Source organism: Caretta caretta, chromosome 8 (assembly GCF_965140235.1).
Source record: "Caretta caretta isolate rCarCar2 chromosome 8, rCarCar1.hap1, whole genome shotgun sequence".
NCBI lineage: Eukaryota > Metazoa > Chordata > Testudines > Cheloniidae > Caretta > Caretta caretta.
The window spans coordinates 30,808,650-30,952,828 of record NC_134213.1 but is presented as its reverse complement, the minus strand read 5'-3'; the positions used below and the strand labels follow the sequence as shown (position 1 = coordinate 30,952,828).

The 144,179-nt window shown below is 42.7% G+C and overlaps 2 protein-coding genes across 6 annotated transcripts in view; both read right to left on the bottom strand.

Annotated features, from left to right (window-relative positions):
• DOCK2 (dedicator of cytokinesis 2) overlaps window positions 1-61,334 on the bottom strand; it is a 488,728-nt gene extending 427,394 nt beyond the window's left edge. For both annotated transcript variants that reach the window (XM_048861500.2, XM_075131370.1), the window contains exons 1-8: window positions 61,077-61,334; window positions 30,986-31,069; window positions 18,462-18,502; window positions 12,763-12,818; window positions 12,286-12,382; window positions 11,233-11,381; window positions 7,605-7,740; window positions 5,177-5,331 (exon numbers count right to left, since the gene is read on the bottom strand). In XM_048861500.2, coding sequence (XP_048717457.1) covers window positions 5,177-5,331; window positions 7,605-7,740; window positions 11,233-11,381; window positions 12,286-12,382; window positions 12,763-12,818; window positions 18,462-18,502; window positions 30,986-31,069; window positions 61,077-61,119 — 761 coding nt within the window. In that variant the 5' untranslated portion in view covers window positions 61,120-61,334. The remainder of the gene's footprint in view (window positions 1-5,176; window positions 5,332-7,604; window positions 7,741-11,232; window positions 11,382-12,285; window positions 12,383-12,762; window positions 12,819-18,461; window positions 18,503-30,985; window positions 31,070-61,076) is intronic.
• Window positions 61,335-73,389: 12,055 nt separating this feature from the next.
• On the bottom strand, window positions 73,390-124,367 carry SPDL1 (spindle apparatus coiled-coil protein 1). Of its 4 annotated transcripts, XM_048861129.2 has the most exons (12): window positions 117,511-117,863; window positions 111,100-111,290; window positions 109,165-109,341; window positions 104,409-104,603; window positions 103,919-104,068; window positions 100,225-100,323; window positions 99,160-99,270; window positions 95,813-95,953; window positions 93,915-94,027; window positions 91,027-91,214; window positions 87,895-88,237; window positions 73,390-74,267 (listed from the first exon to the last, which is right to left on the bottom strand). In XM_048861129.2, the coding sequence occupies exons 2-12, from the start codon at window positions 111,256-111,258 to the stop codon at window positions 74,117-74,119; spliced, it is 1,827 nt and encodes a 608-aa protein (XP_048717086.1). In that variant the 5' UTR covers window positions 111,259-111,290; window positions 117,511-117,863; the 3' UTR covers window positions 73,390-74,116. The 4 variants fall into 4 exon arrangements, with proteins under 4 accessions (XP_048717086.1, XP_048717082.1, XP_048717084.1 ...); XM_048861125.2 differs by lacking the exons at window positions 73,390-74,267; window positions 117,511-117,863 and adding an exon at window positions 124,265-124,367 and having other exon boundaries at window positions 80,025-88,237; XM_048861127.2 differs by lacking the exons at window positions 73,390-74,267; window positions 117,511-117,863 and adding an exon at window positions 117,894-117,912 and having other exon boundaries at window positions 80,025-88,237.
• Between the last annotated feature and the right edge of the window lie 19,812 nt (window positions 124,368-144,179).

The following is a 144,179-nucleotide window of genomic DNA, read 5'->3' as shown; positions in this document are numbered from 1 at the left end:
AATGCATGAATGAAAAACAATTAGAAGCCCAATCCATCACAGTACATCCACCAACCTCCCAAGATTGTATAAGCGCAGATGGAAATATCCAAGGGAAAGCACCACTCATTTGAAAGCCAAAACAAAGAAATGAACTTCATCTTCCATGGAGTAAGTCCACCTCAACAAAGTATTTATGTAATTATGATTACTTTTTTTTTTTAAACCACCTCAAATTACCCCTCGGAATGAACTACCAAGAGAAGTGGTCAAGCCTGACTGTAAAAACCTCTAAAGGAGGAGATTCCACCACCTCCCTAGGTAACCCATTCCAGTGCTTCACCACCCTCCTAGTGAAAAAGTTTTTCCTAATATCCAACCTAAACCTCCCCCACTGCAACTTGAGACTATTACTCCTCATTCTGTCATCTGGTACCACTGAGAACAGACTAGATCTATCCTCTTTTGAACCCCCTTTCAGGTAGTTGAAAGCAGTTATCAACCCCCCCCCCCATTCTTTTCTTCCGCAGACTAAATAATCTCAGTTCCATCAGCTTCTCCTCATAAGTCATGTGCTCCAGCCCCCTAATCCTTTTTGTTGCCCTCTGCTGGATGCTTTCCAATTTATCCACATCCTTCTTGTAGTGTGGGGCCCAAAACTGGACACAGTACTCCAGATGAGGCCTCGCCAATGCCGAATAGAGGGGAATGATCATGTCCCTGCTGGCAATGCCCCACTTATACAGCCCAAAATGTGGGTAGCCTTCTTGGCAACAAGAGCACAAGGTTGACTCGTATCCAGCTTCTCATCCACTGTAATCCCCAGGTCCTTTTCTGCAGAACTGCTGCCTAGCCGCTCAGTCCCTAGTCTGTAGCAGTGCATGGGATTCTTCCATCCTAAGTGCAGGATCCAGCTTTTCTAAATACAGTAACTTCTCGATTAATGTTGTAGTTATATTCTTGAAAAATGCAACTTTAAGCAAAACAATGTTACTTTCCCATAACAATTAATGTAAATAAGGGGGAATAGGTTCCAGGGAAAAAAAAGGTCACCACACAAAAAATTATATACATACACACACATATATACACACACAGTAGAAGTTTTAAAAAAACAGTTGAATACTATACACAGCAATGGTGATTGTGAAGTTGAGGTGGTGAAGTCAAAGGGTGGAGGAGGGTGGGATATTTCCCAGGGAATGCCTTACTGCTAAATGATGAACTAGCACTCGGCTGAGCCTCAAGGGTTAACCCATTGTTGTTAATGTAGCCTCACACATGACAAGGCAGCACGAATGGAGGGAGGGGAGACAGCATGGCAGACAGAGACACACACCATGTGTGTGTTCGGGGGGGGGGGGAGAAGAGAGAGAGAGAGATGTGCATTGCCCCTTTAAGTATGCTGACCCAACTAAGTACATTGCCTTTAAAAAGATCAGGAAGTTGAAACAGCAGCTGTGGGCTCCATCCTGAGCCCTGCCCTGTCCCCACCCTGCTCTGTATGGAGAAGGGATAAGCTGGGGCAGGGGCAGTGGGGAGGGGGACACCCTGACATTAGCCCCCTTCCCCCACACAGCAAGCAGGAGGCTCCCAGGAGCAGCTCTAAGGCAGAGGGCAGGAGCAGCACATGGCAGTGCAGGGAGGGACAGCTGATCTGCTGGTAATTGGTAGCCTGCTGGGTGGCTGCTGCACAGGGAACTTAGGGGAGCGTGGAACTGATTAGGGGCTGCCAGTCCACGCTGGTTCCTAGCCCCCATCAACTAGCTGCAACCGGCTGCTCTTCCTGCAAGTAGTGGACAAAGCAGGCAGCCGTCAAGCAACCATTATAAGGGAGCATTGCACAACTTTAAATGAGCATATTCCCTAACTGATCAGCAACGACGAAACAACATTAACCGGGACGACTAAGTGAGTTACTTTAGTCCTAAACCACTTCTTTTCTCCACAGAGAGCTGGTCACCTCCTCCTCATACTGTGCTGCCCACTGCCATAGTCTGGGAGCTGACCTTGTATGTGATTTGGTCATTTGTCCAATCTTCCACTTCTTGTAAGCTTCTTTTTTGTGTTTAAGATCAGCAAGGATTTCACTGTTAAGCCAAGCTAGTCGCCTGCCATATTTACTATTCTTTCTACACATCAGGAAGGTTTGTTCCTGCAACCTCAATAAGGATTCTTTAAAATACAGCCAGCTCTCCTGGACTTCTTTCCCCTTCATGTTATTCTCCCAGGGGATCCTGACCATCAGTTCCATGAGGGAGTCAAAAGCTGCTTTTCTGATGTCCAGGGTCCATATTCTGCTGCTCTCCTTTCTTCCTTGTGTCAGGATCCTGAACTCAACCAGCTCATGGTCACTGCCTCCCAGGTTCTTATCCACTTTTGCTTCCCCTACTAATTCTTCCCAGTTTGTGAGCAGCAGGTTAAGAGCTCTGCCTCTAGTTGGTTCTTCCAGCACTTGCACCATGAAAATGTCCCCTACACTTTCCAAAAACTTCCTGGATTGTCTATGCACTGCTGTATTGCTCTCCCAGCAGATATTGGGAGGCTGCAAGAACCACGGCCTGTGATCTAGTAACTCCTGCGAGTTGCCGGAAGAAAGCCTCGTCCACCTCATCCCCCTGGTCTGGTGGTCTATAGCAGATTCCCACCACGACATCACCCTTGTTGCTCATGCTTCTAAACTTAATCCAGAGACTCAGGTTTTTCTGCAGTTTCATACCGGAGCTCTGAGCAGTCACACTACTCTCTTACATACAATGCAACTCCCCCACCTTTTCTGCCCTGCCTGTCCTTCCTGAACAGTTCATATCCATTCATGACAGTACTCCAGTCATGCGAGTTATCCCACCAAGTCTCTGTTATTCCAACCACATCGTAATTCCTTGACTGTGTCAGGACTTCCAGTTCTCCCTGCTGGTTTCCCAGGCTTTTTGCAGGATGATCAGCGAGTTTTCTTAGTATGAGGCAGGAGTCCTCCCCTCTTGTGCTCTCCTGCTCATGCTTCCTCCTGGTATCCCACTTCCCCACTTACCTCAGGGCTTTGGTCTCCTTTCCCCAGTGAATCTAGTTTAAAGCCCTCCTCACTAGTTTAGCCAGCCTACTTGCGAAGATGCTCTTCACTGTCTTTGTTAGGTGGAGCCCGTCTATGCCTAGCAATCCTCCTTCTTGGAAACCAGTCCATGATCAAAGAATCCAAAGCCTTCTCTTCACCACCACCTGCGTAACTATTCATTGACTTCCATGATTCGACAGTCTCTACCCAGGCCTTTTCCTTCCACAGAGAGGATAGACAAGACCACCACTTGCACCTCAAGCTCCTTTATCCTTCTTTCCAGAGCTACGTAGTCTGCAGTGATCCGCTTAGTCATTCTTGGCAGTATCATTGGTGCCCACATGGACAGGCAGGAAGGGGTAGCGATCCGAGGGCTTGAGGAGTCTTGGTAGTCTCTCCGTCACATCGTGAATCCTAGCTCCTGGCAAGCAGCACACTTCTTGGCTTTCCCAGTCAGGACAGCAGACACATGACCAAGTCCCCCTTTGGAGGGAGTCCAACCACCACCACCTTCCTCCTCCTTTTGGGAGTGGTGGTCGTGGAACCCCCATCCCTATGCATGTGAACAACTCCCAAATGAAAAAATGGCAATGCTACTACATTGTTCTCCTTCTGTACATCCTTGAATTTACCTGGTTTCAATACCTACTAATTTCTGAACAGTGACTAAAGAGTGTGTGTCCTATTAGCGCAGTTTATTATACTTAAAATAATAGTTTCAGTACTTCTTTTTTCTCCTCTTGGACCCCATTTGTTTGTTTTTCACCTCCTGTTGCCTTCATGTGCCTGGTCAGTGAGCTCCTTGGCATTAGAGGCTGTCTTCTTTATTACATGTGTGTACAGCACCTAGCACAGTAGGGCCTATAGGTGCTATCCCGTTACCAACAACCACCACTCTCCCACCTTCTTTGTAGCAGCAGAAGGCCTTGCCCAGAGTAACTGATTGAAGAAGGTAGTAGGATATGCACTGCTACAAAGCCACAAAAGGCCAAGATCTCAAGGGCAAAGAGCTGGAACTCTACTGGGTTCCCCTGCACCCAGCATTTAGGGATTTGCCCCTTTTAAATTTTACCCATTGTTTGCTGTCTTCCCATTCGGAAAAGAGAAAAAAAGTCTCCTTATGCAAGTTTACAGCACATTGCTAGTTTTGTCAAACTTTTTCCCAAAAAACAGACAATTCGTCAAAGAATGAATCCAGTACAGCAATCTTCAAATCTGAGAACTTGTCAGATTAATTTATAACCCAAATATAAGAATTGCTCAATAGAAAGGGAGCATGTGTGTACGTCTTATGTAAGTGTTCTGTCGCTCCAGTCCTGATCCTAAAATCCAGTATTATTTGATTCTCCTATATGGTCCTACATATAAACATAATCCCCTGCTTTTCCCATCAATAGAATTTCTTCCATACTTATCACCTAGGCATTGGTAGTCAAGGTGATGGAAACTCTCATAATTAAACACATTTTAGCTGTTGATGGTCAGATGTTTGTATTCTCCATTGCCTGTTGCAAAAGCTTCTGTTTTGGCAATGAGGCAAAGAAACATTTTTCACAGCAGCAAACTGTCCATCTACTGAATCTCTGTAGCTGCCTCAAGGTTGTCTGCCTACCAGCGATAACAGTGACCTTGACTTTTATTTTTGTACACATTTGAACAAACAGCTCAGCTTCTGCCCAAATGCGTTACTGTTTTGATTGAGTGGTTAAGGCTGGACTTAGACCAATCATACTGAACTCACAACATTTGATGCCTCACTTGCTACATCGACTGCAAGTAGTTATTCCAAACGAAGACTGAACAAACTCTAAAACTGACTTAACATTTCATTAATCTTTGCTCAAGAAATCCTACACAATGTGGAAATCAGTCAGCTCTGAAGCAATATCAGCAGTCACTTAAGATTTCAGAGCACACTCAAGCCAAGACCATCTGGTCCATTTGCTCTCAATATAGTTTAGTTGTTTGCTATTACACAATACTCCAGCCTAGCATCACTAGATTCCAGCAGTGCATGTGGTTTTTCCTTCTAAAACTTTCTTTTACAGTTTTCCCCTTTGTGTGTACATTGGACATTACACTCCCTCTCCAGTTTGAGCAACTCACTTTACTATTTATTCTCCCGAGGAAAATAATATAGCCTACCTTATAACTGTGTGTTTCTGGGGATCATATAATGACATGAAGAGTTCTGCATCTTCTCCTATTCGGCATACAAAATTTCTTACAAAGACGTAAAGGCTGTACGTGGGGGATGAGGAGATTCGGGAGTATGTTCCATAGTCCGGTTGATCTTTTGACTACACACAGAAAGAGGAAAATTATTAATTTGACCAAACTAATTTGAATGCCAGCAAGACCTGCACTTTCTGCTCCATACTCAAGGTTTGTCTGAAAATGGCCCAGTTCTGCTCTCAATTTAAGGAACATAGTGGGGTAGAATTTAGCCTAAAACATTTATCACACTTTACAGTCTTTCCTAGCACCTAACCACTGCTCCATACATTCCTAAAATGCTGGACGGTGCATAAGATGTTCACTCACATACACAGCCTGTATGAACAAGGTGATGAGCGGTGAATCTGTTCCTGGACTGTCCTTAAAGTAAGTATATATGAGACCCTCTGATGTTTTAATCAGTGATTGCACCTTGCACTACATGTTTAAAGAAAGAATACAATACAATTCTCTAGAAGTGACTCAGGTTAGCAGGGCTTTAATCTGTCTTGTATTGCTTAGTGATGACCTTTCCACATTTGGGAAGCACTGTTTATTCAACTGAGCTTCTGACTGACAACAAGGAATGTGGTGTTAAATATTGATTTACGATGCATTATTCATGGTAGTCATGATTTGGAGATTTCATAATTCACTCAAACATTTTGTTCTTCTTTAACATATGCCTCATTTGATTTACATTGTGATCAATAAGAAAAAAAAAGACCAAACCTTATGTCACTTGATAGTTCTTGGGATAAATTTAATATTTATAAAGACAATGAAGTGTAATCATGTGAGCCATGTTTTAAAATGTGACTGCAGATTATGTGTGTGCTCTGATCATGTAGACCCTGACATCATCAGCAAGCATGCCAAGAGTTGTTAAGTTTACCCACTTCCTCTCTCATACGCATTCAACCTTTTGGCAGAGTCAGACCAACTAACTGGCAGCAGCTTATATCCCATGGCCAGTATTTTCAAGACTTGGTATCTAAATAAAGCTCCTAAGTCCCAGGTAAGTGGCCAAAATTCAATAGGAGCAGCAACTGGAAAACACATTCCAAACTATACATATAAAATGACGGAGTCTAAATTAGCGGTTACCACTCAAGAAAGATATCTTAGAGTCATTGTGGATAGTTCTCTGAAAACATCCACTCAACGTGCATGGCAGTCAAAAAAGCGAACAGAATGTTGAGAATAATTTAAAAAGGGATAGATAATAAGACAGAAAATATCATATTGCCTCTATATAAATCCATGGTACGCCCACATCTTGAATACTGTATGCAGATGTGATCACCCCATCTCAAAAAAAGATATATTTGAATTGGAAAAGGCTCAGAAAAGGGCAACACAGTATTAGGGGTTTGGAATGACTGCCGTATGAAGACGAGTGGGACTTTTCACCTTGGAAAAGGGACGAAGGAGGAATATGATAGAGGTCTATAAAATCATGACTGGTGTGGAGAAAGTAAATAAGGAAGTGTTATTTACTCCTCCTCCTAACACAAGAACTCGGGCCCACCAAATGAAATTAATAGGCAGCAGGTTTAAAACAAACAGAAGGAAATATTTTTTCCACACAACACACAGTCAACCTGTGGAACTCCTTGCCAGAGGATGTTGTGAAGGCCAAGACTATAACCGGCTTCAAAAAAGAACGAGATAAATTCATAGAGGATAGGTCGATCAATGGCTATTAGCCAGGATGGGCAGGGATGGTGTCCCTAGCCTCTGTTTGCCAGAAGCTGGGAATGGGTGACAGGGGATGGATTACTTGATGATTACCTGTTCTGTTCATTCCCTCTGGGGCAGCTGGCACTGGCCACTGTCAGAAGGTGGGATACAGGGCTAGATGGACCTTTGGTTTGACCCAGTAGGCCATTCTTATGTTCTTCTGCTCTAATTCTACAAACTATCAGTTGTGGAAGTCAAACCACATCAGAGGCTAGCCATTCATTTAAGAATCTTATTTTAGGCATTGAGATTTGACATCTTTGCCCAGGTATTTAATCCAGTGCCAGTCATTAACACTCATGTCTATTCTTCAGTTGTTGGGTTAGATCAACAGTTGCCCTTTTTCATCTTATTCAATGCACAGAGAAACTTGCTGAAGTCACTGTTAGGCAAATTTTGACAAAGTCTGGTAAAACAAAGTAAATATTTACAGCTGAGGTGACATGTTCCATAATTTATCAACTAGGGATCAGAAACTGCTCCTTTAAATTGGTGGCAAAACTTCCATTGGTTTTACTGGGAGAAAAGTCAAGTTTAAACAAACAGGTAACACCCTGTAAACTGAATTAACATTTTCTGAAAGGAAAGGCCAATTTTGGCAAATTGTTCATACCATTTCTTCTTTAATTCGCTCTGTAATTTTATTAGTAGCTTCTTCATGTGCATGAAATAGGCTAATGACGCTGGTTTTATCTGGATCCAAGATATTTCCATCTTCATCTCTAACTATTAAATCTAGCTCAAGTATCCTGTGGAGATTGAAAAAAAATCACTCCATAAAATGGGATTATTCTCTTCTCGAACAAATTACATTCAACTGACAGTTTTTGAAATGGGATTCATAATAAGCTGCTTGGAATGTTGAAGCAGTCAGTTCAGTTTAATAAAACAAGGAGAACATACATAATTTAAGTAATACATCTGATGATGCTCAGTATCTTCAACAAAAGTAAGGAAAAAAAACCTAAACATCTTTCCTCACAGTTTTTTTCAAGCTTTGGTTTTCCCTTTACATACCCATATTAGGGTTTTATACTGCCACCTATCCTTACAGCATCCAAATGCCTATCGTGTAAAATAAAATTGAGCAATAGCCAGACCACGAGTTGACTTCATGAAGACTTTGCCTCTTCTTCCTTATTAGGGTATAAGCCTTCCCCAGTAGAGTGATGAAGTATCTCTGTCTGTCCCCTCCTATTTCATGTCACTCTGTTCTACCCTCTCAGTGTGCTCCATTTGGCTTCAACCCTTTCTGCCAAATTCGATTCCTCTGCCAAACATTTCCCACCCTCTCCATTCTCCTTGGTTCTTTCACCATTGTCTTGGAACTCTCCTCCTCTCCAGATCCCTTACCCACTGATTCTCCCCTCCACCAAGATTGAGACCCTGAGTAGAGAAAAGGGGAGGCACTCTCTCAAGACTCCACACTCTCACCATAGGGTGTGTCTTCCATATATAGAAATCTGCCCCCTTCCAGGTTCTATCTTGTTCTTAGAGCCCTGCTTTCTTTGGAACAAACACAGTCTGTGCCCCAGCACTATTTTTCTCGCACCCCAGCAACCCCCAGTGACCCATTCTGCCCCTAGCACCTCCTCACTCCTCTTTTGTGCCCACAGCAATTCATCACTCCCCCCTCTCAGACGGGCACCCTCCACCCCCAACACCTGAGCCTCCCCCAGGGCTGACAGATTTAAATTCAAAATGTTAAATTACCAATTGTCATTCGCAAAAAGAAAAGGAGTACTTGTGGCACCTTAGAGACTAACCAATTTATTTGAGCATAAGCTTTTGTGAGCTCTGTAGTTACCGAAAGCTTATGCTCAAATAAATTGGTTAGTCTCTAAGGTGCCACAAGTATTCCTTTTCTTTTTGCGAATACAGACTAACACAGCTGTTACTCTGAAACCTACAATTGTCATTGTGATTTCAATCAGCAAGCAGGGAACCTTGATTTAAATTATTGATTTTAATCAGCTTCTGCACTTGTACTTTTTAGTTATTTTCCAAAGGAAACGTTGATTCTCATTAGTTGGGAATCATTGAAACATTATTTGTGACTAACGACAGTCTTTACACTACATTTGATGCTTCTTTTTGCTAACCAGGACAACGCACTATATCGATACACATTTATTTAGGCAATTGTATAGCTTACCTTATTTTATTCAGATGCTTTTTTTTACGTTTTGATTATGTTAAACAATGGTGAATGGTGTATTTCTTATTTACTACATGATTTAATTTCTTCCCTGTGATTTATGTTAAGCTTATTTGGATGGAAATGCAAATTCAATTAAAATGTAAAAAACATTTTAAAATGTTAAGTAAAACTATCATAAGAGTGCTAGATAGATTAGTATTTTTTTTCTTAAACATGTTTTTCATTTAAAAATGATTATACAAAGGAATTATCATCTTTAGTTAATGAATTGAACTCAGTGTCTGGTCACCATGTCCTTCAATATTTTAAAAGTGTTAGATGTCATCCTCTCACACCTAGTATTTATTCATATATTGTAAGAAGAAAACAAGCTTTCCTGCTTTTTCAACTTCCAGTTGGTTTCTTAACTTTGAATGAACAAGTCATTGAATTGAACCAGCTAAACAGAATGAAAAGAAGAAAATATTCTCTCTGCACCTGCATCATGTTTCCGTTGAGTCTACAGATGGTAGAGGATTTGAAGCTGGAGTGGGGGCAGGGTTTTAAGAGCTCCAGTTAATAATTCTGTTAATGTCAACATAAAACACCACCATCTACTTTGACAAAAGCAACTGAAATATCAATTGAAAAAAACATTTCCTCTGAATTAAATCAGAGCTCGTGAGATACATTTGTGAAAATGTCTGATTCAGACATTAATTACTCATGCTTTGTACTTTTGTGTTGTTTACTCAAGCCTTGTGAATGCACAATTTGTCTTAAGGGATCATTAAGTCCATTATTCATTAATTTGAAACCTTTGTTATGCTACATTGTATCTCAGATGATCCAGCTCCATGTACTATCCCCAAACTAACATGTTCAGACCTAAGTGGAAAACGGCTGAATATGTTTATATTAAAAGCGACACCCATGTAAGCTCCTGGGTAGACTCAGGAGAAACGTGGTCCAGTGGTAACCAGCAGTGTCTGAATCAGAACGGGGTCTCACTCCGTAAATGAAAACAAGCTACCTTGAGCAAAACCACCTCTTTCCCTACAAAAAATAGCTTTCCCCCATCTGAACCAGAGGGCAATTTAATCCCTGATTCTGTGGGTACAATCACTGTAGGCTAGGTACACATTTCCCTGGCACCTAATGTCAGCTGCGTAAGTTACAGTAAATGCAGGCCACAGAGAGCCCATAATGTTCAGTCACACACAGACCCTGGAACTGCCACTACCAGAGCCATTTGCAACAGTTCAAAGGTACAAGTAATCGACAGAGGCAAAAAAAGTCTGTCACCCAATAGTGGAAACTGGTTTGCAAAGCTCACTCGCATCTCAGGCAAGGCAACACCACTCAGCTCTGCCCTGTATTGCTCTGGGCTTGCCAGTTGAGCTATGCTGTGGTGGCTCTGAATCAATGAGAAGCAATCAAAGTATTAGTGAAGCTACCATCAAACCCACAAATGTTTCATTTGTGTTACCAGGTTCCCAAACGGACTCAATCTCAACGTGCTTGGCCTGGAAACTTCAAAATTCATTTTTTCCCCTCTCATCACCTTCGTCAGGATTTTGTTCACTTCAGGTTCTTATACTTTACCCATGACCATCATATTTCAGCAACCTTGTTCAGGGGGCAGCATGGTATTACAACCACCAGGTATCTTGTATGGGACTGGAGCTTGCCTTTGTTTGTGAGGCATGTGTGAAGATGTTCAGATTGAATATATTAAGTGGATATGAATATGAGTGACAACTGCCCAACCTAGAACTGATCCTTCCAATATGCCTATGTGTCTGCGTAAGCAACAGAGATCATGCATCCTGAAAAGTTTGATTCCAAACAGGGGAGCAGCTGAAAATTCTGGATGGCCCTGTTCAAGAAAGGATAACCATGACTGCAAGGGACCATGGAGTCTGCTGCTGCAGCAGGGATTGTTGGAGAGTGGTCTGATAAAAAGGATGGGTAGGCACCCAATATTCACCAGGTAGGGACACAGAAGCAGGGAAAATTTGCCCCCAACTCTATAGCAGTGACATGTCTGCAAATAAAGTAGTTGTTCCCAGTACTAGTTTAGCGCAAGGAAAACATTTACTTGTTGCCATAGTCAATTTTGGACGTGACTTTCTGTTTGAGTTCTTTCAGTTCATCTTTAGGCAGTGTTCCCGATAGAAGCTGTGACCTCCACTCCATTAGGTCATACATCATAGATTGCATCTGCTGGAACCGCTCTTTTTTGTTTGTCTGAAACACAAAATGTTCACCGTTGAGGGCTTGGTTTCATTTCAGCTTCCTACATTGTCCTTCATTTTGTGTACTAGGCATTCAATTCAAAATAGTTTAACCTCTACATTGCTAAGGGTTCAAAGCCCAGGGGTGGTAATTGTGTGATTTGGTGGCCGTTAGGAGTAGTTTTGTTTTGTGCATTTTACAGTGTTATTTAAAGGGTACTCATTGTGCAGGAGAAGAAAGCCCCAGCTAGAGAACTGGAATAAGAAAGGTGATATTACATCTGTATCCTGCACTGGTCAGACCAATATCTGGATGATATTCGGAAGAGAGTCTTGAATCAAGGTCCACACATCGAAAGTGAGTGTCCTAACAAATTGCCTATTCTGGTCTTTACCCATCTGATCCCCCCCATGTCTGCAAAAAGCTCTATCCTGGCTCAGAGAAACCTTCCCAACAAACAAACAAGTGTCAGTTTTGAGAATTTACCATTTTCAGACAAAAAAAGTCTATTGCAAGTTTCCTGATCAGTTCTCCTTGCTTCCTCCTCCTTGAAGCGCAGGCCAAATACTGCATAGGCCAAATATGTTATGCAAAATGAGCCAGACACAGGAGACTAATTAGCTAATAGTATGAAGTTTGACTACTTCTAAACAACAATTATAAGCCATATCTTTTATTTTAATACTACTGGAGAACACTGTATTGATCCAAATACTCAGATGAAGAAATCACTTCTTAATTAAATCTTCTCTCAAATCCCGCCTTGTACTCCAGAAATAAAACAAAGGGAATTACAATGACAGCTTGATACATATAAATAAACCTATTTAACATGCAAATGTAGCATCCCTGGATCCCAAGCATTTTTCTTGCCAATCTGCCATCTAATTTTAGTCAGGCAAAAACTTCCCCTCACCACATAGAGTTGTTTCCAAATGCTGCCCCATTCCCATAGTGTAGTGGTAACTTCTTGCACCAATGGAATTTCAGCAGGTACGATGTTCTCTGTATTTCTAAGCAGAAGGGGAAAAGTGACAAATTAACATGACTAAAACCTAACAAACCAACTGTGAAGTATTTGTCACTTAATGTCCTAGAACTTATTTCTTAGACAGTGATGATCCTTCCATTAGGAAGGCAAAGTGACTTAATACCTACATTCTCGGTCTCCTTAGCTTGTATAGTTAAAACAAACCAGACATTTTTATTCCTTTTTAATGGGATTGCAAGTGTGTTCACAATTCAGTTATTCCATTCCCACTTCCCAACTAATAAAAGCCCAGTATAAACTGAAGAGTCATGTTACAAGTAGATATCTACTTTCATTTTAGATAGATGCAGTATAAAATTCATTAACATCAGTTAACCATACGCAACAATGACAATGAAATACCTTTTCTTTTCAACAGTAACTTCTTTGATGCGGATAAAAGACTTAGGAAATATTCCCTATTGGAAACAAAACCAAAAACAACACACATTTGTCATTCTACTCCAATGTTTCTTAAAACAATAAATTCAAGTTATTCCAAAACACTAAACCATGCTATTAACATAGTGATTTCCCTTTTTTATTAACCATAGAAATCAGACCATAAATGTGTCTTGAAGTCCTCCAACGATGGTGATGTACTATAAATGGACATTTTCCCTTTACACATCAATTCTGCTTCTCCTTAAGGCAGTTGTGTGCAATTCGTACTGTGCCACAAAGACTTCCTACTGCAAGACACTAAGTAAGTATCTGTAGTCACCCCTCCTGCCCAAGAGGCTCACAAGGCTTTCGGGAAGTAAACAAGTAATTATTTATGTGAACTGTGAACTTTGATAAATATTGTTTGGTTACAACCAGATATTTTTAAGAGATTACAAGTTTGGTTGATAAGGTAATAGTGCTGAAGTGAACTCTTAGATTTACGGAAGTCAATTGACTTGGTACTGTACAAAATTTTGATTCAACTAGAATGATACATTTTGAGACCGATCAGTTAGCCAGTGTTCAATCCACTCTGTGTGTTATGTTCATTTTTCTAATTGTAAACCAAGGTGGTCAGGGACACAATACCATGCTCCGGGTGTACCTAAACTTCCAGCTACTGGAAGTTGGGACTAGATGACAAGAGATGGATCACTCAGAATTCCACTCTTCTGTTCATTCCCTCTGGAGGATCTGGTACCGGCCACTATGAGAGACTGGATACTGGGCTAGATGGACCATTGGTCTTACCCAGCATAGCCTTTCTTAAAAGGGGAATCATTATCAAGCTGGTGTGTTTTGGGGAGGGATCCTGAAGGGGTTGCGTTTGGTCCTATACTATTTAACCTTTTCATCAGTGATCTGGAAGAAAAAGCAAATTATCGATAAAGGTTGCAGGTGACAAAGATTGGCAGAGTGGTAAATAATGACCAGTCACTGACACAGAGTAATCTGAATTGCTTGGTAAGCAAGGGTCCAGCAACATGCATTTTAAGACCAACAGATGTAAAAAGTCATACCCTAGGAACAAAGAAAATAGGCCATCCTCACAAGACTCTTTATCCTGGGACACACTGGATTTTAAAAAAGTCTTGGCTGTCATGGTGGATAATCAGCTCAACACAAGCTCCCGGAGCAATGCTGTGGCCACAGAAGAGCTAATGTGATCCTTGGATGTATGAACACAGACATCTTGAGTAGGAAGGCTATATTATCTCTGTATTTGGCACTGGTGCAACTGCTACTGGAATCACATGTTCAGATCTAGAGTCCACAATTCTGGAAGGATGTTGATAAATAGGAGAGGGTTCTCTATTCCTATGAACATCAGGATTGGATTTATTCTATAAAATATGCTCTAGTTCAGTCAAGTCCTGTAGCTCACGTTATACAAGCAGTCAAACTAGACCACCACAATGATCCCTTCAGTATTTAAAATTCATCTATAAACATAATCTGGACAAGATCAATAATGTTAGTGGGCTGAGGGAAACAGCCGAAAGAACTGGTAGAGTATATAATTGGCACTTCCATTTAAGTGAAGGAGCAACAGTCTGAAGGGAAGACAATGACCTAGTGGACCCAATCACCTCTGCCCAATAAATGGCTTTTGTGACAAGTAGCCCATCCCTACCACCCTACAAAATGTCGAGCTCACAGCGTGGGGCTAAGGCTGTGAGGGGTGTGAAGAGTTTCTTGAACGAAACCGAAAGAGCTTCCCTTCCTTACACTTTGTGGATAAAGGAAGCCATTTAATCTGACCATATGTCTTCTACACCCACAACCAGATGTGCCCACAAACAACCAAGATATCAGCAATGCCTAGCAAGATGCCAGGCACATGCTGTAGCAAGGGATTTTTCCTCAAATAACAGATTTGATTTTCTTATCGCTAATTGACCTCTGCAGACAACTGCTGAGCAGGCAAGGTTAGTTCATGTGATACATATCCTCAAGGAACCTTTGACTCTCTCAGTTTGGTCTTTCGAGGAAGCAAAGCTGCTGATATGCCCAGATATGGTAACAGAGCTAGGATTTCTTTGGACTTTAAAGGGATTACAACCAGCACAACATCTGTGACTGACATCAAATGTAGCCTAATATATTCCAGAGGTTAAGCCTTTCAGACTTTCCTGGGAACACCCTTTAATTTCAAATGGCTCTCGCTCTAGATTTCATCTTGGAGATGTACTAAAAATGTTTTAAACCTCTGGAACATATTTGGCTATATTTGAGGTGTCAGTCACAGACGATGTGCTGGCTTTCTATATCACAGCTCTCTTGCCCAGTGATTGGCTCAAGCTGGAAATTGAAGTTGTTACCTGCCTGATTTTCGTACTACACACATCAAGTAATGGAACCTCATCTGGTGCCTTTTCTGCAGGATATGTCCTGATAGTGAACCTCTTTTTTGAAGGTGGTGGAGGATGAATACATTCATCAGTGTTTCTTGGTCCTTTTGTTTCATTGGGAAGCTCTCATGATACTACATAGAGGAGTCTCCAGCGCACTTAACTGTGCAGGTTTCTGAATTTACAAAGCAGGTTACATACAAAAATCTACATTAAAGAAAGTTGAGGTCTCAGTTTCAAATATAAGGAAGTGCTAGCATTAAGTTTGCTCATGCAAGCTCAGTTAGGCACCTCTACACATATCTTATGACAAACTGCCCCCACGTCAGATAGCAAGTCTGTGGCAGTGTGTAATATACTGTTCAATATCCCCCCAACTTAATGAATATTCATTTTAATATGCACATTTTGGTGAATTAGTTATACAACATTTGGAAGAAAAAGACAGCCATATACAATTCCTTTGGGGTTTAATGCTCAACACAAGAGAGTCTGTTTGGGTACAAAGAATGGAGAGAGCAAACAAACCTCGCAAACTGTTTAAGAAACATTCCTTGCTGAATTCAGAATATTTTAGGCAAATAGTCCAAGTGCAGCTGGATGAAAATTTTCACTGACCCGAATTTCAAAAAGGGTAAGGATGAGTAAGTGGCTAGTTCTGGTCTATGTTTTAAAAGCAGGATTTTCAGGTTCACTTTAATCTGTTAAATCATTATCAGAGTGAAGGACTAATGGCAACAGCAACTCCTGGGGCAGGAGAAGCTTCAAAAAGGGAGCAGCTCAAACGTCAGGGGGGTGTGGGGATGGGGAGAAAGAAGAGTAACTCTGCTTCCTCACCTTGATCCAGACAACACAGATGCAGATAGCAGCCTATTCTCTTCATGAAGATTCTGCTGAGGTGCTGCTATTGCCCCAGCAGGCATCACCTCCTGCTCTTGATACAATACCTGAGCATTGGAGGGCCTGCCATGGTACCTGCAACAGCTAGTAATGGAACCAGGGGAGTCAGGTGCCCTACACATCTATTAGCATCATTATTTTTAGTGCTTAGTACCACGAGGAATGTGAATAAATAGATCCTACATATTTATAAAGAAAACAGCATTTGCACTGATACCATAACTGACACAGGACTTCAGTGACTCAGCCAGAGGGTAGGGGGTCTATTACAGGAGTGAGTGGGTGAGGTTCTGTGGCCTGCGATGTGCAGGAGGTCAGACGAGATGATCACAATGGTCCCTGCTGACCTTAGAGTCTATGATACTCACTTGCTTAAAACATGACACCACAAGAACTTTAATAAAAGAAAATCAAACCTATAGGACTCTGGTAAGTTTTATATAATACCTTTAACTTGGATCTCACCCGCCAACTGCGTAATTCATTTCTCAGCTTAAGATTCTCTCTTTAGGTATTTGTAAAACAATTTAAAAGATGCTTAATCTAAGAACATTAAAGTTGTAATTATGTCCATGTAAACAGATCACAGAGCCGTAAGTAAATAGATGGTAAAGATGCAAATCTGTTCCAGTTCTGGTGGAGCCAAGCAGCAGACACGTTTAAGTCATTCACATATACTAATCTGCACACAGGGCAAAATGTTCTCAGCAAATTTGAAGAAACAAGGGTAGAGATATATGCTGCTCAAGTTTGATTTCATTGTAGGTGATGGATCCCCCTGCCTGAGAATAGCTAAAATTATTGCCCACAGACTACCTTGACCAGAAGTCACAAGGAAGTGTGCTAAACCAGCTGCATACTCAGGATACATGAAGTGAGATTTAGACCAAAAGTGGGTGCATTGGGAAGCAAAGACAAATACTAAAAAACTTAACTAGTAGATGAAGGAGAGTAACAGATGATAAACTAAACACTTACTTCATAGTAACACCCAATCAAGATGGCCTATTGACTGAAACTGCAGGCTCAATGCTGAATCTTATATCCATGGATCAATCTGTTCAGGGGAGGTGGGCTAAGGTGTCTTCCATACTTTTTAAAAGTATCCCCTGGTCCTCAAGCATCCTCCTGCAAGTGGCTATACAGGATTTTTATCCCCTTTCCCCAGACTAACAAGATTATGCATTTCCTTTATAATAGCTTTTGCCATTTTAGTGTGCACTTGGATCCACAGAAAGTATTAACAGCATAATTAGTTTTCAGTGTCTGAAACATGCCCCTCCTAGGGACTGTAGTTTTGAAACTTGTTAAGAACATGATGATCAGGCTATTCAGAGCAGTGAAAATAGGACAAGAATTAGACCCTGTTAAGAAGGTCCTCCATGGATTTTGGTTAGGCATTTATATTAAATGACCCAAACATCTCTTTACTGACACTAGGAATGTCCTTCTTGGATATATTCATTTTCTGTGATAGCTCTTTTCTAAAACTTTTGTACATCTGCAGGCAGTGCTGATCACATTTACAAATATTGTATCTCTCTTGCAATATTGACTACTGCTCCCTAGTAGTCTGCACGGTGTTTTATCTGAATAGAGGACTTATTAAAAAAAAAAAATCTGTGTTATCCTCCACTCAAACCCCCAAATAAACTTGTCCATCTCTTTGACAAATTCAATACAATCAAGTAAACCTCTAGGTATCTTTTACTGAACTCAGGTTCTTGAGTAGGTCAAATGACAAGTTAACACATTTCAGTTATGACTTCCTGCAAGGATATGTTTGAATTCACAACACAATGAAAGTTGAAGTTAACACAGTAACTACAAGCCAACTGTTTATAATACAGTACCTCCCAGAGGAGCTCAGATTAACTCTGAAGCATCCACATTGAGAAACATGTGCAAGCCACCAAAACAATCACAGTTTAAGGCTTGCACTGTCATACCTAACCAATAACTTGAAGCTTGATAGGAGTTTATATTGAATCTGGGTTTTGGAATGTTTGGAACAAATGATAAAGCACTTACAATATTTTATAATTTTGCAATAAATTTACTTTAATCAAGTATTTCAGGTCATATTTTCATCAGCGCTTTTGACCTGGAAGCACAGCAGTTCTTTTCTCTTAGATCTGTTTTGCACAATCCTCTCTTCTCTTCATATTTAAGAAGAAGTTTCAGGTCAAATCCTTTTCACCTTACCAACCTTGTAGAGTCCCACTGAACTAAAACAGAATGAGATGGTTGAGCTAACTGATCAGGATTTGATTCTTTGAGAGCTCTGAAATAAACTAACACCAAGAAGCAAAATTGTTTCTTTTTAGCATAAAATCTTACAAAGCATGTAAAGTACAACCTTACCTCGAACCCTTTGTGTCTTACTAGGTATCCCTTGTACCAATCTGAAAAATCGAGAAGAGAACAGAACTCAGTACAATAGAATACTTGCATAAATTGCACAAAAATAAATTCATATGATGTGTTTATTATTTTACATGCAATGATAATAAATACTGGAAAGTAACAGCAAAGCATGTTCAAAGATTAAATATAGTACAACTAAAAATGTAAGTCTCTCCATTTCTTGTGTTTAGACAAAACCAAAAGTGTGGGGCAGAAAGCACCTATTAGAGTAACTCCCCTTGTATGAATTTGAATCAATATTTGTTCACCCTGTGTTTACAGGATAAGACACATCCTGTACTCCCAACCCATTTATTCCTTTCTAGGAGTGTAAATATCCAAGTGTAGCATATCAAGGCCCATTTATGCCGTATGTAGGAATTAAACGTAAAACTTGCAAATCTGATCCCTTTGTGGATCTTAATCTTTCATTAATGATACCATTTCCACCCATGATCCCTTCATGTAAGCACTGAAAATTATGACCCAAGAAAAATATCTGCAAAAGACACACAAAAAAAGTTGTGAGTTTTAGTTTCTTTTGAGCAAGAAGAATAAAAGCTGTTCTTTTTTCAAGAGTGGCTTTACATGTAGGCATATATAATAGAAAAACCACAACTCTGAGCTCAACACAAAGCTATGAAGTGCTAAACATATCTAATGCAAGCCAGTAAAATTAAACCAAAAAGAGTCAAAACAACATGCATTTACTTCTACCTCCATTCCAAGTCTGCTTCTCTAGCTGGATTTATTTGGTCTGTAACACTAGTCAGATTTTTCCCCTCATACCATGGTTTTAATGCCTTCTCCCTACTTGACCTTAAGCTTACTTCCTACTGGCATCGTTTCTCTTGATTGGTAGTTTCTGTTCTGTTCTTCTCTGCTATCTTCCTTCTTGTAAATCCCTTCTTCACTCATTTCTGATCTATTAAACTTTTACATGTATTGATGCATATAGCAATGCTATTTATAACTATTTTAATCTGCATTTACTCAAAGCAGCTTGTATTATGTACAGAGAGACGTTCTGCTCTCATCTAACAAATTATTTTTAAAGCAACCCATTAAGTCTTCAGACTTTTGGGTCTAGTCTAGTATGTTCCCAGTGAACCAGGTAATCTAGGTCACCACAATTCCCAAGATTTGATTTACTTCACCTCTGTCATTACTCAGATGAAGATGTGACCTATGAATTTCTGGTTACTGGATACTGACAAGTATGCCCCACCCACTGCTAAACATCAAAATTGTGTAGCTATTGTAAGAAGAACTAACCGTGAAGACTTCCGATATGCAGCTGAATGAAATAAGCAAAACAGGATGGCCAAACATACTACAAGAGCAATATAGCAGAAATCAATAGAAACAGGTACTGAGGCAATACAAGGCATAGTAACATCTTCACATTCTAAACCGACTATTAATCACACAGCTCTCAAACATTCAATCACTCCCAACAAAGTACAAAAAGCAAGTCTTCTGTGCACTCATTGCTTAAAAAAAAAAGTCTTCTGAGGCCTGATATTTGACAGGAAGCATCAAATACACAGAGCTAGAGTGAGGACTTTGAGAAATGCAGGACTATCATGGAGGTTTTACTCAATTCGTCAACATGAGACTCATTCTCTTTTCATCAAAATAAATAAAAGCAGAATTTCATCTTGCACTTGTAATAAAAAAGGGCGTGCCCCATTTCTACCAAAATAAAGTTGGGATGGGACTTTGCAAGTCATTTGAAACTTAAATGTTATGCTGCAATTTGAAATGTATACAACAAAAAGAGATCTATGCCACCACCCTCAACGAAAAGCATATTACAAGTCATGGTATATCTGGCAGAGATAAACTGGGCCCTCTGAGCTTTGAAAGCGGCTTTGTCCAAATATGCCCCAATTCTGCTATCTCATTGGCACAAACAGGCCCATACCCTCATATGGAGCCCCTCTAATATGCATGGGATTCTGTCTGGTTATGATGCACATCAGACAGCAGGCCACAGCTGGTTACTAATTGTCTGTCTTAACTATTTCACAGAGCTGTGAATAGCCAGGATATGAAGCCAAAATGATTTCCCTGGCCCTCTTTTCTTAAGATGTAGTAGAAATTGGTCTCACTATGAAAAATTCCCCACAAATACTTCATTTCTTGTTTTGAATTGCATTAAGACGTATTAACCTACAACCCTGTGAACATAAAAGTAGGGGTCACAAAGGGGTGCTATTGGCTTCTAGCACAGAAGACGTCATGCGCTGGCCCTATTAGCTTCTAGTTCACATGCTCCACTACGGAAAGGTTTGCAGATCTCCATACAAAGCGCTCCTGTTGTCAACAGCAACACTCCTACTCTTGTAACTAAGCTACTAAATAAAAAAAAAAAATAGAAGCAGCAATATTCTAGTGCTCAATTTTAGTTGCCATCTTTAAAACAAAGGTTCAAGAGAGGGATTTTTGTAAGCGCTTAGTGCCGATGTAACTCTGCTCTGATAGTACACAATGACCATTTTACCACTGAGTGCAACAGAATTAGACCAACACTGAGCAGTTCTGAATATCCCACCCTAAATCTAAAACTGAGTAAAGTAATTGTACATAATCTACATGCCCGTTTACAACAGTACGCAAGAAAACACCATTTCATGCATTATTCATCACTGTTGTGCACAGTCGCCATGACTGCACACCATCCTATGCAGGTTCTACATGAGCTTTTTTGTATATGCGATTTAGGCAAAGTCTGCATTACAAATACATGTATATAAGAGTAAACAAATCTGTTTCTCCATACACATACACTATTTATTGCTTATCAACTACAATTTGCAGTAGGATATACCTTTCAAAAATCTCTGGAATAAGACTAACTTCCTCACTTACACAATACGGAAGACTCCACTTCCCTCATTGAGCAACTGTTTTGAGAAGACCACAAATTTCACAGCAACTCGAGGGCTGAGTGTTTTAAAATTTATTCAGACAGATAACCACCCTTTGTGAAATTTTGTTTTATTTTGTTGTTCAGCATAATAGCACTGCACTGCTTCCCGGGTTCTGCTAAAGGGCCTTGTATAGGAGACAGAACACAAGACCCAAATATTAACATACCCTAGACTAAAGTATTCAGGAGGCAAGTCACTGTAAAAAAAGATGTGTTTGGGGTGTGTTTTTTGTTTTTTTTTTTAAAAAGCCTTGCTGTACACTCATAAATAGAAGCCAGGAAAGAGGGAGGAGAAATCTCAAGTAAACTAATTCCTTATCATATCTCAGTCACCACAATGCTAAAAGAGGTTGGCACAGCCCAAAGAAACCTTCTACCTCTCTGCAGAGGGTTAATTGAAAGGAAATGGGGTGGGGGGGGGGGTGAGAAAACAGATGTGTCTGAAGATTTTTCAGAAACACCCCCCACACACACAATTTTTTGAAAGGGTCCATTCTAGTCTTAACTAATGAGAGGAGGCTGAGGGAAGCATCTCTTGCAGGAGGCCCGATTCTCACGGATGTTTAGGAGGCTACCTCAACTTCCCCTGAGACAAGGCCTATCAGACGTCTGATGCCCTAGTGCTTTGATGCCCTTTTGGGGAAAAAGAGAAGCATGTTTAGACCTCCAAAAAGTCTGCCTAGAGAGGCCATCCAGGATCAATGGCTAGTGGAAACAATGCAAAGCTGTTCTTCAGCAGCTAGAAGGCCTGGGAGTGGGCAGAAGCAAATCTTGGCAAGGAAGGCAAGGTAAGAAGGGCTGGCTACTTCCTCCAGCAGTAATTCTGGATGAAGCAGCAACAAAAGGAAAAATCTCCCGTCCCATCTTAACCCAGAAGTTCAGCCAGGTCAGGGCCCTAATTCTGACTGCACTTTTTGAAAATTTTGTTTTACATGGTAGAATTTAAAGCCCAAAGTGGCCATCTTGTGTAGGACATCAACTGACTGTTGTAAAGTTAAAAGGATCTTGCTTTGGGGGAAATGCTCCACTGGCTCTGGCAAACCTGTCATGTACCCAGTCACTTCTGAGGGATGCATTTCTTGCCCAATGGGCCCATGACTAACCCTTGCTCAACTCCATTTTAGAGCCATGAGATCTCTTTTTAAGATGGGAAGGAATGACGTTCCTGCCCTCAAATCAAGACATGGGGCCCATACCGAGCACTAGTAGTGCATACACCAACATCCTTCCCCAAGACCCTGTTGTCCTGTACAACCAGAGCAGAGTTCAGCTCATTCAGAGTTCAGCTGCCCATTAGAATTAGATGGGCTTGGATAGCATCAAACATCCATTCCAAGGAGGCATGTAAGGAGGCATAGACTGGAGCAGGCCTGTGGATCTACCATTAGAGCTAGTGGTTTTGGGGGTTTGTTTTTTTGGGTCAATTAGTAAATTTGCTGGAAAATATATTTTTTTGGTGCACCAAAACTGTATGTTAATTTGGGCCTAATACAGTCAATAGTTTCATCTGAAAAAAAGTGTTTTGGGGTCAGGGAAGGCGATGTCAAATTGGTTTGTTTACACATTTTTGGAACGTGTTTGGTTTTTTATTTCAAATGAGAAAAACCAAAGAAATCACTTTCAGTTCAAAATAAACCAAGTCTATTGGGGTTTTGTTTGTTTCACTATATTTTAAAAAACAACAACATTATTCACTCAGCTTTATCCATCACAAATGCCTCACCCCCCCCCCCCCCAATCCACAGTTACAGTGCCTGGTTCAAATTAAGCAGGCAGGAAAAGGACAATCAAGTAGAGCTGTGCTGAAAATGGTTTTCCCATCCTGAGAAAATGTTTCGTTGCAAGAAGCTTCCTATTCTGCACTGAGAGAAAACTGAGACCTTGAAATTTTTGTGTGCAAAATAGAGACCTCCAGCCCCAGGACTGCCAATAGACCAGAGTTTAGGGCACTCACTTAGGATGTGGGAGATGCAGGCTGTAGTTCCTACCCTGCCAGACTTGAACCTGGGTCTCACACATCCCAGGTTAGTACAATAACCATCAGGTTCACACACTCTCCAATTTCCAACCAGCTCTATACTTAAACTTTGCAGGTTCTAGGGGGGTTGTGGGTCAGTACTTCTGTGCTTTTTTAAAAGAGCCACCCTCCATTCTGCTAGTGAAAATATTTGTGCCTCAGCTGCTCATCATGCACTCCTTTTGCCTCCCCCTTGTTTTCATGCCATACTTCAAGATGACCTTAAATCTTCCTCCATGGCCCCACCAATTTCCTTCAAATTCCTCATTAAAATCCACCTGTTTATTTTAGCTTTCCAAGATTGATCTTCTCCCCAGCACTGTCTGATGTCATTTTCATTCCTCAACATATTTCATTTGTGTTTTGTCTGCATTATACTCCAGCTGTAGAGGCTGCAACCGTGTGCTTCATGGGTTTGTGAAGCAGTGTTCGCATTTATGGCTTCTGGTAATAAGGCACACTCCTTACATAACTGAACAGCAGCCAAACAATAAAGCCTTCCCCCTCAATTGTATTTTCTGTGTCCTAAGATGGCATTCTAAACAAGGAAAAGAAAAAAAATTAAAAACCACTGAAATACAATAGCAATGCTTTCTAGTTCCTATTTAAGGCCAGCTTTAGGAAAAGGGGCAGAAACCTGTCACTATGGATGCATTAGTAGCTTGGTCCTGTGGACCTTGTGTATTTACAGCTTCCACTAGTTTCAATGAGAGCAGAACTAGGCCCAATGTTACCTGCTATAATCAGGATAGATTGGGAAATCTGAGTCCTAGAACCATAAAGAGTTCACTTTTGCACAAGCCATGTTGTAATTCATGCTCTGGAGCAGTTTTGTTTATTAAATCTTTGCACTATAAAATGCCTAATACTTCTCTTCCTTAACGGTCTGTATGCAAGTGTAACCATCACAGCTGTGGTTTTGGGTGGGAGCCGGTCTCTTACCAGCTGCATGATAAAAAAATGAGGGGAGAAAAAACACCTACAGTAACTGTTGTTCTTAATGGTGTGCTGTGCACATGTATAATTTCACTGCAGTTGCGTGCCCCCAAAGCACTTAAGTCAGATTCTTGCCAGCAGTATCATTAGGTGACGTGTGCACCCTTACTCTTCTCATACACTGAGTTTAAGCCATTAAATGGGCATGTCCCCCACTTCAGTTTCATCTTTCTCCAGTGAAGTTATTATCCAAAAGTACTGGGGCAGGTGGGAGGGTTGTGGAATGTATGAGTACACAACATATCTGAGAACAGTTACTGTAAGTAAGTAACCCATTTCTCTCCTTCAAGTGATTGTGCACATATACATTCTGCGGCTGGTGACTCTGTAACAGTTCCATTACAGATCATAGGATTTTTAATTATCTGAACCGAGACTGCAATGCTGACTTGCCGAAGCTCGGCTGTTCGAGAAGCCTATGGTTATGTACAAATGACCATATTGCTGCTTTACAGATATCTGTTATCAGAACATTTCTCAACACAGAGGAAGTGGGACTGAGCTCTGGGGGGTGAGAGTTGGGTTTTTTTGGTGGTGGAGAGATTTTTGCAAGATTATAATAAAATTTGATACTGTCAGAGATCCAGTGAGATATGCTGAGCTAATACTGAGTAGCGATAGTGCCCATCTTTACAAAAGGGGAGGAGGAAGATCTGGGGAACTACAGGCCAGTCAGCCTCGCCTCAGTCCCTGGAAAAATCATGGAGCAGGTCCTCAAGGAATCAATTCTGAAGCACTTAGAGGAGAGGAAAGTGATCAGGAACAGTCAGCATGGATTCACCAACGGCTAGTCGTGCCTGACTAATCTAATTGCCTTCTATGATGAGATAAATGGTTCTGTGGATGAGGGGAAAGCAGTGGACATGTTATTCCTTGACTTTAGCAAAGCTTTTGACATGGTCTCCCGAAGTATTCTTGCCAGTAAGTTGAAGTAGTATGGGCTGGATGAATGGACTATAAGGTGGATAGAAAGCTGGCTGGATCGTCGGACTCAACGGGTAGTGATCAATGGCTCCATGTCTAGTTGGCAGCCGGTATCAAGCGGAGTGCCCCAAGGGTCGGTCCTGGGGCCGATATTTTGTTCAATATCTTCATTAGTGATCTGGAAGATGGCGTGGACTGCACCCTCAGCAAGTTTGCAGATGACACTAAACTGGGAGGAGTGGTAGATATGCTGGAGGATAGGGATAGGATACAGAGGGACCTAGACAAATTAGAGTATTGGGCCAAAAGAAACCTGAGGAGGTTCAGCAAGGACAAGTGCAGAGTCCTGCACTTAGGACAGAAGAATCCCATGCACTGCTACAGACCAGGGACTGAGCAGCTAGGCAGCAGTTCTGCAGAAAAGGACCTGGGGTTACAGTGGACGAGAAGCTGGATAAGAGTCAACAGTGTGCCCTTATTGCCAAGAAGGCGAACAGCATTTTGGGCTGTATACATAGGGGAATTGCCCGCAGATCGAGGGACGTAATCGTTCCCCTCTATTCGACATTGGTGAGACCTCATCTGGAGTACTGTGTCTAGTTTTGGGCTCCACACTACAAGAAGGATGTGAAAAAATTGGAAAGCATCCAGCGGAGAGCAACAAAAATGATTAGGGGGCTGGAGCACATGACTTATGAGGAGAGGCTGCGGGAACTGGGATTGTTTAGTCTGCGGAAGAGAAGAATGGGGGGCGGGGGGTTTGATAGCTGCTTTCAACTACCTGAAAGGGGGTTCCAAAGAGGATGGATCTAAACTGTTCTCAGTGGTACCAGATAACAGAAGAGGGAGTAATGGTCTCAAGTTGCAGTGGGAGAGGTTTAGGTTGGATATTAGGAGAAACTTTTTCCACTAGGAGGGTGGTGAAGCACTGGAATGCATTACCTAGGGAGGTGGTGGAATCTTCTTCCTTTGAGGTTTTTAAGGTCAGGCTTGACAAAGCCCTGGCTGGGATGATTTAGTTGCGGACTGGTCCTGCTTTGAGCAGGGGTTGGACTAGATCACCTCCTGAGGTCCCTTCCAATCCTGATATTCTATGATTCTATAATTGGTCCTTCGACTCTCTCTGCATGGGCTATAAAGAGCCTGGGATACACACTAAACCACCATGCGATCAAGATGCAACAGCAAAGTTCTGTGAACATCCAAGGTGTGAAGTCTTTTCTTCATTTGGAAGCATGAGGTTTTGGGGAAAAACACTGGATGATGAATAGATTGGTTCTGATGAAAAGATGACACCCCAAGTTAATTGAAAATGGGGTGTCATCTGAAAAGAACCTTGTCCTCATTCATAGGGGGGGAAATTTAAGAACTGTCAGTTAGCAGAACTCGTAGCTGATACACTCTTCTTGCAGAAGTTATTGCCTCCAGAGATACAATGGTGATGTCACTAGGGGTTCAAAGAGGGCCCTCCATTTGCCTTTAAAGACTAGATTAAGATCCCATGATGGTAGCTGATCAGATACTGGACAATAGACATGGACTGTTTTTTTCAGAAATCTAGATACCAGAGGGTGAGAGAGAACAGAAAACCCCTCTAACTGGCGGATGGACTGCAGATATGGAAGCCAGGTGAACTCTCAGAACCGAAAGGCCAGATGCCTTCAAATGCAATAAGTAACCCAGAAAATGACTAGTGTCCTGTCACAGGGAGTGATAAATGCTGAGATTGTCCAGATGGACACACACTTCCATTTAATAGTGGATATGGCTCTCGCAGAATCCTTCCTCTTGCTCACAAAGACATCTTGGACATCTCTAGAGCAGTTTTTCACAAGCATTTAACCAGAGCTTATCCATGCAGTGAGATGGAGAGATTGGAGGTTGCAGTGTGGAGACCAGCCCTGGTTCTGAGATAGCAGATCTCTGACTCCAAGTGAAGTTAGCTGGCCTGATTGAAAGCTGGTGTAGGCCTGTGAACCAGTACTATCTTGGCCAGACCGGTGCCACTAAAACTAATGTTGCTTTGTCTGTTTTCAGCTTCCTGAGTACCCTTAGGATGAGAGGGACTGGAAGAAATGCATATAGCAGATGACTGGTCAATGTGAGAAGAAAGACATTGGTTAAGGAACACAGACTGCAACTCAGGCTGGAGCAAAAGTTCTTGAAAATAGACTTGTTCACTACCAACTTGAACAACAAATTCAGGTATCCTCGCTGACGGAAGATCTGGAGGAGGAGGTCCTTTCTGATTGACTGCTTGTGGTGGTCCACAAAATCCCAGCCAAGGGAATCTGCAGTGGCACTCCTCACTCCCAGAAGATGGAACTATCTCAAGGAAACTTTGGTTCTTATGCAGAGGTTCCTAAAGTGGACAGCCTCCTGATATAGAGGAGTCATTCTTGCACATATCCACACCCTCCCGCACAGCTGCGGAGATAAAACATGGCAGTGGTGTTGTCTGTAAGGACTTGCACCAAACAGTTCCTGATGAAGGACATGAATGTTTCACAAGCCCAACAGATAGCATGGAACATCACATGTCTATATGCAGAGAGACCTCCTGGGTGACCAGAGCCTGTGCATGAAGTCACCTGAGGCAGAACCCCAGCCTTTGGTAGATACATCTGTAACCAGAGTTCTAGTTGGTTCTGGAGATAGAAATGGGACCCCTTTGCACATATTACAAGTGTCCAGCCACCAGTTCAGAGACTGAAATTCTCGTTCAGGTACACAAATGACCAAAGGATGCCTGGTCAAATGAAAAAACAAAATGGAACCAAGCCTGTTAATGGTGAAGGTGAAGCCTGGTATGCTGAGTCACATATGTGCATGAGGCCATGTGATCCAGTGGTTGTGGACAGGAAAGCACCGTTGTCACTGGGTTGGACTTCAGGTTTACAGACTGACTAACTAAAGGCACCAGACTTGATGGGCCTGAAGGAGCCAGAGTCCATGGTGCATTCTCTGACAGAGCTGGTGAGTACTTATGTTTATGATACCTCAAACCAGTATTAGAGGACTTACTGGAAGGCTTCTTCTGTGAAGACTGAGATTTTGAGCACTTGTCAGCATCAGAAAGCTTCAAGGAGGCCAGTGGTGAAGATGAAAAGCATTGTTTTTCACCTGACTTGTGCTTTGAGTTGCTGGTGGCTGGAGGAACATTCCTCATGGATTTAGAATTCGTCACCTCATGTTTGGGATCTGGTTTCAATGAAGGACACATTCCTCTTTCATCAGGTGAACTTCTAGACAGAAGTCCCTCTGCATTTTTGTTCTATACATGCAAAGATTTTCAGAATACGCTGGCTAACCAAAGCAAACAGCCACAAGGGAAAGAACTCCAACTTTCACTGAGAGGAGATGGCAGACAAGGAGAGCTGGGGTACATACGCCACCTAGTGGTATTACCACAAAAGTCTTCAACTCAAGTGCATTGGGCGGGCACACACCTGCAATGGAATGTATGCATACACTCAAAAGGAGAACCACAGCAAATGGCCACTCACTCCTCTTCTGAGAGTTTCAGGAGACTTCTTACAGACTACCACCTGATCTTCTCCACTCGTACAGCTAAACTCCTCCCCTCCACCCTCATGGCAGGCAGGGAAGGGCTCCAGTCCCAGGACATTGCACAGCTAAAAATAGCAGTGTAGATGGAAGTTGCAGCTTGGGAAAGCAGAGAGCTGTGTGGGGTATTGACTCAGTTACATACCCACACCCTTGTAGCATCTCTCAACTCTACTTGCTTAACTCATGCCTCACCATCTACCCTGCTACTTTAAACCAGTACTAGTGGAGCTACCCTGAGTGCATACTCAACATGCCACTGAAAGAAGCGTTCAGTGTAGATGTAGCTTAAGTGGCACAAAGTAAGCAGATAGAGCCCCTTCTCTCAGTGGACTCTAGGACAGAGCATATCCAGTCTAAAGCATCAAGAAATGTTTTAGAGTTAACACTTACTTTACCCAATAGAAGCCAAAGGCATTAAAAGGTTTTAAATATCTAATAGGGTACAGTCATGAAATATTCATCTTAAAACAACCTTGCAGTCTTTGGGATCGTCACCAAAATTCCACTCAGACCACATTCATCAAAATGTTTTACTAAGTGTGGCAAGATGGCCGATTTTTGTCTGGTGTTTCCTGCGCTTTTCTTGGCAGGGAGCTAAGATGCCACCCTTTACCCCTGCTCTTTATCCCCCACTACTAGCCCGGGAAGGTGGTAGACGGGATCTGGGTTTGCTCCTCGCTCTGAGTCCCAGCCCCTCTCAACCCCTGTGGGTTTCTTACCCTCATCCCCCTTAGGTGGGGTTACCCTCAGTCCTTAGATACTGGGGGGAGGGGAGTCTCCCTGGCCTGCTGGGAAAGGTCTCCCTTTCTCCAATTCTCAGGTCTTCCAAATCTCTCAACACACCTCCAAGCTCCAATCCTTCCTCCTCCTCCTGTCTGCCTGCCTGATGCAGGGGGTTTTATTAGGTTCCTAACAGGGCCTTAATTGACTGCAGGTGCTCCAATTACCCTGCAGCCATCTTCCCTAGTTTACAGGGAACCATGCCTTAATTAGCCTTGAGCTTATATATCTAGCACTCTCCCACTGCTCCCTGGCCCTCCTGTATCACATAAGATAAATACACCTTTCAGGCAAGTCTGAACTTAGCTTTAAGCTAAAGTGAGGTGGATTTGCTTAGCTTCAGGGCCAAACCAAGTAACTCTCAGTTTTGCATAGTGAAAATAGGACATTTAAATGGCTTTGACAGTTTCATGGAGCAGAACTCAGGAAGGCTGTGAATGTGTGGGTCAAAACAAAAATATTTGGTTTGACTCCAGCATAGCCTGAACAGGAACCTTATACAGCTCTAGCATAAGCAATGCATTTATCACAAGTTTGCTGCAAGTTCCAGTCTTATTTTATTCCCTTTTTGCATTTTCCCATCTTAGTTCTGTCTTACTTCCACCCCTTTATCAGGTAGGCTCCACAATCACCAATAATTTGGAGCAGCATATTCAATGTTAATGATTAGTTTTAGATTATGGCCAGCATTATTTAACACATGCTAATAATCAGTGTCTGGCACTTGAGGTAAATGGAGTGAGATGTATTGATTGCTACAGTGTTTCTTGTGAGGCAGCTCTGACATACAAGAAGAGTGAAATATTACATATTAAAGAAGTTCTTTGTGTTAAGTGAGAGTTTTAAAACATTCAGCATCTTAAATATTGCATATATTTACCTAGTAAGACTAACCTCAAACACATACAACCCATGTATTATCTTCAAGACTTAATTCTTCCATCAGATAAGCATAGTGCACATAAGAGGGGCTGACAACAACCTCAACTCTTTATCCACCTGGATTCCTTCATCCTTAATGTTTTGCATGGAAACCACATGCACTTTAACATTTCTGACAACAGATGTCCAAGGATGAATATACTCTGACTCAAAGAAGGCAAATTTAGACTAACCAAGTGCAGCATGGCCTATCCTGGTTTTGAAACTCTTACAATATTAAACTGTGTTTTTATAGTTGTAGTACATTATGTGCTTCTTGGTAGAACAGGTAGATCCAGATGTAAGGCAATTTCTATATTTTGAATGCAAGTGACTTACCTTCACAGGACTCCAATATATGGACCACATCACCAATCTGCAGGGGTAACTGAGATTCTCCTGCACCTTTAAAGTTGTATATGGCTGCAAAGTTAAAGGACAAAGTATTCAATGGTTCAAATAGAGCAAATCATACTTTCAAATTAAATAGAAAAATAAGCTATGTGTGATGTTAAGGTTTTGACTCCACGATGAACAGATTAGGGAGAACACAACAAATTATAAATTTTATGATAGGCTATGATTTCAGCAAACAAGTTTCTTCTTTTCTTATCTAATGTAAAGACTACCTGAAAAAAAGGCAAAAAGAAGCCATGCATTGCTAGTAGTCAAAAGAGGATTGTGCATACATTTTCAAAAGATCATCATCAATAGGAATTTAAAGATAATGTTGTGAGTAATACTTTGGTGGTTACTGCCCAAATTCAGCCAAGCATTTAAGAACATGCTTAACTTTAATTACGTGCTTTAGTGTTTCCTGAATCAGGGCTTGTATTTTTCCCTTACATGTAGCTGTCAAAGCAAAACATGCAATGTATTGAGAGGTTTAGGTCAGGATTTTATCCAGAGTTTACTTTGCACATGCATTAGGGTTCCTACTATGATCCAAACATTCACTCTAAATATATGCACATATTGAACACTTATATATGCACAATAGAAGTTCATGTCCAATAATGGAAAAAACTGCCCGCAGACTTTGATTTTATTAACTCTGCCAACTAAAAATGTTCCTAAGGTAAAGAGTTTAATCTTAAAGCAAAATCATTGTTAACACAGAGAAAGCAGAAAAAGTCTAGTTGTACTGTTTTTAGGACATTCGAATTGCCACAAAAATACTAGATACTAACAATCTTGCTAACCAAAAGCAAGTAATTCAAATGTGGTTTCAAAGCACAGAAAAGAAGATGAGAAGTGGAACAGGTTTCAAGAACATTGTAATAGGCTTTTTCAAACAGTTGTTCATTATCTTTGAGGCCTACAGGATGTGGGCTGGCAGGGTAAGTGTTTGGCTTTTTGTGTATGCAGACTCCTGGGGCTGGACGATAGAGGCACATGCTACATACCGAGAATGCGGTTAATTAATAAACATCCCACAGAGATCCTATGTTAAATGTTTATAGGGCTGAAATCTTTGTTGTATCAAAAGTAACTTCAATGCAGATATCTATTGCAGTCTCTCTGATCTACACTGAAGTACACATTACTCAGTGGTCATTTTTTTTAGTTCCATTCTCTTCTCCTCCCAGAACATCCCTATTCTCCTCCTCCCTCTCCCCCAAAAAACCCACAGAGTGCAAACAGCCCACAAATTTGCAGTGTCTTTGGTTGAAATGAGCATGGTCCAGAGGCACAGCTTTTCTTCAGCACATGTAACTGCCTTTCTGTCCCATTTTGCTCCCCTTTGCACTCATGCAGCAGAAAGGCACCTGTGGCCTACTGTTACGGAATCATCAGTTCAAGTAAATAAGCTGCATCTTTAATATATATTGCTGAGATCAACTTTGCCTCTGATAAGGTTATCAAGTTTCAATGGTGTAGCTCACAGCAGAATACAGTCTATCCTATTCCTTTGAAAAAGAAAGTCCATTTTATTCTTTTAAAGTTCTTATTTCCTGTAGTCCAAATTCTTCCTTTCATTTGGCCTTCTGTTCTAATATTTTCTTGACTTCCTTGCTCATGTCTTCATCGCCTAGTGCAGCAGTCCTCAAACTGTGGGTCAGGACCCCAAAGTGGGTCATGACCCTGTTTTAATGGGGTTGCCAGGGCTGGCATTAGACTTGCTTTGGCCCAGGGCCAAAGCCCAAGCCCACCACTTGGGGATGAACCTGAAGCCTGAGGGTTCCAGCCCTGGGTGGCAGGGCTCAGGTTGCAGGTCCCCCCACCTGGGACTGAAGCCCTTGGGCTAGGACTTCAGCCCCCCTGCCCAGGCCAATGGGACTCAGGCTTTAGTCCCCACTCCCCCCCGGGGTCATGTAGTAATTTTTGTTGTCAGAAGGGGGTTGCAGTGCAATGAAGTGTGATAACCCCTGGGATAGTGCTAATGTGTTGCTTTCAGTATGGTGCACTGAATAATTACCTTTTGAAAACTTTCCATTCCCCTCAGTGTCCCCTTCCATCACCTGAAACACTTCTCTCCCTAAAAGCTTATCCCATAGTCCTACCCGTATTCTTTCAAGATCTGTGACTTGCCACATTAACTTACTCTTAAAGTTAAAGGCATTTTTACTGACTTTTGATTTATCTAGTGTCCTTGATTTGTAGATGGTATTCCCCTATATTTCCAGCCTAAAAATGAAACTGAATTTCCTTCCCCAAATGGCTTAAGACCGACTACTTTCTCTTAGAATGATTTATAGTACTGTGTATTTAATACTATGTTATTTAACGTTTGAAGTGATACAATATTGTGTAAGCAAAACGTGTGTTCGTTATACTTCTAAGCTTTAAGTAGACAGAGTTCATCATACTATAAAAGGGTGTACTTGTCCGGTAGCACCCCCTCCTGGCCAACTGCAACGTCCTGCCAGAGTTTCCTTCTCTCAGGGCCCCTTAAGAACTCCATACACTGCAAAGGTAAAGATACAATTCTCCTGTTGGGGTTGTACTCTATTAAATCCAAATGAACTTGATATAAAGTCTCCCTGGCCTGTAGTCTCTCCCGTCAGGTTCAGGGCTTTTACCGACCTCCTTCTGGGCTCTCAGTAGTTCCAGCAGCTTCCCTCAGGAACCCTTCCTGCAGCTCTCCATGTAGTTCTTTCCCTCACTTTCCTAGGCTGAGAGAGGTCCACAGATAATCCTTTCCCCTGCCCTTCTCCCTCCATCCTGATGGAAGGCACAGAATATATCTCCCCTTCTTCCCAGTGCTTTTTCCAGTTGGCTGGGAGAGGGGGCAGCCTTGCCTCATCAGCCCTACAAGGCCCCTGGCCCCAGGCCCTAAAGAAATAGGCTGGGTTTTCACTCAGTTTTCATTGCTCCCCAGAGCCATCTTCCTTCTCCCAACTCCTAGCTCTCCCTTCTTCTAGGTCTTCACCCACCCTAAAAAGTCCCAGGGGTTAAAGGGACACACCATGGAACAGGTGCCACCTGACCACTAGACCTTACTACCTGTAAGTGTTGCACATACATTTAGGGGGGCGGAGGTGGGAAGTTTATAAGCCATTTTCACTAGCCATTCTGTAAACACACTAATCATATCATGCCAAGAAAAAAAAATAGTACAGGAGGATAAAAATCTATCTGTGCAAGGCTTTCACCTGGATCATGCACACCTTACACAAGCAATACAACTTAAGTGACTACACCAAGCTGTCACAGCTTAGTAACAGCTCCAAAACTAGGAGCTACTCAGAAATTTGTTACGACTGTTAGAGTCCCACTACCGCCACCATGCAAGCTTTCGTGAGGAGTATCTGAGCAAAGCGACATAATTCAATGTGCACTGAGGTGGCCTGTGACGACGCGTGTCATTTTCTCTTATGTTTTACTTTACTGTAACCATTTTATGGTGGTGATGAGGCAATTTGTCTTTCAAGGAGAACTATTGTCTCTCACATGGATTTTCTGCATGTCTGTCATTAAACATAAAACTAAAAAGCAATTAGAATCAGGACTGGAAGGGACCTCGAGAGGTCATCTAGTCCAGTCCCCTGCACTCATGGCAGGATCAAGTATTATCTAAACCATCCCTGGCAAGTGTTTGTCTAACCTGCTCTTAAAAATCTCCAGTGATGGAGATTCCACAATCTCTCTAGGCAATTTTTTTCTAATGCTTAATCACCCCGACAGTTAGGAAGTTTTTCCCAATATCCAACCTAAACCTCACTTGCTGCAATTTAAGCCCATTGCTGCTTGTCCTATCCTCCCTCCTCCTCGTAACAACCTTTTACTTACTTGAAAACTCTTGTGTCTCCTCTCAGTCTTCTCTTTTCCAGAAAAAACAAAGCGAATTTTTTCAATCTTCCTTCATAGGTCATATTTTCTAGACCTTTAATCATTTTTGTTGCTCTTCTCTGGACTTCCTCTAATTTGTCCACATCTTTCCTGAAATGTGGCACTCAGAACTGGAGACAATACTCCAGTTGAGGCCTAATCAGCACAGAGTAGAGCGGAAGAGTTACTTCTCGTGTCTTGCTTACAACACACCTGCTAATACATCCCAGAAGGGATGTTCGCTTTTTTTTGCAATAGTGTTACACTGTTGACTCATGTTTAGCTTGTGGTCCACTATGACCCCTTTCTGCAGTGCTCCTTCCTAGGCATCCATTTCCCATTTTGTCTGTGAGGAACTGAGTGTTCCTTCCTAAATGGAATACTTTGCATTTGTCCTTATTAAATTTCATCCTATTTACTTCAGACCGTTTCTCCAGTTTGTCCAGATCATTATGAATTATAATCCTATCCTCCAAAGCACTTGCAACCCCTCCCAGCTTGGTATCATCTGCAAACTTTATAAGTTTACTCTCTATACCATTATCTAAATCATTGATGAAGATATTGAACAGAACCAGACCCAGAACTGATCCCTGCAGGACCCCACTCATTATGCCCTTCCAGCAAGGCTGAACCACTGATAACTCTCTCGGAATGGTTTTCCAACCAGTTTTGCACCCACCTTATAGTAGCTCCATCTAGGTTGTATTTCCCTAATTTGTTTATGAGAAGGTCATGAAAGATAGTATCAAAAGCTTTACCAAAGTCAATGTATACCACATCTACCACTTCCCGCTATCCACAAGGCTTGTTACCCTGTCAAAGAAAGTTATCAGGTTGGTTTGACAAGATTTGTTCTTGACAAATCCATGCTGACTGTTACTTATCACCTTATTATCTTCTAGATGTTTGCAAACTGATTGCTTAATTATTTGCTCCATTGTCTCTCCAGGTACAGAAGTTAAGCTGACTGGTCTGTAATTCCCCAGGTTGTCCTTATTTCCCTTTATATAGATGGTCCAGTCTTCTGGAATCTCTCCCATCTTCCATGACTTTTCGAAAATAATCGCTAATGGCTCAGATATCTCCTCAGTCAGCTCCTTGAGTATTCTAGGATACATTTCATCAGGCCCTGGTGACCTGAAGACATCTAACTTGTCTAAGTAATTTTTAACTTGTTTTTTCTCTAGTTTAGCCTCTGATCCTACCTCATTTTCACTGGCATTCACCATGTTAGACGTCCAATCACCACCAACCTTCTTGGTGAAAACCGAAACAAAGAAGTCATTAAGCATCTCTACCATTTCCACATTTTCTGTTATTGTTTCCCTCCCCTCATTAAGTAACAGGCCTACCCTGTCCTTGGTCTTCCTCTTGCTCCTAATGTATTTGTAGAATGTTTTCTTGTTACCCTTTATATCTCCAGCTATTTTGATCGTGTTTTGTGCCTTGGCCTTTCTAATTTTGTCCCTACATACTTGTGTTATTTGTTTATATTCACAGTTTGTAATTTGGTCTATTTTCCACTTCTTGTAGGACTTTTTTTTCCATTTTTAGATCATTGAAGATCTCCTGGTTAAGCCAGGGTGGTCTCTTGCCCTACTTCCTATTTCTCTTATGCAGTGGGATAGTTTGCTCTTGTTCCCTTAATAATGTCTCTTTGAAAAACTGCCAATTGTCTTCAATTGTTTGTCCCCTTAGACCTGCTTCCAATGGGATCTTACCTATCAACTCCCTGACTTTGCTAACGTCTGCCTTCTTGAAATCTATTGTCTTTATTTTGCTGTTCTCCCTCCTACCATTCCTTAGAATCATGAACTCTACTATTTCATGATCACTTTCACCCAAGCTGCCTTCCTTTTATTAGGCTTTTATATAGCTGCTGCTAAAGACATGTCATGTCTCTTATGATTGCCCTGTTTCCATCAGAATACAAATTGTACATGTTGAACCTGAAATAACTTTTACTTGAAATTTAAGACTTCATACACTTCAGTCACACACACATTTCATGGATTTGCATGGATCAGGGTCCTTTTGTTACCCTCATAACTCACTGTTACTCGGATATAAATCTCATCCACTTCCCTGTGCCTTTCAGGTATTAAAATATCAACATAAAGAACAAACAATTTCATATTGTATGGGTCAAACAAGAAAATTAAACCATATTACATCAAGTGAAAAACATCACTGACTGTTCAGATTAATTGCTTCTATCTAAATACTTAGAAATTGTCATTCAATCACTTCCACCTTCCTTATAAATCTTGTGTCTCAATTGTCATTATTCTCTCCCTTTGTTATTTCTTCTGATCAAAGGGAAATTTCTTTTGTTTGTCAACATTCAGTTCCATTTATCATGTCAGCTCCATTATGTAGCAATTCAAAAGCCTATAGAACTTTGCTTGCTGTATGTGCCCCAGAAAGTTGATTATATATATCTAGGATCGTGATCCTGCTCTGATATGGGATGTGTTGTTCATCCATCACATCCACTGTATACCGTGTGAAGATAGAAGGCAGACAGCAGGAGCAGAGTTAAGGTGTAGATGAAAGAACTAGGAGTACAACTTGATAGTAAACCAGATGAAAACTTTCTGTAACTACTATCATGTTGATGGAAGGCCCCTGAGCTGACAATGTATTCCACTGCCTAGAGCGGATTAAAAAAATAAGAAAAAAAATCAAATTATATGCTTAAAACCCACCCAGTCCAAAAGTGGAAGGAAACTCACATGACGACAGAAGCTGTGCACTTCCAAATGGACCCCTGAAAACAATTTTTAATACTGGGCACAAATGCCTATAAACTCTTCAGGGCAGGAAACTGGTCTCACTCTAACCAAGGTTTAATTTTAAATAATGGGTTACTAAAGTTATGTTCCTATTAGGAGTGATTTTCTATAGAAACTTCAAACCAGTTTTTAGAAAATACTATATTATGACAAAAACATCATAACACTTAAAATAATCACACACTTGATCAAATTTGAGGATTTTTCCCACCCCCCCAGTGTCCCTATGGGCCAAGATTAAGGATATGATTTAGTCATGGGTATTTATAGCATAAGTCTTGGACAGGTGACGGGCAATACACACAAAAATTCAGGGGCCCATCACCTGTCCAAGACTTATGCTATAAATACCCATGACTAAATCTTAACGGGGTTGCTGCTGGGGCGGATCTGGAGGGGCCACTTCGGGGGTGGGGGCAGTCGCCCTAAAGGGCTGCTGATGGGGCGGCAGGGCCAGCAGTCACACCAGCCCCCGGGAACCGGCTGAGCAGTGGCCAGTGCAGCTGGCCCTTGGGCCACTCCAGCAGCTGCCGGTGTGGCTGTCCCTGGGGCCACCTGAGCAGCTTGCCCCAGAGCCAGCTGCTTGGGCAGCCCTGGGGTCAGCCATACTGTCTCTCCGCCTCCCCGCGCAGAAGTCACCGGGGCCCCGGAAAGTCACAGAATCCGTGACTTCCACTACCTGCATGACAAACACAGAGCCCTAGCCAAGATTAATTTAGCTTTCACCTTTCACTTGAAATATGCATTCCTCCACTACTGGTTGCCTTGTATTAAATGAAAGCCAAAACATTATAGATACCAACAATCATCAATTCATGTTGTGAACTAGTGTTGCCTTCTGTTAATTGCTTCCTTTAACACCAGTTATGTTGAAAAAGCACAATAACTGACAGAGGAAGTGGCTTAGTTTGCAGGCTAAACATTTTCTAAATGAGTAAGTGGAAACTTACAGACAAAACAGAATTCTTGGTTGAATTTTGATTGCTTAGTTGGATGAGTTTATAAAGACTTTGTATTCTTAATATAGGGCTGTTTAAAGCCCAAATACACATAAATATATAATCTATTACATAGCATAAATTATCTGCAGACCACATATATTTGAAAAAAATACCAGCAAAACCACTGACTGCATCCCTGATCATCATGACTTATAACCATTGAGGGACCTATCCTTCATGAACTTATCTAGTTCTTTTTCCAGTGCCATTAAAGTTTTGACCTTCACAACATCCTCTGCCAATGAGTTCCACAGATTGACCGTGTGTTCTGTGAAGTAGTACTTTCTTACGTTTGTTTTAAACTTGCTGCCTATTAATTTAATTGAGTGAACCATGGTTCTTGTGTTATGTGAAAGAATAACACTTCCTTATCCAATTTCTCCACACCATTCATGATTTTATAGACATCTATCACATCCCTCTTAGTCTCTTTTCCAAGCTGGGTAGTCCCAGTCTTTGTAATCTCACCTCATATGGAAGCAGTTCCATTCCTCTAATCATTTTTGTTGCTCTTCTCTGTACCTTTTCCAATTCTAAGGAATCATTTTTTGAGATGGGATGGCCAGATCTGCATGCAGTATTCAAGGTGTGGGCATACCATGAATTTACACAGTGGCATTGCGATATTATCTGTCTTATCATCTATTCCTTTCCTAACATTCCATTAGCTTTTTTTGACTGCCATAGCACATTGAACAGATTCTTTCAGAGAACAACCCATGATTACGCCAAGATTTTTCTTGAGTGATAAACATCTAATTTAGACTCCATCATTTTGTATGTATAGTTGGGATTTTATGTTTTCCAATGTGCATTAAATTTGCATTTAACAACATTGAATTTCATCTGATATTTTCTTACCCATTCACCCACATTTGTGAGATCCCTTTGTAACTCTTCATAGTCTGCTTTAGACTTAACTACCTTGACTAATTTTGTAACATCTGCAAATTTTGCCACCTCACTGTTTACCCCTTTTTCCAGATCAATTATGAATATGTTGAACAGCACTGGAACCAATACAGATTCCTGGGGAACCCTGCTATTCACCTCTCCCCACTGTGGAAACTGACCATTTATTCCTACCCTTTGTTTCCTGTCCTTTAACGAGTCTCTGATCCATGAGAGGACCTTTCCTCTTATTCCATGACTGCTTACTTTGCTTAAGAGCCTTGTGAAAAGCAATCACCCTTGTCCACATGTTTGTTGACCCGCTCAAAAAACTCTGATTGGTAAGGCTAGATTTCCCTTTACAGAAGCCATGTTGATTCTTCCCCAACAAATTATATTCATCTATGTGTCTGATAATTCTGCTCTTTACTATAGTTTCAACCAATTTCCCTGGTACTGAAGTTAGGTTCACCGGCCTATAATTGCCAGGATCCCCTCTGGAGCCTTTTTTAAAAATTGGTATCACATTAGCTATCCTCCAGTCATATGGTACTAAGGCTGATTTAAATTATAGGTTACATACCAGAGTTAGTAGTTCTGCAATTTCACCCAAGAGTTCTGAAGGAACTCAGATGACTATCATATGCTCCTAGTGACTTATTACTGTTTAATTTATCAATTTGTTCCAAAACCTCCTCTATTGATACCTCAATTCTGGGGCAGTTCCTCAGATGTGTCACCTAAAAAGAATGGCGCAAGGGTAGGAATCTCCCTCACATCCTCTGCAGCGAAGACCAACACAAAGAACACATTTAGCTGCACCGTGATGGTCTCATCTTCCTTGAATGCTCCTTTAACACCTCCATCATCCAGTGGTCCCACTGATGGTTTGGCAGGCTTCCTGCTTCCGCTCTACTTAAAAACTAACAGCAAAAATATAGAGTCTTTTGCTAGGTGCTCTTCAAATCCTTTTTTTTTTTTTTGGCCTCCCTAATTATACTTGATTTGCCAGAGTTTATGCTCCTATTTTCCTCAATAGTATCTAACGTCCCATTTTTAAGGGGTGCCTTTTTGCCACTAACTGTCTTTTACCTTGTTTAGCCATGGTGGCTTTTTTTGGGTTCTCTCTGTTTTTTAATTTGGGGAATACATCTGAGCTTCTATTATGGTGTTTTTTTAACTTTCCATGCAGCTTGCAGGCATTTCATTTTTGTGACTATTTTTGCTTTTAATTTCCGTTTAGCTAGCTCTCTCATTTTTGCGTAGTTCCCTTTTCTGAAGTTAAATGCTACTGTGATGGTCTCCATTGGTGTATCTTCACCACCATGACCACCACATACACATGAATGTTAGATTTAATTCTATTATGATCACTATTGCCAAGCAGTTCAGCTATAGGCACCTCTTGGAGCAGATCCTCTGGACTAAATCAAAAATTACCTCTCCCCTTGTGATTTCCACAATTAGCTGCTCCAACAAGCAGTCGTTTATGTCTAGAAACTCTCTCTCTCTCTGCATCCTGTCCTGAGATATGTATCCACTCAATATGGGGATAGAAAACTCAATAATGGGGAATTTCAACTATTTTTATAGCCTCTCTAGTCTCCCAGAGCATTTCACAATCAGTATCACCATCCTGATCAGGTGGTCGGTAATATATTCTACTGCTTTAATAATAAGAATTTCTATCCATAGAGAGCCTATGGTACAGTTCAATTCATTTAAGATTTTTACTGTAATGGACTGGTTTCTTGCACATATAATCCCATTCCCCCACCAGCACGACCTACTCTGTCATATTGTACCCTATTACCATGTCCATTGATTATCGTCATTCCACCAAGTTTCTGTGATGCCTACTATATCAGTATCCTCATTTAATACCAGGCACTCAAGTTCATCCATCTTAGTATTTCAACTTCTTGCATTCATATACAACCTCTTATAAAAATTTGTCACTGATTAGCTGTCTACCATTATGTGATGTAACTGAATAGGACTTTTTCATTTGATTGTCTTCAGTTCCTACCTGAGCTTTATCAACTTTTATCCTCTCCGCCTTACTAGGACATGGAGAATCCTGATCAATAGATCCTCCCCGAGGAATGTCAGTTGTCAACTTTCCCCACAGCCCTTAGTTTAAAAATTCCTTTACAAACTTTTTCATTTTACACGCCAGCAATCTGGCTGCATTTTGAGTTAGGTGGAACCCATCCTTCCCCAAAAGTTGCACTAGTTCCTAATAAAACCTAAACCCCTCCTGCCTACATGTCTCATCCATTGATACCCTGCAGTTCTGCCTGTCTGTCTGACCCTGCTCATGGAATTGGAAGATTTTAGAGAATGCTGCCATAGAGGTCCGGGACTTCAATCTCTCACCTAGCAGCCTAAATTTGTCCCCGGGACTTCTTTCCTACCTTTCCCTATGTCACTGGTATCTACGTGTACCACAACCACTAACTACTCCCTACACTGCACATAAGATCTGCGACCTTTGCCCCAGTCAGGCAATTCACCAGGCAGTTCTCCCAGTCATCACAAACCCAGTTATCTATATTTCTAATGAGTGAATCCTCCATTACCATTACCTGTCTCCTCCTAATAACTGGGATTCCCCAACCCCCGAGAGGTATCCTTAGTGTGGAAGGACATCATGACAGTTGTTAATGCACCCTGCTCCCACTTTTCAAATTAACTGAAAATATCAAAGGTATATTAATGAATTGTATCATGGTGGCATGTAAGCACCCAAATCAGGGACTCTATTATGCTAGGTATTATACAGTTGCTGAACCCAAAGAATAGATTAAATTTTAAAAACAATGTGTTGTGTTCAGGTCCTGTCAGAAGTTAGATGTCATTTTGAGTCCGCTTCCTAATGGCCAGTATTGGCCTAACCAGGCACTAGTATTAGCATTATTGGCATGGACATTCTAGGTCAGTGGTTCTTAACCTATTTGCCACTGTGGGCCCATATGCAACTCTCTATGTGCTATGTGGGCCACATACACACTATATTTATGCCATCTTTATGGCCCTGATGAGGTCACATGGGCCACACCTACGTACTGATTGCGTCATGGGTTGAGAACCACTGCTCTAGGTGAATGAGACATCGACAGTCAGTATAGTCTAACCATAGGCCACACCTTAACCAACAAGTCCTTCTTTGACCTGGGAGTACAGCTACCACCCATTTCCCAATGCAGTGGCATATGAAAAAGTTAGTTTTCTAAGCCCCTCCCCAAATCCTTAGTTTACCTCTCATCTCAGCTGCTTCTCAGATTTGGCTCAGTAGAAAAGCCCCCTGCAGCCTACCACTCTTTCTTTGTGAGAGCAATCAAGGAAAGGGGTGCTTTAATCTGTAAGAAATATAGAAGTGAAGCCCTTTCCAATCCCAGAGGGTCTACTCAGTTGACCCTGTGAGAGAGTTTAGGAACAACAAAAGGCACCTGTTAGCCAATGACTCCTGCCATGAACACCTATGGAAGGTCAAGACTAACTTGATTAACATAACCTTGTTACAGCCCCTCCCAGACTTTTTGAAGAAGATTAGCAACTTCCAATTGCCATGCCAATCCACCATCTGGGAAATTCCTTTCTCACTCAAGAGACCATCAACTGAGAGCTAAAGTGCTACATCCCATTTACCATAAACTCGATATTAGCTTCTAGTCAAGCCTAGAGCACACCACCAGATCTGACAGGTGAAATGACAGGAACATTCTCTTTTCAAGCCCCAGTGCTGTTGGGAATTCCTCTTCAAGTAGATGGAGATGAGACCTATGAAAACCTCCTCAGGTGGCATCTGAAGTGACCAATGGGAGATGCCCTGAGACAAGAGTGACTTTTCACCCAACCAATGGCCATACATTAACGACAAGGAGGATCTGCAGGTTCTCTGTTGCTGTCCAGAGCCTCCTAAATCCAACTCCAGCGATATGGTGTGGGCATTCTTGGCCATCTTAACCAAATAGCCAAAGACTGCATTGGGTTTGGAGACTAAATAACCCGCTGAACTGTCAGTTATATTTTCAGTCTTATTTGGGAAACTGTTACTGCTGGGTAAATTCATGGATAAACAAACAAAACAAAAAAAACCCCACTCGACTACTCCTCTAGGCTCTGTCTATATTCTTGTGCATGCTGTGGCAATACTACTATACCGGTCAACAGCCATTGTCTTGGTTCTCACTGACAGAGGGTGCAGAAAATGTAGTCACAATTTACTCCTGCTAAAATTTGAATGAAGGTCATTTGGGGATTCAGACAGGAAACCAATGTTTTAAGATTTGAAACCCACTGGATTAAGAAAGGTTTGAAGCAACAGAATCTAAAGGTCAAAGACTTGGCTAAATTTGGTTATAAGGTCCTGTCCCTAAGCAGAGAAGGACAAATGTGAGGCTCAAGCTCTAGGATCTCCATAGAAACCAATTCTAAGGAAAAACTTAAGGGCACAATCCTACAAGGTGTTGATTGCCCTAAAGTTTCATTCATTTTAAAGGGAACTAAAGGCAAGCTAGAATCAGGCTGCAAACCAATAATGCATCTTGACAGGAATGCTGACCTATGGAAAGGCTGCAGTCACAATCCTCAAGCACAAAGTTAATTTACTAACTTTTTCTAACTACCTGAATCTTTCCTTCTGCATGTTTTTTTCCTTCATTCCAAGTGCCTACCCCAGCCCTTTATAGCATTTAAAGGGCCTTGTCCCTACTAGTGCCTTGTCCCTCTGTCTAGTTACTTAGATCAATCATCAGTCTTCCACTTCGCTGTCTCTCTTCCCTGTGCCCTTCCCCCCACAGAGAAGCTGTACTAATGTTTCTTTCAAACTTTTCTTCAGAAGCACAGTTGTGTTAAACCAGGTTTCCATTTTGTTTCATTGCAATAAAGTGAATTAACAGGAATGATTCTGGCTCAGTACCTCATCTTAAATCCGTTGTATTTGCCAACACGTTGAATGAAGAACTTCAAACACTGATTGGTCTACAAATATTGGTTCTGTCTTGCAAAACTCAATTGTAGTGTTGGAAAAATAAGCTGCATTTAGAAATCATCTCAATAGTTTGGCATTTAAAAGGGTTCTCAGTGGCCCAATAGGCTATCATTAGGAAGTCTAATCTGATCCTGACAAATTATTAACTGTACATTTTGCCTTTTTCTATACTCCCAATCCAAGTTCCTTAAAATGCAGTTTTACTCTTAAGAGAAAGAACGTAAAAATTCTACCCTCTAACTCAACAGAACTGCTCCATGCAAAGCTACATGAGTCCAATCATCACTTATGGCCAAAATAAGTTTGGATTGTTTTTTATTCTCAGTGGTCATGTAAAGCCAGCACATGAAGAGCAAGAGCTGCATTCTATTTCCCTTGTTTACTAGGTCTATTTAACAATTTATTCCATAATTAGTTAATAAGGACCTAGACACAGGAAAACACTCGGTGCTGCACAAACAGGGTTTCTTGAGCTAGAGAGTGCATGCCAGTACCCTGAATTAAGAATCCCTTCTGAGTCACGGCTATAAGAACGGATGTTACATTTATTAGGTCATCCTCAGTTACACTTGTGCAGCTCCAGCAAAACTGCTGACGTTCTACACGTCAGAGACCAATTTGGCCCGCAGACTCTGTTAGTGATGTGTAGCAAGGAATGAATCCAGCTTGATTTTTGTATCTCAGGCTGAGTTTGAGGGCTTGCCATTAAGGAAAGTTTTCACAGTTAACCGAGAACCTTTTGGAGATGCATGTTAATACACAATCCCATTGCTGAGTCATTTTTAGACGTAAAGCCACTTCAGTGTTTAGGCAATTTTTATTATAGTGGCTCTCACACTAAGAACTAGAAAGCCATCTGCCAAATGGAGCTGCAGAGATCATCAGTATGATTGCAAGGGAACAAGCTGATAATGCATTGCAAAGTTTGTGTCAGCACGTATTAAGTCAATGCCAGGATGACCATGACATGAAAGTGAAGAGCTCATCATTAAGAGCTGGACACAAGAGTCCATTTACACTCCAACCCCCGTTTTACTGGTTCTGCAGAACAACTAGTCTACATATTCTTGAGCATAATCCACTGCTGCCTTATTCAGGAATTACATATACACAGATAGAATACTCCTCAAACACCGATTCTGTACAATCTGCAATGCCATTTGTCTATAATCTCCCTGCATATGCTGTCTCCTCATTCCCAGAGTCAGAGAAAAAGTGGGGCTACTTCTCCCTTTCCCCTGCTGCTTTTCTTATGAACAAAAATAAAAGTTAACTGAAAATGGGGTCAAAAGAATAAAAAGGCAGTCAGTAAAAACAAAACTTTAACAGTATTCAGTAACAGTTATTACCCCTTGCTGCCATTTGATCAGTAGAACTGAGTTATATTTGCTAACTCCACAGAAGTGAACATTACAGAAATAAGCTGTGGTGGCTAACTACTAAGCAACATCTTTAGCCATGGGACTACAGTGTCACCTACCCATGCAGATCTCTAATTGGGTATTTAGAGATTACAAACATTATGCTGTACTCCAAATTTACCAGTGCCTTCTAGATTAACATCTCTACTAATATAGACTTGTTAGCGCCCTCGCCCAATCACATGGCCCAGACCTAGAAACCTAATACAAGCAACACAAATTAAACCGTAGCCTCGTCTGAGAGGAAGGAGTAGTGGTTCGTTTTTAAAAGCTAGGACCCACACAGTAGGCAACTTTGAGCACTTAACTCAGTTGAGTCTTGATTTATGCATCTGTAAAATGAGTCTATTAATGAGTCTACCATATATGCGTAGTGAAGCTTAATTAATTACTGTTCATAAATTGCTTTGAGATCCTCCCTGGGTGCAGTAGTTAATATTATTGAACTCAGCTTCCTTACATGCCCATTTCCACAGTCCAAAAACTTCACAATTCTGTTCACAGTTTGTTTAAAGCTATTACTCACTAAGGAGGTTCTTTTGTCAACTAAAAGCCTTAAGTATCTTTTCTCCTTTTGTTTGATAGACCTTAAAACTTTGGGGTTTTGTGATACAGCTGTACAGAAACGGACTCTCAAGTCCAACATGCAATACAAAATAGTTGTTCATGAACTTTGACTTAAATTACCAAAAATGATTTCACTAAACACAACCTGGGTATATGCTTGGGCTCAGTTTAGCAAAAGCAATGTTAAAGCATTTGGAAAATGTAATCCTTTATGGATCCAGCAATCTGTTACCTACTTCCAATTTTTTTCTACAGAAATAATCAGAAGAAAGCAAGTCAGCCAAATCAACCTCACACTTTATTCAATTTTCCATCTACTGCATTCTTCAATTTTAGTTCTTATCAGACTGACCCACTAGTTAAACTAGTACTGCTTTTATGACATAACTATGGAAACCAGTACCACTTAAATTCTATTACATTTATTCTAGTGAACACAGCAGATGTTTTAGGAATAGAACAAAAATTCAAGTTTAAAATATTTTTTTATCTGTGCTGATAACTGGCTGTTAAACATTTCTTCAGGCACTCTTTGGGCTAATTTTTCAGGGTGCTTCCACAAATCAACTTGCAATATTTTCAAGCAAATTTCTACAAATCACATCAAACATTTGTATGCACAATGTAATTTAATGGTGGACTGTTTTTTGACAAATTAATTTAGGTTGTGTGAGCAAATATTGTAAATGCATTTTACAGCTTCTTTCAAAATATGGTTCTACTACTCTTTTGTGCTTTTCATCTGCATATCTCCAAGATCAATTTACAAAGTCCGAATGAAAAGATAACCTCAGATTTACATAAGTGTATGTGCAACCACGCATGAAATTTAAGCGTGAAACAGAGATTCTGTTTATGCTTATGACACTAATTTGTACATGCAACACAAGCCCGGCCCTAATAGTAAAGATGCTGCATAGTATGAAGTCAAGTTATGTTTAAGTCAGAAAAGAACAGGTAAGTACTCAGAAAGGAGTTAACTACTTTTAAGCAGAAGTTCCTGCAGAGAGAATTCATTTCCTGCCACACTGTGCATCCTGTATCAAGGAAACACCATCTTCTGGAACATGAAATGATCAAATCTTGTTCAAAGTAGGTTGGTTCTCAGGTGACCCAGCCCCCTGAACTGAAATTGTCCCAGAGCAGTTCTACATTTTAACTAGAGTTGCAATATGCAAATGTACTGAGGAGTCAGTATCTCCCTTTTATATATTGATTTTTACCATAATAACTTTTAAGAGCTGGGCAAAGCTGGTTTATTCTTCCAGAACTTCATTTTTGGGTAAACAACAGATTTATTACAAGAAGGCCAAAGACTAGTGTGCATTTCTTTAAGATAGACATAGTTGGTTTAATAGAGGTTATTTAACTGTATTTCAAATTCTGATTTATGCTTGTATATATTTGCCCTACCCAAATTGGAAGCTGGATTGTTGGCCCTCCAGTGGAGGTAAATAGGGATTCTTTAGAGTTTTCAGTTCAGGAACCTCTCTAAAGGAACAAACATTGATTTCGTTAGAACGACATGACCTTTTCATGTTACTCAAGCTCTAAGAGCTGGTTGTGATAATACACATATTTCAGCATAGTTTTCAAAGACCTAGCTCTCCATCCCCACAAGGAACATCATAGTTTGTGGGGGTTTTCCTACTTTTTATTTTGACTGAATATTAATGCTAAAAACAAAAAACACAAAACCAGTTAATCAACTCTAAGCTAAAAGACAGATGTCGTTCACTAATGAAGTCTGATCTACAGTCAGATGGGTAGGAGGCTCCTTTAAACTGCACAGTCCCTGGAAATAATTAATGAAGGGCACATTTTTCTCCCCACACCAGTAAAATCTTCAGCTTGACCTTCTTGTCATTGATGAATGGATTTCCTCCCCACCCCCAACACTCCCTCCAAGGAGCTACAGTTTTTTTTACTAACAGGCTGACAGCTTCCAAAAGTTAAAGATGCTTACATTAAAACAAAGATTGCTTCAGTGCATTGAATCTATTATATTTTGATTGCAGTAGTGTCTAGGGTGACAAGGTGTGCGATTTTCGACCAGAACACCCAGTTGAAAAGGGATCCTGGTGGCGTTGGTCAGCACTGCTGACTGGGCCGTTGACTGTCTGGTTGGTGGTGCTGCGCAGTGGGGCTGGCAGGCTCCCTCCTAGCCTCTGTCACATGCCTCCCAGGAAGCAGCTGGCATGTCCCACCCCAGGCTCCTACGAGTAGGGGCAGTCAGGGGGCTCCGCAGACTGCCCCCATCCCAAGCACCACCCCCGCAGCTCCCATTAGCTGGGAGTTGCAGGGGCGGTGCCTGTGGTAGGGGCAGCCTGCAGAGCCACCTGGCTGTGCCTCCACGTAGGATCCAGAGGAGGCACATGCCAGCTGCTTCCAGGAGCTGCTTGATGTAAGCGCTGCCCGGAGCCTGCACCCCTGACCCTCTCCCTGGCCCCAACCCTGATCCCCCTCCTGCACCCAAACCCCTCATCCCCAGCCCCACCCCAGAGCCTGCAACCCCCGCCGGAGCCCTCACCTTCCCCGTCATACCCCAACCCCTCTCCCGCCCTCTGAAACCCTCAGTCCCAGCCCGGAGCTCCCTTCTGTATCCCAAACCCCTCATCCCCAGCCCCACCCCAGAGTCTGCACACCCTCCTGCAGCCAAACCCCATGCCCCAGCCCAGAGCCCCCCTCTGCACTCCACCCTCCTGCCCTAGCCTGGAGCCCCCCTCCTGTACCCCGAATCTCTCATCCCTGGCCCCACCTCAGAACCCATGGTCCCACCTCAGAACCCGTATCTCCTCCCACTCTTTAACCCCCTGCCTCAGCCTAGAGCCCCCTCCTGTACCCTGAACTTCTCATCCCTCGCCCCACCCTAAAGCCTGCACCCCCAGCCGAAGCCCTCACCCCCTTTCACATCCCAACCCACTGCCTCAGCCTAGAGCCCCCTCCCGCACTCTGAACTCCTCATTTCTGGCCCCACCCTGGAGCCCTCACCTGGAGCCCACCCACCCCCCAGCCAGAGCCTCACCCCCTCCCTCACCTCAGCCCCCTGAAGCCAACCCGGTGAATATTAACAAGTGAGCAAGGGTGGGGAGAGCGAGCAACTGGGGGAGGGTGAGCTGGGGCAAGGCCTCATAGAAAGGGCAGGGGAAGGGTGTTCAACTATCTACTCGCACAAAACCGGCAACCCTAGTAGTAGCTAGAGGCCAAGGACCCATTGTGTATAAAAGCAAATAGACAGTGGCCCTCGCTACAAGAGCTTACTACCTCAGTGCAAGATTATAGTCAGCAGGAGGCGCAGATGGTGGAAGTACAAATAAACAATGAAATGACATTGGTTGGCATGAAATACCATATTTATAGCAAACCAGCTGCTTAACCAGTGTTGAATATTTTGTAGGCATCATTGCAGAGAAGAAGGAGTTATTTGGAGTAAAAGGAAGTGGCTTTAATATTATTTAAGAAATCTAGGATCTATCAAGTCTGTCCTTTGCCTCAAGAACCAGGCTTGGTGTCAAGGTGTCTTTCTTGCAAGACACCCTATGTACAACATTGGGTCCTAGAACCATAAACAACTCTTGGGCGTTCAGCTGAACAGACTCACACTGATTTTCTCTCATTCTTAAACAAAAACTAATATTTTGGGCTTCTTGATAAAAGTGACTGTAAAGTTCCTAATAATTATTACTCTAATTATTTTCCTATCCACAATACATTAAGAGCTTGAAGTCCAGAGTGGAAACAGAATGGAAGTTCTTAAGCCAAGTTTTCCTTGGGGTTACTATGCCTAGACCCTTACTTGATTGCTCACTACTATCCAAGGGCTTCAGTATTAGACTCTTTAAAGCAGGAGTGGTGGCTGAGAAAGGCTCAGGGAAAGCAGTGGGAGGAAAGAGGGAGCAACAGAAGTTAAGGAAAAAATTCCACCTTTCCCAAGGTCAATGAGCCTCTTCCCAACACCTCAACAGTGAAAAGCTTGCTTTTTCTCTAACTAGATTACAACAGTAAGGTTTTCCATGGCTGCATATTGGCAATCAGAATGAAGTAGGTTCCCTATAAAAACGTTATTTCCTACAAAAATCTTCAATCCTGTCTTGTCATGACAGTCTCGATTCCAGACACTGCATGGAACTGAGCAATCAACTGATCATAGAACAAGCCTCAGTACAATAAAACAAATGTTATATACAGCACTTAGTATCTCAAAATGCTTTAATTCCATACAAGCGTTGACAACTTTTTGGTGTACAAGTTCAACAGCTGTGCAATGCCACTATATAGTTTAAAAGAACATCAGTCCCTTTATTAAAAGGATATGAAGTGAAATTGTAAGGCTAAACTGAAAAATTGAGCTACCATGAAATAATACTTGGATGGAAAAATATCAGTTGTATTTTAGTGGCATATTTTGCCTCTTGATTTCTGGAATAGAACTTTTCATTTGACGAATGAGGAAAATACATCTATAGCTCCCTTTAGAAAACTGCCTATTTTTAAGTTTAAATTATTTATCACCACACTCTCAAAAATGAGAGACTTTATATGTGCCTTGTGTAATAATGCTACAATGTTTTTTTGTTTGAAATAGCAGCCACCAAGCCATCTCAGGGAACAATTAATCCCTATTCCCAGAGCTGTGCTGCATTATACTTGAAGATACACATGGAAGTTAATCAAATTTCTCCAGAAATGTTCCATCTAAGGAATTGTAGCAAAGAACCGTAGCCGTCAATAAGACATATGATAAAAGGCACAGAATTGCTTTGACATATGAATGCTTTTTCTATCTCTCTGGTCTAGATACTCAACTTCCAAAAAAAGAAAAAATTAGTTTCTATAACAAATGATTCCCCTATGATTATTGGCTTAACCCAAATATATTCTGGAAAATTCTCATGTGACTTGTATCATTACTCTCATCATAATGGAGTATATATTATACACCTTCTAATCATTCTGTACCTTCTTTCATTCTAAAATTTCATAAATTAGAAACTAAAGCTATAAAGGCACTTCTATCTGGGACACAATGCAACTTCTGTTAAATAATACAGAGCAACAGTACACAACAGCTGAGCATAGTCATACTATAATAAGGTTAACATGCTACAGAAGGTCAAGTAGAAAGAATGCAGTTATTTTTCACACTTACTCTTTGCTCTCAGGATCCACCCTTCCAGGAGTCTCTGGCACCCTGCTCCAGTCAGTGTCCCAGTTCTAGCTAGTTTGGCTTCTCCCTTGGGGCAGTGACACCAGGGCTGCCTCCCTGAGCACCTAGCCCATTAATACACTTCATTATAGCTTTCCTTCTCCTAGCACAACCTCTCCCAAACACTCTCTTCCTGTGCATGGCCCCTAGCAGACCTTTGTAGACCCAGGTGTGTCCCATACTTTTAATTTGCTGGATTGGGCTCACCAGCTCTGACACAGGGACCATGGGCCCAGTTCTACTCATCAGGCCTAGCTACCCTGTGACATTCCAATATAGTTAATTAGTGTTCCAAGATCACTTCCTACAGCTGCTACTTATCCCACAGCATGGCCTTTGCCTTTTAGCAATTGTACAAGTGTCATGCTGTCTAATCCAGTCAGGCAGCTGAGAGGACCTTCCCTGTGAGTACACTACAGCCTCTGTACTTCAAGAACCCAGAGTGAGACCAGAGATATAAGATTTAAATCACAACTCTATCAGTTACATGATTCTTGCAGACTGAGCATGCAGACCCTGAGTGCCTGCATCATGCTGGAAACCGCCTCATTCTGGGACTCCCTCTGGCAACTACATGAGTCATTTTAAAGAAACCAACATACTACAAAACGTCAAAAAGATCCCTCTTTCTGTACCCCTATGCTGGTGGTTTGTTAACTTTTATTACTAGCCACTATCATGGAAAGGATATGTTAGAAGTCATGAGTTTTAATTTTCACTTAAAGACGGTCAGAGTCATTGTTGTTCTCATTTTAGAGAGGCTACTTTCACAGGCATGGTCCTGACATCAGTACAGCTCCATCTCCTGCACCCACAAGTTTTGTTCTTGTTGCACTGATCCATGTGTACAAACTGTCAGCCACGTACCCACAACTGTGCAGGGAAGGCGCATGCACTGTAGGGGCACTAGGACTAGGTGGTGTCTCTTCTCCCCTTTCCCAGCTGCAGAGGGTGCAACTCTGTAGAGAGGAGCCAGGTGGAGATTCCAGGGGGGAAGGGGCAGAAGCAACAACAGCACAGAATGTTGTGGGGGGGTGGGACAAAGGGAATGGGTCTCAGATAGGCCCACCCCTCCCCCCAGCACTATCTGGACCCAGAATTGTAGAAGGAAGGATCCCCCACACACACACTCTGGGGGCACTAGGACCCAGATAGCATCCCCTCTTCCCCCACTGCGTGGCCTTGGGAGAAATTAGCAGATGAGCCAGCCAGAGACTCCGGCAGCTAGGGGAGAAACAGCCAAAGCAGCCACCTCTGGTCCTTTGGAGACCTTTCCAGTTTTCACTGGACTGTCTCTGCCCTGTGCTGATTGGCTGTTTGCTCCAGTTCTCCCCTCCCTCTTCCTCCATCTCTTCACCTCAGCATTACTCCTTTTACCTTCTTCACCCCTTTCCTCGCCCACATAACCTCACCCCATAGACACCCCTCTCCCTTCAGCTTATCCCCTCTAACTAAACCTACCAAAACCATATAAAAAAAAAATGAGAATCCAAAATGACCTCTCCTACCATCCCATTGTTCACTCCACTTGCGTGTTCTGCTCCTCCTCCCGCCCCATGTCTGTCCCGTCTACTGAGGTTTTAAGTTCTGTTGCTCATGTAACAGCTGCTTCATGCTGAATCAGCTGGAGCTCCTCACAAGCAGGATTCTACTGTGATTTGGTGGAGGCGGCATCATAGTTTTTCCTATTGTACCTCATTGAGGTAGGATGGTGCAGTTGTTGCCAGCATAGGACTGAGGGGACATGGATACCATTCTCTGCTGTGCTACAGGTTTCCTGGTTGATGTTGGGCAATTCCCTTAAATCTCTCAGTTCCCTCCTGGTAACATGGAAATAGTACTTCCCTGCCTCGCAGGAATGCTTGGAGGATAAATACGTTAAAGATTGTGAGGCATTCAGTTGCTATGGTGATGGGGGCCATACAAGTACCTTAGATATAGAAACATAAGTAAAAACAATATGCCTTTCCCACGTGTATATCGTGTGCCATCTCAGAACAGGATTTCAAGAGTCATTTCAGCTCATGCAGGACCACACACCAAAAGTTGTGCAGGCCAGCTGCTGACAGCTATGCTCACACAATCCTATGGTTCGCAATCATGTTTTCACTGTCCCTTGGGCAATCCTACTCGGTGCAGTGAGGGGCAGAATATGAAGGTATCATAGTGGGTCCTGCAGGATGGATTTACTTAGCAATTCTGCTGATGATGCACAAACCAAATTAATGTATAGTTCTCGCCAAGGACTGACTGTGGTTTGCAGCAACTGCAATCGTTATGGATATCAGCTGATGTGACTGACTGCTCATCAGGATCAGCTCTGCTGAGTAAGAAAGTGAAGTTTTTATGTTGTCACTTTTCAAAGGAGCACACAGGTGGCATTTTCATTTGAATTTGCAGTAACGATCTCTGGAGAGGACAGTCATGACTCACTGTGCTCATGTCCAAATTTAGCTTGACGGGGGTGCAGTTTCCTAGCTTCTTTGGTATCACCCCAGTCCAGAATGACTCCAAAGCTGCCAACCACATTGACTCAAGGCAAATGCACTAACTGGAAGCCAATCATATGGCAATAAAGCACTTCCCTTCGTACCATTATCTTCATCTTACCTGAATTTATACCTTCAGCCAGCTACTCTTCACCTAGGTGCTGATGTCTCTCAAGCACTGTGAGACAGGGTACTCCACTCACCGTAAAGGTGGCACCTTCTCCCGATCATTCTGGGGAATAGCTCACAAGATCAACCCCCCTTCCCAGGGTTGCACCCTGTCTTCTACCTTCCTCTTTCTGTGTCTGCAGCCCCTCTCTCACTCCACAAGCTACTATTGCCTCTTTGTGACTCAGACTTTTGGCCAGGTCACTCTACACATTTTCCCCCTTCTGGGATTGGAAAGCCTTTCCTTGCTAGCAGTCCTAGCCAATCTTCCCATTTACTGCCTCAGAGTGCCACTCAGTGACTGGCAGGGGAACCCAGACCTGCCCTCAGGTTCCAGCTCAGGGACCCTGTAGTCAGCAGTCAAGGTCTGTTCCCTTCTAGACCTTACTGACTTCACCTAAGCCCTTTCCTGCCATCTGCTACTGCCCACTCTCAGGAATTTACCAGCCTCCTAACTCCCCACTCCCAGAAGGGGCCTGTGGGCTAGCTATCCCTGTAGGCTCCAAACACTCCTCCCTTCTTCCAGGGTATCACTGCAGACTTTCCCCACCAGCCCCTTGTGTTGCAAATTCCCTACCTTTATAGTCTCAAACCATCTCCTTCCTTCTCAGCTGGGCTTCCTCACTCAATCAGGGGATTGCTCAGCCATCTGATTCCCCTCAGCTGTGGGCTGTTGGGTTAATGAGCTCTCTTCTCAGTCTGCATTAACCCTCTCAGGGCAAGTGTGGGGTGAATACCCCACATGCACTAGGACTGCTGGGAGGATGCTCTGTTTGTATTTGACTGAGGGTTAAGCTTCATTCACACATGGCTGATGTCCATCTCCCTCTCACTTCAAAAACCAACCCTTCCGTTGCATACAGATGAGGGGAAAAAAATTGGTATGTCAGCAGGTGAGGACTCTAGAAACAGAGGCACAATTACCAATCCTAACCCTTTGGGTCCAGACTTGAAGAATGTTTGCCTTTATCTCAGTTTCCACAAATTCATGTTACATATCTGGAGTGGATCATCTTATATCCTACATTAGCCAATGTGACAGATTCAGCAACCTGAGTATGGATTTATGCCTCCTCACTTTACAGTGCTCTGGAATACAATTTTGCCTGTTTTCCCACTTCTGATATCACAGCAGCAACTTGGTTCCCTGGAAACCTGAGCAGACATGCAGCTCCCTGGTCATCTGGTGCACTTCTGGCCAACTGCCACCAAGAAAAAAAGTCACCAAGAACTGAACTGCCACCAACTGCCACCAAGAAAAAAAGTCTGCCACATTTTCTTTGCTATCCTAGTCTTATCTAACAGTCTTATCTAATATCAAGGCGTAGCTGTGTTAGTCTGTAGCCACAAAAACAAGGAGTCTGGTGGCACCTGAAGACTAACAGATTTATTTGGGCATAAGCTTTCGTGGGTAAAAAACCCACTTCTTCAAATTCATGGAGTGAAAATTACAGATGCAGGCATTATATACTGACACATGAAGAGAAGGGAGTTCCCTCACAAGTGGAGAACCAGTGTTCAGTGGGTTCAATGAGAACAATGTGTTCAATTATTGGGAGTGGACTACATCCACCCTGATCAAATTGGCCCTGTCAGCACTGGTTCTCCACTTGTGAGGAGGAGTAGTCATTTGAAAGACCCTGCTACTTTGGTTTCTATCATGTCTCTTTGGTTTAACAGCATGTGACAGATCAAGGAGGAGGGAAGGGGAAGAAAGCAGGTTAGCAGCAGGGGTGAACCATGTGAGCTTAGGCAAGTTGTGAGCTAAAAGAGATGGATGCAGAGAATTCTTAAAAGCCTTCATAAGTCTTAGCTATGGAGGAGGGTAAAAGGTGCTGCTACTTTCACTAAAGCCACCATAAAGTCTAGCTTTGCAGAACTTCTATGGGCCTTCAGTTGTCCATTAACCAGGAAAGCATTTATGGAAACCCACCACCTAGTAGCATCTTTAGAGGGAAGTGAATTCTACCTGCTTCACATAGATGATAGACATCTTATCCAAAAAGAAGGGGCATACTTTTGAGTGCTTATACTGATGGTATTTTAGTATTCTTGGGACATCTTATCTGAATGTTGATCCTCTCTTTCCCTGTCCAGCTTATGAAATAAAACTGTGTATTTGGATTATATCTTATTATAGCAGGTTACTTTCCATCAACATTATAAAAAACTCTTTCATTGATAAAGCATTTTGATGAAAAAAACATACTGTCTTCTCAAGAACACAAAGTGGCAGGGGGCTCTAGACTGGGAGACCACCTGGATTACATTCCCAGATCTCCCATTCACCTGTTGTGTTAAGACTAGTCACTTCATTTCTGTGCCTCAATTTACCCATCTGTAAAACTAGGTTATTCACACTTGCCATGCTTTGCAGGGAACTCTGAGATGTACAGATGAGAAGCCTAAGTCCAACTCATTATCATGGTAGTGCAATGGTCACTTATTAAGATGGTAACCAGAATACAATTAGTGCAATTGCATGACATTCCAGTATTCCAACATTATACCCAATTACTGAATAAGTTAATTAGCAAGTATTACACTACCTTCCCTTAGTCATACCAAATATACACACACCATGTTTCAGAGCAGACATTTTCATCTTTTTTTTAAAGTTGGACATAATACTGCTCTATAGCATTCTGCTAGTTGATTGCCTGGTAGGTCAAATTGGATTAAAACCAGGGCCATAAAGCTTGATGAAGCATTTCTATAACAATGGGTTTAATGCAATTTGACCCACAGGAAATCATGCATAGCCAATGTTGCATAGTGTTTATGCAATGATCTATTATGCTATTCCTGATAAGGTTATTTATGCCTACGGGTGCATAAATAAACAAACCAAGTCTTTGCAAATTGTCATTAGGGAAAAGCAACAATACAACAGCTGTTTCACTACTGTATAAAGCACTTGTCTGCCTTATTTAAACAAATATATGTACAGTACACTTATCCTCTGCTCCCAAATGCCAGTGAAGTACCTTCACATACTTTAAATAAGCAGGTAGTGATCTGTGCCATTCTCACCTTCCCATACCTTATGTTGCTAGTATTTCCTTTCCGTTATTCACACTCACTGGCAAGTTGTCTTAGTCAAACTGCAACAATTTGTTTCTTTGAACTAATCTGGGGTGTAGGTCAAATGATAACTAGCTCACTGTATCCTTAATTTGAAGCAGGAAATGAATTGGAGATAAACTTTCAAGTATGAAATAGCTACATCTTCTCAAAAATTTTTTCCATTATCTTCACCCTACTCTACTGAAGTTGTGTGTTACTGCCCTGATGTGCACTGTATGTAACAGTAATCAACTAATTTTCTCTCAGCTGTACTGATGTGTTGCCCCTCACTCATCCTCCACCACCCAACTCTCAAGACTGCAGTTTACTCATTTGGTTCCTATAGTAGGCCAAGTTGTGGAATACCTTGCATGCAATGCAAATAATCCTATTGACTTTAATCAGGTGACTCATGAGTATTGCAAACATGATTAGCAGTATAAGCAGCCATAACTCCATCATTCACCTCTCTCATGTGCTTCTTTAATTCCAAGCCCTGTCATAAGCCCAGATAACAGATTTAAGGAGAGCCAACAACTTTATCTGGAAAAGGTGATTCTTAACAGGTGTTAAGTTTCATTTTAGGTAATGAAGGATTTTCTGTCATTTTCAGAGACAACCCTAGTTATTTGGGTTGATATAAGACAGAACTAAAGGAAAGCTAACACACAATTATTGTATCACCTGTAATTTAATTGCCTAGACATTCATTTTGTCAAACTGACACTTAAAATTTTATTCTTGTACTAAAAGTAGAAAAATTTCAACTGAACATTTTCAACTATAATAACTAACTACATATTTTTTAGCCTTATCAAAGTACTTTTCTTTAAAATGTCACTTGCCTTGGTTATTTTCTAAAGGAAACTTCAGCTAATGCATTTAGGGTGCTAAAACAATATAAAGTGTTCATGATGGTAAGTTGCTAGGGATTCTAATTCATTATGCAAAAAGTTACACAGCTAAATATTCGGAAGCCTTTGCTGGCAAGCCTAACAGAGAAATGTGATGATAGCCACAAACCCGAGCAACCGTCTTGGAGCAACTGTAGACTGACTAACTTTAGAAACCCTTCCTACTGATAATACCTAAATAAAATTTGATTTTTCTGTGCAGTTATATTTGTGGATAAATCAGTTCAGTAAAGATACAGCTTTTATACACAGACTAATATATTAATTGAACCAGAAACCTTTGCTGAAGAAAGTGTTGTTTATTTTATGTACTAAAAAGGATGTGTTATTTCAGATAATGAACAGTGCTTGTGGCATTCAAATCGCTGCTATGGTACAACTAGCCAATATTATAAATACTCTTGCAGTCACATGCAACACTTAAAACCATAATGCGTGTTCAGTGACCACATGATTGGAAGCTGAAGCCAGACAAATTCAAATTAGAAACAAGGCACACATTTTTAATTGTAAAAACAATGAGGAGTCTTTGTGGCACCTTAGAGACTAACAAATTTATTTGGGCATAAGCTTTCGTGGGCTAGAACCCACATCATCAGATGCATGGAGTGGAAAATACAGGAACAGGTATAAATACATGAAAAGATGTGAATTGCCTTACCAAGTGTGAGGTCAGTCTAACGAGACAATTCAATTGACAGCAGGATACCAAGGGAGGAAAAATAACTTTTCAAGTGGTAATGAGAGTGGCCCATTTCAGACAGTTGACAAGAAGGTGTGAGTAACAGTAGGGGGAAATTAGGTTTAGGTTTTGTAATGACCCAACCCCTCCCAGTCTTTATTCAGGCCTAATGTGATGGTGTCCAGTTTGCAAATTAATTCCAGTTCTGCAGTTTCACATTGGAGCCTGTTTCTGAAGTTTTTTTGTTGAAGAATTGCCACTTTTAAGTGGGTTCTAGCCCAGGAAAGCTTATGCCCAAATACATTTGTTAGTCTCTAAGGTGCCACAAGGACTCCTCATTGTTTTTGCTGATACAGACTAACACAGCTACCACTCTGAAACCTGTCATCATTTTTAGTGAGTGTGATTAACCTTTGGAACAAGCCACCAAGGTAAGTAGTGGATTTTCCATCTCTTGATTTCTTTAGATCAAGACTGGGTGCCTTTCTGAAAGATATGCTTCAGTCAAACACAAGTTGTTGGTGTCAATGTAAGGGTATGTGTGTGAAATGCAATGGCCACAGGCAGTTAAACTAGATGATCTAGTGGTCTCTTCCATCCTTATAAGAATCTATTAATTATTAGCCTTTATTTACTCTGACCAGCATTACACAGAAAAAAACTGAGCATGCCAGGAATCAGAGTGTTGTCTACAAAAAAAGCTCAACAAAGACTGAGCACTTAAATTGTTTTCTCATACACAAGTGATTTAAATTCCATATTCTAGCTAACCCAAGCAGTACACTCTGATTACCAAACATATGGACATTCAGACAATATCCTACACAAATCCAGCTGTTACAGAGCAGATGTTCAGCTTGCCAGAACACAGAAGTTCAAAATTAAAGTTACATGTTTCTGCTTTCTGTCCCCACCCCCTTACCACTGAAACAGAAAATCAAGTATCTTAGCCCCTCGGTTTTGCAATGGAAATTACCACCAGTACAGAATACTTAGATTTCACAATTTTACCACTTCTGTGCATGGAAATTAAACATGGAGAAATTATTTTGCTTTTATTATTTCCTCCAGGAAATTAATAATCATTTTACTCCATGTAACTATCAGCTCCTATGATGTGTACTGTGAAGTACTCTATCCTCTCCTGGGTTTGTCTTTTTTTATTTTAAAAAGTCCTTATGGTGCTGGGTATATACGTATGCATCAGTGTGTATTTTAGCAAGGAACCTTAAGACACTGTTATCAATAGCGGTCTTCCCAAGGGAGCGAGAGAAATATTTTGTTACCAATTAGTGGAAGGTGCTCAAGGGGCAAATTTTGAGTGCTTCTGTTCCAACTTTGATTATTGTGGCTTTCTTGAGAGTAATTTAGCACAATTACAAAATTCTGTTAACTCCAGGAAGCACGCCAGTCTCTATTTAATCAGAGAAACCACAGATGGAAGAGGTCATCCCTCCAGCTAACATAAGAACTTACATTCTTATTTATTAGCCCCTTTTCTAGTACCACTCTCAGAACAAGTGAGGGGTTCACGTCCTTCCCCAATAAACACATGCATTACTTTTCCTGACATGCAAATCTGTTTTCCCCTTTCAACTCCCTGTCATTCCTCAAGCAGCACCCTAAATAGTTCATCTTACTGCATGCTGACACCCTGAAAACCCTGGCCTTAGTCATTTTGAAGATGTAGCATTTCCCTACTATTTCTAGAGTGGTAGCCTGATTCTCCCTGCAGTGTCAAAGAATGAGATGAAAAATCTCAAGTAGGCAACACAAAGTTTTCCCTGCAAGCTCCCCTTTGGGTTTGTGTTAAGACAGAATTTCTGTTTTTTTTCACAAGACACTGCAGGAAAATGATAGGGAAGGGAGTTCATTGCACTGCACCAAATACCTGCCCACATCCTGCTTGAAAACTGAGAGGGGGCAAAACCCAAATGGCAGTCTGTGTACGTTACATACCCACGCCGCTCCTCTCCTTGTCAGTCTTGCGCCAGGGTGCCATTGCATGAGTCTCCTCCAGGTCCCAGAGGATGCCAGCCCCCAGAAAAGCCACTGAATGTGAGCAGGGTACTGCAGCAATGGTGTGAGTGAGGCTCTTGGAAGTCAAATCTGTTACCCAGTTTTAGTCACTGATGACCTGGGAGGAAACTGGGGCTGACTAACGTGGCTTCTACTGCTATGTGCGCTCTGCTGCTGTTCGCAGAGGCTCCTGCTTCCTTCCTCTTTTCTAACTCTCTCCTAACTGAATCAGTCATTGCCAAAAAGTCACGCCTATTGTGGGGGAAGGGTGACCTGAAGTGGGTGTCTTAGCAACAGGACAATGACAGTAATATGTGAACAGACAAGATGGAAAGGGAGTCATGCCAAACACTGCCTTCTACCACACATCTTTCGGCTCTGGACGTGGTCCCATCTACAGTAGAAGGCTACTGTGCTGTATGACCTGATTATAATATTGCAGTTCTCAACACCGAACATTTGAATCTTGTAGTTCAAGTCTCCATTCCCATACTGTGCTACAACCTTGGATTTTTCCAATTGGTCCCACAAGATGTGACTTAACTGTGTAGGAACTGCCATGTTTTAGCCCTGTCCTGCAGAATAGTTTCATAGCATAAACATAGCAAGTGCAAAAATGTGGCTGCAAACAAGGATGGATGAGGTTTAAAATCTTTCATGGAAGATTTAGAGCAATAAGTAGTAAACAGTAATGCTAGTTGCTTAAAGTGCTCTAGTTCAAAACAGTGAAGAACTTTAATATTCCATTGTAATGTCACAAACTAAGTTTTGTGCATGTAAAGATCACATAATCTAGGTGTTCAAAGTTGAGTTGGAGAGCAAAATACAGATGACCAATGACATGAAGCCTCACCTTCACTTCTCTCTCTCTCAGCTTGTCTTACAAGGACAGAGGCTTAAAAAAATCCTTTAGATGGAGTTATGTTCCCAAGTTTTTTCAGTGGGATAAATTCACTTGGTACAAGATTTCTTTGCACCTGCTTTTTACCTTTAAACATTTCTGAAAAATTCAGTAGCTCTGATGCTGGTATGATGTTCTGCACTGACAATCCTGCGATTTCAATCTTCATTTCATCCACAGACCACATACGCAAGCACAGACACTGCCAATCCAAGCTTTAGTTTACTGAAGACAGTGTGGAGCAACAACAAATCTTGAGTGTTAGCTTGCGAACGTCAGTCCTATCTGCAAACTTGAGTGTTTCAGTTCTGTTTGTTTTGTTGTTAATTCAAGCCCTGTGTGTTGCAGGCTTATGAAAAAGGGTATTTTCAGAAGGGTGATGGAAGTTCCCAAGCAACCATTCGATTATTTTAAGTCGACTTGAGAAAGGTACCTTACATTTTAGCAGTAAAGATAGCATTTGATGTACAGAAATGGGAATTTACACTAAAGGGGATTCTGAACCACTGAAATTCTCCCCTCACAACTGCCAGTCTGTTATTCCCACCTCTGTAGTGAAATCTTTAGCCCTCCTTTTAAATGTAGGCATTTCTAGTGTGCAACTCACCATCCCCAATTTAGACTAATGGAGCAAATTAATCCATTAGCTAACTCACATTAGCTCAAATTACACCAGCGATAAACTTTTTCTTGATGTGTCTCACTGAATTTGTTGTTATTCAGCCACCCCCTACCCTATTTTGTTGGACCTGTATGCCCAGGTATTCTTACGGCTTTCTACGGTGTTACAGGAGACTCTGGAGAGGATTGGTCTTCTTAGGCACTAAGTTTAAAGTCAGTAACAATTTGGATACGTCTCTATTTTAAAAAAATATATTATTATTTACAGGGAAGGCAGCTTCAACTTCTGAAGAATGTTTGGAAAGTGCAACCTTGCTATAATAAGGTATAACACTTACAGCGCTGAACCACTCTCTGGTGAAGGATAAGGTTGGTAGGAGCCAGAACAAACACATGCATCTTGCTTTTTCTGACATAACTGTTCAATTTCCTCAAGTCCACAATGGGACTAAGGTAGTCTCTTTTTAGATGTAGTACTTTTAATACAAACCCTTCTTTCTGTTCTCTTTGGCTACTCATTGTACAGCTCCCATCACCAATAAATGAACAAGTAGTAAGAAAGATAGGAGAAAATGATGAGTGGATGGTAATTACATTTCCTCCTGAAGTATCTTCCGTTGTCTTTTTTTTTTTTTTTTTTTTTTTTGCTGGCAAAACTCAGTCTTCCGGGGGAGGAACGGTTAAGAAAGTACCTAATGAAAGATACTGTATCTATCCTCTACTTGTTAAAGAAGCCACCTGTCATAGCGCGGCACAAGTTTCCTTCCCCTTGTCCCTGCCCTTGGGCTGGCCAAAGAAAGAGTCTCAGATGCCTCTTGCAGGTGCTTCACCCGTGTTCTTTTATTTACAGTGGCTGTACAGTCCCAATTCCCCCAACACCAGTCCCCTGGCCTTTGAGGCTTGTGTCAGCCAGCAGAGACAAAACCACAACCCTCCTGCCTGACTAGCCTCACCCCTTGAACTCTTCCCTGGGTTTATATTTCTTCCCAGTCAGCAACCCAGCTGGTTCCACTTGGCTCAGCAGATTACACTGAGCCTGCCCTCGTTAGGGCCTGCAGCTGGGCTCCCAGCTAAGGGTCTTGGCCCGTGTACCTAGCCACCCTACAGGGAAGCAGAGGGAAGCTGGGTCTTTAGCAGGGCATTCAAAGGTTTTATACCTCTGCACTGCGACACACCTCCCCCCTTTAATGAGCCACCAGGCTCAACCAGCCCCAGCCTCTTCTCAGCCAGGCATATTGGCCCTTCAGCAGGGGTTCGTTTACCCCTGCTGTGAGTTCCTGTGGGTCCTCCCTGGGGTTTTTAGCCCCACCCCCCGTGCCTCCACAGTAGAGGCAAGTCTCCCACATGTGTCCCTCGGCCCGACAGAGTCCACACTCCTGTTCAGGCCATGGCTGACTGTTCCCTTGCCTCCCCCGGCCCTCTCTCTGACATGGCTGGGTGCCTAGATACCCCGACTCCGGGATTGGCTCCAAGGCCCCAAGTCCCTTGCCTTCCTCGGGCTCATGAGGACTGCACTTCTGGCCGGAGGGTCCTTTGCAACCACAAAACCAACATTTGTTGGTTTCTTCCCACTGCTGTCCAGGAGTTCTTGCTACTTTTGGGGGTTCTACCAGCTCCCCCATTTCCCTTCACCTCCCTAATTGGGTTCTTCCCACCCCCTTCCTCAGGATCTCCCTGCCAACTTCCTGTCTCACAAGAAGGGGGTCCCCTATCGCTTCCCAGTAGGACTGGGTAGGGTAACCTCTCCACTACCCCTACCTGCTGCCACCGGAAACACCCCTGGACCTCCAGGGGAACTTGGGCTATCCAGTAGCTCCGGGTGTCCCCATGGACACACCGATGGGCTACCTTTTTCCCCAGAACCATCCAGCATGTCTTCACCAGACCTTTACAGACCAGGGAGCGGGTGGAGATGGAGTCCGCCAAACCCTTTCGGGGCTTCATCCCCACCAACACGGGTATGGTGTTTAAGGGCCATTTTCCTGGTCCCTCCCGCCCCCTGGTTCACCTGCAAAAGTCCGCCAGCCCACACTCCATTTGAGATCAGTCCTGTTTTTTATGGCCAGGGCGTCTGCACTACCAACAGGTCAGTTTGCGGCTGCGGGCGGGCCAGGGGTCCACCCCCCTCTTGGGTGCAGGTTCCAGTGGACTCCTTCCAGGTCCTGCTCCCCTAACGGGTTTAACTGCCTTCTGGGTGCCTCCGCCTCAATGTACTCCTCTGTCAGCTGGACTGCATCCACTACGTGGGCCGGCTGATGTAGTTGGACCCAAACGCATCATGGGTCTGGAAGCCCCTGGAGAAATTGCTCCAGGATCACCTGGTCCATTATCTCTACTGTCTGGGCTGTGGGCCTCAGCCACCTAGTGGCCCAGTCAGTCAACTTCTGAGCAAATGCCCTGGGCCTCAGGCTCTCCGTCCAGCGGGCTGCCCAAAACCACTGACGGTAACTCTCAGTTGAGACCCCGACCCAGTCCAAGATAGCGGCCTTCACAGTCTCATAATCTCTGGCTTGGGTCTCTCCCAAAGCCATAAACACTGCTTGGGCCTCACCTCCCAGGTACGGGGCTAGCCGCGAGGCCCATGTCGAACTCTCCCAGCCTGCTGCTGTAGCCACCCATTCAAAGGTCCCCAGAAAGACGTCTGGGTCATCTGTGGGGCCCATCTTACAGAGCCCCCACCCTGCTGTCTTGGTTCCGTCTCCGCTCAATGGACTCATCACCTGCTGGAGGATCTGCTGTTGGGCCACCGACTGCTCCTTGATGAACTCTTGGAGAGCCCATTGTTGGTCCCCCTGCCACGTCATCAGGGCCTGCCTTTCCGTCTGCTGGGACTGCTGCAGCTCCTGCATTGTAGTAACCAGTCATTTCAGGGTCTCCTCCATATGGGCAGCCACTGGTATTGGTGGCTAGGAGGAATCCCGGATGTAGGGGGCAAGGTTGCGGAAGATTGGCGAGGAGCTAAGCGGTGTGACTGGATGTAAGCGGAGGATGCAGGCAGTTTCAATGAACTTTGTCCGACAGATCCTGCCAAAAGACATTGTAGCATAGCTCAGCATATTTTTGCCTGTAAACTAGTCAGTTTATGTAATAAGCATAAATCGTACATATAAGAATGTAGCCAGCTGTTGACCCCATGTAACCCCAAGGTAAGTGCGGAGAATATAGCGCTGCAGAGCACTCTCCCCCGCAGTGGAATCCTGTCTGATCAGCTGTCCCAAATGGCCACAGTCCCCTGCAGCCCCTCCGCGCATCCTAGGGGCTCCCCGCGCAGATTGGAGCGTAAGTTCTTCCTTCCTTCAATAAAGCATAGTTTACTATTCTTAGGCCTGAGTGTCCTCCTTTCACTGGTATCTTCCCCCCCCAGCCCTTGCACAATTGGCGTCATGAACAGGATACCAGCGGAGGGATGCCTCTTTGGGGAAGGAAGGATAAGAGGGAGGGAGAGAGCCGCATCTCCGGGTGGCCCTGCACGGGACGGTGGGCACTTGTGGCTCGCAAGCTGGTGGGGTTGGTTGCCCCCGCTGCACGGCCGGAGCTAGAGCAGGAGCCGGGGATTACTCAAGTTAGGCTGGAGGAACTAATATCCAAGCTTCGGCTGGACAAAGTAGGACCCGCGGAGCAAAAAGCAGCAGGGGACCTGGGATGGGTCTTCCTCACCGTGCTCCGCGCGGTGGACAAAGCGCTGCTGGTTCAGTGCCAGAGGATAGGAAGACGACAGAGCAGATGCGATTACCCTTATCCCCGCTGAGATAGACAGGATGGGCTTGCTCACCACAGATCCCCTCCTTTGTAGGAATCTCAAGATAGGGGCCAACTCAGAGGCAAATTATCCATATCCCTCCCTCATGGCATGTTTGACCATGGCTGTAAAAACCATCTGGAGCTCCTCAGCAGACATGGATGATGGGTTGGAACAGTGGACCTCCATCCCAGAGGGGGTTAGCCAGCTCCGGCAGCTGGGCATGCTCACCGGCATCTTTGCTGAGCATTTTGAAGGGCCTGATATCGTGGAGCTGACCCATACCATCCGTGCCTGGCTTCTGCGGAACGCCCTCCCCCCAACCTCAAGGCGATGATCCTGCCGATGGTTGGGGGGGCCGTAGGGTCAGTGGGGGATGTGGCGCAGCTCATGATGCAATTAACGGAAATTGACAGTATGATGAAAACCACAAAGCCGCGGCAGGTGAATGTGAAGCAAAAGGAGAGGGTTAGCTGCAATACTATGTTTAAAGACCTACTGAAAGCAGGGATTCCCCTGGGGGAAGTGGATGGGAAAACCAATGCTGAGCTGTTAAAACGCTGGTTGCAGCTTAAGCCGGAACAGCATACCAAGGAGAGGGTAGGGGCCTCGATAACAGGGGGGCCCCAAAACAAGCTTGATGGCACCCCCCAGTGGCCCCAACTGTCAGCCTTGCCGGGAGACTATGTTGGATGGAAGCTGCCTGCTCAGTATTGACGGGGTGGTGGGTCCCCCCCGCCCCTCCCCCTGGAGGTAAGGCGCTATGTAGTGGGGGACCACCGCCCTTATGTCCCAGTAGAGATCTACTGGCCTAGCGGGGGGGTGACAATGAGTAATGGCCCTTGTGGACACAGGAGTGGAGGTGACTATATTGCATGGCACCCCGCCCTGTTGGGGCCGGTCGGTAAGGGTGAGCGGCCTCGGAGAGGCGGACATTCGGGCTGTGCTGATGCAGTTACAGCTGGCCATTGGGAAGGACCCCCCCATACGAGTCACCATTTTAATCATCCCCATTCATAAATATATATTGGGTATAGACCTCCTTCAAGGGAAGACCATAGATACCCAATGGGGATCCTTTTCCTTTGGGTGCCCGCTCTATGTCCGAGCAGTTGTAACCATGCTGCGGGGGCATCCGCATGGGACTCCATGGTGCTTCCAACCCCCACCACAGTGGTCAACACCAAACAGTATCGGATACCTGGTGGGCACGAGGAAATAACCACTACCGTTAAAGGTCTGCTCCAGGCGGACATCATTCACCCCGCTATGAGCACATTTAACAGCCCAATCTGGCCAGTCCATAAAAAGGACGGAACCTGGCACATGACAGTCGATTACCGCTACCTGAATAGGATCACCCCAATCCTGACAGCAGCTGTTCCCGACATGATCTCCATCATGGAGCGCCTCATGACGCAGGTAGGACAGTGGCATGTCGTGGTAGACTTGGCAAATGCCTTCTTCTCCATTGCTATTGCCCCACAGAGCCAGGATCAATTTGCCTTTACATGGGAGGATTGGCAGTACATGTTTACTGTGCTGCCTCAGGGCTACAAGCATAGCCCTACCATCTGCCACCAGTTGGTTAGTCGAGACCTGGAGCAGGTGACTCTTCCGGAGGGAGTGGTACTAGAGCATTATATTGATGATGTCCTGCTGAGCGGGCCCCATGAGACGGCACTCTCCGAGGCCAAGAACAATGTGTTGCAGGCTCTGGCAGCCAGGGGATGGGCTGTCAACCCTAGTAAAATCCAGGGGCCCAGCCAGGAAGTGATCTTCTCGGGAATACTTTGGTCGGGGCCTCAAAGTAAGATCCCACAAAAAGCCATCGAAACAATTACCCACTTCCCAGAACCCACTAGCGAAAGCCAAGCCCAAACTTTCCTGGGCCTCCTTGGGTATTGGCACACATTTATTCCCCATCTAGGGTACATCTTGCAGCCCATACAAGCAGGAGTCTGGAAGAAAGCCACATTTAGTTGGGGGCCCAAGCAGCATGTTGCATTCCAGCAGGCTAAAGAGGCGCTCAGCCAACACGCAGTGCTGAGCCCAGGCAGACGAGGCACCCCCTTCGAACTCGAGGTAACGGTAGTTGACCACGTGGCCTCGTGGGGGCTGTGGCAGCAAGCTTCGTCTTGAAAAGAGCCCATAGGGTATTGGTTGTGAACCCTGTGAGGCTCGGCTGAGCGTTATACACCCCTTGAACAGCAGCTGCTTGCAGTAATGTGGGCTCTGCAGCAAACTGAGCCCATAACGGGCGCGGAGCCTGTAAAGGTGCGTACCCCACTTCCGATTATGGGTTGGGTCCGGGCCAAAAGCCCGCTCACACGGACTGGGGTAGCCCAGACTCAGACCCTATGAAAGTGGAAACACTACCTAATTTTAGCTGCAATAGGTGCCCAAGCCACATGGCACCACAACTCGGCCGTCCAGTCGATGCAATCGGTGGCACTAGCAGGTAATAAGTCAGACTGTTGGTACTGCGCACATGCCCCCTAATTGGCAAGTGCTGGCATTCCATGGGCCGCAGTGCTGTGGAATGAATCCTGGGCCCTTAACAACACCACTTTTCTCAATAAGTACAATGAAACACCCCCTTTCCGGCGCCAAGGGACACCGGTAGTGATACTGGGGGACACGTATTGGTGTGTTCAGCGGCCTTCAGCAACGGATGCCGCTCGACCCATCGGAAAACTTCCCCATTCCTCGTGCACAGTGATAGCAGAATACCTGCCAGACACCGGGCAGTTTAAAGTTACTGCTGGCCCACAGGAAATGCCCAGTGAGTGGATGGCCAGAGAGACGTGGGTCTCGAGTGACAATTGCTCCGGTTCCTCCGAAACCAATTTGACTAATACCAACGGCACCAGCCCCTGCCACCGGTGGTGGTGTTGGGGCGAGTGGGGACTACATACCCATGGTTTTCTGTATTCCTACAATGCCAGTGCCCCCCAGATGGAGAACGCCCCTCAGCACAATTAGGCACAGGCAAATCCCGCGTGCACATTACTGGTCTCGGTGTGGCCAAAGCTCCGATAGTTGGGGTCGCAGTGCCTCGGATAGCACGTCTCCCCATGGCAGGATTGCCGGGCTGTACTGGCTATGTGGCCGTTGGGCATATAAAACCCTACCCACCCAATGCTGTGGATGGTGCACACTGGGACAGCTCCTCCCCTATACGTATGGAATGCAAACCATGCATGCTCATGCAGTGCATAATTACATATTGGCGGCATGTCCACGACGGCGCCCACATCCCATTGTGCAGAGACCCACAGGCTTCCATCACTTTGTCCGCACTTTCTTCCCCTGGCTAGGGGTGGCCAAACTGGAGCGGGCTATTGTAAATATTTCAGCCACATTAGAGACTATAGAGAATAATATCATAGATGCAATCCAAGCCCTGCAATTAGAAGTAGTTTCTTTGTCGCAAGTTGAATTACAGAATCGTATGGCGTTGGACTACTTATTAGCCGCTCAAGGTGGAATTTGTGCCTTGATTAATGAAAGTTGTTGTTTTTACTCAAATCAGGATAAGCGCATCAAGACTGACATTCATAATAGGATGGACCACTTGAAGGTGTTACATGACGTGGGCTCTGAGGCTTCTGTATGGGATGACCCTTGGCAGTGGCTAACCTCCTGGCTTCCGGATCTTGGCACCTGGGGGAGACGCATTGGGCTCCTGCTCTTGATTGGATTACTGGGCTTTGTATGTGTGTTTGTCATTCTTCAATGCTGCGTGAATTGCTCCTCTGCCCTCCTGGCCCGACTGGAAACGCCCAAACCAGTGCGCACGCTCAAAGTGCGCTGGTGGCAGTAACTAAAACACCTCAGTCCGCCAAGGGCGGGAGTGTAGGGGTAAGGTTGCGGAAGATTGGCGAGGAGCTAAGCGGTGGACTGAGTATGTGACTGGATGTAAGCGGAGGATGCAGGCAGTTTCAATGAACTTTGTCCGACAGACCCTGCCAAAAGACATTGTAGCATAGCTCAGCATATTTTTGCCTGTAAACTAGTCAGTTTATGTAATAAGCATAAATCGTACATATAAGAATGTAGCCAGCTGTTGATCCCATGTAACCCCAAGATAAGCGTGGAGAATATAGCGCTGCAGAGGACTTCCCCTCCCCCGGCGGAGTCCTGCCTGGTCAGCTGTCCCAAATGGCCAGAGTCCTCCAAGCGTCCTAGGGGCTCCCCGTGCAGATTGGAGCATAAGTTCTTCCTTCCTTCAATAAAGCATAGCTTACTATTCTTAGGCCTGAGTGTCCTCCTTTCGCTGGTATCTTCCCCCCCAGCCCTTGTGGGCACACCGGACAAGCCCCCAAGTGTTGCAGGGTGGCACAAGTTTCCTTCCCTTTGTCCCTGGGCCCTGTGCTTAGGCTAGCAAAAGAAAGGGTCTCAGATGCCTCTTACAGGTGCTTCACCCGTGTTCTTTTATTTACAGTGGCTGTACAGTCCCAATTCCCCCAACACCGGTCCCCGCTCTGACCCTTCACTGAGTCCCCTGGCCTTTGAGGCTTGTATCAGCCAGCAGAGACAGAGCCACAACCCTCCTATCCTCCTGCCTGGCTAGCCTCACCCCTTGAGCTCTTCCCTGGGTTTATATTTCTTCCCAGTCAGCAACCCAACTGGTTCCTCTTGGCTCAGCAGATTACAATGAGCCTGCCTTCGGTAGAGCCTGCAGCTGGGGTCCCGGCTAAGGATCTTGGCCCATGTACCCGGCCACCCTACAGGAAAGCAAAGGGAAGCTGGCTCTTTAGCACATCTATTTTTGATTTTATACTTGCTTATTTAACACAATATTTTAACATTCCTGAACTGAATTTTGGATTCTTTTAGAAAGAAAAGCCTTGGGAAAAAACATCTAATCTTTTACATGGATGAACTTTTGAGAGTCAAATAAAACCAAAAGTCGTCAGTATTTCCTTTGGTGAAAATCATGGACACAGTTTTCATGTACAAGACCAAGAAAAGCAGGCTGATATGAGCTAAAGTCCCTGATTTACTGCTATCAAAAAACAGAGATACACTCCGCTTCTTTGCTATCACTTACCTGCTAAGTTTTAAGGGTCCTCAAATGACAGTGGCTCAAGAATTTAAAAATAGAATAGCAGCACTAAAGTAGGATGCAAGGGTGGGAAGGGGCTGTAGTGACTAAGTACTTAGAGCCACTTCAAGTTAATTATAAACTTTAAGTCAATTTAAGATTTAAAAAGAAAACTCATGATTCTGTGGATTTAGTGTTCATACAAGAGATGTGAATGCAAACTTACCAGCACAGCTTTGACAATACATCTCAGTCCTTATGTGCAATATACTCTGCAGTTCTATATCTGAAAGGCAGGTCTCCTATTCCATAGGTTTTCATCCTCATCTCCCATGGAAAGAAGATCTAACCCATGGTAAGAGTTTATTTTTAAGAAGCTACTCTGAGCCACTGTTCAAGTGCCCATAATGATAGTTTGAGGAATTTATATATAGCTTATGAATTCTGTTTGATATTAGACTGTTTGTGCAAGGTAGTGAAGTCCATTCTAAACGTTGGGCTTGCCGCCTTCTGCTGTTTTACCTCCATTTTGGACTGAAATTCAAGTATGATAATGGAGTGAACCTGAAGAAATTCCATTTGAATTTGACCACCTGGGAACAATAGGAAGGTTGTAGCCTTGGGGAAGAAAATTTCTCTAACTTTTCTGTAGGGTGATAGGGTTTGGGGCCTGGAATTTTCTCTCAGAGGCAGAACATCGGAACCAGACATTTGTGTTAGGATTTATAAACTCAAGAAATTCATAGGGCAGGTGAGAGGAACAAAAGGGGCATATAGTTCTGACATAAAAACACTTCCCTAACTGTGGAACCAGCCAAGGGAAAAGCATGCTGACCTGTAGAAGACAGACTCCATGATTCAAAAAAGTTACGAGCCACAGAAGGATCCTGGACACTGAAAAGGACTTGGACTTATCACCAGAGAAAACTCCCAAAGGATGAGGAAACTGAGGCAGGGAAATGAATGTAAGATTTTATTTTTGTCTCAATCTAATGTAATTGTATTTAAATCATTGCCAAACCTGTGTTTTATGTGCTATACCTATTACACATCACCAAAGAGGTGAACTGTAAACCCAGAGCACCCACCATGTTGGAAGTCTGGGAGAACATATAGTGAAGCCAATAGGGAATCAGCACTGGTCCTTGGGCAGCTGGGCAATGTGATCCCATTTCTGTGAAAGGGTAACAGTCTGTGCCCAAGAAGTGCACCAGGAGACCAAGGAAAAAGACAGGGATGCAGCCTCCTCAGTTCAAAGGAAGGTTAAGAACTCAACAAGGCCCAGTGTGGAGGGATACAAATAACCTGGTCAGTGTCCAGGCAGGGGCAGCTCTACCAGGGCTGAGGGGGTTTTTTGTTTTTAAAATCACTTGCCTTGTGTGTAAGGGCATCAGTACAACACAAGCTAAGAAAAAAATTAATTGAACTGCTGAAAGTACAACAGGATTGTACAATGGTCATGTTCTACTGCCAGCTAAGACTCATGCTTTGTAATAAGTTTAACTTTGATTTTAGTCACCTCAGTTTTCTAAAGAGTTGATTAACTGCAACTAACAAAAACTTGGATCCACTTTGGTTTAAGTGCTGAATACATTTAGGAGCCTATCTTCAGCCACCCACATTTGGGAGTGTTTACATTTCCTGTTTGGTGCACACAGTTTTCAATGGAAGTTTTAGGGGATTAATGCCTTGGGGGGTGGAGGGGTGGGAAGAGATCAGGGCACAAGTGCATAAAGACTTACTCAACCAGGTTATCACTGGGTAAAAACTACTGGAATAAATTTTCCAACTAAGACTTGAAGAAAACTTAGCTACGAAGTCTATTGGCAAGCACTTGAAAGGGCTGAATTAGCCGCTAAGGGAAACCAGAGCAACTGTAGCAATTATCATATTTCAAATTTAATTAAGTAGTTTAGAAGTCTTAATTGGGAACAAACATCCATTAGAATTAACCTGCACATTAGCTGCATATTTATTCGAAGTACAGTGTGCAAGTTGCAATAAGCCATTTATTGTTACAGAAAGCTTACATGTTTTGTATTCTACAAACAAAATTAATAAAGTAATTACATTAAGAGCAGTAACAGTTTTTACACACAGAATATTACAAAAAGATTTCCTGAATTTTTTTTTTTTAGAATTTTACATTTAGAAAACTAAGCACTTTGTCATACAATGCAATGTTTATCGGCACCTTAGAAAGGAGTAAAGCAAGATTTATTTTAACTGCTGGTACATTTACAAGATACTTCCTAGCATTTCAAATGCACAGAACCTTCATATAACTTTTAAAGAAGGTGTTAAATATGGGATTTAAGTATACAGGGAGCACTGAAAATCAGAAATTGCTACACATTCGGGAAAATGTAGCTTTGAAAGATGCCCATTTAAAACAAATAAAACAACCTTTAGGATATTTAACCACATTGGTATTTACTGTTCTCTCTCTATCTTCCCTTCCATCAGTCCAGTGTCACAATATTTTATTCACTAGATAAACATGCAGTCCTACTCAGTTTATATCTGTATTTATTATATAGCTTCACAGTACGTCCATAGTCAAGTCTAGTCATTCTGAACTTTAAATGGTACACTACGTATTCATTGCTGCACAACAGAATCTTTAAGGCAAGACTAAGTTTCCAGATTTGCTCTGGAAAAACTGAGTTTTATTGCTGAGGACATTGTGTTTCAGGAGTTGGCTTAGAAGACACATACAATGTATTGTATGTTTTCTTTCGTGTTTTCTTCTCAGGCTTGATTGTTTTTTCACGCAGGTCTTCATTTTCCACAGTTTCAAGTCTGGATCCAGCTGTTAACCTACAGGCAAAGCATCCATTCTAAATACATATTTTATTAAAGAAAAATCAAGGCTGCGGGTCTCATTTTAACTTAGATCAAGCACCAAAATGGAATACCAATTGCTCTATCCACAAGAGAAAGTAGAGTCAGATAGTATTTTTACTACAAGATTTGAAAATATAAAAACATCAAAACTGTTTTGAATTCACATAGCAATGCTCCCCTTCTTTACTTCGCCACTTTAAAGAGCTTTTGGTTTCCAATTTGTTTGATCTACTGAACCAGTTTGAAACTGATGATCAAAGATGGTAATTAGTTGTTATCCTCCTTGAAACAATATGATCCTATGCGTGGAACAAAAGATGAACAGAAGTCACATACAAAAGCACAAGTTCCAGAAGAAAGCTACCTATCAGTTCCTGATTAACACATTACATATGACCATGAAGTGGCAAAGTCATAATTCAACTTTTGTATTGTAACAGACAAAAATATAGGGCCAAATTCAGTGCAAACAATTTCCATCCAGGCTCTCTGCTACAGTAGCCTCTGTCCTGATGGTCATGAACACCTTAGAAGCTCAATCAGTTTTTATTGACTTACTTGGGCTCAAAGGTTATCATAATTTGCCAAAGCTATGATTTTAATCTGCCTGTAGTCTAAACAGGTGTGTGGGGGGGAGGGGGAATGTTGGCTTCCACACTGTGGTGTAAGACCTCCGTTAAGACACAGGTTCTCAGACTTCAAGCTACAACTACACAAGTTTTCAAATTGCATAATATTAACTAATTAAGCTAATGATTATAAGTGATTTTTACAAGTCTGTCAACTTTCAGTACATCAGACATGTCATGTTGAATCATACTCCTTGTAATCTATTTCCAACATATATAAGGAATTATTCAGTTATTTTCTAATAGGTCTTGCCCATCATATGGCGCTGGCCCCTTATTTACTGCTGCTATATAACCATTTTCAATGCAAATGGTTTTCCTATTATTTTTCCATGCAAACAAGTGCTGCAGTTGTCAGAGATCATCTGCCATGGAAAGAGAGGAACAGCATAAGATCCACACATCTGGGTAAGGAAATCTAATTCTGGGGACTTGAAAAGCTTTGTTGGAACATGAACCTGACTTCTAGAGTCCTCACCTGACCCCATCTATCTGCAAAACATCCCACTTAGTTTTTACACCAAATATAATGGCATAAAATTCTCACCAGTTGTGGTATGTTGCACAGAAGTCCCTGAAAGCACTCATTTCTCACTTCAATAAGCCTCAAAACTGCAGGCCAAGAGCTAGACTCCCTATGTAATCTTTACAAGTTAACAAAGGAGAAGTTTCTTACCTTACAGCAATTTGAATTCTTTTAGATGGTTTTTGTCCCCCCATAGGATGCGAGTGCCCACGCGCTCTTGAAAGGAGAATGCAAAGTAGTGCTTACAGGCCACACCTGCACTGAACACTTTGTGATGAAAACAAGGGGATAATAAGCAGGGGCAAGCCCACCACCACTCAGTTCCTTCACAGCAACAAAGCCAGAGACTCCACAGCAGAGGAGGAGGAGGGAGGGAGGTGGAGCTTCCACAAGGACAAGCTACTGTAAGGTAAGTAACCTCTCCTTCTTAGAGTACATGTCTCTATGGGCACTCCCCCATAGGAGACTCCCAAGAAGTAATTCAAAGAGGTGGTGGGTACTGGGAAGGTAAGTCAAGAACTGTTCAGAGAACTGCATCACCAAAGGCAGGGTCCTCTCTGGAAGCAGGTAAGGTGGCATCAGGCTTGGCAAAGGTCTGAAGAGAAGAACAAGTTGCAGTTCTGCTATGGGAACATCTTTTAGTAGACATGGACTGAGCTCAAGTGGAATGTACTGTCATATGGGGGACTACATCCCAGTTATTTCCTAACAGGTCAAAATACAACCTGAAAATCATTTTGACAGCTACTGCAGAGAAACAGATTGGCCCTTCAATCTTTCTGTAAAGAGAAGGTTACTCACCTTGTGCAGTAATTGAGGTTTTCTGAGATGGTTGTCCCTGCGGGTGCTCTACTTTAGGTATCTTCAGGCCCTGCACTTGTAATCGGATATTTGTGGTTGCAGCGCCCGGATTGGGCCGTGCATGCACCATTGCCATCTTGTGCTGCTCCGAGTGGTTACATAGTGGTGCACAGCCAACCGTCCCTCTGTTCCTGCCCTACCCAGGGGAAACTGCATGAAACTCCAAAGGAGAGGGGAGGAGGGAGGGCTTGGGCAGCACCCACAGGAATAGCCATCTTTAAGAACTTCAGTTATTGCACAAGGTGAGTAACCTTTTCTTCTTTGAGGAGTGTCCCTGTGGGTGCTCCACTTTAGGTGACTGTTGAGCAGTGCCCCTTAAGGGGGGGGAGGGGTGGCTTCAGAGTTGCAGTATGCATGGCGGATAACACCTTGAGTCCAAAGCAAGTGTCCAAAGCAGACTGTTGCTCTAAGGCATAGTGTTTTGTGAATGTATGGGCTGATGCCTAAGTTGCTGCTCCGCAAATGTTAACAATAGGGACATTATTGACGATGGCTACTGATGTCCAAAGTACTCTGGTAGAGTTCATTGGAACTGGTAGATGAGAGTTTTGATAACAGAGGTGGATGCATCCTGATATCTACTTAGATAGTATCTATTTTGAGATAGAACAATCAATAGGAGAAGCAGATATAGCAACGAATAGTCTTGAGATTTTCTAAATGGTTTTGTTCTTTCAATGTAGAAAGCTAGAGCTCGATGAATGACCAGTGTGTGGGAGTGATGCCTCCTTTCCATCTGCATGTGGTTTTGGAAAAAACTCAGTAGGTAGATAGGCTGATTCAGAAGAAGGGGGGAGGCGATGTTGGGTAGGAATTTGGGGTGTGGTCTTAAGGCAACTTTGTCTCTAAAGAAAGTTGTGTACGGGATGTGTGCCATTAATGCCCCAGTTCTCCCAGCCTTCTGGCAGATGAAATGACGATAAGTAAGGCCACCTTCATGGATAAGTGGAGGAGTGAGTATGTGGCAAGTGGCTCAAAAATAGTTTTTCCATAAGCCCATGTAGGACCAGTTTGAGGTCCCACAGGGGCAAAGGGTTCCTTATTGTGGGATAGGCACTTTCAATGCCCTTAAGAAAGCATTTAGTCATCGGGTGGGCAAATATCATGGCTCCATCCACTTTGTCACAGAAAGAGGAAATAGCTGCCAAATGTACCTTGATGAAGCTTGTGGAAAGCCCTGATTTTTTTAATTATAATATGTAGTCCAGGACCCTTGGTAAAGGGGAAGATGTTGGTAAGATCTGTTTATCTTAACACCAAACGCTGAATCATTTCCACTTATGGATATTGGTCTTTCTTGTACTTGCTCTCCAACTGTTCAGTAGTATATCTTTTACTTAATCTGAACAGGCCTCCTCGACCACAGTCAGCTATGGAGTAACCAGGCCGTGAGGTGTAGTGGCAGACATGTCCTGCATATTGTGATAGAAGATGAGGTACTAGGGGAAGGGTTTGAGGTGGGGTCAAACTGCCATCTGAAGGAGATATGGAAACCACGTTTGTCTGGGTCATGTAGGAGCTATCAGAATGACTCTGGATTTGTCCTTCTTGGTCTTGTGAGTGACCCGGTTTAGGAGTGGGGTCGGAGGGAATGCATACATCAGCGGCGCATCCCATTAGATAAGGAGAGAATCAGCTAGGGAGTGGTGTCCCAATCCTGCTCTGGAGCAATAGTGTGCGGTATTCTGTGCTGTTGCAAAGAGCTCTATGGTGGGAAATCCCCATAGTTCGAATATGGCACATAGAATTCCAGGATCCATCTCCCATTCATGGGTTTGTGAGAACTCTGCTTAGGGCATCCGCTGTTGTGTTCTGAAATCCCGGATGGTAGGATGCTGATATATTGATGTGGTTGCTGATGCATCAATTCCCAAGTTGTATTGTCTCTGTGCTCCCCCTTGGCGGTTTATGTAAAACATGCATGCTATATTGTCCGTGAGGATCCTGATGGCTGTGTATTTAGAGGTAGAAAGTGATTGCATAGATTTCAGATGGATCTCCCATACAGACGTTCTTTGGTTATGTTCACCATTTTGGGGAGTCTCTTACCCAGTGTGGCGTCTGTTTAGAGAGTGCCTCTGCAGTATGTCCATTGTTCGAAGCCAGGCCTGCAGGCATCTCATGTGAAGTCTGGCGTGTTTGACAACAGATGTCGTTGCTGACATATGCCCCAAGAGCTGTAGAGACATTCTGGCGGCTGTTTGTGGGCTGTCCATCACCGCCAAAATTAAATTGACTGCTGTGAGGAAGCATTGTTGAAGTAGTGTTGCTGTTAAACAGTCGAGACAGGCTCCTACAAATTCCAGATTCTGGACAGGAATGAGTGTGGACTTTTGTGCGTTTATTTGTAATCCTAGGCTCGTGAAAAGGGTTATCGTACTGTGCATGGCGTTTATTACTTCTTGCTGCGTTGGTGCCCTTATGAGGCAGTCGTCCAAATATGAAAATATCATTACTCAGTATCTGAGGAGGTATGCCGCCACGACAGCTAGAACTTTGGAGAAAACCCTCGGAATGGTGGACAGGCCGAAGGGTCGTACTTTGTATTGGAAATGTTTCCCTAGGGTGAACCTCAGGAATCTTCTGTGTGACGGGTTGATGGTAATATGAGTCCTGCAGGTTGAGAGCCAATCTCCCTTCTCTAATACTGGAATTATTGTAGATAATGACACTATTTTGAAACATTGTGTTCTTACAAATTTGTTGAGTTTCTGTAGATCCAGGATGGGTCTCCACCCACCAGATTTTTTTCTGTATTAGAAAATAACGCAACCACCCCCCTCTCCCACCCCGTGTTGCATTGGTACGGGTTCCTCGACATCGAGTTGTATGAGGGGATTTATTTCCTGTTGCAGCAGGTGCTCGTGAGATGAGTTTCTGAAGAGGGATAGGGAAGGTGGGTGGGGGGAGAGGTAGGTGGAATAGAAGTAAAGGGGATGGAGTAACCCTTTTGGATAAATTTCTAAAACCCATCTGTCTGTTGTGACAGTTTTCACACTTGGTAAAATGGTGACAAGCAATCTCCGAACTGATAGGAGACCGTTTCTGTTTCCAGAGTTAGAGAGCATGGTGGTCTCGTGCCCTGGATCACACCTTGAAAACTGCTGTCTGGAGTGGACTGCTGAGACGTCGAGGGTTGATCTTGGTTTTGCTGACATCTTTGTCTATGCAGTTAGTCATATTGCCTGTGGCATTGCCAATACAGCGTTAAGCAGAATCTCTGTGTATAATACCTGCCCTATTTTTTTTTTTGCAGGTGTATAGATGCCCAGAGATTTTAAGGTTGCCCTTGAGCCTTGAGAGTGTGAAGGGACTCATCTGTTTTGGTCGCAAACAACTTTGGGCCTTAAAAGGACAGATCCTCCACTGTCGAATGGAATTCCCTTGGAAAGCTGTAACCAAGATGCATGGCGCATGACCACACACATTGCTATGTATTGTGCAGCCATGTCTGCCGAGTCCAGGGAGGCCTGGCGATGAGGTGGCCTTCTGCAATGTTGACTTTGAACTGTTCTTTCATCTGGAAAATGGTCAATAGGTTCAGATATCTTTGAAAAGACAGAGAGTGTACTTGGGTAGTAAAGATGCATAGTTCGCTATGCAGAACTGTTGTATGCCAGACGAATATGCTTTGCGACCGAAGAGGTCTAGCCTCTTTCAGTTCTTGTCGTAAGGAGTTGTTCTGGCTTGGTGCTGTTTCTGCCTTACATTTCACTACCAAGGAATTTGGTGTGGGGTGTGTAAAAAGGAATTCAACATCTTTGGATGGAACATAGTATTTCTTATCAGATCTTTTGCAAGAAGGTGGTGCTATTTTGGGCATCTGCCAGATAGTTTGGCAGGCTACATAATAGCATCATTGTTTGGCAATACAATCTTGGAAGTGGATATCTGGAATATATCCAACAGATTGTACTGTGACTCTGGTAGCTCCTCCTGAGATATGTCCAGGGATTCTGCTACCCTCTTAAAAAGGTCCTGGAACAGCTTGAAGTCGTCCCTGTGGTAGGAGCATTATTGTTTCATCAGGTGACAAAGATGACAGGTTAGCCAGTGGTAGGGCTTCCTGATCTGAGAATTCCTCTGTTTCCTCTGCCCTTCTCTCATGCGTGTCCAAAGGTGGTGGGAGAGATGGTGGTGACGACTGCGGAGCTGTGGGTCTTGATGGGATAGGACGTCTGCGATGTTGGGAGGCAGAGTCCATGTGTGCCCAGACCAAGAGCATGCAGCTTAAGGGTAATTTGATTGGTGGGATGGCCCCAGTTTGGGTGAGGAGTGATGAGGCGTGTAAACACTTTTCTGTCTTCCTCATCCTCGTCGCTTTAAAGAGGCGGAGCTAAGCAACGTGAAGTCGTCAGTGGACTTGGTACCGACCAGGCTGGAGTGCTGTCAGTACTGAGGAGCGGCAATTCAGGGGTTGAGGATTCCCGCAGATCCGCATGTCATAAGAACTGGTGCGGTACCAACAGCATCAGTGCTGATGTCAGCGTTGCTGGCAGTGCAGCCATACGCATTACAGGCACCGGTGCGGAAGGTTTTAGGCTGAGCTGTGCAGGCACCACAGGTTCCGTGGGTGGTGACGTGGAGGGCTTTGTTGTGCCCTCTGAGGCGCTGTTAGAGCTTGCCCACTTTGGGTCCTTTGATCTATGAGAACTCCCACTGCCGGAAGGACCCAGGGTCTCTGAGTCCGATGCACTTGATGCGATTGGTTCGAGATGGACTTGGCAGGTGGGGATCGCTGCTTCTTAGCAGATTCCCTCTGAGTAGAAGTCTGAGCCCTCTTTTTTGTGGCCTTTTTAGGTAAATGCTCCTGGTGAGGGAAGGTAGGAGCAGGTCCTCTGTCAGATGCTGCTGATGGAGACTGTTGGCCCAGAGGTGTCTGAGACTCAAGGTCAGAGGTCTCCATCATGAGCAATTTCAGTTGGAGATCCCTTGCCTTCCTGGTTCTGGCTGTGAGGTTTCAGCAATGTGGATGCTTTTGAGAAATTTGGGTTTCGCCAAGACACTGGATGCACTGTGCATGTTCGTCAGATACCGGGATAGAAAGTCTGCAAGTCAGACAGTTTGAAAGCTAGTGATCCAGGCATGCCAGATAAGTCTGTCTCCAAAATGCAGTAAGGGACAGACAGTGTATGGGAGCCTAAACCTATCTTCCTACAGAGGCTAAATACAGAGAAAAGAAGGGAAAAAAAATTTTGGTAAAATAAATGAGGTAAGGGATATCTAACTATTACTTATCCTACCACTAAAACTATAAAACTATCTAATGCTAATCTTATCTACAAGAAAGAGAAGGCGCTGCTGATTGCTCCAACTCAAGCCAAAGGTGGTAGAGAAGGAACTGAGCGATGGTTGGGGCTGCACACCGCTATGTACCCACTCAGAGCAGCGCAAGACGGCAATGGCACGTGCACGGCCCAACCGGGCACTCGTACCACAAATCTCTGATTACAAGCATCAAGACTCCCAAAGTGGAGCACCCACAGGGACACTCCTCAAAGAAGAAGAAGATACAAATAGCTTAAAATGTAGTCCTGTCTAAATAGACGACAAGGGACTGTCTAACATCCGGTGAATGAAGGCTCGATTCCTCTCTGAGGTATCAGATTTTGGCTTGAATACAGGAAGGTAATCCCTTGGTTAATGTGATATGCTAATGAGATCTTTGGGGGGGATGGGAGGAGAGGGATGGGGGCCTAATACAGCCATGCCCTTATAAAAGGTGGTATATGGTGGTTTGGCCATAAGTTCCCTCAGCTCTCCCATTCTTCTTGCTCAAGTACTGGTGACCAGAAGTGAAGTTTTAAAAGGAGAAGTGGAGGAGAGCATGGTCAATCAGCTCGAAGAAGACTCTCCTTAAAGCATTAAGAACCAGGTTGTGGTCCTGCTGGGGGCTGGGTCACAGATAGGAGGATACAATTGTATAGACTTTTCAAAAATTTAGCTGTGGCAAGGTGGGCAAAAACAAAGAACCCCTAGATAGAGGAGTGGGAAGCTGTGCAGAAGCCTAATATAGAAATATAGAGCTTATTGACAGACCTCTCACATTTAATTCCAGTATCTTGGTAAGCAGAAGTTCTAAGTCTTGGAAAAATGGAACTGTACCAAGAATGAAAGCCTTTCCACTTCTGGAGGTAAGTCTTGCAGGTACAGAGTTTTCTACTGGCCAAAAGAACTGACTGAACTGCCTCCAAACAGGTCAATTCCATGGTCAAGAGTCATTCATGAGCCATGCGTTGAGAATCAGAGAGAAAGGGCTGGAGTGGATAAAGGACCCCGAGTTCTGTGTCAATAGGTCCTCTGTGGTAGGAAGTCATAAGGGTGCCACCTCCTAAAAATGGATGAGGTTTAAGTGCCACATCTATCTTGGCCAGGCTGGTGCTATGAGAATAGCTCTCTCTTTCCGTGCATAGTTTGAAAACAGTCTTGAGGACTGTCTCGGCAGTTAAGTATAAAAGCAGGGCATGAGGCTATGGAGTTATCAGCGCATCTCCCCCAGAGCAAAACAGGTGACTTTTGGAGTCATTCAGGGTGGCAAAGAGATCTATTTGTGGTAGACCTCAGGTCTGGCAGATGCTGCAAATGACCATCTTTGAGCTGTCATTTGTGGTCTTGCCAGTAGTGTCTGCTCAGGGAGTCAGTGATCGTAATCTGAAGGACAGATAGATAGACCACTTATAAGTCTACTCGACAGGAAATACACCAGTTCTAGAATCACAGCAACTCTGCACGTAAGGACTGGGATCTTGCTCTGCCTTGTTATTTGCCAGTTATTTGTGGGCTCACCTGCAGCACCAAGATTAGGGATATGTGCTGCTTCTTCTATGAGGTCTTCAGGTCCGTGGTCACAGACAAAGCTGGACCAGTGACAAAAGCAGCCTGCAATTTTTAGGTCAATGTAACGGGGAAGGAGAGCATTCCATTAGGAGGACTTTTAGTCTAGCCTCCCCGTCTTTTTTGGACCTACCCTTACATCCCAGACAGACCTTGAATTTTGAGGGGATATGGGAGTCCCTCAAACACCACAGGCTACTTTAAATGTCCATCACTGCAGGGGAAAGACCTGTGGTAGGACTTAAACACAGGTGTGTTAGGCATAAATTATGCTCTGGCACAAAGGTCCAGAAGTATGAGAGGAAAAATCCCTCTTCAGAAGCACACAAAAAAAGAACTGAGTAAATAACTGGGAAACAAACAATAATGAATAAAGACTTCCAAAAGGTGAAAAAGGCAAGAAGCTGAAACAGCTAACAGCAAAGACTTTCTCTCAAACTGTAGGCGGCTGAGCAGGAATTGAGTGGTGGCTGGCTTGTGCCTGCCGATATCTTCTTATTTGGACCACAAGACGTTGTTCTATGCAGGCAGAGGCCCATAAACACTACTTTCCAGTCTCCAATCAAGAGCGCACAGGCGTATGCACGCACTATGGTACCGAGGTGGATGCACTCATAGCAACATATACTCTAAGAACCATCTTGCAAACTTCATGGTTGGTAAGGAGTCTGTTGTCCAGCGAGATTGATGAGCTTCCTCTAAAAAAGCAATTATGTTCCTGTAGCACTTGGAGCTTTTTTTGCCAAGTATCTTCTTGCTAGTGCTCCCTCTGCTTGATGGTTCCCCCACCCGTCCTTCCCTTGATGCCCTCTGGACCACTACCTGTAAGTCCCTTAGGCAGTTTAAAGTGTACAAGAAAAGAGCCCCTCTGACAGAGATTTGAAAGTGTGCTACTCTGCTCATTATCTCTTGATAATGATATTTAACCAGTGGTTTCTACACTGGCAATACTGCAACCCCCCTAAAATAACCTTGTGACCCTCATGCAACTCCCTTATGGGTCAGGACCCCCAATTTGAGAAACACTAGTCTCCCCTGTGAAATCTGCACAGAGTAAAAGCACAAAAAAGAGACCAGACTTTATGGTAGGGGAAGACCAGATTTCACGGTCCTTGACACTTTTTCATGGCTGTGAATTTGGTAGAGCCCTAATAATAAATCACCACATATGTCTGCAAGTTTCAAGCTGCAACATGTTACTGTACCAATTACCCAAATCAAGAGTTCTGTTAAGACTATTTCTACCTTGAAGCAAACATCATCTTGCATCTTGTCTGACTGAGGTATTACTTACACACACACACACACCCCTACCTACCTTATCAGGTAATTAAGCTTTTCACCTAAACCAAAATATATTAAGCCAACTGACAGAAAGGCAACTGTCAAGTCAGATATACAAACCCTCTCTACCTAACCATCATCTGTGCTTCTCCACCCTAATGAAGTAAAAGGAGGATGGTACAGCAAGTATCTATTGGGTACATTAAGTGAACTCAACTCTGGTTATTGCTAAGTAAACTTCCTTTCTCCTTCACATTATTTCTTCTGCCAATCTCCATTATAGTATATCGTGAAAGAAACAACAAGTTTATGGAAGAGAGCTGAGGAGTGATAACTAATCAGAGAATGAAGGACTGTGTATTGCCAAATAGCATGCAATCTGGTTCCTACACAGAAAGATATTTCAGGAAAAGAGTTAATTTAAACTTCAAGATGGAACATCACAAATTTCAAAGAATGGACACTGAGTAAAGCAGTTGCTCTTCCCTCTGGGGATCATGATCTAAACAGGCTTCAATGGAGCTAAACAGGCTTATAGAACTTTGCCAAACAGGAATGAAAGCCTTGCTGTTCTCTAATGAGTCTGCACTAGGGGTGCAGGGGGCACAATCAGGATAATCCAAAAGGAAGAGTTAAATGAAATTAGAATAGTTGAGTCAGAACACTTTCCTCTTCCTGGGAAAAGAAAACCAAGGAGAACAAACCAACATTTCTATAGAGACCAAAAGCCCTTAGAGTTTTGATTTTTCTTTTCTATATCTATGTGCTATCTAGGCCAACATAAAATGGTGCAGGAGAAATAAAAATTATTCCCATAAATTAAAAATTTTGCTTGATTTTATTTAGTCTTCATTCACCCACCACCCTCCTTTACTCCCCAAACCCTCCATTTGTCAGACACAGTTTCCTCCTTGGCTTCCTCCTCCCTTCAAACCCACAGCTGACTTCTCTAATCCACCTTTTCACTCTCAGAAATGCTACACATTTTAACAGCCTTCCATTAACCCATGAACTATTAATGTTACTTTCTCCAAAGCCTGCTGATGTTGCTTCATCAGTTAGTCATACCTGGGCACCTCTTTCACATCCAGCTTTAAGTGCTTCCTTCCCTTCTAGATAAGGCAAGATGGCCCCAACGGAGGCCCGAAACTCCAAAAACCATTATAACCAATTTGGCCCTCTCAGGCCTTCCCAATTTTTGACATTCCTGCTCATTCCTCCTCACCTTTCTCCTAGATAAGGGATGTGGGAGTCAGTATTCGTGACTAAATTACTTAAAATCAGTTGGACAATAAGCTCATAAGACTGTTTGGGAGGGGAGAGATTCTACTCTAACTACATTGGAAGCTCACAAATTGTGCCCCCCAAACCAAAACATTCAATATCTGAATTATACGACACACGCCAGAAGGAGAATCCAATAACTACCTTTGCGTTCCTTATATTTCTTACAAGTTGTACGTGCACTTAAATGAACCTTTGCGACCTTTTCCACATGCGTTGAAACAGACACTTGTCATAATTTAGTTTGTTAGTAAGCCCACTGTCACCCATTAAAAAGGTACTCTAGTAACTAATGCCAATACTAAGCATCATCTTCTAGCATTTATGTCCCTCTTCTCTTCCCTGACCAATATCTGATTTTGTCTTGCCATATTCCCCTCTGTTCTTCTCATGACAGACTTGAGGCTGCCTTGATTTTCTTCTCACCCAAGCCCTTTTCCATGCTTCTGCATATATGTAATACCTCCAGTAATCCCACTTCCCAAGCTACAGCCTCTTCATCATGCAAAGCCTTACTACCCCCAGTCCATGTAACCTACTAATTAAAATGGAACCAGCAAGTTCTTCCAACCCAGTGATGTTGCAATCTTACAACCCATTGTGCTTTCTCAGTGTATCCTCCTATTATTCATCAGATCTTCTCTGAATTTATATTTTAAAGCTTCTCTAAATAGTGTAAATATAAAACAGGGTAGTTATGAAGTGCAGTGAATGAGACTTGAGTTTTGCAAAAAAATATTGTGATCGCACCATTTTAATTGTCTCTAATTATATCCATACAAGGAAGCAATAAAGAGGTTGCACAGGAATCTTTACTTCTAGCATTTCCTAACTTTGACCTCACAACCGTTAACATTCATTCAGCATAGTTCTGTATCTAATTTCCATATGCTTTGGAAACAGTTTGTATTATGTTTGATTGTAGTATATATGGTTCCAATATAAAGCATTATGCTGTACCATGAACAATGCTAAATAGAAGCTTAAGAAAAAAATATTTCAGAAACAAGAGAGGAGGGGAAAAAAGGGAAGTTTCTGAGGGGGACTATAAAGGAGACAGAGTCAGCATTAAAGGGAGTGGCTCACATTCCTGCAGCAATTATTTTCTGGCAAACTAGCTTGCCCCACGGGGAGCTATATGCAATACTAAGTTGAAAGACTGAGCCAAGAACATGGTAAAGAGAAAAGCAGTAAGGCAGCTGGACACCTCATGGAAAATGAACACTTTTTAAAGGAAATTTAGCTTTTTTTCCCCCACTCAACATTCTATTCCACCCTCCTTCCAGAATGGTTTCACTCAGCAATTTTCTCAACATAGCTACACTCTATTGTGTGCAGAGCCTGACCTGAAATATCAGAAAATGCTGGCTCTCTCTAGTTTTACTTACATAAACTTTCTGTCCTGTCATTAGAGCTCAAAGGAGTAATATTAGCCTTCACATGATTTCTGTGTACCCACACATGCTCCCACATGAGAATATTAACTTGAACAGAAAACAGAAAGTAGCATTCCTTTTACAAAGACAAAATCGTTGGACCTCTGTACACAGTGCTAGGTCTCTATCAATCATTACTTAAATTTTGAATAAAACGGTGAAAGTTTTAGTAACTTTGACAAATATTAGTTTTCAAAACAAAAAGTTATTACATAATCCATTAAAACATGATCTTGAATAATAAAAAGTCATTTGAAAGCTACTGGTAATCATTTTTTAGTGAAGTGCAAATTTTAGGTTATGTATTATTTTAAGTCTTGAGTTTTCAAACGACTCCTGGAATGCAATCCCTAAACCCTGCCAAGGTCAGTTTTGTATGGCAGCCTCAAACAGACCACGAAAAGAAGCCTCATATTGAAGCCTCTGCAAATGAAGTTTGATTTATCATGGTTAAGTTAAAGATATACAAATCAAAACACTGATATTTTGAACAACAGTAAACCTTAAATATCAGTTTTTCCCAAGATCCAGGTTCATGATTCTAAGAGTCACTTTCATTAGCAATCATTTTAGCCTTTTTAAAGGATTTTGAAAAGTTGAGTGTAGGCAGCCGGAACTGAGGAATTACACTGCATGCAACACTGAGAAAATAGATAAAGAAGTGGATAGCATAGTTCATGCAGCGAAAAAAAACAGATGCAGGTCTGCGCTGATTGCCATAAGCATACACACAAGATGACACTGACCTGGAGGCAACTGGAGTTAGAGAGTTATTTCCATTTCTTTCACTTGAACCTTTGGTGTTATCTTCTTTGATTTTAACTCTTTTCCTGTCCTTCTCAGGTTCAGCCTTTAGCTGTATTGCTGGAAGAGGCGTGAAGTTCGTTGGCGCTGGCACAAGTACATATTTTCTTTGAGGGGCATCACTTGGCTCCAAGTTCTTGGAACATATCTTTCTTTCTTCCTTATTTTGAGATGAAAAGTGAGTCGTTTCCTCTACTGTAGCATTTTTGCTATCTACAGGTTCAGCAGTCATGTCCACTGGAATCTTCTCCCTCCTTTTTATGCTTTTAGGGATTTTAATTAATTCTAGAGAAGAATGATAGTTATGTTTGTATACAAACATACATGTTGGTAATTGAAATAAACTTACGTGTTCATACAATTACTGAAACCAGCAAGATAGCATTGAACCTATTTAGGTGACAATTTGTTTAATACAGACCATCCCAAGATGTTTAACTGCCTCCATGCTGATGGAGCTATCAGACAGTGACTTTTTAGTAACATACATTTAAGTGTCCCAAAAGACTTAAATTCAAAAACTTAACTGGGAGCTCCGATTTCCTTCTCTCACCTGTATTTTAAAATTTTCACCAACCCCTTTTAAGCAGATATACCTAACTGCACACACCTCCTTTTGTGTGTTCTGATTTTTCTGACATTTTGGGCTGCTATCCTGGTAGCTAAAACTTACTGATGACATATTGCTCAAATGAAAGGCAAGTGCTTCTTTTAGGCAGAAGAAGCTACCTCACACAGTACTCCATTTCCTAACTTTAGTTTCCTTTCTTCACGACCATGGACTTCTTCCACATTTGTTTCACTACATATCTGCCTATTATTTTTGCAGTACTCTTCATGTGGGCCATAGTTTCATCTCTAGGAGGGCAAGTATAACCTCCCCTGCCCTAGGGCTTTCCAACACCTAACTTTCAAAAATGCTGATTTTTATTTTTTTTTTCCAATCGTTATGAAGAAGCGTGACCACATCACTCTATCTTAAAAACTTTTCTACTTTGAAGGGACCTGGAAGCCAGGGAATTTTTAAGACGGTCAAGGATTCGCTGCCACCTGCTTAACTCATCTAGCAATTTGTTCTTATGCCCCCTTGCATCCTTTTACCACTATTGGTGTGAAGATTCTCAGTAGTTCCCAGACTTGTGTTTTCCACATTTACTCAACTACTGGGTCACCTGAAAGCATCTTTCTTGCATATGCCTCAGTTTCTCACTGCCTGAAAGACTGATTGAAAGCTTTAATGCATTAGCCATATAAGGAAAGAACTTGCATTATATCTGTTTTCAGTCAGTGAGCTGTAATTTTACAAGGCACTTGGTTACAGCTGGTATGAAAAATGCTTCAAATATTTTATCGCAACTCAGATTCTAGTAAACTTTCTGGAGACGCAATCTCAGGATTCACACCGTTGAAATGCTTCAGCAGAAAAATTGTTCTGTTCTTTTCAAAACAATTTTTGATCCTCCCCACACGGTCACAATGGTGCAGCACTCCCACCCTGTCCTCTAATCTAATCTTTCAGTGTACACATCTCATCTGCTCCAAGAAATTCAAAGGAAGATTGCAATTGTCCCAAGACAACTAAAAGAAAAAAAAATGAGGATTATACAGTGATAAGCATACCCGGCAGCTCGAAGCTAATGGAAACTTTAGAAATAATCACAACAGTTTTCATTGACACCAAACTAGGCTTTGCTCCACTGCTGAAACAAGACAACAGTTACATCTAAAAAGCCATTTTGGCTGTAAAACATTCTTGCAGGCAACAGAAACTAAAAAATGTTACCAATGCTTCCTTTTTAGAGATAATGTCTCGGACTGGCAGAGATCTGAGCTTGCACTTCTCTTTCTGCCAGTACCTGAGATAGCTGACCTCTTCGTGGACTCCGGGACTCCTTCAAATCTCCATTGTAGGATTAAATGTCAGCTAAACAATTAGCTGCATCCACAAGCTTTGTAGTGGCCACACAGTAGCACCCAACAGGTTTCTCAGGGAGGCAGACTCTGGAAGAATTCACTCATAATAAAGGAACTACTGTGGCATTCTGACTTCTCCCCAGTTTGAGCTATGATGGGAAAAAAGTCAAGGCTTAGAGTATGAACAAGCACTGACATGGCAGCCTTGTCAGACTGAACCAGCATGTGCTCCTTTCTGGCAAGATTTTGTGAATTCAAGAGAGATTCAACCTGACCACCATTTTCTAGTGGAGGAGAAATGTTTTGTTTGCCAACTATGCCATATTGAGTAGAAGAGGAGGGACATATAGAAAGGAAGGAGTTCAACAGGTAAACCCATTCAGTAAACAGCACCACAAAAGATTTCGTACTCAGTGGATGTCTATACAGTCCATGGCAGTGAGCCTCCCATTCTGGGTCAACAGACTCTGGCTCAGGCTAGCACTCTAAAAATAGCTGCATAGACAGCCCTTTGAAACTGTGGCTCAGGCTGGAGCTTGGGCTCTAAAGGGTAGGAAGCGGTGGACTCCAACACAAAATTTGCCTTTAAAAGCTAGGACAATAATGGGCAAGGTTAGAGTGCTAAGTCACTGCTTTGCACCCATGGCTGTGGCAGATTCTCTCTAACGAAGGAGAAAGTTACATGGTCAACTCTCACTTTCAAAAACAACTCTGAACTTCTTCAGAGATCTCCACAAAGTAATGTGCAGGCCAAGTGTCTTTGACTGGTAAAAAAACGTTAGCATCCAGAGTTTCCATCCTGCTTCAAAAGTTCCATTCACGATTTGCTGTGAATTTCCATGTTTTAGTTTCAGAATTCTATAGCACATGTATAACTATATATACACGCACACGGATTTCAGACTTGTGAAATTAAAAGTCAGTATACTAGTTCAGTATATTCATTTCAATAAAGCAATGTTTTAAAAATCACTGCTGTTCAGCAACTTACAAGACAGCAGGATGTTTTACAGTCACTTGTTTAAGTAGAGTGTTTATGGTCAGGTTGAAGACATCTTTTTAGTTGGTTGAAAACTAGTGCCTTAACAAAAACCTAGTTATAGCAAAAGAGGCTCAAGTATTTATTTTGTTCAACTGTATTAGTGATCAGAAAAAGTTACCTTCAGGTTCATACTTCATTTTCAGCTCATCCAGCATAACTCGCAAGTTCATGTTCTCACTTTGGCAAACCTGCAGGTGCCTCTCATTGGCAAAAAGCTTCCTTTCTACCTCCAGAACCCTCTGGCTCTCATACAAAGCTTTCATCCTCTGTAAGGATAGTTCGTTTCTCAAAGTTTCGGTCTCCTTACTGGGAAGGAAAAGGAATTGACAAGTTTAAAATTCACAAGAGTCAAATTAGGTAACAATTTACAGTGAGCTTTCAAAGCTAAAGTATTTGGTTGCTCAGATCCTCTTAGAACAATTAACTGCAATTGGAAGTTCCTCTAGGGAGCCTTGAAAAATCCCAACCCAAAGTTGAAATTTTGAAGTCTCTTCATTTCTAGAATAGGAATAATAGTTTAATTAATGGAGAACACAAGCTACTTAAACAAGCAGTTATCTAACACCGCAGTGAAAATTATACAATACAAATTTAATCAGAGAACCCTCCCTCCCAAATCACAACCTGTGCATGGACAAATAAGATTTGGTTTTGTTTTCAACTTCACAGCCTGTACTTTCAGTGTTTGGAGGGGGAGTAGTCCATTTGAGCTAAATACTGAAGACCGGGGGACAGATCTCTTGCTGATCTAAATTGTCATGGCTCCACTGAAGCTTTGCTCCTCTGCATACAGTACCAAACTGGGTCATTTTAGGAGAAGAGCACACTACTGTTATTCTGTATGATGAAACCTGGACTTCAAACCAGAAAGAAGTTCCCAATAATATTTTAGATACACAATTTTCTCTTCAATTTGAAATAAGAGTAACATGTAACCTTAGACTGGGGGTGGCAATGGCATTAATTTATATACAGCTAAGGATGAAAGTAAATCCAAGGACCTCTAGAACTAAAATCCAAGACAATAAAAACTAAGAAACCCTAGAGTAGTTGTCATAAATATAAAGGGAAGGGTAAACACCTTTAAGTCCCTCCTGGCCAGAGGAAAAACCCTTTCACCTGTAAAGGGTTAAGATACTAAGATAACCTCGCTGGCACCTGACCAAAATGACCAGTGAGACAAGATACTTTCAAAGCTGGAGGGAGAAGGGCGGGGGAGAAACAAAGGGATCTCTCTGTCTGTGTGATGTTTTTGCCGGGACCAGAGCAGGAATGCAGGTCAGAACTCCTGTAAAGAGTTAGTAAGCAATCTAGTTAGATATGCGTTAGATTCTGTTTTGTTTAAATGGCTGATAAAATAAGTTGTGCTGAATGGAATGTATATTCCTGTTTTTGTGTCTTTTTGTAACTTAAGGTTTTGCCTAGAGGGATTCCCTATGTTTTGAGTCTGATTACCCTGTAAGGTATTTACCATCCTGATTTTACAGAGGTGATTCTTTTACTTTTTGTTTCATTAAAATTCTTCTTCTAAGAACCTGATTGCTTTTTCATTGTTCTTAAGATCCAAGGGTTTGGGTCACCTATGCAAATTGGTGAGGATTTTTAATCAAGCCTTCCCCAGGAAAGGGGGTGTAGTGCTTGGGGGGATATTTTGAGGGAGGAGGGAGACGTTTCCAAGTGGGCACTTCCCCGTTATTTTTGTTAGACACTTTGGTGGTGGCAGCATAAAGGTTCAAGGACAAAAGGTAAAAAGTTTGTACCTCGGGGAAGTTTTAACCTAAGCTGGTAAGAATAAGCTTAGGGGGTCTTTCATGCAGGTCCCCAGATCTGTACCCTAAAGTTCAGAGCGGGGAAGGAACCTTGACAGTAGTAGTAAAAGCCACATAATGTCTTTCACAATCACATCAATAATGTAGATTTCAGTTTCCTGGACAGAGAGACTAACATAAAAGGTTAAAAAAAAACAAATGATGAAAAGATGAAAATGAGCATTCTAGGTGTTAAAGAAGGGGCATGCTGAAGCCAGGGTGTTAGGCTTCAAAGGGATCCTAGAGGGCATCGTCCTTGAGGAGGCACTCTATGCCAATGAGATAAAAGCTCTTCAGTAACATGGAAGGGATCTGTAGCCCCGTGGAGAGCAGAGCAGACTTTAAGATAACTCATTATTATATCCTCTCTCAATACCAAGGGACAGGGACATAAGCCTCTGTGTCAGACAGTAAAGCATCTGTGTGGGTTGACGGTGCCAGCATGCCTGGCACTGGTGCATTTAATACAGACTGGGTAGCATTAAAGGGAGTGTTACCAATGGGACTAGTTCCATAATGACCAATGTTGAAGCACTATGCTGAGTTGATCCAATGCTCTGGCCTCCGTACTAGCAGCAGTTAACTCCAAATCTCAAGACTGCACCAAAGCACATTTGTCGGGGATATGGGATGCCCCAGACAGAACAGACATCTCATGTATCCATCATTTTTTGGAACTGCTGCCTGGCAAAAGGGGCAATACTTAAAGCCAGAAGACTTAAGATAGATCATTCCCAAGTCCTGGTACTGGGGAGGAGAATTAACAAATCAAAACAAAATAAGCAAGTTAAAACTTCCAAATAATAAAATTATCAGAATTTACCAAACAGGCTGGTACCCTAACTGACTGTACTCAAAACTAATATGCACACAGCTAACTGTAATTTAAAAAAAGCATGTGTAAAAATCATGGGCACCAAGGAGCTCCATCTCAGTCACAGGTGGTGAGAAATAACTGAGGGGCAGCTGGGGCCACTCTGTCTTTTGTGCTACTGGTACACGCAGGATACTGATGACCTAAAGATTCCAGTCTTGAGCACCTAGGGTCCATGTGCACCGAGAACAGAATATATGTGGACAAACCAAGAAATGGCAGAGTGCAAGACAGCTCTAAGTTGATGTAGATTACAAGTATTTTTTTAAACATTAAAACAATTCCTAAATTCTATTTCTAGGCTCTAAACCGCCACACTCTTACTTGGAGTTCTCAAGTTTCATTTGAAGCAGATCTGTATAATAGCCATCTCCAAATTCTCCACCTCTTGAACTGCTACTAGAAGGTTTTGATTCTTCCATGTTCTCATATAAATTCTGATGCAAGGGAAGAGTTTAAAAAATTGTCATCTAGTGGCTTTTTCAGAAGTGCATTAGTTCTATTCTTACAGTTTTCACTATTCCATCAAAATTTTAATACAACTGTTACAGAAAAAGCTACTTGCTAGGTAGTCTTTATAAAGGGATTTAAACTTGAGGTAGAAAGAGCCTCATTTCATTTGAGTGTTTTCATCCAAAATTTTGTCTTAGAGAAGCAGCCAGAACTGAAAAAGATCCTCCTGTCTCAAAGGTACACAAAAAAGCCTTGATTAAAAAGTTACCCCTCCTTTTCCAGCATAGCATAAGCTACCCAAACATTCTGTAGATTATTAGTAAAAAACAGAATTAAAAAGTCTCCTTGTTGATACCAGAACTGAGACAGTCATGGTATCAATTGCCCCTTGGATCTCCTTCTTGAACTCTGTGAGGGCTTGCAATGTCTCAAGCTTCTTAGGCCTCACCTTTCTCAAAGCAGGGACCTGCATCCCTGCCCCTCCAGATTGTGTATTTAGGCTTCCAGCTGTCCTGTAAACCAGTGCATTTATCCCAGCAGGTCTGACCTTAGTCTAGCCCAGGGGTCAGCAACCTTTCAGGAGTGGTGTGCAGAGTCTTCATTTATTCACTCTAATTTAAGGTTTTGCATGCCAGTAATACATTTTAAAGTTTTAGAAGGTCTCTTTTTATAATTCTGTAATATATAACTAAACTATTGTTGTATGTAAAGTAAACAAGGTTTTTAAAATGTTTAAGAAGCTTTATTTAAAATTAAATTAAAATGCAGAGCTGCCCAGACCGGTGGCCAGGACCTGGGCAGTGTGAATGCCACTGAATATCAGCTCGTGTGCCGCCTTTGACACACGTGCCATAGGTTGCCTACCCCTGGTCTAGCCCTTGAAGTTCTCTCTCTCACACGCACACGCACCACTGAATACCAGTGACCAGCTAGCCTTTACAAAGCAAAATACATTTATTTTAAAGTGGCAAGTGAAGGGGAGAAGAGGAGATTTTACCTCTGTATACAGCACTGCTGAGACAATGGAATATTGCATCCAGTTCTGGTATCCAAATTTTTTATTTTTTTAAATTAGAGAGGGTGCTGAGAAGAACTACAAAAGTTACTTGAGGGCCAGAGAAAATGCTTCACAGTCAATGACTTATAAAGCTCTGTTTAGCTTATCAAAAAAGATTGAGAATGACTTGATTACAGTGTACAAATACCTTCATGGGGAGAAAGATATAGGGTACCAAAAGGCTCCAATTTAGTGAAAAAGGGATAACAAGAACCAAATAATTGGAAGCTAAAATCAGACATATTCAAATTAGAAGACAGACATTTTTAAACAACGAGAGTAATTAGCTATTTGAAAAAGCTAATAAGTAGTAGCAGATACTCTATTTCTTCAAGTCAAGACTAGAAGCCTTTCTGGAAGATATCCTTTAGCCATACATATTATTGTGCTCAATACATATGAAACCGGGTGAAATTTAATAGTAGTCTGTGATATGTAAGTGGTCAGACTAAGTGATAGAATGGTCCCTCTGGCCTTAAAACACAAGAATAAAAATTAGAGTTGTGGCACTCTTTAGGACTTAAAAGATGCACACAATAGTTGTAAAACGGAGACTGTTACCAACCTAAATAAGAGTTGTGAGCACTGTTGAATTACAATTAAATTACAAATAAAGAGTTTATGCTAAAAGTCTCCTCTCATATTCTGAAGAACTTATTTGTCCCACATTACAAGAGTTCAACTTTACAGGTTTAGTTTGTAAAATACGTACCTTAAATTTCTCCAGTTGCCTCACTTTCATTAGAAGATCTTCTATTTCACCATTCTTTTGTTCTAACATTGACTGCAAACGTTCTAGCTGCTCAAGTTCTGCCTGAGAACCTTTCATCTGCAGCAGCGTAGCCATTTGTAGCTAAACATCAAGCAAAAACCATACCAATGTTAAGACTCAAAGAAAAACCTTTCGGAACCCATATCCTTACCCAGGAAACTTAGGGGACTGCAGTCCTAACTCAGCAGCTGACATTCACTGCAATACTTTAAATACTTTTCTACTCCTACAAGTACATAAATGGCATTAAGTTATCTCAATTGTCATATTAAATATGCTCTTATACAATAAAGATGGATTTTTAATACTTGCTGGTCTATCCAACTCAACCTGGGCTGGTTTTCAAGTCATAGCTGTCCTTATTGGGCATTACCTAGTGACGTTCTCCAAGCTTAGTTACAAACTCCTCTGTAAGCCCAGCTAAAATTTCATGTACAACTGTGTTGGTTATACACAAGAAAGCTACAAGATGCTTTGTTTTTGTTTAGCCATACAAAACAAGCAGTAAAAAAAAAGTGTTTGATTCTAAAGAAAGGATCTGTGTGTACTAGAATGATTCCAAGAAGATGCCTTTTTGTAGTCATTTAGCCAGAGCAGTCAACCGTCAAATAAAATTCCATTTACATGCCACATGTTCAAACAAATATTAATATCCACCAAACCCATTTCTATTATAAAGCACATGAATAATTAAAAGATTGATTTCAGCTGTAGCCAAACAGAGAGAACACTTAAATGTGGATTCAAGACCATCGATTCAACTGACTTGCTTTTGAAGTGATTTTCAAAGTATCATACACAAATAAAAGCAAGCAAGCAAAGCTTTCATCTGAAGTCTTTTGTTGTGTTATTTTATTAAATTAACATCTGCACCATCCAAAAATATCTTGACGACATGACCTATAAAGTCAGAAGGTCTGTCCTCCACATCCCAAAGACTCCAGTTTAATTTATATGTCTAATGTGTGTACATGAAGTAAAAGAGAAGCAACATGCAATTAAGCAACACAGAATAGCAGTGAATATCCTCTATGTAAGAGCACAGGCTGAAAGTAATGCTATGGCAAAGGCATTATGAATTGCATTTCACTGGTTTAGTAAAAACAGCTTTAACAACCTAATACACAGTTAATATTGAACGAGACTGTATAGAAGTGACAGGAATGAAGACTATATCCAAAGCATGTACATTACCAGAAGTAAAATACAGATGGATAAATGAAGTGCATTAACCCTTGAAGTCCCTGAGGTCAAGTATATTCATCCTTAAGATTTGTAACAGACAGGAGCTGGTAAGTTTCTGCTTCTTCCTACTCCTTCACCCTCCTCCTAATCCACCCAATACCATCTCTCCCAACTCCTCTTTCCTGAGAGATGCCACCCTTACTCTTCCCAGCAAGCAGAAAGCTCATTTCACATTTACTCCACTCATTTTAAAGTGGAGCCAGTCTGCACTGTCAGATTCTATTGCCCCCACTACTGCTCCCCATGCTGGTTGCCAGTCTGAGGAAGGGAAGGAATTAGCTGTGGAAAGCAATATTTCAGATGTGATAAAGTTATGGAAATCAACACTTTCCACTACACTCAGAGACTGGACCCACAGGAACAGGCTAGTCCTTAATACATTTGGAATTCATGTGGGGAAGGGAAAGAGGGTGGCAACAGTGGGTATCCACACAGTGAAGGATGCTCCCAAAGCATGTAGTGACAATATGGATTTCCTCTTCCAGGGCTAGCCGATGATAATCCAACTGAGGACTGTTAGACATAGTAGTGTTAGGCAAGAACTGGAGAATATTACAATGCAGAGTGGCGTAGAAAGGAAATTGATAAGGAAGAAGAACGAGCATGGCTAAGGGACAAGGAAATAAAGAAAACCACCTTGGCAGAAGCAATGCTTGCCAGAAAAGTCATTTCAAATATTGGTAAGTAGCACAACAACTGGGGGAAAATGATCACATTTTAAAACACGGGAACTGAGACAGTCACTATTCTTACCTTTCATATTTACATTTAGAATTTCATTTTTTGCTTTTTACTCATCTTTGGTGGGAAATGAAAAATTCAGACATTAGGTGTCCAAAATGCAAAATCAGTCAAAAATCTAAACTAATATTTATTATGGTAAAGTATCAGAAAGTCTTTTTGAAGGCTGGCTAGCCATTTTAGTTGCTCAAACATTTGCTGGGAATGCAGAGCAAGAAATTTCATCTCAGCTGTTCAACTGGGTGCATATATGCACCAGATGCTTATCTTAAGTATGCAGAAGTTCTGCAATAATTCTTTTCCTAGTCTTTTATCTTTTGGAAGAGGATTGTTTTAAGCTTATTTCTGCATCCAGGTAATACTGTGGAGGGAGCGTAAGGTTGGAAGTCCCTATCCCACCCATAATCATCATCCCCCTACATGGTAGTTGAGTACTTTCTGTGCGCCCAGTCCCACCCTTTCCCAAATCAAAATTGGCCCCTTCACCTTAAGATAATGCACAAATGCTGGCTTCCAGGCAGTCTTCAGAGTTTCTTGTGGACAACTTTCCCCTAGAGTTTTTCCTGCAAGATGGGACAACTATGCTCTAACTCAGGAGGGTGCACAATATTTGATGTTTAGATGTGATAGTATCCTAATTTGCTTGTCAGTTAAAATTAATAAAGTACTCAACGTTTGAGAAAAGGTCTTGTGAATTGTATGACTGAGTTGAGTATTGGGACAGGGATGACAGATCATCAGAACAAGAAAGCAATAGACAGTAAAAGCAGCAGGATCAGAGGAAAAACAAAGCAAAAACATGCTTAGTTCTTGGCCTGACCTGCAATGCATAGGCAGCCAACGTTATTGCCAATCTCTAATAAGGCACAGAAGTAAATGCTTATTAGAGTACCAATAGATTCCAACATTAATGCAAAAGGACAACAAATGAGTATTGGGGGTGAAACAAGGACAAAAATAGAATAATTATTTTGCATGCTTTCAAAATCTGTATTGAATGACTGACAACAGAACAAAATAGCTACCACAATGAAGTAGCTTTAGTCTAACGTTTGATTTCTTGGGATGACTGATAACTTAAGAAATATTATCAATAAAATAATAACAATAAATTAAGTCTTCATGTGATACTAAACTGAACATGGACAAAATCCTCAGACATATTCTGTTTGTTATTTTTGTATGAAGACTACTTGTACGTTTTTTTACCTATAGTCCGTAGAATCAAATTCCTAAACCGTTCTCTCAAGCAGTGTCTTGTCAGACCCCAAGGAAACCCTGGAGTATTACAATGGTCATACCTTCATTCTTTGCAATTGTTCTCTAGTGAATGCATGCTGTTTTTGTAGTGATTGATATTTTACTTTCACACTGATCAGCTGACGTTCCATTTCTGCCCTACGGTCCTCCACCTATAGAACATTATTAACACATTATTACTATGGAAATCATAATGATGGTCAATTGGATGCTAATTTTTAAGATGTTAGGGTAAGAACATGAGGTTACAGTCATCACCAGTGACACTTCTGGAAGTGTGACTTCTCCAACAACACACTTCATGTACTTCTAAGGCATCTAGAATGAATAGATATTGCCTTACTACCAGGAGCAAGGTCAATGGATTAAAATAGAGATTTTAGCCCCTTGTGCTATAGCTACACAAGTAAAGTAACTCCTAAGATCCCTTAGTAGTACTGTACACATAGATTTGCCTACTGACATTAGTCCAAGTTGTCATGAAATTTTTATATACCTAAAAAAAGGTCTCATGACAGTTACAAAAAGAAAAGGAGTACTTGTGACAGTTACACTAATCTACAGAGAGAAGTTGGAACAGAACTACAACATGGTACTCCCTTAAATGCCACGTAAGACGATATGATCCCCTTCATACGATTGGATTATCCGGTACTTGTATGTCTCAACTACTAAGCCAAACACAGGCAGGCTCCTACAGGAGGTCAGACACAGCCCCATCAGTTAACTCCCCAAATACATTAGATAAGAGCATCCAGCTGAATATTCCTTCCCAACTTATGGTTTTCTTTTAGCTTAGTATAGTAGCCAAAATTACACCACCAACCCTCAAGTTTTTCCAAAGTGGTCCAATTCAGTTTTATTAAATGTTGCTACCACACTTAACTCCCACACCACTTTAGAGATGAGTAACAAATGTCTACTACTCAGTCCCCACAAACAGCTCAACATCTACGTTAGTCTTTGTAGAATGTCACATTTGATGCCTCTGGAAACACAAATACATCAGCATTTAGTGTGTAACTGAAGGTACAAGTTTATAGTGATTGAAGTATTTATAGCTCTTTCCAATGAACACATTCTGCAGTAATTGTGGCATAACATACCTCTGCAAACAGAGAATTGCCTTTACTGGTAGGGTCCAAAGCCTGAAGCAGTGCATGATCCAGCTGACCTTGGAGTGCCTGGTTAGCTTCACGAGCTTTCTAGATTATAGCCAGAAAAACAGTCAGTACAGTGTCTGTTTAAATTACAGGTCAGAACTATAGAGAAATGTTTCCAAGACATGAGCTAAGTGCCTCACTGTTTTTGCTGGAGCTTTACCATTCAGCTCAAACCATTGGAAGAGTTCTTCCAAAACTGTAAAAATACTCCAGCAATTGATTACTAGCAATAAGACAACTAATTTGCTATAACTGTCATTAAGGCACGTATGTCTAATTCTCCCTTTAGAGGAAAACAATCAGTTTGTTATAAACTGTACTCCAGTTTTTCAGGCTACCAAGATGTATACGTTGAGAGAAGAGGCCAGCAGAAAGGTAACAGGTGATTAATTTTGCCTTCTACATCAGTTTCTCTCCTCATTCAAACACTACTGGGAGGTAGTAAGCACATAGAGTAAGAAACACAAGCAATGGGGCAGGAAGAAGCAGCAGAATTGAAAGTATAGTAGAAAAAAACTAGAAATGGGTATGCCCCCTATAAAGTCTGAGCTTTGTAATTTAAAAAATTAAGAACCAGTGTGGTACCTTCTCACTAGAGGATGCTTCTGCAGTGGAATGGAAACCTACTCACTAAATCTACCACATACACCTTCCTCACATCACTAGGGATCTTTTCCTTCTCTGTAAATAGTCGCCCAATTGCCAACCGTGCAAACTGAAGGATTTTAAACACCTTCCCTACAGCAACTGGAAGCCCTAAAGACCTGGCATTTTGGATGGAATGTTGAGCAGGGTACAATCTGAGTGCGTACTCCATCTGTTTGAGTTATATCTTCAGACTTCTAGGAATGCTCATTCATTACCACCTTCCAAAGGGGCCACAATAACGTAAAAGTGATGAGAAAGTTATTTCCCTGGAACTGTAGAAAAAAAAAACTGGCTTTCTATAGGTTTCTAGAGCTATTATAACCTCTTCCTCACTGCAAGAGCAATGTGATCCTCATATAGTGGAATTAATTTCAACGCCTCCCTCTTTCTGAAATAATGGGAAATATAGATTCAGCCACAGGCTTGTTTAGCATCATTCCAGTTAATCTTGACACCAGGAGGAGTCCACTGTGCCTGCCAAAACAACATTGCTAGGGCTGGTACCAATTTTCTATGATAGCTGGTCATAGAGTTCCAACCAACCATCCGGAAGGTCACATCAAGAAACCAGGGCTCCATTCTGCTGGAGACTATACAACCAAGGTGGTCTCTGACCTGAAAAAATCTTATGCTTGTGTGAGAGGAAACAAACTTTCAGTGCTCTCTATCAAGCTTCCACATGAAGCAGGGCAGTGAGTCTATCGGAACATGCAGAGAAGCATGATAATCATGTGAAGCCCCTCTTCAGGCTACAGTGTTGTGGGAACTGTTCCTGTCTGGCTTTCAGCCCAAGAATTTTCACTCTTCCAGGGAATGGGGCTTAGTCAGAAGGGCAGGAAGGGGTGTCTCTCCACCCCCCTGTTGTTCCATAGGTTAGCTCCATATTAAAGTGCAAGGAGCACTTCAGATTGTCTCTGACCAGATATGAAACACACAGGGATTCCACTCCCCACTAAGCTATACTTACATGGGATTACAGAGGGAAAAAGTGAGTAGTAGCTTCCCATGTTCAAAATGACTCATGACTGACTGAAGCCCCAAGTGGTACTAGATTACTCCTACAGTACTTGTGTAGTAGCCAGCCGGAGACAGGAAGGCAGGCAACCTTTCAGGCTCCTGGAGACCTCTAGTAAGCTACTCCCACAATCAAGGTGTTTGCACCAATACCCCTCCTCACTTGAGCGGTCCCCAAGCCAGGTTGAATAATTAACTCCCTTCCTCCAGGAAACAGAATGGGGAAGTAACCCATACACCCATGCCTCAGCTGCAGAAAGGTTTGTGAGGCTGCAGCTAGGAATGGAAGCACTAGGATGTGCCTTCTCTACCTGTAACTTTACAAACCTGCCTGAGGCTGCTGCTGAGCACATCTTAGCACCTCCTTTAGGACTGCAGCTCTGGAAACCTGCCCGTGCCAGGGGACCATGCAGGAGATAAGGGACTGAAGCCCCTGCATCCCCAGCCAATGGCGAGCCACTGCCAAAGTCCTAGCTCTATGGGCTGGGAGGGAAGCTTTTGGGAAGGGAAGGCTGTTAAGTATTTATTGCAAAGTACACTCATTCAAAATTTCTAATTGCTACAGCTGAAACATCTTTTTTGTTCCAAGCAAAATATTGAGCAATAGTTGCATGCTTCCCAATGAATTGGGTATCTCAGCAGGCACTGTATAACTTAGTTATTGACCTAGATCTACGGTATTTAGAACAAGATGATATAGCTCTACTCTGTAGCTTGATATTCAGAACAAAGGATAAAAAGATTCTTACTTTACACAATTAAGGACAGAAAATTTCTTGAAAAAAGTCCCCAAATTCAGCTGGTCACAATACTGTAGTTACACCCTCTATTCTCACTGACTGCATGTTTTAGTACAGATCCAATCTCAGCAAGTTACCAGCACAATGTCCGCTGTCAAATCTCTGAGCAGCTCTTAAACAATAGCTGATTAGCCATTGTAACTGTTTAAAGTATTGGGAATCTAAGCAACTTGCATATAAGCAACTCAAAACAAACAAATGTCCACACAGGCTGTTTCATCAGTTTAAAACACCACCTTTGAACTGCTGTGAGTTTGTGCACAGACATCCTGAGACAATATAGAAAGAAATCAAGTGACTGATATGGCCTGGTAATTGTAGGGAGAAAATAAAAATGTAGATAATAGGGTGAAGGGGCACAGTGATTTCTCCTCATGATAAAGGCACAGATTTCAGTCTTAAGGTCCAAATCCTAAAACAAAGTGGTAGGTATCTTTCTGGCAAGATGCAAGTGATAAAAAACCATCATCAAGGACATCGTTGTAAGATGATCTAGGAGTGGCTGGTCACCTAAAACTATGAAACTTTGCACTCAAGTGAACAACAAATGGCCAAAAGGACTGACAATTTGCACTATATCTTTCAACTGTTTTTCCCCAGCCCCTACCTTTGTCATCTCAATGGGCCATGGTCCTCAGTGAAAGAAGGAATCAGCATACCCTCCCAGAAGCCCCACAAATGAATACAACGGAAATGCCACTCATGTGTCCTTGGATAGGAAGTCAATTTCAAACTCTTGGAGCTCAAAGACAAAGCGAAAAGCCACCTCCCGGCAGCTGTTGTCTCAAAAGTTTATGGACACTACTCAATAACCCCTCAGATGATTGTATAAACTATGGAAAAAGCCAGTATCAATATATGATTGAAGTTTTTAAAAGGTATATAGGAGATGTAGACATCTCTGCCATTAATTTTCATTGAAAATATTTGGTATCCTAGATTGACACTATACAGAACAATCATACGTAGAAATATCTGCTTTGCTCAGAAGATCCCTTAGACTCAAGTCTTTAAATCTAGATAAATAAAAAAGGTACTTGTGGGAAGTGCTGCATCATTAACAATCTAGCAATTGTGAATAAACCCCTCACATTTTGATTCTCATTACCAGCTATGTATGAAAAGTAGTATTTTGATATTTGAGATTATGGCACTTAAAACTAAAGGCACAGTACCTCTAATGCATTGCAGTAAGAAACTATTTCTTTTTCTCTCTCTTCTTTTTCTCCCTGAAGGTGTTCCAACTGGTTGTGTAGGTTGCTGTTTGCAAGTTCTAGTTGCTCTTTGCTGTATTGCAATTCATTCATCTTCTCTTCAACACTGGCCTGTCCCAAAAACAAGTAGCAGCAAAATGATTTTACTTGTATTTTCTACGTAGTAGTTAGGTACTCTGGCATCAGTCCAACTTTTTCCAGTGTCGCCTACTCAAAAAAGGCGGCTCTCACCCTCCAGTGCCAATCATCAAACGTAAAAAGTTTTGCCCCAGCCATCATTACTAGCTTTTGGAAGAACCATATTAGTATGCCAGTTTATTCACAAGATGCAGAATACTGTACATAACCTTCTAAAACTGTGTTAGTACAGGAGGAGACTAGAGGTAGACATTTGTCTTCAAATAGAATGTTCAGACCATGAACTTACACTGATAAAGTATTAGTCACATACCTTCACACTTTCAAGTTCAGTTAGTTCAATCTGGAGATTTAACACTTCTGAAGACATCGTTTCATGTACACGTTCAGACATCATGTGCAATTCTTCTGATTTGGCATTAATGACTGCCTTTTGATGTTCCACTTTGTGCTTTAGTTGTTTCTCACTTAGTCGGGTTTCATCTAGGTCTGCTTTCAGCTTCTCCAACTTAAAAACACATTAGTGAAGCAACTGATATTGTAAATATTGCCGGAGCCCCAGGCACAATTAACAGAATGAACCGAAGGCTGTGAATTAGGGTAGGCCTTACTAAAATAGTAATACTGGGTATCAGCTAGCCAAGTAAGCACATTCCTGACCTAAGAGAATGGTACAGAGATACACAGCATTCTCAAGTAACTAGACTTCTAGGATGGAGGCTGGCACAACTGATTAAGAGAGCTTTAAACTAGGAATTTGGGGGAGATGGTTGGGAGATGTCCAGGTAATCTCCACGCCAGAATTTAGCATAGAGTGGAAAGAAAATGAAGTAAGAGTGGATACAGCTGTAGGTAGGAGGAAGGGCAGTGTAGATACAAGTCTAATAGGTTATACTGGTAGTAAAATAACCGTGCCTAATAGGGTACAGAATGTGAGTGAGGCCAAACAGCAAAAATTAAGATGTTTGTACACTAATGCAAGGAGCCTAGGTAATAAAATGGAGGAACTAGAGTTACTGGTGCAGGAAGTGAAACCAGATATTATAGGTATAACAGAGACCTGGTGGAATAATAGTCATGACTGGGCTACAGCTATTGAAGGGTATGTGCTGTTTAGGAAAGACCGAAATAAAGGTAAAGGTGGTGGAGTAGCACTGTATATCAATGATGAGATAGAATGTAAAGAAATAAGAAGCGATGAAATGGATATGACTGAGTCTGTCTGGGCAACAATTAAATTGGGGAAGAAAACTATTAGAGCCTCCCCTGGGATAGTGCTTGGGGTGTGCTATAGACCACCGGGATCTAATTTGGATATGGATAGAGCCCTTTTTAATGTTTTTAATAAAGTAAATACTAATGGAAACTGTGTGATTATGGGAGACTTTAACTTCCCAGATATAGACTGGAGGACGAGTGCTAGTAATAATAATAGGGCTCAGATTTTCCTAGATGCGATAGCTGATGGATTCCTTCAGCAAGTAGTTGCTGAACCGACTAGAGGGGATGCCATTTTAGATTTGGTCTTGGTGAGTAATGAGGACCTCATAGAGGAAATGGTTGTAGGGGATAATCTTGGCTCAAGTGATCATGAGCTAATTCAGTTCAAACTGAATGGAAGGATTAACAAAAATAAATCTGCAACTAGGGTTTTTGATTTCAAAAGGGCTGACTTTCAAAAATTAAGGAAATTAGTTAGGGAAGTGGATTGGACTGAAGAATTTATGGGTTTAAAGGTAGAGGAGGCCTGGGATTATTTTAAATTAAAGCTGCAGAAGCTATCGGAAGCCTGCATCCCAAGAAAGGGGAAAAAATTCATAGGCAGGAGTTGTAGACCAAGCTGGATGAGCAAGCATCTTAGAGAGGTAATTAAGAAAAAGCAGAAAGCATATAGGGAGTGGAAGAAGGGAGGGATCAGTAAGGAAAGCTACCTTATTGAGGTCAGAATATGTAGGGATAAAGTGAGACAGGCTAAAAGTCAAGTAGAGTTGGACCTTGCAAAGGGAATTAAAACCAATAGTAAAAGGTTCTATAGTCATATAAATAGGAAGAAAACAAAGAAAGAAGAAGTGGGACCGCTAAAAACTGAGGATGGAGTGGAGGTCAAGGATAATCTAGGCATGGCCCAATATCTAAACAAATACTTTGCCTCAGTCTTTAATAAGACTAAAGAGGATCTTAGGGATAATGGTAGCATGATAAATGGGAATGAGGATATGGAGGTAGACATCACCATATCTGAGGTAGAAGCGAAACTCAAACAGCTTAATGGGACTAAATCGGGGGGCCCAGATAATCTTCATCCAAGAATATTAAAAGAATTGGCACAAGAAATTGCAAGCCCATTAGCAAGAATTTTTAATGAATCTGTAAACTCAGGGGTTGTACCGTATGATTGGAGAATTGCTAACATAGTTCCTATTTTTAAGAAAGGGAAAAAAAGTGATCCAAGTAATTATAGGCCTGTTAGTTTGACATCTGTAGTATGCAAGGTCTTGGAAAAAATTTTGAAGGAGAAGGTAGTTAAGGACATTGAAGTCAATGGTAAATGGGACAAAATACAACATGGTTTTACAAAAGGTAGATCGTGCCAAACCAACCTGATCTCCTTCTTTGAGAGAGTAACAGATTTTTTAGATAAAGGAAACGCAGTGGATCTAATTTACTTAGATTTTAGTAAGGCGTTTGATACTGTGCCACATGGGGAATTATTAGTTAAATTGGATAAGATGAGCATCAATAGGAAAATTGAAAGGTGGATAGGGAATTGGTTAAAGGGGAGACTACAACGGGTCCTACTGAAAGGTGAACTGTCAAGTTGGAGGGAGGTTACCAGTGGAGTTCCTCAAGGATCAGTTTTGGGACCAATCTTTTTATTACTGACCTGGGCACAAAAAGTGGGAGTGTGCTAATAAAGTTTGCAGATGATACAAAGCTGGGAGGTATTGCTAATTTAGAGAAGGACAGGGATACCCTACAGGAGGATCTGGATGACCTTGTAAACTGGAGTAATAGGAATAGGATGAAATTTAATAGTGAGAAGTGTAAGGTCATGCATTTAGGGATTAATAACAAGAAATTTAGTTATAAGCTAGGGACACATCAACTAGAAGTAACGGAGGAGGAAAAGGACCTTGGAGTATTGGTTGATCATAGGATGACTATGAGCTGCCAATGTGATATGGCTGTGAAAAAAGCTAATGTCATCTTGGGATGCATCAGGAGAGGTATTTCCAGTAGGGATAAGGAGGTTTTAGTACCGTTATATAAGGCACTGGTGAGACCTCACCTGGAATACTGTGTGCAGTTCTGGTCTCCCATGTTTAAGAAGGATGAATTCAAACTGGAACAGGTACAGAGAAGGGCTACTGGGATGATCCGAGGAATGGAAAACTTGTCTTATGAAAGGAGACTCAGGGAGCTTGGCTTGTTCAGCCTAACTAAAAGAAGGTTGAGGGGAGATATGATTGCTCTCTATAAATATATCAGAGGGGTAAATATCAGAGAGGGAGAGGAATTATTTAAACTCAGTACCAATGTGGACACAAGAACAAATGGATATAAACTGGCCACTAGGAAATTTAGATTGGAAATTAGACGAAGGTTTCTAACCATCAGAGGAGTGAAGTTTTGGAATAGCCTTCCGAGGGAAGTAGTGGGGGCAAAAGATCTATCTTGCTTTAAGATTAAACTCGATAAGTTTATGGAGGAGATGGTATGATGGGATAACATGGTTTTGGTAATTAAATGTTCATGGTAAATAGGCCCAATGGCCTGTGATGGGTTTTTAGATGGGGTAAGATCCAAGTTACCCGGGAAAGAATTTTCTGTAGTATCTGGCTGATGAATCTTGCCCATATGCTCAGGGTTTAGCTGATCGCCATATTTGGGGTCGGGAAGGAATTTTCCTCCAGGGTAGATTGGAAGGCCCTGGAGGTTTTTCGCCTTCCTCTGTAGCATGGGGCACGGGTCACTTGCTGGAGGATTGTCTGCTCCTTGAGGTCTTCAAACTACAATTTGAGGACTTCAATAGCACAGATATAGGTGTGAGGTCTTTTTTAGGAGTGGTGGGTGAAATTCTGTGGCCTGCATTGTGCAGGAGGTCAGACTAGATGATCATAATGGTCCCTTCTGGCCTAAATATCTATGAATCTATGAAACTACATAAACACATTACTAAGAAACGGTACAGGAACGCACTGACCTCTTGTAAAGGTAAAGGGAATGACAGAATATTGGAGAAGGATATTTTGTTCCAACTACCAGGTACAAGAATAAAGGTGGTAACTAACAACATCTGGAGTGTAATACCTAACTTATTTGTATCAATGTATCAAGAGAGAAGGCATAGGAAGGACATCTTGTACAGGCCTAGGGGACAGTATTACATTATGTTGATTAAGCTGCCATGCTGCCTCAGGCATACATCTTAGTGTACCTATAACCATTAAGCCAGGGCACTAGGACTGCACTTTGTCAACAATAAACCTGGCCCTCACCACCGAACTAAGCACATGGTCTTTATGAGAAACACTGAGGTTTGCTGAATCGACACGCTGCACTCTCTGCTAGGGCAGAACATACTGCTTTTGTAACAGGCTACCATGAAGCCAACCACATTGTTTTGTGACGACACTCTTCCTTACGTTCTACCTAAATTCCACATTGCCAACGAATTGCTGGCTTGAGTAAATTGCAGAACAAACATAATTATCTTGTATAGAATCAGCAATATTCATTTAAATATTGCTGATATTTTCCTCCCTCTGAAATTCTACCATAAGCAGCCTTTTGTCTCCAATACTATTTCATTAGTTACTAAGTGCTACTGTGCTGGAACGTTTGATTAAAAATAAGTAAATGATCAGAAGGATTGATGGCTAACTGAATTCTGGAATTTTCAATGTAGGTACCAAGTAGAAGGGGAAAAAAATAGCTGTATGTCTGAACCATTCATTTGATTTGTTGGGGTGATAGTTGCAGTTATTACTTCAAGAAATAAGTTAAGTATTCTTGCAAATATTCCTTAATATGTCAGCAACATTTTAGCAGTTCAGTACATCCCAAACCTTGTTTTTAAGTTGTCTGATTTCTTGTCCATGGATTCTTTCAAATTGTTCTCGCTGTTTGTCCAGTTGCATATTTTGTTGCTGCTTAAGAGCATCACATTCAAAGCTCAAGCTTTCCAACATTCTATTCTTGAGCTCAACTTCTCTCTGAAGTGAATACTTGTCTTGTTCAAATTTCTGAAAAAGAAATGTGATATTGATAAGTCTTTGTTTCTTTTTAACTGGCTCCTCAGGCATTGGTTTATTTTAATGCATTTAGACTCGAGATCCAAGACCAACTAATTACTAGGACTTCTAACTCCAGCTGATCTGTCTTTTTCAAAAGTCATCAATTGCTTCATGAAGATTTTCATATCTGTCTTACAGGAAAGAGCCATCCATCCAGAATTTCTGTAATTTATTTAGTAGTTCCTATATTCCTCTAATTCTCCAGGCAGACTGCAGAGAGTCCCCCACCGCGTGGTCCCCAGTGTGTTCGTGTTTGGGCATGTCAGTCATGAACCATCTTGTGACATCACCATCAGTGTCCAACTGACATGAGGAACATGAATACAACATGAAATACTTCAGTGTGTTATTAGCATTTAACAATCATTTTAAAATGTTAGCTTACATGACATGTTTTGGCTATTAAGAAGGAAAAGAATTATTCAAATGTTTATTCACTGTTAAACTTGATCTGAATGTCAGGCAGACATATGACAACATAGATGCAAGTCCCATTTATCATTCCAGCTTCCAGTTCAAAGAATCATCTCAGTGGTTTATTACAAGACTTCCAAAATAGTGTGCTAGCTAACTATCAAGAAGAGCTTGGGTTTCCTACATTTTATGCTTTCATTCAGCTGGAAATTTGGAAAAAGACGCTTTTCCAAGGAGAGGATAGTATAAAAGCCTAAACCAATGGAATCTAATGAGACAGACAGAATGGCAAAAACACCTCTCTAGAATAGAGGAGTATAATTAGGGTTGGCACAATTTGATTGAAATCTAGAGATATCGGAAAAGGTCAATTTCAACTGACTAAAAATCAACACAAAATTATCCATCTGTAACAGCTGGTACAAGCACAGCCTCTCCTCCCCCCCTTCCACCTACAGTGATCATGAGTCACCTGCCCTGTGCCAGCAGAGAACTCTCTGCATCCCTGCTGTCACATGAGTGAGGGAACAAAGGGCTCCCTACACAGCTCCAGTGTTGTTGATGCTGGTTTCTTGCAGGCACAAGGTGCAGGAAACACTGCAGTCCTGCTCTGCCCTGCCAGACCCCAGCCAGGGCCACAAGAAAAAACAGCAGCCCTTGGCGTCTGGGGAGTCGTGCTACGTGGTGCCTGCCAGTGGATAGCAAGGTTACCTCCCCTGTGGCCCACAGTCTAAAGCCTTCTCTGCACCTGCAGAGATTAGGTGTCACCAGCAGTGCAAGGAGCCCTTTGCAGCCCTGCTGTCACAGCCCAACTCTCTCACCAGCTGGGAGAGCCGGGGTCCTCTGCTCCTCTCTACCAGGACTGCAGCCTTCCCCACACCTTGTGCCTGCAGGGATTCAGTGCCATTAGCTCAGCAGCCGCAGAGGGAGTTGTCCGCAGCCCAGCTCGCTGACTCACTCACCAACCAGAAGTGCAGCACTGACCCCAGGCACAAAGTGTTCAGCAGCAAGGTGGCCTCCCCACACATCCAGGGTCTTGTCCTCCTCCTCACAACCCTGGCCATAGGTCTCTGCTCTGCCAGGCCAGGGCCGCAGTGTCCATCCCAAAACACCTTGTGCCAAGGGTCTGCCATACTGGGAGCCTCATCCCGCTTTCAGAGCTGCCCTAACCATCCCCTGCTTAATTTCCCAGAACTGTAAAAATTAAAGTACTTTAAAAATCACAAAAGTTAAAAATGATATTGAAGTTACAAAAAATAAAAATATTCTGTCAAATCTAACATAAAAGTTCACCTCAGTTTTGGTGCTCAATTCACTCCGTAGCTGATCTAACTGATTCTGCATCTCATTTTGTTGCTCCAGTATATGCAAGCCATATTGTGCTGCCTTTCTCCGCTCATCTTCTGCTTCCTTCAGTTGGCGACGAAGATTAGAAACTGCCTCTGTCTCCATTTTCTTTTCGCCCTCCAGCTTCTTTTGGAAGTCTGCACATACAAGATGAGCAAACAAATTTAGAGTCAACATAAAAACAAAGCTCAATGTAAAAACCTAGTTTCTCTCTAAAATTCCTTTTCAACATTCCAGTATGATGTATGGTCTTGGTGTAGTGGATTTTTGAAAAATAAAATTAAGAACTGACACTGCTCATTTAAGAAAGTAAAAACCAGGATAAAGAGACTTGTAGGCTCTAAAGTTTTACTTTTGTTTTGTTTTTGAGTGCAGTTATGTAAAAAAAAATTCTATTTGTAAATTGTACTTTCACAATAAAGAGATTCCACTACAGTACTCGTATGAGGTGAATTGAAAAATACTATTTTTTTACAGTGCACATATTTACATAATAAAGCGAGCACTGTGCACTTTGTATTCTGTGTTGTCACTGAAATGAATATATTTTAAAAGCATCCAAAAATATGTACATAAATGATATTCTATTTTTAATCCTGCAATTATTTTAATCTCATGATTAATCATAATTATTTTTATAATTGTTTGACAGCCCTAGTTATACCCATGTTTCATCTTGTACAGGTATGGTAGAAACCCAACCCTCCTAACCTTTCGGGGTGTTGAACTTTTATCTACATAAGAAGTTTGATTGACTTAGCTACAGCAAAAAATTTCTAACTAAAAAAAATTACTCTAAATATATTCAGTTTCTATTCCGTGAGTCCTTAAATCAGTTTTCTAGCATCAAATTTTGTCATGCTTGTATTACATTTAATTTTTCTGACGTTAATGACAAACAGTCAAGTGGCAAGTTTACATTTTGAATATTATAGTTATTAGTTAAGCATTGAAGTGTGAACCATTTCTAATATTCTGTTTGATACATCCATACTGTAATTTGTTTAAGACCAACTAAAGAAACTCAATCTTTGAGTTCATTTAATTTTTTTCACAAGTAGATTGGTTTGAACACCTCATAACTCAAAGCAAATACTGTCTGTGAAGGCCAGAGAGGAGTATCTGGGTTAATGCTTATGTCTATTATTCAGTGGCTTTGTTTTGTAAGATAGAAGAGAAAGGCATACAAACTAAGAGCCAAGAAATGCTGTTAATGAGATACTGTATATCATGCTGAATTTCACATTTAGTCTACCTACAATGTTGCCTACTGTGCATACCACCCATTTAGTGTGGAAACCAAAGTCATAACAGAAAGGGCAAGAAACAGTATTGAGGATGGCACTGCTGCCAGATTAACTGCTAGTTTCAGGGCATTTTATGTTAAAAGTGTTTCACCTCTGAAAGCTAACTAAAATGGCACAATAAGGTTCCATAATTATCTCTCAATTACAATTTCTATAAATTAATATTAACTCAGTCACATAAACTCAGCCTGCGATCGAACTGTTCTAACTTTAGATGATACTGGAATATTAAATCCCACAATCATATTTTAAGGCCAGAAGGGACCATTATGATAATGTCACCTGACCTGCCTAATACAGGCCATAGAACTTCAACCAAAAATTTCTGCATTTAGCAGATCAGATGCTATAGGCAGAAGTTTTCTAGAGAGAGGCAGACCAAAAGTCCATTTAGCCCAGTATCCTGTCTTCTGACAGTGGCCAATGCCAGGTCCCCAGAGGGAATAAGCAGAACAGGTAATCATCAAGTGATCCATCCTATCACCCATTCCTAGCTTCTGGCAAACAGAGGCTAGGGACACCATCCCTGCCCATCGTGTCTAATAACCACTGATGGCCCTATCCTCCATGAATTAATTAGTTCTTTTTTGAACCCTGTTATAGTCTTGGCCCTCTTCCACTTTCCATACACCAGAGAATCAAGCAACTTCTGAATTAGACACACACAGGGATTGAAGATATTACTAGAGAAATTGGGAGAACAAGTTTTCCCCAACCCCTCAATATGGTGCTGGTGTCTGGAGTTGAGACGATATTCAAATGCAGAACAAAGACCCCAAGGTGCTGATGCTAGCCTTTAGGGGGGTGGGGGGGGGGGAGAATAAATAAATAAAACCACTAGGTTCCAAGATTAGAAGGGACCAACCACCGTGACCATCTAGTATAATCTCTGTTATAACACAGGCCCGAGAACTTCCCTGAAATAATTCCTGTTTGTAACAGAGAATCTTTTAGAAAAAGGTCCAATCTTTATTTTAAAAAATTACCAGAGATGGAGAGTACACCAGAACCTTGGGTAAGTTGCTCCTACTGTTGATTACTTAAAATTTTATGCCTATTTCCAGTTTGAATTTCTCAAGCTTCCTCTTCTATACCTTGTCTGCTAGACTAGGGAGGTCATTATAAATACCAGCCCCCCACCTAGGTATTTACAGATTGATCAAGTCACCCCTTTAACTTTCTCTTTGTTAAGCTAAATAGATTGAGTTCTCTGAGTGTCACTATATTTAAAGGCATGTTTTCCAATTAGTTCATTATTCGCATGGCTCTTCTCCCTGTCCAATTTATCAACATCCTCCTTGAACTGTGGATGCCAGAATTGGATACTTTATTCTAGCAGTGGTATCACCAGTGCCAAATACAAAGGTAAAATCATCTCCCCACTCCTAATTTGCGATTCCCCTCTTTATACATTCAAGGATCACATTAGCCCTTTTTGCCACAGCATTGTACTGGGAGCTCACATTCAGCTGATCATAACCTGCAAATCTTTTGCAGTCACAGCTTCCCAGGATAGTCCCCCCATTCTGTGATTATGGCTTATCGTCTTTATTCTTGGACGTGAACATTTTTATTTAGCTATATTAAGCATTTAGCATATTGTTGGCTTGCACCAAGCTTACCAAGAGATCCTAACAGCAAAGGAGACTGGTCTCCGATACAGCACAATTTACCACACCCCTAATTTCTGTGTCACCTGGAAACTATCTATCTGTGATTATTTTTTTCTTCCAGATCATTGATACAAATGTTCAATAACATAGGCCCAGGAACCCATCCCTGCTGGAAACATTGCCGGAGAAGACTCAGAACCATAGGGAGTTCTGGGAAAGAAGAGATTTGGCTTGTTTTTTCTGGTTGTTTTTTTTTTTTTTTTTAATTATTAAAAACAGGGGACTGAATTTAGCTTCAGAATCAATAAAGGTCAAAGCAAGCTAGCTGAGGAGGAAGCAGAGGAGAGGCTCCACGGTTAGGAAGACAAGTAATGTACTGCAGAAAGACTCTGGACAACGTTAGAAAACTGACCCTAGCCCAAAGAAAGCTTAGAATGAGGAGGAAACTGAGGTAGGGAAATGCGTGTAGAGTTTATTTTTGTATAGACTGCCATAGTTCTCGTGCCCTTAAATAAAGGCCAAAAATGGCTAGGAATCCTGTGCGAAGTCTGTGTATAAGTTGTGTTACACCTATCACTTGTCCTCGAAGAGTTTATTTGTGGACTCAGAATGCCCACATGCCTAGAGTTCTGAAAGTGTGTGTTTAAGATATCAGGGAGGGGAGGGTCAGCACTACTACCAGGGACTAGGCAGTTAGATCTTGGGGTCTTAACTATCAAAAATGGGTGCTAGACAGAAGACCTGCGTCCTGAAAGTATGGCCAGGGACTCCAAAATAATGTCTGTGCCTGGACTCTGTTCAGACCCTAGAAGCTTAAAGCACATAAGATCTAGCGGTTGGTTCCTTCACAGCAATCTGGAGTCCCCCCAAGAGACAGAGTACAACTACATATGAAGATATGTGTCGCAGATATTTCAGTATACCTTTGCTCTTCCACACACTCATTTTTAGCTTATTTACTATTTTGGCATTCTATTCATATTTATTCAAATCATATGGCATTTATTTACCCTATGGAGGTTCTTATTCATACCTCTCTACTACCAAAAGAAAACATTGTGTTCTCCAGGTATAGAACTAGAAAAGCTTGGGAAATTCCAAGCTGAGATCTGATTATGAATTTTAGTACATCATGGGAGAGTCAAAACTTAAGTTCAACATACAGGAGATGTAACATAAAATAGTTCAGACTATATATACTTCAGCTCTCATATATTTGTTGTTGGATCTAGCCCAGTATGTTTATAATAGAGAGACCACCACTAACGTTTCATTCTTGAAGAAACTGTCCAAATTAATGCCTTTTGGGCACAGTTAATTTTGTAACTAAATGTTTCAGCGTGGTTATTCAAGACTGTCAATTCTTTATACTGTTGCATGATTCCACTTAAAACTACAGACTTGTCAGTCTTGAACATTAAACTAACAATCTGAGACAAAAACTTAATCCTAAACCCTAATTCTGCCAATACATGCATGCAAATAGTCCCACTGTTTCTGTTGAAGTTATTTACGTGCATATGTGTTATCAGCTACTGAGTTATACGGTGGAGTGATATGAACAGTTGGAGTACAGTGAATGAGAACAAATTGGAATTATTTCTAAAAGGGTTAATGTATTTAGTCTGCTTATCTACTGAGTCTGAGGCTTATTCTTAATTGCTTTTGAAAACATAGGCTAGCCTGATAAGAGAAACATATGGCTAAATGGTTAACAGGTTAAGTACAGCATAATCATTTGGAAGAGCATCACAAGTTGACATAACAAGAATTAACTACTAACAGTTGACTCAAGTTTACAAATGAAAAGCCATTTGTTTTTATACATCTTGTATCATAAAAAACAAGTATCCTGGCCTTCAGTCCCTTTTGTAATAAAACATTAAAATTCTAACTGAGACTTACAGCTGCTCCTCACCACTACACCAAAAAAACCCAACCATATCAAAATCTATCTCCCAAGCAAACCCTCACCACCTTCCTGAAGTACACACCAGCCATTGTCAGGCCCTTTCCACAAACACCTGGAAATACAGCAATTGCAAACACAGATCACTGGGTTCATCTAGTCCAGTATCCTGTCCTTTAGAGTGGTCGGTACCAAATGCTTTGTATAGGCAGTGTGAAAAAATTTTAGTTCACTGTTATGGAATAACCTATCCATAACCCAAGTTTCTTCCTAACCCCTATGTCAGTACTCAGACCATGAACCAGACTCGGCTGAGATTTTTGTTCCTCTAAACCAGTGCCTCTCAACCTTTCTAGACTACTGTATCCCTTTCAGGAGTCCGTTTTGTCTTGCATACCATCAACTCATTTAAAAAACTACTTGCTTACAAAAATCAGACATAAAAACACAAGTGTCACAGCACATTATTATGGAAAAATTGCTTACTGTCTCATTTTTACCATACAATTATAAAATAATTCAACGGTATAAAAATATTGTATTTACATTTCAGTGTTATCGTATGTAGAGCAGAATAAGTCAGTCATTGTATGAAATTTTAGTTTGTACTGACTTCACTAGTGCTTTTTATAAAACTAGACAAATATCTATATGAGTTAATTTACCCCCTAGAGGACTTCTGCATACTCCGGGGTACATATACCCCTGGTTCAGAACCACTGCTCTAAACAATTATTTTTAAACACCTAATTTAACTGATGGCATTGCTGTTGATAAACACATTGTTCTTCTTTTGCATTCTACCAAGACGCTGGTCTCAATCTGGTGGCAGCAAGTTCTACAAGTTTTGTATTAAAAAATGGTTTCCTTGTATTAGGTTGAAATTAGCTGCCTTTCCATTTTATTACATCCCCTTCTTCTTGCATTATTTTCTTCATACAAGTACCTACTTAAGCCACAGATCCCCCTCTGAAATAAATACCATTTTACAGCACAAAAATTGAGGTAGAGAAATTAGATCACCACAGCGAGTTTGAGCAGATTTGGAAACAGAATCTAGGACTCCTTATCTTTTCCTTTATGATCAGCATATCATCTTAACGTGTGTTTGTCACCAAATTTGGCATTTATAACCTCTACATCTGGCCACAGACAAGAAGAACTCTAAAATGTAAGATTTTTAAGATCGTATCACTCTGGTAGTTAAAACTCTAGATTCTTTATGGCTCATAAAAGGAGGCTACTAGGACTAACTAGGAATATAGGTGGTCTCTAGTGATATTAAACAGCCTTGATATTGTGCCAATAATAGCAGACCAGATTTATACTCATGCACAGGATCATTTTTCCTACTTCCTTGTTCAATGTTAGTAAATGAACTATGACTAACAACTTGTAGTGTGGATTTATAAAGGAAACAAAGACAATACAAAGTCAATTTGAAATTACCCCAGAAATACATTCTTACCCTGCTTTAATCAAAAAGTCTGTTTTTTTAGAAATCTCTGAGAAAACATTTCTAACTCACCTTTACGAGTCCATTAAACTATTCAGATTTTATCCTCAATGTACAACTTTAATTTATACGAACAAAGTTTCTGCCCATAGCTGAAGCTGGGCATATCAGACTATTCTCCGCACTTCTTTCAGGTCTGTTGCTGCCTTTTGAGAATGCAAATCAGACTGAGACCCTACGGAAATGCAAATCCCATTCCAATCCCATTTGAGGCAGCTGTCTGCTAGTACAGGAACAGCAAAACCACACTAGGCTGCCAAGGGACAGATTCTCTGTAACTGGCACCAGTCAGTAAAAAACAAGAAGCTACATCCTTGCTCTGCTCTACTCCCAACACAAACAATCTGCAAATTTCAACCTGACTACTATACACTTCCCCTTCTTTAACTCCCTACCTCTGAGGATCTCAAAGGATGACCAGCGAACAAAACCTAGTAGACCTCAAAGAAAATTAAGAGGGTGGGAAGAAAAGATTGTAAAATATTTCAGGGGCAACATCGTCATGAAAAGCTCAGTTGCCATAACATCCACTGCTGGGAAGAGGGAGAATTGTGACATTTTGCTGCTACTTGGGGGGTTAGAACAGCATGGGCAGTGACCTGCATGTTTATCACTTAAGCTAGCATCAATGGTTCCAGGAGCTTTTACCCATGATCTGCTGACAAAATGTTACACATAAAAATCACTGTCTAAACTAACTCATATTTAACCCTCAGGTTAACTAAACTACTCACGGTCATGTTAAAATACTTTTATAGTTAGCTAATAAATACAAGCCCAAGGTTCAGAGTAACAAAAGCAACCAGGTTCTTATTAATTTAATTTAGCAGCTACTTGGCAGAGCTCTGAGCAGCAGCTGAGTTGCAGGAGTTCTATCTGCAGTTTCTGGAGGAGAGCAGTGCATCTGTTTTCACAGCCACAAGGGCTGAACTCATTTTTAAACAAAAAAACTTTGTTTCTGTATAACATCACATTGTGGTCTCTCCCACCACCTCTTCACCTCCCCAATGCTTCACTGGCTTTTTCAAGCTCTGTGGAAAGAAATCTGCAGCCCAAGCCCATTCCCAGGCTCTTAGAAGCTACACAAAGTTTGGTAAACTTACTTACCTGAAGTAACGCTTCTTTGAAAACACAATGAAAGATTCTTACACCTAAATCTTAAAATGTTAATGCAAGACTGATAGGATCCACATACTTATTTTTTTCATTCTTGGCAACAGCAACAACAGCACAGAGTGCAAAGCCGAAATTCCTTCTAATTGTTGCATATCCTCTCTACTCACAATATAAGCAATGCTCTCCAGATATTCCAGCCAGTTCCTTCAATTTGACAAGAGGCAAAACTCCCTCCAGAAGAGTCACACAGGATGGCTTTACCTCCCACAAAATCTGCTGTCGTCAATCATTTGCCAGTAAAATTTTCAAAAATGCTTTATTGATTTGGAAGCCAAAAACCCTACAGAAAGTCATTGGACATTGCTGCTTTAGAACAATGGCTCTGAACCTTTCAAAACTACTGTACTCCTTTCAGGAATAGGATTTGTCTTGCATACCCCAAGTTTCACCTCCCTTAAAAACTACTTGCTTACAAAATTAGACAAAATACAAAGGTGTCACAGCACACTATTACGGAAAGAGTGCTTACTGTCTCGTTTGTACCATGTAATTAGAAAATAAATCAACTGGAATAGAAATATTGTACTGACATTTCAGCGTATAGTAGTATACAGAGCAGTATAAACAAGTCACTGTCTGTATGAAATTTTAGTTTGTACTGACGTTGCTAGTGCTATTTATGTAGCCTGTTGTAAAACCAGGCAAATATCTAGATGAGTTGATGTACCCCCTAGAACAGCAGTTCTCAGACAGAGGTCTGGGGCCCCCTGCAGGGCTGCGAGTAGGATTTTAAGCAAGGCAGGCATTAGACTCACTGGGGCCCAGGGCAGAAAGCTGAAGCCCGGGGCCCCAAGCCCCGCCACCTGGGGCTGAAGCCAAAGCCTGAGTAACTTAGCTTCTTGGGGCCCCAGGCAATTGCCCTACTTGCTAACCCCTAATGACAGCCCTGGCTTTTATAGGCACAGGTGGACCAAGGAGTTTTTATAGCATTCTGGGGAGGCCTCAGAAAGAAAAAGGTTGAGAACCCCTTTCCTGAAAGACCTCTGCATATCCCCAGGGGTACACATATCCATGGTTGAGAACCACTGCAGAAGTTACCCAATAACTAACCTCTCTCAAAGCAAGGGTCAACCACATGGAGAAACACCTGCACCAATCTACATTTGCACGGGGGGAGGGGAGGAAGAGCACGCAAGGCTAAGGAAGGGGATATTCTACACAGAGCTGGTAGCACCATCTATTACTATATTTGCTTAACACTCCCCACAATAAGATCCTGTTTTCAATTGCTTTTAAACTTTACAAACTTTAACTCTTTAGGCTGAAGTTTTCCACTTCATGTATATACCTCAGGCTGTTTTTTTTTTCTTTTCAACACTTCAGTCAAAATAATTCAAGCATTTCTGAGAACAATGCTAATGAAAACAAATTTTTCTCCCATGTTAAAAAAATGTCTTTGGATCTTTTCTTTGGAAAGTTCTCTCACCATGCTTTGGAATAGGGACTTGAAATTAGGAAGGGGGTGACCGATGTATTAGGGATGCACCTTTTGCCATGAAAATCCAGCCAAATTTCATCAAGTTGGAAGCCTTTGAAAAAAACTGCAGTTCACACATGCTCAATGGACATTTGCTAGAATTTAACAGCTAAGATTTCTGAAGACTGCATCCTCCATGAGCATGCACCATCCCCACAAGAGTATCTACACATGACGGGATGGCACATACACCAAACCCACTGAGCATACTCCATTCCCTCATAGCTCCAGCAAATGACAAAACTGCATAGACGGCATGCCCACAGACTGACTGATTGTGCTCCCTCCAGCCCAGCGATTTTTACTCAATAGCTGCTCTTGGCTGGGCACCAGAGCTGACAGCAGAGTCTGTTTCTCCTATGCTCTCTATGACCGCTCCCACCCAGGCAGTGTGGAGGAGAAAGCCATTTGATTCAAGCGTATGGGGTTGCAGGGCAGGAGTAGGTTAGACAAGGAGCTGACAGTAAACTAGGTCTGGGAGCCAGGGAAGGAAGGTGATGCAACACAGGGAGCTGGTGGGTGGAGAGAACTGAGAATAGATGCAGAGGATGAGGAAGAGAAAAGGGGATACAGACCTGACAATGAGCCAGGGTGCAGGGAGTGAACTACGACTGGCTGGGTAAAGAGACTGGGACAAGGAGCTGGGGCATGCAAGAACACAGATAAGACGAGAAGCCTGGAAAGGGAGACTGGAAGCTAGTGGGGACAAGGGCTGCGGGCAGGCAAGAAACATTAGGAAGCAGAGGAGTGAACTGGGAATGGCTGGAGAAGAAGAATGAGACAGGGAATATGGAGAGGTGAACCTAGGACTTTTAAGCAAGGAGACTGGAACTGGGAACAGAAGGCTAAGGAGCTGAGACAGGACAAGAAGCCAGTAGTGTGAAAGAGATAGGACTAGGATGGGGCAGAGGTGGTCAAGCTTAGGGGAAATGGACAGAAAAATGTGTACTAGTGCACGCTCCCTTCCAGAGTTTGGCATAGAACTCAAGATTTCCAAGTCTTTACCACACCTCTGCTGTCAGCAAACATCTGTAAAAACTACAGTCAAAGTGTCCCATTCCTCTCTAGTGCAGGTCCACAAAGAGGCTAATTAACAATGTGGATATCAGTATGATGCCGCAAGAAGGCATCTGTCCCCCCTCAGGTTTGCTTTTTTAATATCTTAGGAAAGTACACAACAATTACATTAAAAGAACATTATTAACTTTGCAAAGTTCTCAACTTCACAGCTGGCTGTTGTCTGTTTTGTTTCTTGCAACAGCTAGAAGACATAGGGAATGAAGCATGGGACTAAAAGAGAAAGGATGATCATACGGCTAAAGTAGTTGAATGCTGTGCACAGAATTGGCTTCTATCCCTCCCTTTTGCCACTAAGTTCCTCCATGTTGCTATAAGAAAAGGAGTACTTGTGGCACCTTAGAGACTAACCAATTTATTTGAGCATGAGCTTTCGTGAGCTACAACTCACTTCATCAGATGCATGTAGCTCACGAAAGCTTATGCTCAGATAAATTGGTTAGTCTCTAAGGTGTCACTAGTACTCCTTTTCTTTTTGCGAATACAGACTAACACGGCTGCTACTCTGAAACCGTCCATGTTGCTAGGCAATCACTTAAACCAAACTTTTCATAGATGGTTACTAATTGTGTGTTTATTTTTTGGGTAACCAACTTAAGACCCTAAGGCAGGGGTCAGCAACCTATGGCACGCGTGCCAAAGATGGCACGTGAGCCGATTTTTAATGGCATGCTGCTGCCTGCCAGGTCCCAGGCGGCGGCCCCACTCAGCCTGCTGCCGAACCCAGGCTGGCAGCAGGCTGAGCGGGGCCAGCGGCCGGGACCCCGGCAGGCAGCAGTGTGCCATTAAAAATCCTGCCCGCCCCAGCCCACTCTTCTCCTCCCCCCTCCCGCAGGGTCAGGGTGAAGAAGCTTGGCCCGCCGGCTGCTGCTGCAGGGCAGGCAAGGTCCTCCCTCCCCCGCCTCTTCTCCCAGCATGCTGGGTTCCTGCCCCTCCTCCTCTCCCTCCCTGCCCCAGATTAGCTGATGGCCCTTGCGAGGAGGGGGAGAAGCGGAGCCGCAGAAGAGGTGGGGACAGGGCCTTGGGGACTGCGGGGGTGGAATCAGGGCATATCCCCTCCAGCCCCCTGCCGTGAGCCACTCTGGGCAGGGGGCTGGGACCACCCCCACAACCCTAGCCCACACCCCCAGCCCTCTGCCCTGACCCCTGCACCCCTCTCACACATACCCAGCCCCCTGCCCTGACTCCTGCACCTCCCACACATACCCAGCCCCCTGACTCCTGCACCCCCCTCATTCCCACTCCCACCCTGAGCACCAAACGAGAGCTCCTGCATCTCCCACACACATTTCCACCTGCACCCCTGGCACCAAACGGGAGCTGCCCAGGTAAGCACTCCACACCCAAACCTCCTGCCACAACCCTGAGCTCCCTCCCTCATTCTAGCTCCTGGCCAGACCTTACACCCAAACCCCCAGCCTACTCCTTCACCCCCAGCCCTGTGCTCAGTGCACTCCCATCCTCAGCTCAGTGCAGAGAGCGGAAAAGAATGGGCTAGAGCCAGGAAGAAGATAGGTACCCACTCTATGTGGGCAGGGCCAGGATCCCAGACCAGCAACGGGCTGAGCGAGGCCCTGGCTGGCAGGAGCCGGCCGACAGAACCCCAGATCGGCAGCAGACTGAGTGGCAGGGGGCTAAGCTGCTCAGCCCACTGCTGATCTGGGGTCCCAGCCACTGGCCCCGCTCAGCCCGCTGCCCAGCTGGGGTTCTGGCTGCCGGTCCTTTGCCAGCTAGGGTCCTGGCCACAGGCCCTGCTCAGCCTGCTGCCAGCCTAGGTGAACCGAACCCCAGGCTGGCAGCAGGCTGAGCAGGCCAGTGGCGTAAGATCAGCATTTTAATTTAATTTTAAACGAAGCTTCTTAAACATTTTGAAAACCTTGTTTACTTTATATATGACAATAGTTTAGTTATATAATATATAGACAGAGAGAAACCTTCTAAAAAATGTTAAAATGTATTACTGGCACGTGAAACCTTAAATTAAAGTGAATAAATGAAGACTCGGCACACCGCTTGTGAAAGGTTGCCGACCACTGCCCTAAGGTCTTACTTGCACTAGCACTGAGCAGGCATAGTAGCAATAGCAAATATGCAGTAAATACGGTCACACATCAAACAACCAAAAGAACTCATTCAGGGAACACCTCCCATTCCATGCGCTAAATAAGACCAGGGTCTCTCTTACAAAATTTATGTGGGTACATAACGCTGATAAATAAATATGCACAAGAGGGCTAAATTACAGTTGCCACTAACATGTGAATCGTGTCATTCCCTGACTTCTGAGGGCTCCACTTTGCAACCTGAATGTTCTTCTAGGTTGGTCACTGGTTACACTGGCTATTCTCAGTGGTGGCAGATGACAGAACAAGGAGCAATGGTCTCAAGTTGCAGTGGGGGAGGTTTAGGTTGGATATTAGGAAAAACTTTTTCACTAGGAGGGTGGTGAAGCACTGGAATGGGTTACCAAGGGAGGTGGTAGACTCTCCATCCTTAGAGGTTTTTAAGGCGCGGCTTGACAAGGCCCTGGCTGGGATGATTTAGTTGGGGCTGGTTTTGTTTTGAGCAGGGGGTTGGACTAGATGACTTACTGAGGTCCCTTCCACCCCTGTTCTTCTATGATTTTATAAGTAATCTAGCACAAAGAGGCATAATGAGAGCTCCTGAGGTCCCTTCCACCGCTGTTGTTCTATGATTCTACACACAAAACTCAGTCTACTGCGGAGTCTGGCAGGCTCAACCACTGCCCCACACCAGCCGCCGCAGAGGGGAGAGCGGAGAACGAAAGAAAGGACAGTCAGCTCCGACCTCGCCCACCCAGCTCCGACCCCCACCAGGCACCGCCAGCGACCTCCACCCGGAGAAGGGGGGACTCCGCGCGCCCAGCTCCGGCCCCCGCCTGCCCGGGGAAGGGGACAACCCAAAACCGCCCCCAGTCCGGGACAGCTAACGGCAGCCGCCGGCGCCAGCCCTCAGGGGAGAGCAGCAGCGGCGGCAGTGAAGACACCGGGCAGCCCCCAGGCCTCTCCCGCTTACTCGGCCCAGCCCGGCCCGCAAGGAGGCTTTCAGATCTGGCTCCGCTCGCCGCGTTCAAATTCGGCTCCAGTTCTAGCCTTTCCCCACAAACCTCGCGATAACACACTCCACCCCGCCCATCATTCCTCTTAGCGCGTCAACGCGCACGCGTCCACAGACCCCCTACTCCCCCCGAATACGTGCGCTCACCACCATGTAGGTGCGTGAGCTTTGGATCGCAGTACGCAGGCGCAGAATACAGCAAAATCCCATTGCGCATGTGCGAAGCCCATAACTGACGCGAGCGGGCCAGCCGCCCTCCAAGCAGCGCCGGCAGAAGCGGCTGTCCCAGGTGGATCGGGCGGCTTGTGGGAGTACGGGGCACTGACCCCTTCGCGTGCGCCTGCTTGCAGCACCGGGGCGAGCAGCGGTGCGCGACAGCACCCACCTCACTGCAACTGGGACGAGTTGCCTACCCTGAGACGTATTTTTGTCCCTTTCAGTGCCTCTCCTGCGCTGATTAAGCTCCGTGCGGTGCTGAACACACCAAATGGGTGTGTCCCACGAGATGGGTGTGGATCGCCGCGTGCACCAAAGTGCCACACTAGAATTCCCCCACGTGGACGCTGCAGGCCTGAAGTTCTTACTCCATAGTGATGTGGTCCTGTTTGAAGAGGGAAATGCGAATGTGAACTGGGACTCTTGTTCATGTTTGCAGCATCCATGCCACCAGTGGACGAGAAGCTGGATATGAGTCAGCAGTGTGCCCTTGTTGACAAGAAGGTGAACAGCATTTTGGGCTGTATAATTAGGAGCATTGCCAGCAGATCAAGGGACGTGATCATTCCCCTCTATTTGACATTGGTGAGGCCTCATGTGGAGTACTGTGTCCAGTTTTGGGCCCCACACTACAAGAAGGATGTGGAAAAATTGGAAAGCATCCAGCGGAGGGCAGCAAAAATGATTAGGGGGCTGGAACACATGACTTATGAGGAGAGGCTGAGGGAACTGGGATTGTTTAGTCTGCAGAAGAGACGATGAGGGGGGATTTGATAGCGGCTTTCAACTACCTGAAGGAGGGGTTCCAAAGAGGATGGCTCTAGATCAGGGTGGGCAAACTTTCTTTGCTAAGGGCCACATCTGGGTGGGGAAATTGTATGCAGGGCTGAAGCAGGCGGTTGGGGTGTGGTGTGCAGGAACAGACTTAGCGCAAGGGATTGGAGCAGAGGAGGGGTGTGGAGTGTCTGAGGGGGCTCAGGGAAGGGGGTTGGGGTGCAGAGTGTAGGAAGGGGCTCAGGGAAGGGGGTTAGGGTGCAGGAGAGGTGTGAAGTGCAGACAGGGGACTTAGGGTTGGGGGGCAGGAGGGATTCAGGCTCTAGCCTGGCACCGCTTACCTAAAGCGGCTCTGGGGCCGCAGCGGTGCGCACTGGGGCCAGGGCAGGCTCCCTGCACGCCTGCCCTGGCCCCAGGTGGCGCTGCTCCAGGAAGCGGCCTGCATAGCCCCAGTGGGGGGTGGGGTTGGCACAGGGCGCTGTGCACTGCCCTTGCCATGCCTCCAGGTACCTCCCCTGAAGCTCCCATTGGCCATGGTTCCCTGTTCCTAGCCAGTGGGAGCTGTGGGGGGTGGGGCCCAGAGGCAAGGGCAATGCACAGAGCCCTCCGCCCCCTGGAGCCCCAGGGATGTGGTGCTGGCGTGGGGCTTGCAGCACCATGGGGGGCAAGCCTGCAGGCCGGATTGAGGCCGCAGGCCACAGTTCGCCCACCCTGATCTAGACTGTTCTCAGTGGTATCAGATGACAGAACAAGGAGTAATGGGGGTGGTTTAGGTTGGATGTTAGGAAAAGCTTTTTCACTGGGAGGGTGGTGAAGCGCTGGAATGGATTATTTAGGAAGGTGGTGGAATCTCCTTCCTTAATGGTTTTCAAGGTCAGGCTTGACAAAGCCCTGGCTGGAATGATTTAGTTGGGGATCAGTCCTGCTTTGAGCAGGGGGTTGGACTAGATGACCTCCTGAGGTCGCTTCCAACCCTGATATTCTATGAGTTACAGCACTGCTGTCTGTATCCCCTAGTCCAAACTGCAGGACTATGTAAACTTGCCAAAGTTTTAGTTTTGAAACTGACAGGGTCGTGGAGCCCAAGTTACCAGGAAGTAGGCTAAGTGTTTAAGTAACTATGGACAAGTGGCCCCATCACAGCTCCTCTGGTGGTCTCGTGGTAGCCCTGCCTGCAGTCCTTCATCTCAAGTTTCCTTTCTTGGATCCCCAAATAAACTCCATGCAGGGTTTTTTCCAGTCAATCACAACAGCCCTGCTTAGGGTCCAATTTATTAAGTTCAAAACAAAACACAAGGCTTCTCTTCAGCTGCATACAGACTAAACTCCCCTGGTCTGGTCGGAGTCCCTCCTGTCATAACAGACTACTCCCAGCCCTTCTCATCTGGAGCAGTTCCCCTGGCTTCAGGGTCTTCCTAACAGGGGTGTCTCATTCTCTGCAGTCTCACTCCAGCACCCAAAGCTGCCCCCTTAATAGAACCACCTTCTGCTCTTTAAAAGAAATAGCCCTACTACGGGGGAATCAGGCTAATTTTTTTTTACTAGGGGAGGGGAGAATACAACAGCATTGAGGGGTGCAGTGAAGACGGTTCAAACTAAAATGGGGAGGGGCACAAGCACATGGGAGGGGGCATGGGTGCACGGAGTGAGAGGCTAAGCAGGCTAGAGGTAGGACAGGGAAGCCAAGGGACTAGCTTCAGAGGCTGGGGTGGGGCAAACAAACTGAAGCTAGTAATGGGGGGCTGAGGCAAAGAGGAGGTGCAAAAGGCTGAGAGGGGCAAATAGCAAGGGGCAAAGCTGTGGGGTGGGCAGTCGAAATGGGGGGGAGGCACATGCACGCATGTGCGCTTGCACAAAAGGGTCCTTGTTTGGGCTGGCTGCTGCTCCTGGCCCAAATGGTGGAAGCGGGGCGTGGCAAGCCAAGCAAGCAGCTGAGTCTAGAGGCAGGAGCTGAGGCAGACGGTAAACAGCCAGTGGGGGTAGGGGAGCAGTGGGGGACACACAGATGGAACCGGGGGGCAGGCTCCACACCACACCCCATGTCCCCACAAACACAGTCAAAACCCCCACTACAAAAGTACAGTTCGAAAGTTACTCAGTCCATGATGGCCCCCTCCACGGTCGTCTGCAAAGTCTCTCAGTGCTCCCTGACTGGTAGATGGTCCTCTTCTTCTCCTCCTTGGGCCTCCAGCAACTCCTTAGCCGCAGCTCCAGGAGGCAGTCTGGTGGCCAGGCAGGAAGGACCCCTCACAGGTGGTGGTGGAGGTGATGGTGCCTGCAGCAGCAACAGCTGGGGCTGGAGTCCCTCACTTCCCCTCCCCGGAATTCCTGGAATTCATGGAGGAATTCTGTGCCACTGCACCTATGCAGAATTTATGTCCCCTGCAGATTTATTTGCTTCCCTGCAGAAAAATGACTTTCTGGTGGGGGACCAAAGGGAAGTCACAAGTGTGGTAATGGGGTTCTCCCCAGCAATATGTTTCAGATGCTCAGGGCTGGGACTGGGGAAGACCCAGCTGTGGCTCCTACCCTGTGCCAGGCTCAGCTGCTAGTCCTGGGTGGATTGGGGAGGACAGGACTTCCTCTTCCTCTGTACATCATCCGGGGACACACTCCTCCTCTCTCTCTCACACGGACACACACCTCCTCAGCTGTATGGGGAGGGATCCCTGTACAGGGAACCACACCTGCCATATGCCTAAGTTGCATGCATCCAGATCCCCCCACCATACCGAGATCCTCCTGCTGAGCCTCACTCCCCTACACTCAGAACCCTGCCCCAATGAGCCCCATTTCCCCTGTACCATCTGATGAGCCACCTCACCAAGCCCCAACCAGCTGCACCTGGATCCCTACTCCACTGAACCCCCCTCCCCCAGCATCTGGATCCCCCACTGAGCCCCCCACACCCAGACGCCCTACCAAGCTGTATCCTCCCCTGACCTCCCCCCACCTGCTGAGCTCCAACCACCTTCACTGAGACCCTGCCGCAGAGTCCCATTACCATTACACCCAGAACCGCCCCCCCAACCAAGCTCCTGTGCAACCAGACCCCTCCCCCACACCCAGATCCACCACTGAGCCAGCCACACCCAGATTGCCCCGCATAGACCCCTCTCAACCCACACCTAGATCCCGCACACGTTAAGCCCCTCCACACTTGGATCCTGCTTTGCTGAGCTTGCCTGCCCACGTGAAGGGGCAGGGCCCTGGGGTGTTTCTGGGGCAGACCTGGTCCTTGCGCTGGAGCAGGGTTGAGTGCAGCCTCACTGCTGAGTGTGTTCCCCAGCCGGGGGGTGGGAGGAGAAAAGGAGCTGTACTGTGATCTCCCACCTCTGTCCAGCCAGTGGCCTGTGCTACTCACTGCCATGCTGGAGCCTCCACATTTATTTGACAAATAAAACTTGCAGAATTTTAAAATATTGTGCACAGAATTTTAATTTTTTTGGCACAGAATGCACCCTCAGGAATATCATATGGTTATCAGACTAGACTTGCCCCCATGCTCTCCAGCCCAAGGGCAAGCCATCCTATTAAGGTCATTTTGGAAAATGACAGGTTTCAGAGGAACAGCCGTGTTAGTCTGTATTCGCAAAAAGAAAAGGAGTACTTGTGGCACCTTAGAGACTAACCAATTTATTTGAGCATGAGCTTTCGTGAGCTACAGCTCACTTCATCAGATGTATACCGTGGAAACTGCAGCAGACTTTATATACACACAGAGAATATGAAACAATACCTCCTCCCACCCCACTGTCCTGCTGGTAATAGCTTATCTAAAGTGATCAACAGGTGATCAAAAAAACTTCAAATCCAGACTCCAGCGAGAAACTGCTGAATTGGAATTCATTTGCAAATTGGATACTATTAATTTAGGCTTAAATAGAGACTGGGAGTGGCTAAGTCATTATGCAAGGTAGCCTGTTTCCTCTTGTTTTTTCCTACCCTCCCTCCCCCAGATGTTCTGGTTTAACTTGGATTTAAACTTGGAGAGTGGTCAGTTTAGATGAGCTATTACCAGCAGGAGAGTGAGTTTGTGTGTGTATGGGGGTGGGGGGGATGTGAGAAAACCTGGATCTATGCAGGAAATAGCCTGACTTGATTATGTAAAGAGTTGTCACTTTGGATGGGCTAGCACCAGCAGGAGAGTGAATTTGTGTGGGGGGGTGGAGGGTGAGAAAACCTGGATTTGTGCTGGAAATGGCCCACCTGTTGATCACTTTAGATAAGCTATTACCAGCAGGACAGTGGGGTGGGAGGAGGTATTGTTTCATATTCTCTGTGTGTATATAAAGTCTGCTGCAGTTTCCATGGTATACATCTGATGAAGTGAGCTGTAGCTCACGAAAGCTCATGCTCAAATAAATTGGTTAGTCTCTAAGGTGCCACAAGTACTCCTTTTCTTTTTGGAAAATGAGACTTCTGTTCCTAAGTTTCTTTAGCACTTTTAGAAATATCAAAAGCAAAAATTTTGACAATGATAAGGAAAAGGTTTTGGCATTTTAAAGGAGAGGACAGCAGAAATTCTTGTGTTTGCCATGTTCACAATCAGGATTGGTTGTAGTACAAAGACAGCTGTGTATCGAAGACAGTGGAAGAGGAGTCTTTCATATCACAGCACTGGTGACTAGACAGATTAGAGAGCAGCAGCCATTCAAGAGACCACTTTTTGCATCCCCACCCCTCCAAAAAAAATAATAAAAACCTTAATATCTGGGTGTATCTTAGCACAATTTCTGGCTTGAAGAAATAAGCATATTGATGTAAAATGTCTTGCAATGCTGTAAACAGACTGTAAATGGACACTAGTCTGTTGTTTGTGTCAAACTGGACAAAAAAATTCAGCAGACTTAAGATGCAAAGCCACAACGCAATTTGGAAAGTATTACTAGCATACGGTTAAAATGCTAGGGAGAATGCCAATAAAGGTAAAGAGCCAAAACAAGGTATTAAATTTTACTCTACTAAAGCAAAGGTTTTAGTAGAAATTGGATTAACAAGTTAAATTTAGACTAGTTTAGAGAGGCAAGGTGGACAGGTTAATTAAAATGGGAGCTAGGAGCCAAAAAATCCTTTGTTCTAATCCTGTTCTGCCATGTTCACTGTATAAGCAATTGCTCTTTATGCCCATTGCTCAACTTTCTTGTCATAAAACAGGGGTAACACTTCCTTACTTATCAGGTGAATTATAAATATTTGTCAATATTAGTACATCTTGGAAAATAAGGTATTTTGTAAAGGCTAAGTATTATTATAATAGCCCATTAGAGGAACTGTACACTAAATATGTTTTAACAAAACACATTTAGTGCACTGTTGCTTTAATGTAATGGAGGCAAAATGGTAACATGTATTTTAGAAAAAGTCATTCTAAGATTCTGTAAAGCCAGTCTACTGCCTTAAATATCCATTAAAGTCATGAGTCAGAATATTTAAGCAGCTGGAAAATCTCCAAACAATCTTCTCTATTGCTCATACCATTTGTGTGTACCCAAGACAAATGAAGGAGTAATTCATACCAACTGCAAAGTGACCAGTTAATTTTTAGATGTAAAATATTTCCCCATTAGCCACCTCAGAATTGGTTTTCCTTGCTACAGCATTTTAAGACACTGACTTGGGTACTTCAGACTTGCATTTCCTAACAAAATTGTGCTCCCTAAAAGTTATACAGAAGGAGATAATAGAATAACCTACTTTTCTACAGAGAAAAGGATGTAAAAGCATTGGTCCAATAACACACTTCATGGAAATAAATTGTAGCTGTTGTGACGGGGCAAGGCCAGATGACTATAGAAAAGCAGTGGGAGATAGATATATTAGCTCCAGGCTAAACAAATCCCTGGTACCAGGATAAGTGAAATGGCAGCTGCTCCAGGTCAATTAAGACACCTGGGGCCAATTAAGAACTTTCCAGAAGGCAGGGAGAATGCTAGGTTGATTGGGACACCTGAAGCCAATTAGGGGCTGGCTGAAACTAGTTAAAAGCCTCCCAGCCAGTCAGGTGGGTGTGGATGTCAGGAGCTCTGGGAGGAAGCTGTGCTGTTGGAGAGACTGAGTAGTACACACCATATCAGGCACAAGGGAGGAATCCCTGAGGTAAGGGTGAAGTGGAGCTTGAGGAAGTGGGGGCTGCTGTGGGGAAGTAGCCTGGGGAACTGTATGTGTCATGTTTCTAAAAGGTCAGCTACCATAGCTGATACTATTAGGGTCCCTGGGCTGGAGCCTGGAGTAGAGGGTGGGCCTGGGCTCCCCCTCCCCCTCCCTGATTAATCACTAAGACTGGGAAACAACAGAGACTGTGCATGGGAGGATAGCTTCTCCTCACCTACCTCACTGGCTTATGATGAAAATGGCTCAGTAGACTGTGACCCTTGTCCCTAGAAAAAGAAGGGTTATGTGGAGGGTCACAGTGAGCCTCTGAGGCTAGCAAAATCTGCCAGGAAACGTGGGACCCATGGAGGCAAGGATAGAGCTTTGTCACAATGTGTAGAACACTGTATCAGTTACTATTAAATCTTTGGAAGAGTGTGGGATTTGCAGTGTGGAGAATGACAATCAATGGAAATGTATAAAATTTTCCACTACTGTGAACAATGAAAATATAATTATGACTGAAAAAAATGTTGAGTTTCTATCACTATTAAACTCCACTGTACTAGGAGGCCTCTAGAGGAGAAAAAGGCTTGTGATCTTCTTTTATTGTTCTAGTGTAACAATTTTTAATTACTTTATGAAATTTGTAATTATTGTGAAGGAGTGTAGTGAAGGGAAAATGCAGGAAAGGCTACTTGCCTCTTAGAACTTCTTGTGTAAAGTGGCCTTTATGCACTGATCAAACATTTTGGTCTGAATAATTTTTTCTTCTTCTTGCTAGGTATCTTAGTGACTGACATTTCAGTGAATGAGGTTTAAGTGTGTGTTTTCAATGCACATTTCATTTTCATTTCTTGTAGCCCACATGTACAGCTGAATTAGTATCTTGGGTTTTGCTAATCATTCCCCCACCCCCATCTGATCCCCATAATCGCCACCTTTTTCTGTGGTACCACTTCTAGAAATCCAGTTGCTACTCTGATCTTTTGTATTTTCCTTGGGAAGTGGCTACTACATTTAAGTATAGTTTGTGCATTCATTTTTCAATTTCATAGAATCATAGAATATCAGGGTTGGAAGGGACCTCAGGAGGTCATCTAGTCTAACCCCCTACTCAAAGCAGGACTAATCCCCAATTAAATCATCCCAGCCAGGGCTTTGTCAAGTCTGACCTGAAAAACTTCTAAGGAAGGAGATTCTACCACCTCCCTAGGTAACGCATTCCAGTGTTACACCACCCTCCTAGTGAAAAAAGTTTTCCTAATATCCAACCTAAACCTCGCCCACTGCAACTTGAGACCATTACTCCTTGTCCTGTCCTCTTCTACCACTGAGAATAGTCTAGAACCATCCTCTCTGGGACCACCTCTCAGGTAGTTGAAAGCAGCTATCAAATCCCCCTTCATTCTTCTCTTCTGCAGACTAAACAATCCCAGTTCCCTCAGCTTCTCCTCATAAGTCATGTGTTCCAGACCCCTAATCATTTTTGTTGCCCTTCGCTGGACTCTCTCCAATTTATCCACATCCTTCTTGAAGTGTGGGGCCCAAAACTGGACACAGTACTCCAGATGAGGCCTCACCAATGTCGAATAGAGGGGGATGATCACGTCCCTCAATCTGCTCGCTATGCCCCTCCTTATACACCCCAAAATGCCATTGGCCTTCTTGGCAACAAGGGCACACTGCTGACTCATATCCAGCTTCTCGTCCACTGTCACCCCTAAGTCCTTTTCCGGAGAACTGCTGACTAGCCATTCGGTCCCTAGTCTGTAGCGGTGCATTGGGTTCTTCCATCCTAAGTGCAGGACCCTGCACTTATCCTTATTGAACCTCATCAGATTTCTTTTGGCCCAATCCTCTAATTTGTCTAGGTTCCTCTGTATCCTATCCCTACCCTCCAGCGTATCTACCACTCCTCCTAATTTAGTATCATCCGCAAATTTGCTGAGAGTGCAATCCACACCATCCTCCAGATCATTTATGAAGATATTGAACAAAACCGGCCACAGGACCGACCCCTGGGGCACTCCACTTGACACCGGCTGCCAACTAGACATGGAGCCATTGATCACTACCCGTTGAGCCCAACAATCTAGCCAACTTTCTACCCACCTTATAGTGCATTCATCCAGCCCATACTTCTTTAACTTGCTGACAAGAATACTGTGGGAGACAGTGTCAAAAGCTTTGCTAAAATCAAGAAACAACACATCCACTGCTTTCCCTTCATCCACAGAACCAGTAATCTCATCATAGAAGGCGATTAGATTAGTCAGGCATGACCTTCCCTTGGTGAATCCATGCTGACTGTTCCTGATCACTTTCCTCCCATGTAAGTGCTTCAGGATTGATTCCTTGAGGACCTGCTCCATGATTTTTCTGGGGACTGAGGTGAGGCTGACTGGCCTGTAGTTCCCAGGATCCTCCTCCTTCCTTTTTTTAAAGATTGGCACTACATTAGCCTTTTTCCAGTCATCTGGGACTTCCCCCGTTCGCCATGAGTTTTCAAAGATAATGGCCAATGGCTCTGCAATCACAGCCTCCAATTCCTTTAGCACTCTCGGATGCAAGGCGTCCGGCCCCATGGACTTGTGCACATCCAGCTTTTCTAAATAGTCCCTAACCACCTCTTTCTCCACAGAGGGCTGGCCATCTACTCCCCATGCTGTGATGCCCAGTGCAGTAGTCTGGGAGCTGACCTTGTTCGTGAAGACGGAGGCAAAAAAAGCATTGAGTACATTAGCTTTTTCCACATCCTCTGTCACTAGGTTGCCTCCCTCATTCAGTAAGGGGCCCACACTTTCCTTGGCTTTCTTCTTGTTGCCAACATACCTGAAGAAACCCTTCTTGTTACTCTTGACATCTCTTGCTAGCTGCAGCTCCAGGTGCAATTTGGCCCTCCTGATTTCATTCCTACATGCCCGAGCAATATTTTTATACTCTTCCCTGGTCGTATGTCCAACCTTCCACTTCTTGTAAGCTTCTTTTTTATGATTAAGATCTGCTAGGATTTCATCATTAAGCCAAGCTGGTTGCCTGCCATATTTATGTAGATATATACAAGTTAACTGTGGCTACCAACTTTATCAACATATACTCTTCACATATCCCTTTCTGTGACAACTTTGTGTACAGCTGACCTGATACAGAATGTAAACACAAGCTTTTGTCTTGTCCTCTCAGTGTTAGCCATGCCAGTACATAAATGTTCCTTAACAGCAATTATGGCAAGTAGGTGGATTTGTTTTCAATTTCCTAGATAAAGGAAACTAAGAGCTTTTGGGTTATCTCTACCTGGCAATAGCTTAGTCAGCCTTCATATCACTAGTAACATAGGGCTAGACTAAATTAGTTTAGGAGCCACTCCACTTCTGAGGTAACATCCTCCAAATTCAGTGGAGAGTGGGCAAGTTTGTTGTAAGCAATTTTTCTAGAAGTAGGTAATTGGTAGTTATTTTGAGTACTATGGCACAACTGAGACAGCAAGTGAAGTGTTGGGTGTGGGGGTGTCATCCTTTATCCTGCATCATTAGTTTCCTCTGTGCTTGCCCTTTCTATCAGTACTATTTAATGAAGTGTTAATGGTTTTTAAACACAAATTTAAAACCTTGTCATTTCACCCCATATTGAAACCTCAGAGGATATCATAACCCTACTGAAGTAAATGGGAAAATTTACATTTACTTCTGTGGAGTGAGGATTTCATCCCTTTTATTTATGATTCTTAAATTGGCATGAAACCAGCAAGAGTTCTTCTTGCATGAGGCATTTTTAGTTTTAAATTAAATCCAGTTCATGGATTCAATCTTTTGAGCATAGTTAAACACTAAAAAAAAAGACTGGTATTAATGCTGCTGGAGTTTGAAAGAGACCACATGCTTACAGCACAGCTTGAAAGCCAATAATATCTTGTTTATAATGCCAGCTGAACTAATGAGCGACTCTGACCTCACGCAAGTCAGCCATCCCAGATAAAAACAGGACCTGTTCGGAAAAATTGAGATGCAATACCTGTTGTTCAGAGTATATTCGTAGATATGTTTCCTGAAATGCAAATTAGTTCTTTTGCTATGTAATGGCATTAAAAAGGCACCCATGTACTACTATGAGCAGCTTTGATAGGATATAAACCTAAACAAAGACTAAAACAGCATCAAATCTCCAGAATAACTGCAGCTCCTTGCGGAGTAAAATCCAGTAGGTTGTTCTTTCACCTCCAAAGCTCCTTCCTTCATATCTTTACTTACACCATGTGCACCATTAGCATCAGCCCTCTTCAGAAAGTCCAGGAAGCAAAATGAGTCTTGTAGCCTATTCTGAAGGTCAACAACCCCAGACTATTTCAATCCAAGGGCAGAAGTTTCACCTCAAAGGCTCTCTCCCGCCCCCCTGCATATCACAGAAGATCTTCTACCCCAGCATCCTCTCAAATTAAGGGGACTCAATCTAGTATCTCTATTGACCAAAAGTTTTTGAAGTAAGTAGAGTTTGTACATCACAGGAGACAAAAATGTTACCTTCTCTAACTTCACATGGCAGCATCAGGAGCAAGTGTTTCAAGGATGGTTTGAGAATCCCTGTAATGCGCAATTTTGTGGAATAACTGCCCCCGGGAAACATTCTTCCTATTCTTAAACTGATAGTATTGTATTTGCACCCTAAAGGGCAGTATTTTTATTCTTATATTTATATATTATCCTAAATACTGGGATGTTATCCATAACATTATTTATCACTTTTATTAATTCTGATAAGATATAAAGGCAACAGATTTTATTTTCTGCCCTCTTGTTGTTTTATGAGTAGAGTTGTCGATTAATCAGTTAACTCACATGATTAAAAAAATTAATCCCAATTAACTGCACTTTTAAATAGAATGCCAATTGGAATTTATTAAATATTTTAGATGCTTTTCTACATTTTCAAATATACTGATTTCAGTTACAACACAGAATACGTGTACAGTGCTCACTTTATTTGAAAATGTAGGAAACATCCAAAATTAAATAAATGGTATTTTATTATTTAATCATGCAATTAATCATTTTTAATTGCTTGACAGCCCTAATTATGAGGTATCCTTAATGGGAATGCCTGACACCTTCTTCATACCTTCTCCTCCTACTACCACTAAAGAGGTAAGTAAGTTAGAGTAGATTTATGAATTTATTCTGTACATCAAAAATCAAGCAGTGACATTCCTAATTACCCTAAATTTGACTGCAAATAATATTTGCTTGTACAAGGCTGAGTTTTCATGTACTCAAAGTTCAGTAATTTAATGCAAAGACTTTAACTCTAAATGCTTTCTCCTCCTTCCTTAATAAAAAAAAAAAGTGCTGGGATATACTATTGGTAGATCACAGTGAGATAACCAATTAACTAATTCAAGGTCTTTGAAAAATAAGATTGAAATAATTATGCCTAACAATATTGTTGTTGATGCAAGACTAATTTTCTATCACAGTGGGAATTTAAACAAACCTTATCCTATTCTGCATCGTCAGGAATGTTTTAAGAACTCAGCATCTTAAACTTTGAAAATAAATGTTTTAAGTAAAGAGCTACAATTTTGTCCCATTATTCACTGGTTGAAATGGGGCAGAACATGCTAGCCTGCACTTTTAATAGTACAAGCAGCATTTGGATTGCTTACCAGGATTAGCAATCAAATTCAATTTAGGATGAAATCCCACTGTTTATACAATAGGTCATTTGCTGATGTAAGCAGAGTCAGAATGAGCTCTAACCTGACATCTGGTGGTAAGCTGTGGAAAAGGACTTCAGGGGCTGATCTTGTTTGCATGGACACACATCCCTAGCATGATGGGACTGCTTGCCCAAATGGTCACTTTGGCTGCTCTGGGATCCCCAGTCTTTGTTATTGGGGCAGGAGTAATAGTGTTATCCTGGTTATGTGAATCAAGGACAGTGGAACTGTCCTTGGCATTTTATGACAGAGGGACTCCCCCTCAACTAAGTAGCACTCGCTAGGCAAGGGACATGGGTTCCAAAGCCCAGTGAATTGAGAGAGGCTGGGGACGGGTATGTGTACTTAGTAGTGTGTGCACTCCTTCTAAGGGCCCTAAATACCACTTTGACCTCTCCATGATGTAATAACAGAGCTAATTTTGATTCAGTTAGGGGTCTTGTATGCTTCAGAGCTGAAATCACCTATTCCTAGAATTAGGCACTAGGCCTACTTTGGGCGAGTGGTTCTGAGTGCATCAGCACTGAAGCTCCCCTACTAAGAGTCTGTGTGCTTGTGAGAGGGGAAGTATTGCCTCTTAGAGGCGCCCAGAGGGGTGGTATGTAATTGTCTCAGGTCACTGGATGGGCACTCGAGACAGTTTTGCATTCTCTTATTGAAAAGAAACCCCTAGATACTGAACCCGGCCCTTGTTCCTGCTAACTCTGATGGGCAGAAGGGTTACATTTTGATATGAATATTAAATAGCTCACCAGCATGTCTGTAGCTCAATTGTGCCAGAGTAGCATTGTTAATAGTGCTTTCTTTAAATGACTGTTTAATTATCAATTCCATGTGACTACTTGCGCTCATATAATTGCAACAGTGCAGTATTAATGAATATTATTTTGGTAGCCTTAATGCCCTATATATATAAAGGGCTAAATAATGAATAGGCACCTAATAAAGAGGAGCCTTGCAGTCGCTATACTCGGTACTCTCTAGCCAAGATGCCATTGAATACAATGGGAGCTTTACCATTGGAAATATCTAACTTTAAAAAAACAAACGGGACAGTGTTTACTCAGGCTCTGCATTAATTTTAGTTGACTGGTTTTCCTGCAGCTAGTCCTTGAATCTATTTCTTTGTACATGATCCTTACATATTTATAAAAGTTTTTCAGATTTATTTAAAAACAGAAAAAACAGGAGGAGATTTAGTTGACTGAATGTTAGATATCCTGGTTTTGCTATGACATTTTTAATTTCATTGTACCTCTCCTCTACTTGTTTCTAACTGAGTGGACAGGTTTTCCTTCCGTTTTCAGGAGTATCAAGCTGTGCCACACCCTTCCATATTGCTTCTGTGACAAAGGCAAAGGAGACCTCTTTCCCTAAAAGCACATGTTGGGCATTATCTCCTACGCAGAAGTATGGGGGAGGGCACATCAAGTATCAGGTCACTGCTGTGTGATGGTGAACTGATGTGTGGTGACTCTAGCCATAGCTAAGGGAGTCCCAAAGGCAGCTTAGATTAGCCAACCACAATTACTTTGCACCCTAACATACTACTTTCCACCCTGACAATCCCCCTGTATGGCTGTGTTTGGCACCTATAGTCCCTACTGGGGGAGTTCTCATCTGTGCAGTTAGAGCCAGATTCCAGCTCAGTTGTGCTGCTTAAACAACTCACCCAGATTGGGTGGAAGAATCTGGCCTTTAACCTTCAGGAGCAGACAATTTGCTGACTATCATTCCCTCCATCCATGAACTGTGACCCTCTCTAGTTTTCTGCACTGGCTTGATAATGCTTTAGGAATGAGAATTCCCAGAGCACACTAGGTTACAGGCAAGTCTGTCCCTTTAGCACAGTGCAGTATAGAGAGAGCCTAAAACATGAAGGAATACAAATTCCAATATGTGAATATTGGAGCCAAATCCTTGTCCCCTTCCTGCAGGAAAGAAACAAGCCATCCCCTGAACTGCGTATGGCAAAGGAAATATTTTGTGGAGAGGAACAGCTTCCCTTAAAGGCAACTTCAAGAAGATGTAAGGAAAAGGGTATATGAGAGTGGCTGAAACAAACGAAATGACTTTATGCTTTAAGATCAAATGCAACATTGCTTTGGTGCCTAAGGGTGAGATGGTTTTGCCAAAATGTATAAGAATGTGCAGTTATGACCCCCCCTAAAAAGTGACCTCTCAATACTTTGTAGATATCAACTGTATATAAAAACCACTTCTTGCAAGCCAAAAGAAGTAAAATTTGGCTTGTTTTTGTTGACTCATTAACCAAATTCTAGTTTTGACATCTAAGCCATTTAATTCAAAATGAAGTGTTCCCTAATAAAACAGTTGTACAAACTCTAGAAATACAACAACATTGCATGAGACTGAGTAGCTCTTAGCACGATAAAAGCTTGACCCAGAACCCATTGAAATCAATGGGAGGTTTTTCATTCTACTTCAATGGACATTGGTTAAGACCAGGGCCGGCTCTACAGTTTTTGCCACCCCAAGTCATGGAAAAAACCTGCTGCTGCAGACGGCAAAAGGAAGAAGCTGCCTCCAAATTGCTGCGGCAGCAGGTGGAATGCCTCCCCTTTCTAACTGCCACTCCAAGCAGGTGCTTGGAGTGGCAGTTAGAATACTGGTGTCTAGAGCCGGCCCTGGTTAAGACCCATAACATCTAAAGAAAGCTCCTTGCTCCACATTCACCAGTGGAGAGGAGTGCCATGCACAAGACTGAACTCTAGGTGTCTGCTGATAGCTGTGTGTGTTTAAGCATCTCACCTTAATCAGGGCATTCCTCTCAGTATTATAAACCATTCTTGTGTGTCAGGTAGATATAGAAATTGAGTGAAAATTAATCTTTCCAAGTGTACATAAGTTAAGGCAAGTGCTATTACAGATTTGTTTGAAGGTTTGGGGCAGCCCTTTCCTTACTGGTAGGAAAGGCTTTTAAGAAAATTGAATGGCTCTGTTTTTGTTTTCAATTACTGAAGATTTAAAAGCTATACTCATTAAATGGCTTTAATTTATGGCTCACATGATGCTCCTGCTGTTTCTATACACATGGGATGGCAGGGAATCCCAAAGAGAAGTGAAACAATGACAAGGGCTCTTTACCAACACGTTAATTGAGAAATAGGTCATTAAACTTCCTGCCTTGAGTGATATTCAGTTTCCTATAATTTCTGAATAGAAACCCATAGCTGAGCCAACATAATTACTGTACAGCCACTTTGTATTATGAAACAAAAAACTATACTTTGTCCCAGCCTCTGTATTGACCTTCTTTCCTGACTATCACATGAAAGCAGGTTAATGATGGGGGGGGGGGGGGGACTCTTAGGATGGGAGCAGGTTCTCACATATCACGTTTTTCAGAGATGACATTCAAACATTTTCCATACCCCAACACATTGTACTTTGGGGCTACCAGTTCTTCTTTCCTTTTTTGAGCGGTACATATTACAAAGTCTTCCAGCTCTCCTTTAATCTTAGAGTACCAGTCCTATGTCTGGCTGCAACCCAAAATACAATTTTGAAGGCCATGAGGCTGAGCTGTAATACTTTATAAATGTATATCAAGGGCTGCAGAGCACCATGGAAAGTGGGGAGAGGCATAAATTCCTCCTACCCCTGCCTGATCTTCCTCTTCTCATCTCAGGTCAAAGTGGTCGCCATGGCCCAGGTGCTCTTCCCTCAGCTCCATGGTCTATGCTGAATACTATCTGTTTAGTGAGATGGCTACCATATGGGTTAGTGAAATGCTTAATGTATGCATATGTTCATTTAGTTTAAGAGTGGGGGTATTAGGAAGCTCATGGGAAGGCAACACACTGTCCCCATATGGGCAACCTACTGGTCAACATGGCAGGACTCTGAAGCTGTTGGGCCTTCCTGAACTTCCAGGGGGATGGCCCTGGAAAGATAGAAAGATAGCCATGCAACTGTCAAAACAGATCTGTCATTTTAAAGTCCTTCTCCTCTCCCCCCCCACTATACTTTGTCTTCCTACTGTTAAGATTCAACGTACTTAACCTTTTCAAAAGGTTATCTGCTCACTGTATTAACCACTGGTCACAGTTCCTGAACAGAAGAATTGCAGAGGTTGAACTAAGTCAGGTCCGCTGAGTAATCATGGTTGATATGTCTCAGCTATAGGCTGGGGACAGAGTCAAAGGCTGGGGGGAAATCATGGTATTCCACTCCAGGAAGGTAAAGGCTGAAGGGTTACATATTGCAGGAGATGCAATCAAAGAGGCCAGCAGGGCCAAAAATGCAGCTAGCCCTGCAACCATGACAACTACCACAGCAGGACATCTAGAGAAGAGTAACTAGATAGTAATGCTGTCCATATATAGGACAATGACTTGTAACTAGTGCAGCAAGGAATCTAGGCAGGAAGCCAATAGTAGTACTGTAGCATGACATCCATGAATTAGTTAATTTTTAAATCAGCAGCTTTCAGAAAGTACTGACTGTGTCTGGTCTGCAAGGTATATTTACCCGATGAGAGTTCTGATGATTCAATACTTAATCAAATATGGTGTCAGTTTTTGGTAAGGAGCTAGGGGTCTTTTGCTGGAGTAGTCCAATTTTTTTGGATTCATTTTGCTTGTGTAATTTAACTTTTAAACAGCACAAATTTTTCATCTCGCTTCCATCTACTGTTTTCTGCTATCATAAGGTGGATGATACATAGGCATGTGTTTTTGATTGTAAAAATTCTTTTGAAAGAGGATAAATAAGTCTCAAGCTATGAGAAGTGAAGGGACATAAAGATGAGCAAGAAGAGAAGCTAGATTCCCTTGCCCTTTTGACAGGTTTCAGAGTAACAGCCGTGTTAGTCTGTCTTTGCAAAAAGAAAAGGAGTACTTGTGGCACCTTGGAGACTAACCAATTTATTTGAGCATGAGCTTTCGTGAGCTACAGCTCACTTCATCGGATGCGTACTGTGGAAACTGCAGAAGACATTATATACACACAGAGAGCATGAAACAATACCCCCTCCCATCCCACTGTCCTGCTGGTAATAGCTGATCTAAAGTGATCATCAAGTTGGGCCATTTCCAGCACAAATCCAGGTTTTCTCACCCTCCGCCCCCTCCTCCCCCCACACAAACTCTCTCTCCTGCTGGTAATAGCCCATCCAAAGTGACCACTCTCTTCACAATGTGTATAATAATCAAGGTGGGCCATTTCCTGCACAAATCCAGGTTCTCACCCCCCTCCAAAAACCACACACACAAACTCAATCTCCTGCTGGTAATAGCTTATCCAAAGTGACCACTCTCCCTACAACGTGCATGATAATCAAGGTGGGCCATTTCCAGCATAAATCCAGGTTTTCTCACACACACCCCCCCATACACACACAAACTCACTCTCCTGCTGGTAATAGCTCATCCAAAGTGACCACTCTCCCTACAATGTGCATGGTAATCAAGGTGGGTCATTTCCAGCACAGATCCAGGCTTTCTCACCCCCCCAGGAACACACACACACATAAACTCACTCTCCTGCTGGCAATAGCTCATCCAAACTGACCACTCTCCAAGTTTAAATCCAAGTTTAACCAGAACATCTGGGGGGGGGTAGGAAAAAGCAAGGGGAAATAGGCTACCTTGCATAATGACTTAGCCTCTCCCAGTCTCTATTTAAGCCTAAATTAATAGTATCCAATTTGCAAATGAATTCCAATTCAGCAGTTTCTCACTGGAGTCTGGATTTGAAGTTTTTTTTGTTGTAAGATAGTGACCTTCATGTCTGTGATTGCGTGACCAGAGAGATTGAAGTGTTCTCCGACTGGTTTATGAATGTTATAATTCTTGACATCTGATTTGTGTCCATTTATTCTTTTACGTAGAGACGGTCCAGTTTGACCAATGTAAATGGCAGAGGGGCATTGCTGGCACATGATGGCATATATCACATTGGTGGATGTGCAGGTGAACGAGCCTCTGATAGTGTGGCTGATGTTATTAGGCCCTGTGATGGTGTCCCCTGAATAGATATGTGGGCACAGTTGGCAACGGGCTTTGTTGCAAGGATAGGTTCCTGGGCTAGTGGTTCTGTTGTGTAGTATGTGGTTGTTGGTGAGTATTCGCTTCAGGTTGCGGGGCTGTCTGTAGGCAAGGACTGGCCTGTCTCCCAAGATTTGTGAGAGTGTTGGGTCATCCTTCAGGATAGGTTGTGGATCCTTAATAACGCGTTGGAGGGGTTTTAGTTGGGGGCTGAAGGTGACGGCTAGTGGAGTTCTGTTATTTTCTTTGTTAGGTCTGTCCTATAGTAGGTTACTTCTGGGAACTCTTCTGGCTCTATCAATCTGTTTCTTCACTTCCGCAGGTGGGTATTGTAGTTGTAAGAAAGCTTGATAGAGATCTTGTAGGTGTTTGTCTCTGTCTGAGGGGTTGGAGCAAATGCGGTTGTATTGCAGAGCTTGGCTGTAGACGATGGATCGTGTGGTGTGGTCAGGGTGAAAGCTGGAGGCATGTAGGTAGGAATAGCGGTCAGTAGGTTTCCGGTATAGGGTGGTGTTTATGTGACCATTGTTTATGTGGGGTGGGAGGGGGTATTGTTTCATGGTCTCTGTGTGTATATAATGTCTTCTGCAGTTTCCATGGTATGCATCCGATGAAGTGAGCTGTAGCTCACGAAAGCTCATGCTCAAATAAATTGGTTAGTCTCTAAGGTGCCACAAGTACTCCTTTTCTTTTTGCCCTTTTGAGCAATCCTCTTTTGAATTTGGCCAAAAGGTGGCAATATTGCTATGATCACCAAATGCTAAGAGATCAAAGACTGGGTTGTTATGGTGATATTAGGGAAATTAGCAAGATTCTATTTTGTATCCCTATCTTCCATTTTGAAAAAGCAAGAGTCACACTACCCTTAAACAGAAACTGCAGGTCACATAGCACTAAAATAGAATTGGCAGAGAAGGGGTAGCAACAGCAGATTGTAACACTGAGAAAAAGGCTAGAAATAGAACTGTCCATTTAGAATGTGTTGGTGTGCATCCAAGAAAGATTGGACAGAAAGATATGAGCAGAAGTGTCTCAAAAGTTCTAACAGGATGGTATAAAAGTCAGT

Bases quoted from the DNA above. Each gene is read 5' to 3' on its own strand.
- SPDL1 (XM_048861125.2), bottom strand. From the start codon at position 111,258: ATGGAGACAGAGGCAGTTTCTAATCTTCGTCGCCAACTGAAGGAAGCA. The intron at 104,604-109,164 runs GTTTGGGATGTA...TGTGTTTTTAAG, and splicing joins TCAGACAACTTAAAAACAAG to TTGGAGAAGCTGAAAGCAGA. The intron at 94,028-95,812 runs GTACGTATTTTA...CCCTTGCATCAG, and splicing joins GGCAACTGGAGAAATTTAAG to AATTTATATGAGAACATGGA.